Source organism: Lygodium microphyllum, chromosome 26 (assembly GCF_053477565.2).
Source record: "Lygodium microphyllum isolate KBCC chromosome 26, Lygodium_microphyllum_v1.1.10, whole genome shotgun sequence".
In the NCBI taxonomy this organism is placed as follows: domain Eukaryota; kingdom Viridiplantae; phylum Streptophyta; class Polypodiopsida; order Schizaeales; family Lygodiaceae; genus Lygodium; species Lygodium microphyllum.
In genome coordinates, this window is record NC_141160.1 from 60,762,693 (window position 1) to 60,906,871 (window position 144,179).

Genomic DNA, 144,179 nt, shown 5'->3' on the forward strand with positions numbered 1-144,179 from the left:
ATTGACTATGCAAAAGAAAAGAAGGCATATAAATGTTATGATCCCTCTACATGGGAGACACTTGTGAGCAAGGATGTTATATTTGATGAGATGGCTACTTGGTATGCATCACCTATAGTAGTAACGTCTGAGATGCCTTCTGCACATGCTTCTATAATTGATTTGCAGTAGAGTATTGCATTAATAGGTCCTAGTGTGACAGATGTATCTTCCTCTATATCTCCATGGACAGGGAGACTGCGTAGTTTTGGCTTACCGCACTATGTCAGTGAGGGGGAGATATGATGTGATGGAAAGCAAAGGGAAAGAAAAAGTCCTTGAGGATGCATCTGGTATGATGACACATGACATGATGACTTCATGCTATGACTCAAGTGGCAATCTAGATAGTGAACTTGGTATTTCGACTATGTATATGCCTAGTACTAGGCAGAACAAGTACATTCCACCTCATGAGAAAGGGTAATCGAGTAGTACGCCACACCTTAGATGCTGCAGAGGGTTAGGTATCTTGTGGATAGATTGACTTATAGTGGTTACTCTACAAAGCATTATGCTTGTAGTATGAGGAAGGTTATGAATGTTAAGGAACCTGCCACTTATGCTGAAGCAGTGATGGATAAGAATTGGTGCACAGCTATGGATGAGGAAATAAATGCCTTGGCTGAAAATAGCACTTGGGATCTAGTTCCACTGCTAGATGGAAGAAAGACCATTGACTGAAAATGGGTCTATAATATTAAATGCAAGTATGTTGCTCCAAGTCCGTTTAGAGTGACAAATACCAAATCATCATCATCAAAATGGTGCATTTATTGAAGTAAGATCTTCTACAACTTATTTTATTTTTTCCACATAATCATTTATGCTTCTATTTCCTCACCATGCACCATGCAAACTCTGCTTTGGCTATATTTTCTTGGCATCCATGCATGTGCCATACATCTTTTTAATAATTTCCCAAGCATCTTTGCAAATATTTTCCTTTTTAATGTGCAAAATCAGTGTTTATGACATACATATAGATATCCAAGGTAATACTTTCTTGTTTTTGCTAGTCTAATCCTTGTACACCTTTTTTAAATTTAGGAAAGAGAAGAAAAGATGTAGAACTAATTGAACAAGAAAATAAGTTTTGTTTATTTTGCACTGCAATAGTAGAAACTCGGGTTATAATCCTTAACAATATATTTGAACCCAAATTTCACTTTTCTTATAAGAAAATTTTGGATATTATCCCTTCATTGCTTCCAAGCACTTCTATGGCTTAGAAGTGATCAAAACTAAATCCAAACTCTCCTTAGCCCTCCACTTCATCCAAGCTTTATGTAGTTTAGTATGTGACTATAGCAGCTCCTTTGACTAATAGATTGAAAAATGAAGCTTTTTTTGGGATACCATTGCATAGATAGAAGCTTCAATCAATTAAAGGAACTCCTCACTTTTAATTTTATCTTAGTATGCCCAAACTTCTCTAAGGAGCTTGCTACATATTGGGATTCCAATGGCAAAGGCATAGAGGGGCTACATTGTTACAAATTATAGAAAGTATTAATATAGGAAAACTCACATTTTAAACTTAACAATAGTCTCATTTGGCTCAATGGCAAGATTGTTATTCCCTCTTATTCTCAATTCAAGCTAAAAATTATAGAGGAGATGTATTCTTCACCTATAGGTGGACACTTAGGTGTGTTGAAGACCTATGATAAAATTATCAAAATCTCTTGCTAGAAGGGATTTTGAATGAAGGATTATGTAATGAAGTGCATTTTATGCCAATAGGATAAGGACAACACTCATAAGGCAAGTGGGTTATTGCAACCATTTCCCATTCCTAAAGGAAAGTGGACGTTTATACCCATGGATTTTATTACTAGCTTGCCTATGACTAAAACAAGATGGAATTGTATCTATGTGTTGATGGATAGAATCGTCAAAGCAACCCATTTTACTCCCATGAAGACACAATTCACTACATCACATGTGCCTAATCAGTTCATGGAGCATATCTTTAAGTTACATGGAGTTCCACATGTGATTGTGCATGATAGGGATTGAAAGTTCATGAGTAAATTTTGGTAGGGAGGATTCAGCTCCATGGATACTAAGTTGGCTCCCTCTATGGCCTATCATCCATCATAGAGTAATGGGAAGATAGAATGGATCAAGAACTGGCTAGCGACCTACCTTTGATATTTTTGTCATGATGTGTAACATGCGTGGGACTCCTAGTTACACTCAACTGAGTTTGCTTATAATAATTCTACCCATGCCAATATTAGAATTTCTCCCTTTGAGGCCTTGTACGGCTATAAAGTACCCCTTTCCAAAGTTCTTTTCAATGAGAAGATAAACCCTCATGGGAAAGAGGAGTTAGAGAGGATGCAAATCCTTCTTCAATAGTGCAAATTGAATCTTAGGAAAGCTCAAGAGCAAATGAAGATGTGTGTTGATGAGAAGAGGCACCCTATGGAGTTCCAGGAAGGAGAGTTGGTTTTGTTGAAAGTACCCATGTCTCATTACTCTACTTTGAAGGATGGTTTTAGCAATAAACTTGCTTATAGGTTTTATGGACCATATAGAATACTAAAGTGCATAGGAGACCTAGTATACAAACTAGAACTACCCTCTTCCACTAAGATTCATAATGTCTTTCATATTAGTCACCTCAAACCATTTTATGGCAACCATGTGGAAATAGTAGATGAGCAGCCTCGCCTTGAGGAAAAATATCTCATACAATACATCCTTGAGGAGATCATAGGACAATGTGAGAAGAAGCTTCACTCTAGGTCTACCATTGAGTACTTGATTAAGTGGAGATGATTGCTACTTGAGAAAGCTTCTTGAAGGCTTGATTATATTTTGGATGAGCTTCCTTATCTTCAGGATGCTTTAGTGGTTGAGAAGCATATTGGACCAGGTTGGGTGCAGACAAGACCTAGACAACAATTTTTTTTTCAGAAAAAAATTATTTTGTCCAATTTTCAGCAAAGTGCAACTTATATAATGCCAAAGTACTCTTTGAGAGCTTTGTATTGATGTGTGGCATGCCTTATGTGGATTGCTTTATGATGAGTTATGGTAGTATTTATCTAGTAGGGCTTATTCGTATAGCAAGTTGTCTTCTAACTATAGAGAAATTTTCGTGAAGATTTAAAGGCTCAAACTCTCTCTTGAAGACATGTTGATGCTACCCCTAGTAGAGACTTCTATGTGTGTCTTCATCTCAGTCAAAGATTGGATTTTTCTTATTCATTTCCCAACATTTGTATGACTATAACTAGAGTATTATTTTATAATGCCCAAACTCTCAACCACTTTAATAACTTCCCTATTTTATTTCTATGGGAACAAATCTTCAAGAAGGGATAGATTGTAAGAAGCTAGGAAGAGACATTATTTTAGTGTGGTTTATAAAATAATACCATGTTACACTGGCGTAGGTATATAAAGTATTGAGACTTGTAATTTTTCTCCAATTCATGAATACAAATTATAGTCTCTTCATGTTACCTTCTCTCTCACAGTTTCCATGGCTTCTCTCACCTCTCTCCTATCTTTGTAGTATTTCTGTCTCATTGCCACTCATTCTCTCTTCTCTTTTCTCTCTCTTTTGCACTCTCTTCTCTCACCTCTAAGTCCTCTTCTTGACATGTCCATGAAATTTTCTATTCTATTAGTTAACGTACTGACATTGGAAGTTGTGGATGATTCATAAACTCATCTACAATAGCTTGAAGTCCAATAGAAGTCATTAGACTATTGTGGATCATCCATAAAGTCCAAAGGAAGTCATTCAACCATTATTGCAGATAATCCATAAAATCCTAAGGATATTGTAAATACAAAAAAGGGACAAGATAAGAGAGAGGAAAAGGGGTGAGGGTGTCTACCAATGAAGTCTTATCTTTAATTATAAAAATGGATAGAAATCATCATTCTTGTATGCCAACCTTGAGAGCCACAGTTTCTCTATATTTTCTCCTCCTCTCTCCCACCATATCTTGAGAGAGAGAGAGAGAGAGAGAGAGAGAGAGAGAGAGAGAGATTACATGTGCTATGTCCCACTAGGTATGTCTTAGATAAAAACCCACTAAGGAGTTTCAATCCAAATAAGTCAAGACAAATTTTCAATTACACTTTCATATCTTCATTTCTCAAAACCTCAAAATAGTAATGCCGATCTACACCATCAATTAGCTTGACACTATAGGCAAGCTCACCCCTAGAGGATGGTTTGATGAAATTCATAACAAGGCTTCTAGAACCTATTTCCATGAATGGTACCCTTCATACAAAGTGTATTAGGGCTTCTAGAACCTATCCAAGCATCCATGGAGATAGAACAAAGTGTATTGATAGTAGTGTACAGACCGTTTCCTCAAAATTTGACACGTCACCAAACAATATTGTTAAATTATTGGGCCCAACATGAAGTGCGACCATTATTCACATAAAATAGGAATTGTGAATAACAGAACATGCAACCTAACATATGAGCAAGCCTAAGAAGGGTTGGCGGAACTTAATGGTGATTAGGACACGTACATATTCTCAAACAACATCCAAATCAAGTGTCCATGCTACCCATGAATCAGAAAAATGTGCCCTTATAGCTCGAGATTCACTAGTAGTTGTGACACCACCGACACACTACACTAGAGATCGCCAGCTTCTAATGCCAAAAAAAATCTCAAAATACAAAGATACCATGGCCTTCAAGGGGGCTGCAAACAACCATGTTCATGTGCAACTCTCTACTTAACACATTTGGACCCTGACGGAACTTCAACCTTAAGTAATACAAGTTTTGAATCCATGGGGATACCTCCAGTGTCTATGAATGATGTTCAACTTTAATGCGAACAACAAAGGGGAGTGGATTGAAGAAGCTTAATAAGAAAGCAAGCCCTTAATTATTGTAAAATTGACTGGTAGTTCGCCCTTATCAACAACAAATTTACAACTTTTCTAGGAAAACCGGCTGGGTTTTAAACCCGCGCTTGCATACTCAAGCCGAAGAATCTTCGAGACGTGGATGGAGTCGTCGCGAGCCGTGTGGAGCAGACGTGCCATTCTGAAATGGATTGTAGTAAAAAGCAAGAGCATATTCTCTCTCTCAATATCCACATACAAAGCCCTTCCTGCAACACTGAAGCATTCAATCGTGCATTTGCTGCTCGGGGGTTCGCTGCGGTGGCTGTCGCCTTTCATGTGTAAAGATGTTGCATGAGGCAAGATATCCAAATCATTCGGACATTTGAACACTCGTTGTTTCTGGCGTAGCATTACCTCCATGAGCAAGACTTCCTCGGAAATCTTAAAATGTCGCGGGATCGCATCCTGCCGCCAGACCCTTTTGACGAGCATTGCTCACGGAGGAGACCCCGACGGTGAATTGCAAATTTTAAAAAAATTACCTTGAAGAAAGTTGAAAGCCTAAAATGGCAAATACATGCAATTTGATTCAAAAATCCGTGCAAAATTTTGAGTTAGAGGTTTTTGTATCCGCTACGAATAATGTTTTTCGTGAACATGGGCTTCATCCAGAATTCAGGTTACTCGACGCCATTCACCTTCAACCACCACTGCACCAGCATATGCTTTCACACCAACGGGCAGCCCTCCGACCCGCACCTTTCACACACTGATCTTCTCTGCCTTCGTACACAGGATGAGTGCCTATGCGTAGGATGTATCCTCGGCGTCAGAATGGACGGAGAGACCCTGGCGAGGCTATATTCGATCCTCCATGCGCCAAGTACACTTCTAGCTTGCATCAAAAGAATCATGTTTTCCGTGAACACCGGCTTCATCCAGAATCCAGGTTACTCGACGCCATTCACCTTCAACCACCACTGCACCAGCATATGCTTTCACACCAATGGGCAGCCCTCCGACCCGCACCTTTCACACACAGATCTTCTCTGCCTTCGTACACAGGATGAGTGCCTATGCGTAGGATGTATCCTCGGCGTCAGAATGGACGGAGAGACCCTGGCGAGGCTATATTCCATCCTCCATGCGCCAAGTACACTTCTACCTTGCATCAAAAGAATGAGGGTTAGGGTTAGGGTTAGGATTTGCATTTTGCATTTACATCCTCTCCTGGGTATCCTACCTATTTGAGTGCTCTAAACTAGTCAATCACCATTGCATGCTTCAGCCTCTTAGCCTAATTAAATCAAGTCTAAGTTATTCTAATTACAAATCATAGGAAGGTAGCTTCAAGTCTTTAATATTGTTGTAGCGTAGGATATTCATGGAAAGCTTCTATTGCCAACGACGAGTTTCATTATTGCACTGCTTTGTCACCTACTATTTTCCTACATTCAGTTTGTGAAATTTTGAGAGTACCATGCAGTGGATTCAGGGGAAAAATATAGAAAGAATTACGAACAACTTTCTTCTTCCTTGAATTTCACCATCACGCGAGGAGTGAAAGGGTTTAAGCTTTCTTACCCTTGCATAAGATGATATAACATTGTTTCTAAAGTCGGAGGCGCTTTTGCTATTGTCAGCGCAACAAATCGAGCTAAAGAAAAATATGTACAAAGAAACTAATACTAAAAAGGATAAAGAGTTAGTATTACGCAATTTTTTGGGATCCACGAGCCATAGAAATTCGGATTATACGCCAATTCGGAAAAAGCATCCAAGTTAGGTGGTTTGATATCTAGTCCACAAATGTAAGTAATCAAATCGCCAAATAAAGAGGGTCTTGCAAAGTGACTAGCAATGTGTAGTTCCTCTTTGATCAGAATCTTTTCAAGCAATGGGTGATATAAGACTTTCGTGGAAAGGTGAGATTCCGAGCTAGGATGATAAAGCGCAGCAAAGTGGTCTCACACCAAGTTGGGTCCGCTTGAAGTATACTGATGACTGTACAACGTTGCTCATAGCGGTGGTCATAAGACAACTGCCATTGCAAGCAATCTCAAGTAGATGAGAAAACCACTTCTGTAAGAATGGACTTGAGGAATGACAATTCTGCTCAAGCTCATCAAGTATTGATTGGTCTTGGATTTTGGTCACAGAAGCATAAGAAGGAATAAATTGGCATGATAGCAAGTGCTCCTGAGGGAGAGTCCTTAAATAAGTTCCTGCTTAAGCAAATCAAATCACTTGAGTTTGATGGCCAAATCAAAAACGTCAAGGTTGAAGTAGAAATAGGGGTTGAGTCCATGAAAGATTATTCCATTACTGCTGGAATTACCCCAGCTAATCAAGCAATGATCAGCAAATTAAAGCTAACAGGAGAAGCCCGAATCTGGTGGACACAATGGTGTAGGAATGTCTGAAGCGTCTGTTAGTTAGGACATATTAAAGGATGCAGTACGAGGCCCGCCAGCATACCGCACACAGAATGAATTATTTGGTCTAAAGCAACTTGGAATGACACTGGAAGCCTATTACTTGAAGTTTGTAACACTTCTCAAGTATGCACAGTCTATGGATATTATGTAGCAAGTATCCAAGTTTTGCCACGGATTGGATGATCCCCTGAACACACGGCTTGAAGCAATGCATCCATCCGACCTCCAAGATGCACTGATAAGAGCAAGACCGATTGTATAAGAACTCTAGTCCAAACCAAGAAACAATAAGCCTTGGAATAACAAGTTCCAAAATAGAAATATAACTAGGGGCTATGCAAAAATAGCCCAAGGTCAATTCCAATCTGCTAAAATAAAAAGAAGGCTAAGACGTCGACGGTGGAGAACTTTACTAGTGGTAATAAGGATACTTTCAGGTGCTATTATTATAACGAACCTGGCCACATCCAATGGCGATGCCAAAAACTCAAACAGGATCAACACCAAAGAAAGTTCCGTAACGACCAGTGCCTCAGACAGCCACAACTAGAGGAAGAGTTGCTGATATAACCCTCAAGGAATTAGAATATGATGAAGATCCCACCTTGGAAATCAACATGGAGAGAGCCAGAATTCATGCCTCTCTCAACAAGAAGGGACCAAATCGACAGTTCTCAGTGATTCAAACACCATCAACCTATAACGATATACCCTTTAAAATTTTGATTGATTGTGGAAGCACACATTCATTCATATCACCAAGGTGTGCTAGAAAACTAGGCATTGACACAATGCATACACCTGGGCTGATAGTTGTGAGTTAGCTGATGGAAAAGAATTTTCCTCAATACAACAGACAAGTAAGGTGGAGTTTAATCTGGGTGGCAATCAGACCAACATGCAATTCAGAGTGATGAACCTAGGAACCTATGAGTGCCTATTAGGAATGGACTCGTTAATTCCCAATGACGCTCATATTCATTGTGAAAAGGGCCAAGTCACATTCTTGAATCTTGTAGGACAACAAGTGACCACACAAGGAGAAGCAGGGAAACCAAAGATTCAATTAGCGAAAGCTTCTCGAATCGCTAAAGGTTTAAGAAAATGCTCATGTATATACTAAATCAAATTAAATAAGATTGAACAGGATAAAGAAGTCGAAGATGAACCATCGTGACTTAGGGAATATGCTGACGACGTACTCCTTGAAGAATTAACTAAACTTCCACAAACAGAGAGAAGTCAACCACGAAATCAAGCTAGTACCAGGAGCTGCACTAGTTGCAAAGCGACCATATGGAATGTCCATTCCAGAAGCCATAGAACTAAAGGAACAACTCAAACAGCTCTTAGATCAGGAATACATTAGACCTAGTAACTCACCCTGAGGAGCTCTGGTGTTATTTCAGAAAAAGAAGGATGGGACTCTCTGTTTGCATTGATTATCGAGGGCTAAATCATGTAATGATTAAGAATAAGTATCCAATTCCAAGGATTGACAAACTGCTTGATTGATTACAAGGAGCAAAGATTTTCTCCAAGATTGATCTCAGATTAGGGTATTACCAGATCATAATCAAGCAAGAAGATATCCCAAAAACCGCTTTTAGCACAAGGTAGGATCATTACGAGTTTATCATAATGTCATTTGGATTAAAAAATGCCCATGCTACCTTCAACAGATTAATGCAAGATATATTTAGACCTTATATTGATTATCTCAACCTTGTATTCTTTGACAACATCTTAACATATTCCAAGGATGAAGGAAGCCACGAGTCATGACTACGGACAGTTCTTGAGGCAATGAAGACTCACAAGCTCTATGCTAAGAAGAAGAAGTGTGTGTTCTTCAAGAAGAAAATCAAGTATTTAGGTTAATTAGTTTCAATAGAGGGAATTTCAGTAGATCCGCCGGCCAAGGTCAAGGATGTACAAGATTGACCGCCTCAACCACTATAAGTAAAGTTCGTAGATTTTTGGATTTAATAGGATGGTATCGGGTCTTTATCAAGAATTATGCCTTGATTGCTGCACCCCTCACCGACCTAATCAAGAAGCAAGTTGCCATTAAATGGACCCAAGTTGAATAGTCTAGCTTTGACTGACTCAAGCTAAGTTTAGTCACAGCCCTGATCCTCAAACTACTCGATCTTAGCAAAGACTTGAAAGTGGTGATTGATGTGAGCTCTCTTGATTTGGGATGCGTACTCATGTAGGAAGGACATCCAATAGCATATTCCTCCAAAAAATTGAAGACTCACGAGAGAAATTATGCTATTCATGACTTGGAATTACTTGCAATTATCCATGCTATTAAGTTATATAGACATTATCTACTTAGGAAGAAATTCTCACTTGTAACCGATCATAAAAGTCTTAAATGGATCTTCACTCAACCAGATCTAAATATGAGGCAACGTCAGTGGATCAATATCTTGCAAGAATATGATTTTGAGATCAAGTATAGACCAAGCAAAGAGAATGTAATTGCAGATTCTTTAAGCTGCAAAACATTTCTCAATGCACTTATCTCAGAAGAACCTCTTATAGCTCAAACACTAGCTACAATGATATCAATGCTTAGAAATCCCATCATCGAGCTAGCAAAGGAGAAGGCGAATAATGATCCCAAATATTAGCAAATGCTAAATGAAATTCAAAATAAAGAGCAAAATTCCAAGCTTAAGACAAAGTATCTTAACTTCTCTAAGTGCTTGTCTACTTCAGGACAAGATTATGTATTCCTTCAAGTCAAGAGCGTAAGAAGAAGATACTATGGGAAGCTCATGATTCCCCATTTTTAGAAAATCCTTGCTATGCTAAAACTCTCAATGTAGTTAGGAAAAGCTATCATTGGGAGGCTCAAAAGTGACGTACTTAAATACGTAACAGAATGCTTGAGTTGCCAATGAATAAAAGCTGAATGAGTTAAGCTGCCAAGAAAGCTACAACCACTTGATATTCCTCGGATGAAATGGGAATTCATTAGTATGGATTTTGTAGTTGGATTACCCTCAATTCAAGGATGATATAACTTGGTCATGGTAATTGTGGACATGTTGACTAAGGTTACCCACCTTATTCTAGTCAAAACTAGCTACAAAGCCTCAAATATTGCCAGGTTATTTTTCAAATAAATCTTTAGACTTCATGGACTACCAAAAAGAATTATCAGCGATTGTGATTCTATATTCACTTGGCATTTTTGGAAGGGATTATTTGAAGCTCTTGGTACATAGCTTTGTTTTAGTACAGCTTATCACCATCAAACTGATGGGCAGACAAAGTGTGTAAATCAGGTCATTGAAGACATACTTAGGGCATATTGTTGTAAAGAACCCAGAAGGTGGATACAATATCTAGCTTTGGTGGAATTTGCTTACAATGTGTCCTATCATCAAAGCATTCAAATGACCCCATTTCAAGCTCTATATGGCCAAGAATGCCTAACTGCGTTAAACTTCTCCGACCCTACCTTGAAGGTTGAAGCTTCTAAGAAGATGCTTGAAGAGATGGGCGAACAAGTCAAAACCATCAAGCAAGATATACAAGCTGCCAAGGATCGAGAGAAAGCCTATGCTGACTTAGGGAGAAAAGAGAGAATCTTCCAAGAAGGGGACAAGGTTTTTATCCGTGTATGCCCAAAAAGGAGTTCTTTATCCTTGGGAAAATTCAAGAAGCTAAGCCCAAGATACTATGAACCTTAGGAAGTCATAAAGGCTCTTTGACCTAATTCTTATAAGCTACAACTTCTTGAAACCCTAAAAGTTCATGACCTATTCCATGTCAGTCTCTTGAAGCCCTATGTACCTAATCCTAATCATATTTTTGATGATCAACAAGTTGTAATATCGAGCCAAGGTTTACTTAAACTTCAACCTGATAGAATCTTGGACGTAAAACAAGGAATAGGGCCCTTAGAGAATATCTCATCCAGTGGAAGGATTATTCTCAAGAGGATGCCACTTAGGTCGATGAGGTAACCCTTATGAAAGAATACCCCCAGTTTCTCTCGAGATGAGGACATCTTGATTTCTCTAAGGAGGAAAGAATGTAATGTCCCCATTACTTAGTTTATTTTAATGTGCACATACATTCCAAAGAAAATTGATTTATGAAACCGAATCTCATTATGAAGATAATAATTATTATTAATGAGGTATTCTATGCTAGTTCATGGAAGAAAGACTTGGGAGATCCTCCCAAGACTAGCTTATAAAAACTATGTTTGTAGTACAGAACAACAAAAAGAGCTAGCCTAGTGGATAGTCACTTGGCAGTTAACTGCACTTGGGTGATGACACTGTCGGGATGGGTGACCTCCTAGGAAGATTTTCCTACAAGCTAGTGGGAGCTTCTCCCGCGCAGCCAACGGCACCAATATATCCTTCATAGCCCGTTGCCAAGTATGCGAAGGCAAGATGCTAAGGTCTATGCCTTGGTCGCCACCTTAGTCATCGCCTTAGTCGTAAGCCTTAGAGTGATGGCCGTGCGATGACGCACTACGCAACGCTCACCCATAGATTCATTCATTTTTATCTTTGCGCTACAAAAATGGATCTCTCTTTGAGGTCATCAATGATATCATCAAAAGCACTAAAAGAAAGCATTCTCTCTTTGTCATCGATGATGTCATTGAAAAATGCTAAAAAAGAAAGTGTCCTCCATTTTATCCCCCCCGTCCCCTACAAAACTATAAATTGAGGGCTTGGGAATGACCAGGAAGAGGGACAAGAGCAATCTTCACGTGGATGAGACGCTGATTGAGAAGGAGGAGACTCTATTCCATGAGATAAAGAGACATCATTCCATTCAACCCAAGGAAGGGGATACACAAAAGGTCTCTCATCATCTTCTACTCTAATTTGAGAAGAAAATATACTGAAGAACTTTATCTTATTCTAATCTAATTAGAAGTTATATCTCTACTCGTCCCTATTCCGTCTACTAGAGAGAGAGAGAAGTATTGCTCTCCACGAGGCAAGAAGAACCATTTGCGAGGCCTACATCATTGAATCCCACAATAACCATCATCATCATCATCAATAGTCTTATACCCTTGCCAACCGGTATTAATGCCATGTTCTTCTTCTACGAATCATATTTTCATCATGGCCTTGAAGAAAAAGAATTCAAAAGCGGAAACTGCGAATGATCCTACTAATGTGGAAGAAATAGTTGGAATTGTGAGCACAGGAGTCACTAACAGAGTCATGGGCATAGATAACAACCCTTTACCAATCGCAATACCAGAGGTTTTTCTAAAAAATTCTATCCGAATTCAATAGAAATAAGATAAGTCTCTTGAGAAATACTACGATCTTTGAGTATTCACTTGATAAACTATTAGAACATCTTATAGGCCAGAAATTGTTAGGGAAACTATGAAAACCTAAAATTCAAGAGAAATCATGAAGAATTTTAATGTTAACCCCATAGAAAAGAATACTAGTGAATTCAAGACGAATTTACTACGAACGAAACCTTGAAGAAACTAACCAAGGATATAGTTTTAATCTAGAAGCTCTGATATAAGATTTAAAAAATAAAATTGGAAATAACTCTAAGGTAAAGAAATTGACTTAGGGTCAAGAAACTTGGTTACAAGAATAAACCTTAAACTGGGAAGTTAGAGACCGCAAAATCTAGATACCCATCGTTAAATTCCAAGGAGAAGAGTTCATTACATGAAATTCAAGTTTTGATTGCTACTAAATTAATCATCACTTGAAAGTTACATGATTGATTGAAGTCATAACTGGCTAAAGACATCAATCTTGTTTGTGATTTTCTAGATTAGATCCTGATTGAATTAAGTATTAGAACATATAAAATTGAGGATCCCTATACCTCCCCCAAGGATAGGTGCTAAATCCCCATACCAAGTGGGAATGTTTTTATCGCCGCAGAAGCATGGACCAGCGGCTCCGATAGCGAGAAGTCTCCCAATAGGGATTGTATTAAGTAGGAGGTGGTTAAGGTAGCAGAGGTGCTCTGGCTAGTAAATCCTTTACGTACCTAGGAACTACTGGGTCCCCTATATGGCCCAAATTCTACTTGGGACACCTAAAAACGTTAGCTATAGGTGGATTTGATCTTGGTGACATGCAGATGCATTGAATGATGTAGCACATGAAATTGTAATTTTTCTCTTGTATGGGCAGGAGGACACACATTATAGAACATAATTAATGAATTTGTTTTATTATGATTGTATGTATGTGAGTAAATTATGCAAATAAACAACTATGGATAAAAGGATTCTTTTTAATTAATGAAGCTGTTTGTATATGTTTCACATAATGTGGTAGGTAATTAGATAACTAAGAACATCCATAGAGGGAAGTAGGTGGATGGATTCCAGATGAATCCAATCCTATGGCAGGGTGGTCTCGGTTAGCCGAGAGGTTTCCCCAAAAACAAATGCTAGGAAGAAACTCTAGGAAGGGCCAATTCACTAACTTACCTAGGGTTTTGTCTCAGAACCAAACTGTAAATAATGTTAGGGAAAAGGTACGGGGGATGTGCCACAACACTGCGAGGGATTTCATAAATCCTTAGTGTGCTATTGGAAAAAAGCATTGTACTCCATGAACCAATGGTAATGGTAGTCACTCCTTTTGGACAAGAAGCCTCTCGAAGGACACCTCCAGATGTGAGCTAGTTGTTGATAAATGACTGTTAGGTCAATTAGGAACCTTCAAGTCGGTCCTCCATGGGCAACGGTAGGACGCTTCCCCTGAACGGTAGACCTAGGGTTAACTAGCTAGAAAAAATGTGATCATTTTGGTTAGAGTACGGATGGCGACGGCTTGAAGGTAAACTATGTGCAACTACTAAAATGTTATCTGTCACATAATCAAGGGCAGATACATTACACTTTCAGATATTAGGCATGGTAGATCTAGTTAGGGTACTACATGGAACCTTGCATATTGGACAGTCATGATACATGTGAGTGATGCTGCACTCAATGCATCTAAGGTCAGCCTAGGCTCTTGTGTTGCTAGCTTTAGCAATATGTGAATGAATAGATAGATGGGAATGTTCACTCGTTTGTGTTGACTCATAAGGTTTTATAACTTTGAGACCTAAGGTCGAGTCCACTATGAGGCACGTCAACAAAGTGTAAGGCTATTAATAGCCAGATGACAAACTCTTTAACCCTTCTTGCAATGGTCTTGTGTGGTGCTTGGTGTGAGTGTTCTCATTCAACTCTCTGGGCTTGTTAGTTCTTCTTGGATTTCACAATTTCATTTCTTGGAGTTTCTATCCTTCAAATTTGTCTTTGGTCAATCCATCTTGTGCTCTTGCACTAAGTGCAAGTGGTGAAATTATGGGCTTAGTGGTTAGTTTCTCCTGTCCATTGTTGTGGTCTTAGCACTTTCTTTGAATGGGGTTTAAAATGATTCAAAGGGGGCTTAGAACTTATGGCAGCTTGGTCGAAAATATTTTACTCATCGAGCCCTTGTAATGATTGGGATGGACCACATGATGATGGCCGCTTGGTTGGATGATTTTCCCCCTAATGACTTGCAATGTGTCCTATATGTAGATCTAAAAGTGACTATTGTGGTTGTGCACTATGATCCTAAATGACCTAAGATAGTATCAGCTCAGTGTGTGTTATTAAGAGCTAGATTTTAGGACTTGATTTAGTCCTGTTCTTGAAGTGTTGGAGCCCATTGTCATAGCACGTAGGGTTGAAGGTCACCATAGGGGTTTGGCAAGAGAAGAATGTATGGGGGTTCAAGAGCTTAGACTCCAGAGATGGTAGAGATAAAAGAAGGGTTTCAAAGAAATTGAAGACGTAGAAGAATACTAAAAAAAAAGAATTAGAAAATGTAGAAGAATACTAACAGAGATAAAGCCTGTCAGTTTCTTTCAGCATTATGAGAGGATATAACTCTAATAGACAAAAACATGTATAAAATAATACCTTCCTCTATGCTGCTCAGATCGCTAATGTGATGCTTCCATTGGCTTCGCAAGGGGGATAAAATACCAACACACCTGGCCAGAATTCTTCCAAACCACTCCTTCTTCATCTTCCCCTTCGGAGTGCTGTTCACTACTGCATGAAAACAACAATCACGCGTCGCACGATTTCATTAATCTCTCTTTTAAAATAAAATCCTCTCAAATTGGTTGAAAGCTACATGCTTTCTTTTACATGTCATCTAATCTAGAAGTTGTCTATAGTTTTATGGATTTTTACAAGAGATAATATCTAGAATATCAAAAATTGGCTAAAAACTTGTCTTTTTTTTTTTGAACCATGGACACTAACACTAATGCGTAAAGTGGCATTGGCTCTCTAAATCTAAAAGGAAGTCACACTCTAGATTTTTTTACAGAGTGTGTGCATAGTGGCACGACATCCACCCCCTCCTAACTTGCACATCCTCTGACATGTGCCAAAGTCTTACGGATTTGCAGTGTTAGAAGAAGTATCTTCTGCCATGTCAATGTCTTCATCTTCTGCCTCTTCTTCTTCCTCTATGTCTTCATGCTCTTGAATTATATTCAAGTCTTCTAACTTATATGTTGAACTTTCTCTTTGTTTGAAGAGCTTGATTCTTTTTCTAGCTATGGGTATCTTTATACTGGTCCCATCCAATTTAGCCAATGAATATGTGGCATTGTCATGAATGACCTTTACCACATATGGGCCAAACCAACACTTTACCATCTTCCTAGAAGCACTGTATTGATGGTCTAGGCTACTGTCATAGACAAGAACCCTATCATTTTCTTGAATTGCTCTTGACCAAAGTTGATGTCACTTATAAAATATTCTTTTGTTATTTTGTCTTACTGTCTTTAGCTTCTCAATAACTGCTTGAACATCTTTAGGCCTTCTTTCTAGCTGCCATATGCACAAAGTCAGCAACTCTTCTCTACTGATGCCTTTCTCCCAAGGTAGAAGACTCCATGTGAGAATAGGTTCTTCAATTGAAATACTTGGTTGTTGTCCATGTATAAGTTTAGTTGGCATATAGCCAGTCACTAAATTGTGAGTAGTCCGGTCAGCCCATAATGCAAAAGGTAGCATTTTATGCCATTCTTTGATCTTTCCTCTAAAAGACTTTGATAGAGCTTTGAGAATAGGTTGATGACCTCTCTCACTCTTTCCATTGTCTTTAGGATTGTAGGCTGATGTCAAAGCCAACTTGATACCCAATTGAGCAAAGAAGTTGCATGCCTCATCAGCATCAAATTCTCATCTATCTATAGTTACTTTACCCACACAACCATATCTGTAAAAAACACATCTCTAACTTCATCTTCTTCCATTAGCTCTTCTTCATTGTCATATCTTGCACATGATAGCATGTCAGCAAACTGGATTCGCCTTTCCTACAATATGCTTTAATTCGGGGTTGAGAGATTTAATATATGCAATCCATCTTAGCACAGCAATGTCGGGTGTAGAGCAGTTGGCAATCATGCCCAAGAGTGGAAGACAATTAGTTTCTACCACTACGAAAGCACCTATAAAGTATTCACGATCACACTTTAATGCTATTACAACTCCCCACAATTCCCTTTTTACTTGTGCATACCTTCTTTGACGTTCATTGAGAACTTTTTCTCCAAAATGAATTGCATACATGTTACCTTCAAGATCCTCTTGGCCAACAGGGCCAACAGCCCATCCTATCCCAATGGGACTTGTATCCACAATAAGGATGATGGGTTGACCATTTGAATAATCAACCCTTTTGAGAGTGGGGGCTAAAATTAATAACTTCTTTAATTTACGTATAGTGAGAGTATGCTCATTACCCCAAGAGAATATTTGGCCTTTTCTTAATAATATAAAGATTTTCGGCTACATGAGTAAAATGTGGTATCCATATGAGATAGAATACGCATGCACCAAGAAATCTTCTTACTTCTGAAACATTTGTGCATTTTTCTTGCATTCTACTGATGGCATCTATCTTGAATGGTGAAGGTTTGCGTCCATAGGGGCCACATAGATGATCGACCACTAGGACTTCTTCTACTCTGAAAATCGACTTAGCTCCAAAAAGGGTAAGATGTACCTCTTCTAGTCTTGTCAAAATCCTGTCACAATCATGAATATGGTTAACTACAAATGTTCTGCAGCCATCTTCGTCAAGCTCCTCAGTCTTTTCATCGACTTCCCATCCCTTGATAGGTACATCATCAAGAAATGGAAGAATAAGTTGTGGAATAAAATCCCTTAAGAATTTGTGCATGGCATTCATCATATGGGCTACAGAGTTTGTTGCACCTTGTGGTAGAGTGCACATGCAGACCAATCCAAGAGGTGTCATCATTGTGGTAATGTCTTAGCTTTCTAATGAAAGCTGAAATTTGTCATATCTTGAATATAGGTTGCCCATAGAATAAATTGCTCTACCTGCAAAAGCTTCAGCAAACTCGTCAACATTTGGACCCGAACCAACATTTCGGATGGTTAACACATACAATAATAAATTGGACAGCTCATTCATTATCCTTGCTTCGGATTAGAGCATAGGAAGAACCATCATCAAGAGCTTTTGTTTCCAAGTGGGCTTTAGAAATGTAAGGTTGCCCAAGAATGATAGGGTAACTACAAGAGTCTTGAACAAAAAAGTGAAAATTTTCCTTTATGTCTCCAATAGTTACTTGCACATTAGGACATGCCACATATAACTCTCCAGAAGAGTTGTTTACAGTTCTCATTCGCCAACCTAGATCAACATGTATGGGCCATCCATCATTTTCATAGACTCCTTGCCATGACCTTTATCTCCGAGCCATGGTCTAAGAGTGCAATAGACGGTGTTTATTTTTCTCCAATTTTGACAACTGTCTCCGTTGCTGCTCTTGCCCAATGTATACGGGAGTAATGCATGTGCCGTAGACGGCCTTCTTTTTGAGAGGTGGGCTACCCAACTGGTTTGGACCAGCCAACCATTACATTTTCAGCTTTCACTTCTTTAATTTTTGCATTCATACTTTATTTATCTTTAGCTTCAATTACTGAAATTAATTCTTTAACTGCTTCAAGTTGAATTCCTTGTGAAGTCAGCTTCTCTTCATCCTTATCTTTATCCTGCACAAAAACTTAAAGAACTTCCAAAAAAGCATGCACTATTTCTTCAGTTTCATCACCAATATATTGTCTTTTTCTTTTTATTACATTAAAGCCAATATTGACAAGATACTCTCTGATCTTGTCAAACCATGCTCTAGATGCTTGTTTCAACCCATAGAGTGCCTTAGTTGCGCTGATTGCATTTTCCTGCTCCGAATATAGTTGCCTTTGTTGAGACAACTATTGTTGATGCAATTGCTGCTACTGCTGCATATACAATTGTGTCTGCTGATTTTGAAGCTGCATATACATAGACATATTCTGCAAAATCTGCTTTAGATCATCCGTTGAAGTACTTGAAGCAGCAGTCAATGATGGAGCTGAAGTAGAGGACACAGCAGGAATCGTAGAAGAGGTTGAAATGGATGCTGAAGTATCTCCCATCCTGAAATTTATGCGACGCTTTCACGTCGGGTTCACCAAAGATGTTGAAGAGTTCTGAAAGCAAGCTTGCAACCATAGAGGTTCTTGAGAATCAAGATAGAAGAATCAATCAAGCAAGATCAGGCTATGCAGAACAACCTGTCCATTCTCTAGGCTCCCACATCTTGAATCATGAAATGATGGTGAGGTTAGCTACTGCTGTTAGAGGTCTGTATGTGGTTTTGGGAAAGGCTATGGTTGTTCCCTCATGACGTCAAAATGATGTTGTCACTGTGAGTCCAGTGGCAAAAGCTATTGCCTCTTCTCTTTCAATCCTCTTTCTTAACAACTTGCAACATGATGGTTGTGTTGGGTCCTCATCATAATCATCTGAGTCTTCAATGTCAGTCAAGTATAGCTACCACTTTTGAAGCAACTAGTCAGCTTTTATGGACTTTTCCACCAAGTTCTAGTACCCCAATGAAAATAGAGACTTGAAAGATGAAAACAGAGAGCTCTGAACTCAAAGTAGGTGGATAGGCATGGCTTTTAGAGACTCTACGTAACTATGTCAAGCTGTTGGAATATCTGGTGACATCCTCCATCCTATTGGTTCCTTCTGCTATGGCACAACTTTTAGTTCAGCCTGTGAGTGGGGAAACTATTCCCATTCCCAAAGACTCAGAAAATTTTGTTTTGGCTCTTCAAGCACAAGGTTTAGAAGTGGTACTCCCTGTGTGGAATCATCCTATGTTTCCTCAGTGCAATCCAAATCTAATCGAGTCGATTTGCTCTATTCTAAGACACATATTTTCTGGTATCAGGAACACAAAAAGGGCAGAGATTTCATGAAGTGGGAACTACAGGAAACATATTCAACTTCTGGAGAGAAATTTTCAACATCCCATCCTGAAGGGAGCTCTCTGGAATTCTGGTTAGCAATATCATTGTAATCTGTGGGCTCATGAAGTTCTTTGAATAATTCCTCTGGATCCGATCTGATAAGTTATAGTCTCCTTCCTCCCTGAATAAGCCTGTTTTTCTTATTACTAGTTAATCTGCCCGAACAGTCAAGAGTTTCCAGCAGAATTTAGCTTGTGCATATTCTGTCCAATCACCAATTCTCCACTGAATTGATTTATCGATGTTTGAAGCTATGGATTCGTTGTTAGAGAGTAAGGGTTTTATCTTCAAGAAAATCCTTCCTGACTTCAGCCATGACAAGGGAATTCAGTTTGAAAAGGAAAGAAAAATAGAGAAAATCCCCTCTGGCTTCATCCACGACCAGAGAAAAGCCAAATAGAGGCCGGAAAGGAATTCCCATTATTGTTGTGGTTCCACCCTTTTGTGCATTCACAAGTAGCATCAGGTAATTGGATCCCAGCCAGCACCTTTGAGTATCTGCATATATGAAAAAAAATCCTGGTCCACAATAGTTTTTTATTAGTGTCGTATATACCAGGCACTCCTGTGCTACTGATTCCCTGGCTCATCCCTCCTTATATTACTCAGTTTCTGGAATACTGGCTGCCGCAGGGTGGAGAAGACATTGCAACGTTCATCGAACAGTACCTCATAAAGCTTTTTCCAAAAGTCTAGGGACCTCGTCTCCCTTCTCCTTCATCGTTGATCTCCAGCACGTTGTTCAAGACCTGCTGAAGCTACCCTCTTCGACTTCTTCAGCACCCTCGTCGACTTCTTCAGCACCCTCGTCCACTTCGGCTCTCCCTATTCAATGTCAATATTTTCCAGAGGAAGCCCAACATCTGGCCTTGCACAACTAGCTAGCTCAATAAGAAGAGCAATCAAATCAACAATATATCGCAGCTTTCTATTGTTTCCTCCAGATTACTAGGTTCTTTCACATGTTTGTCTTTGTTATCCTTCACCATAGCTTTCGAGTTTGCACTATCTTCCTTCCGACATCTCATCTTCTAATTGCAGTCGTCATCTCTCGTGCCAATTGCTTGTACGTCACATCAGCTTCCTTGCTACAAGGTGTAGGTACTCTTCATTCCTTCCTCCTTCGTTGATCGTTACTTTCTATGAATTGCGCCCCCCACTCTCCCTCTGCTATCATCGTTTTTTCTTTCCCTCTGTTTTCTCTATCTTCCTAAACAAAGGCGCCTCCCTTCATCGTCCCGTTGTTCCCCCCAAAAAGCCTCTTTTCAAAAATAGTCATCCGTTTCAAAATAGCCATTCGTGGCTTTTCCTTCCCCCAGGCTAAATTTGCTATAGTCATAGCGCAACCCAAGTCCAAGGTCTTGAGTTGAATCATCAGGAGTAAACGTGTGATTTCCATGATTATAAGTCCCAATCACATAGAAATCCAACTTGGTATTATCCATGCTGGCCTTAAGGACATATTTCACAGTGTCCCCATAAATGGAAGTATTAACACCTGCAGAATCACCTGAAACTAGGATAGGATAAAAATCCAAGCATTCCCACATGCCAGTGCTTTCTACTTGATGGAGATAATGGTCTTGCAATGACCAATTCATGAAATCAGAGCTGTGATAAATGATGGCAATGCCAGTCTGGTCAACTTTAGATCCAATACCCAGCCTCCATAACCCATCAGCTCTGACCCAAGCTCATTGCAATCAATCGTATCATCTTATGTAGAGCAATATCAAAGCATGATAAGATCCTATCAATATGATCTGAATTAAATGTGGTAAGCTGAAGATCTAAACCAACCTGACCTTCTACAATCCCCAAAAGTTCCTGAACTTGTTCAACTGTAGCAATCTCGCCATAAAGACTCAGACTTTTTACAAAGTCCATGATACAACATTGTGCTCAGCATGTTCACAAAACACGATCTCCGCATCCATAATATTTCCAAACTTCCCATACATACCCATCACTATGTTTCCAAACTTCTCTCCACTATACTCGCACGCAGAAAAAAAATGTAAACACAACGACTAACTATGTACAAAGTAACAAATGTCACACACACAACTTTTTGGTGGATTCCACACCTTGGATGCGCAGCAGTACGACAACGTTACAAAGTAGATACTGGATTGGGAAGCCATAAAGTGCGTGGGGGAGGCTAGCTTGATGGAGTTTGATGCCACAAAGCCGCTTGTCCAGTCGGATTGCAGATTGGAGTTCGTTTGCCCCCTCAAAACCTTAGGTATAATAAAAGCCTTGAAACTAATGTAAAAACTGTCGAGTAGAGGGAAGCGGCAATGCACCTCCTCATTTTCGCTTGATGCCTCTCTGATTTAAACCCGTTTGGAGAGAGAGAGGGAGATTCTCAATCAGGGCAGAGAGAGGAAAAAGATGGCTGTAAGCTTGTCTGTTTTATTGGAGGATTTTAAAATCTTATTTTTTAGTATTTTTCTCTTCTCCCTCTCTCTCCCCTCTATGGGCTATGCATGCACATTATCTTGAAGGAAGAATCGGGAAGGAGATTGAAGCAAATGATGATGGAGATTAATGGAGATTAATAGAGATGCTAAAGCTTGATGTGCAACATGGATATGAGAGCAATGGAGGCTGTGTCTGCTAGTCACGTAGTCATTCAATGTGTCTCGGGTTTCATAGAGACACGATATGACTATTTTTTATGAAGGAAATGAAGCTTTTTTGACATTTTGTGATGGAAATGATGTTCTCATGTGATGAAAAATTGTTTGAGTACTGGTTGCATCATGTTTAATTGTTGTCTATCACAAAGTTCTGATTTCATAATGATTTACATGCACTATTGAAATCTCGCAAATCCGAAATGTGGTTTTTTAAGGACGAAATGATGGTTTTGTTATTTCGAGTGTGTGAAATGTGTTCCTATGGGAAAAAATGGAAAAAAAATTGAATTCCGGTATGTTGAAATGATTGGTATATGAAAAAAATAGACAAAAATAGTGATTATTGTCAAATAAATGCATAAAAATAAGAAAAAATAGGGAAAAATAGGAATACACTTTATAAAAATAAAAAGAATACAATGAGTGTTTGTGAATGTATGGTAGTGGCGAAGCATGAGGTTTAGCCTCAGTTTGCCCTATCTCTTTGTCAAAGTTCATGATTTATCACTTTTTCTATATCAAAACATGACAAAATGAACCCCTACACCTATGCAACGGAAGCACTACCTAAACGTAGGGAGTGGGGTGTTTGAATTATGTGATTTGGGTGTTGATTATTGCTAATTTTGTTGATGCATATCATGATATAGGGTTCATAGTATTTTAATTAAGAGAATAGTAGCATAAGCATTGTCTCGGTGCTATCCTTACATCGCCGCAACGAGTTAGTGAATGAGCATTCGAAAGCCTGATAGTGCACGTCACATTTCTGATTGAAAATTATATTTGAGCACATTAGGATCATCCACTTTTGCATGTGCATATCAACCATGGTATCAGAATATGAAGAACTGGATGCATAACACCTGTTTTTTGTTATGGTGACCTACGTTTGAGTGTGTGAGACAACCTAATCTGTAGGCTACTTGATAGTTTTTGGGAATTGTTTGGTAAGGACACATGGTATCTCCTAGAATACGTTCAAAATGAAATAGTGGAGCTTTTCTCATGTGTACTTTACGCTGAAGTGATGCATCTTGGGGCCAATCCCTGAGGTGTAGGAGAGTCACAATGGAGTCACGACAGTCAGGCCGAGAGGTGCTTCCATATGTATGTGCTACAAGGTATTATGCCTATATGTTATGGGATCTCCCTCTGAGGAGAAGAGATGGTGAACATTGGACTATGACTCAATACAAATGCAGAATCGATTAGTGTAGAGTGAGGCTCAGACGCTCCTGGCTCGCGAGGCCGTGTGGTGGGGTTGTCTGTTGTGTGCATGAGGTCCGGCTAGTGCCATAGCCGATGTCGGTCCATTTTAGGTCCCATCAATGCCACCATTGAAGATTGTATCCGATCGTGATACTAAGTTCATGGGAAGTTTTTGGAGGATCTTGTTCACTTCATCATGAACAATTTTGATTCCTACCACGGCATATTATCCTCAAATGGATAATGGATGGCCAAACGGAAGGTGTTAATAAATAGTTGGAAGACTACCTTTGACATATTTGCCATGACACTTAAGCTTCGTGGGATCATTGGATATATCTTGCTGAATTTTGTTATAATAATACTCATCATATGAGCATTTGGCATATCGCCATTTGAAGCGCTTTATGGATATAAAGTGCAAGTAACTTCAGCTCTCTTTCATGAAGATGTGAATCCACAAGCCAAGGCTGTAGTTGAGAAAATTGAAGCTCTTTTACATCAATGGAAAGAAAACATTAGAAAGACACAAGATGTTATAAAGGCTTACGTTGATGAAAAGAGGAGGCCTTTGGAGTTTAAAGAAGGAGATTTGGTATTTCTGAAAGTGCCTAAATCTAGGTATGCTTCTCTCAAAGGCGGTCATAATAAGTTGGCTCATCGTTACTAGTACTATGGGCCTTATCAAATCCTCAAACGAGTTGACGAGCTTGCATACAAGCTTGATTTTCCTTCTTCAACAAGGATTCATTCTACCTTCCATATTTTCCAACTTAAGAAATACGTGGGTCCAATCGTAAAGGTTCTAGAGGAGTTACCTCCTATAGACGAAGATGGTCTCATTATTTATGAGTCCGAAAAGATTATTTTCAAAATAGAAAAGGTTTTAAGGAACCATTCACTACTAGAATATCTTATTAAATGGTGAGGTTTTCCCATGGAGGAGTCTACTTGAAAACCATCTTCATACCTTGATTCTTTTCCATGGCTTTTGTAGGAAACAGAGTAATTAAATCTGAACATGACAACTTGCTGTATAAAATTTCTATCATAAAAATAATTGCTCTATTGTCATCAAAATTGGATTTTTATGGCATGGCTAGATACTAGGGATTTTCCTCTACATTTCTCTAGCTCATACATGGTGATTGGACATTTCTTCTTCAAGTTATGGCCATGTTTGTGCAGCAGAGCCTATTTTGGATAGTTTCCATTAGTATACTTAGATTTCATACTTATACTTCATTGACATATGAGATCTTCTTCAAATTGGAGTTTCATTTCAGCATGGATCCATTACTTACAAAGCTATCCTTGTAATATTTCCTTGTAAATTGTCCCGATTCCAGATTTGAGGACAAAGCCCTTTTAGGCTGGGATGGCTTGTAATAAAGCATAGATGCCTTAGCCTAGGGTTAAGTATAAAAGGTGGAGATGTAACATGCGAACAGAGAATACTTTGGGAAGCACATGACTCCCCCTTTTCACGCCATCCTGGATATGTCAAGATCCTCAACACGGTCAGAAAGAGATACCATTGGGAAAGGCTTAAGGGAGACATGCTTAAATATGTCACAGAATGTTTGTCTTGCGAGTGCATTAAGGTAGAACATGTCAAGATGCCTGGGAAGCTGCAACCTCTTGACATTCCCCAAATGAAGTGAGAACTTATCAATATGGACTTTGTTGTTGGGTTAGCCTCACTTCAAGGAGGACATAATTCAATTATGGTTATAGTAGACATGCTCACCAAGGTTGCACACCTCATTCCAGTTAAGACAAAACTATAAATCTTTAGATTTTCTAGATTATTCATCAAGGAGATATTCAGACTCCATGGGTTGCCTAGAAGGATCATTAGTGACTGTGACTCCCTCCTCACATCTCACTTTTGGAGAGGGATATTCGAGGCCATTAGGACTCAACTCTATTTCAATACAGCCTATCACCCTCAAACTAATGGCCAAATGGAGAGGGTCAACCAAGTCATCAAAGATATTCTTAGAGCATATTGCTTTCGCAAACCCAGGAAATGGATCCAATATTTACCATTGGTAGAGCTTGCCTATAATTCTTCCTACCAACAAAGCATTCAAATGACAGCTTTTCAAGCATTGTATGGACATGATTATCGTATTCCATTGAACTTTTCAGATCCTACCTTAAGGGTAGAAGCTTCCAAAAAAATGCTTGAGGAAATGGATGAGAAGGTCAAGGCTATTAGACAAGACATTAGAGCCAGCAAGGATAAGTAGACAGCCTATGTAGATCTAAATAGACAAGAGTGACTCTTCAATGAGGGAGATATGGTTTTTATTTGTGTACAACCCAAGAAGAGTTCCTTATCATTGAGAGAATTTAAGAAATTGAGTCCAAGGTATTGCGGACCCTACAAGATCCTCAAGTGCCTAGGGTCCAATGCCTACAAACTCGAATTCCTTGAGAATATAAAGGTTCACAATGTATTTCATGTTAGCCTACTAAAGAATTATGTATGCAATCCTAGCCATGTGCTCAATAATCCACAAGTTGTAATGCCAAGCCAAGGATTCATTGAGCTCTAGCCAGATAAAATCCTAGACATTCGGGAAAAGAGATTGAGGAGTAAAACCCTCAAAGAGTATCTCATCTAGTGGAAGGACTCTCCAAAAGAAGATGCCACATGGATTGACCCCCAATTTCTTTCGAGATGAGGACATCTTGAGGGAGAAGGTTGTAATAACTCGCTGTGGCTATGAGACCCCCCCTTAAAATTAAATTTAAATGAACATTTTTTAAAGGCTCCCCCTGTCAATGGTGCCAGTAGTTGGCAGGGGGGGAGCCATAATATTAGGTGAAGAAGATGACGATGACGGTAGGGCTGTAGTGGTCGTTGACATCAAGAGAAGGCGAGATGATGTGGAGGAGTTGCGGAGGTAAGCATCGAACGTGACAACGGATTCGATGGGGGGGAGGGGCACACATGTGCCACCTCCAAAACCCCCCAACTATTCTTTCTTTTTCCCTTAGTAGGGCCACATGGTGAGGATCACAATGGTTGTGGAGTGGAGCTAAGGCCTCCTTATCATAGTGCTTTTTCCCCCAATAATACCCATATCCCCTCCCTATAAAAACCCCCCCTCCTTAAACAAGACAGAGCACGCTATTCTCCCCCCCCCCTTTGCTGCCAAATTGTAATGAGAGAGAGAGAGAGAGAGAGAGAGAGAGAGAGAGAGAGAGAGAGGGAACCTCATGGCAAGAGAGAAAGAGAGAGATTAGAATAGTTTATTATTATGGAAGGCCCAATTATGACCCATGGGACCTTTCCAAGAGAGAATAGCATCAAGGGAAATTTTTCTCTTGGAAGGAGTTTCAAGTATCCTCTCTCCCCATCGCTATTTTCGAGATCTCTCCATCAACTGCCTCTAGTTGGCAAAAAGATTGCAAAAGCCAAGGCAAAGCATAGGAAAATCTGGCACAAAGGAGTGCTTCGAGAGAAGAGGATTCTTGAATCATCATAGAAGAAGTCATACTTTTGCATCGCACAAGTTGCATAACTAGAAAGGTAGTTGTAAAGGCTTGAATCAAGTTCACGATGATCATGATTTGCCTCGAATCGATTCCGTATCTATGGGCTGTTGCATCACTAAGCTGAATTATTAGGCACAAATTATTAGGTTGCCAATATATATAAATATACCATGTAAGTCGATTGTATCCTAAAGACCATTAGAGTGAATTAACTCGCATTTACGTATGCATAATCTTGTCCTAAAATAGACAAGTCCCTCATTGACAGAAAATTCTTGATACTTGACCTTAATTTTGGGGTTTTGTTCATTTTTCAAAATTTCCTTCATCATCTTCACATATTCTGGGTCATGGCTAGCTTTCTCAGCTAATTCAAGGATAGGGATGCTAGGCATTGACACCATAGTTACTAATGATTCCGCCATTGAGGGTTCCTCCATAATAAGAGAGTTGAGGAACGCTTTGCGACTTAAGGCATCAGTGACTACATTCTCTTTGCCAGGTTGATATCTGATCTCAAAGTCATATTCCTACAAAACTTCAATCCAATGACGTTGCCTCATATTGAGGTCAGTCTGGGTGAAGATCCATTTAAGGCTCTTATGGTCCGTGACCAAAGAGAACTTGTTACCAAGCAAATAGTGTCACCAAAGTTTGAGAGCATGAATAATTGCTAGCAGCTCCAAGTGATGGGTGGCATATATCCGTTCATGGGTTTTTAGCTTCTTTGAGGAATAGGCTATAGGATGACCTTTTTGCATTAGTACACAACCTAGTGCAAGTGAGATAGCATCCGTGAGAACTTCAAATTCCTTACTCAAGTCAAGGAGTTTCAGAATCAGTGTTGTCACTAGGCTATGCTTGAGTTGATCAAAACTTGAATGTTCAATGGGCGTCCACACTATGGCAACCTGCTTTTTCAGAATATTTGTGAGGGGTACTGCGATTAAGGCATAATCCTTAAAGCTATGCACTTCTTTAACAATAGTTGGTGAAGTCCACTCTTGGACATCCTTAACCTTTGTAGGAGCTACAAAGATTTCTTCATTTGACACAATAAATCCAAGAAGGCACACTTTTTCTTCTTAGCATAGAGCTTGTGAGCCCTCATGGTCTCAAGGATGATGCAAAATTGGGATTCATGATCCTCCTCTTCCTTGGAATAAACCAAGGTGTCATCAAAGAATACAAGCACAAAATCATCGATATATGTTCTAAAAATGTCCTGCATTAGCTTGTTAAAGGTGGCAGCGGCATTAGTCAATCCAAAAGACATTATTGTGAATTCAAAATGACCATATCTGGTGTTGAATGTTGTCTTAAGAATATCCTCTTCCTTGATGCGGATTTGGTAGGACCTCAAATAAATCTTGGAGAAGATTTTTACTCCCTGCAATCGATCAAGTAACTCGTCTATCCTTGGGATAGGATATTTATTCTGGATGGTTACTTGGTTCAAACCTCTATAATCGATGCAAAGGCGAATTGTACCATCCTTCTTCTTTTGGAACAAGACTGGACCCCCCCAAGGAGAACTGCTAGGGTGTATGTACCCTTGGTCCAATAGTTGTTTGAGTTGCTCTTTTAAATAAATAGCTTCAAGAATGGACATCTTATAGGGCCTTTTCGCAACCGGTGCAGCACCTAGGATTAGTTTAATCTCATGGTCAACTTCCCTAGGCAGTGGTATTTCAGTCAATTCTTATGGGACACATCCACATACTCTTTTAGCCATGATGGTTCTCCATTGGAGTCCTCTACTTGTTCCAATTTTTTTAGCTTGATCAGATAGACATGTAATCCTTTTCTTATTCATTGAGCTATTGGCATTGCCTTGGCTAGCTGGATCTTTAGTTTACATGCTACTTCTTGTTTGTAACTTGCTCACCTTTAGGATTTCGAAAGGAGACTTGTCCTTTCCCACAATGGATGTAAGCATCATTGGGAATTAGCCAATCCATCCCGAGTAGGTACTCATGGACCCCTAGATTCATTACCCTAAACTTAACAGATGTGGACTCATTTCCGAGTAGGAATTCCACCTTAGCAGTTTGTCTAATGCAAGTGATTTTTTCTCGCCCATTTGCTAGTTCGACAAGCAAAGTAGGTGCAGCTCTACAATGGCTATCCCTAACCTTCTTGCATAAGCTGGTGAAATGAAAGAATGAGTGCTGCCACAGTCAATCAGGATTTTGAATTTCTTACCTTGATAATCCAATGGTGTTTGGATCACCGAAAATTGGTGGTTGGCCCCTTTTTATGGAGAGCGGCATGAACAGATGCCCTCTCAATCTCAGCTTCCATGGATGGGTCTTTTTCTTTGTTGATTCCCTTAGTGGTAATATTGGAAGTTTTTTCCCTTCCCATTGCTGCACAACCATGGCCACAGGTAGTTCTGGCTAGGCCACTGAATTTTCCTTGATGACAATTTTCGCCAAGTTTGGGACATTCCCTTTTGAAGTGCCCAAGTTCATTGCAGTGAAAACATTGCAAGCTTTGGTCACATCTTTAAGTAGGGAAAAAGTCACTGATTGCATTTTCCCTTGGCTTCTTCCATTGGCCTTGACTCTTTCCTTACGCCCTTTTAAATTGAGATTTCAACATCCCTGGATTCTAGTCTTTGTGAGACCATAGAAGCCTCCCAGTCCTCCTGGGACCACCCTTCCGTAGGATGGACCTGTCGGCGGTTCCGCCCACTTGCTTTCCTCAATAGGCATTCTTTAGTTATCTAATTAGATCCTACCACATTTATGTGTGACATTTAAAAATCAGCTTCTTTAATTAAGCCTTTTAAGGAATTGAATTCGTTCACATAACTTATGGCACTAACAAGAAAATAGTTCAAACAGGTTTCTTGGAAGTAAAGTTATATTAGCATTTTAATCGAGGTACAAGTCTTGTCCAAAAAGGATGATTCTCGCAATCCGTGAGGATGCATCTTATTTTCCCCAAGTTTCTGCCCTTGCACTAGTAACAGGGCCTCAAGAATCCATCTCGAGTCACGTTGATCATTTGAGTAGGACTCGGAGGCTGGGAATTTATAGCCAGAGCCCCCTGGCATCCAAGCATCCTCCTACGTTCAAACTAACCCATGGAGAGACCTCTCATCGTGGGTTCAGTCCACGTTCCCATCACGGTTATTTAGAACCCCCTTGGATAGGGTTGGCGGCCAACTAGGGGTGGTTTGGCACTCCCTCCATGAATTTAACATGATTCATTGTTCCAATTTCTTTTGTGAGTTTGGGGTCATACAATCCTTTCATAGACAATGTTCCTAAATTTACAAGCACAAAAAATAATGAAGGAAAGTGCTTGGGACATCTGCAAAGGTGGAGTTCCTATTTTTGAACGTTTAGCATTCACCCTTCTTGGGTCTTTCTTTCCGTGGTGTCAGTTTCCATGACCTTCTTAGGACTAGAGAGCACCCTTGTTTTGAACTCATTCCTATGTGATAAGAGCAAGCAATTATGCTATTGGATTTATATCCGATAGTTTTTGGATGGTAGCTACCCTAATTTGCTAGCCTTTAGTCCAGGGTTCTTATCTTGGGATCACAGGTTTTAAAAAAATCAATCTAGGATTTTAATTGGGTATTTGGTAACCATTTTTCTCTTTAGAACCTTATTGGGGTTTCTAGGGTTTCACTCCCTTAAGAATTCGTAACACAAGCTTTTGTTCATTTCTTCTGCAACTCAAGAGTAAACTAAGCCCTTTTGCAATCCTTAAATAGTTGCGAGCATCGAATGCCATGTGGCAAATGGTCGTTCTTTCATGTGGATATGACATTCGAGTTTTCTTGTATTGGCTTCGAGTTGTATCATAATTTAAAATGATATCTCCAAAGGAGTTTTGGACTTATCGCGACTAGTTGTGTTAGGATGGAGATGAATGAGTGTCTTTACTTGACTCTAAGTCAAATCCTAACTGAGTTTATTTAAATCCTAGCCTTACTTATCATACAGGGGTTTCATTTACAAAAATGCCTCTTGCAATAAATTTTAGCAATTCACATGCACATCTTAAATCAATCTTTTAAGATGAATCCCTATTATGTAGTGCAACTGAAACGGTCCATGATACCACAAAAATCTAGATGCAAGTCTTTCTTAAATTGATGATATGATGTGGGATTCCCATTCATGAGAATTCTTGCTAGTGAATTTATGCAAATCATAAAGTGTGACCTAAGTATTGTGAGTGTATATGAGTTCATCATACCTAACATAAATGTGAGTTAATTCACTCTAATGTTCTATACGATACAATCAACTTACATGGTATATTTATATATATTGGCAACCTAAGATGCACTTGCAAAAATTCGTGCCTAATAATTCAGCATAGTGATGCAACAACACTTCTTTGTGCCGGAGTTTCCTACTCTTTGCCTTGACTTCCACAATCTTTTTGCCAACTAGAGGTAGTTGATGGAGAGATCTCAAAAATAGTGATGGGGAGAGAGGATACTTGAAACTCCTTCCAAGATAAAAAATTCCCTTGAGGCTCTTCTCTCTCTCTCTCTCTCTCTCTCTCTCTCTCTCTCTCTCTCTCTCTCTCTCTCTCTCTCTCTCCCCTTTTACAATTTGGCAGTAGGGGGGGCAGGAATAGCATGCTCTCTCTTGTTTAAGGAGGGGGTGATTTTTATAGGGAGGGGATATGGGTATTATTGGGGGGGAAAGCACTGTGGTAAGGAGGCCTTAGCTCCACTCCACAGCCATTCTAATCATCTCCATGTTGCCCTACTAAGGGAAAAACAAGGGATATTGGGGGAGGGGGGGTTGGAGGTGGCACACGTGTGCCCCTCCCCCCCATCTATTCTGTCGTCATGTTTGATGCTTACATATTCAACTCCTCCATGCCATCTGGCCTTCTCTTGATGTCAATGGCCACTGCAGCCCCACCGTCATCGTCATCTTCTTCACCTAATACTAGGATCCCCCTAGCTCCGCCAGTTGCTGGCGGCGTCGACATGGGGTGTTAAAATAATTTTGTTTAAATTTAATTTTAAGGGGGGTCTCATGGCCACGACAAGACATTACATGCAAATTAGAAGCTTCAGTGCCATTAACATATACACCCTCAATGAGGCTAACTCCACTGCCACTAGGTAGCTCCTCTAGACTAGCCTTACCTCTTTGAAGGATTTGCTTCGGCCCATCATCTTGCTGCAGATTGTTCCCTTGCACATGTCCCACAAATATCACATTTGACATTTGGAAAATTTCTAGGATAGTACTGGTCACCACACCATTTACAACTAAATCCTAAGGGTGCACCCTCTTCAGTGCATTAACTCCCTATCAAATTCTATCATTTTTTAAGAAAATTGACATCAACAGTTATTTGGTGATATTGTTCAAAAATCATATCAGTGTAGTGCCTTAACTTTTCTAAGGACATTTGATGCACTTGACTCATAGCCATGATTGTCCATTCATCATTCCATTGGCCTAAAAATTTGATTGGGCATTGGTTATTGCTGACTCACAGGAACAATGTTAGGGTTTGATGCTTAGCCTCCAACATTCGGTGGAGCCAGCTAACTAGCCATAGGCATAGTCACACTAGGAGGAGTTGGTAATAAGGGTACTTTTTGAACCATGTTTCCTCTCCCATTAGGGTTATTCGTCGCTATCCCTTGATTTCCATTGCCATTGGTCAATGCCCAAATTATTTTCCAAAACTAGATCCATATTAAGATTGGTTTGAGAGGCATAGGCCACTTATAGTCGCGATTCTACATCTTGTGCTCATCTAATGGTAGTGTCTACATCTGGCAAAGTGACACTACTCAACTACACCTGAATATTGAAATCTAGACCATGCAAAAAATATTGCAGTTGGGGATAGGGATAGAGGCTTGCAATTTGCGAATGATCTCTTTTAACTTCTTGGCATATGCTTAGATATCCTCATGTGGTTCTTGACGTGTCACATTTAGTACACGTAGCCAATATTGACCACCCCTTTTAGGGGAAAACTCCCTTCGAAAGGCTTCAAAAAATAAATCAATAGTGGTTATGGTTCTCACCTCTAGGCATTGATACCATATGGTAGCTCTTCCTTTGAGAGTCATGTTAAAGAACATCATTAAATGTCCTTCATCTTGGATACGTCAGTTGAACATCAACTTTTGGAATTTTTTAATGTGCACTTTCACATCCTCCTCCACTAACCCATTATAGATGGGCAGGGGAAAACCTAAAGCTGGCAATAGGCTGTGTTGCCATGGTAACGACCGGATTCAGTACTACTACAGGGGTTCAAACAACCGGAACTAGAGCTCGAGTCGAAGTGGAGGGGCTGATTGGAGGGGGGGAATAACTAGAGCTTCCTCCCCCTAATGGAGGGTGTGCTGAGCTAGGGTTATTAAAACCACACCCTTGAAAAGTTATTGGGCCACTCCTTTGCGGAGAATATATTTTATTTATCTCAACCCGCTGTCTAGCTTGTTCAGCCCTTTCTTGCTTTTGGAGTTCCGCTTGATGGTCTTGTGACTCTAGCTCACTAATTTTTGGTATACACCAAAAAATAGGTCCCAATCAACCGAGGCACGAAAACTGCCACTTCTAAGTAGCTCCCGAAAAACGTACCACCTGTCAGAGACCAGAAACGGGCCCGACACTGACTCTCTAGCACTAGCCAAGGACCTCTAAGACACACAAGACATCCCACACGGCCTCGCGGCCAAGAGGGTCTAAGGGATACGCTACACTAAACTCTAATATTTATCTTGTGTTTGTAATAGGACACAGTCCAATGTTTACCCTCCCCTACTCCTCAGAGGGAGATCTCATACACATTGGTATAATATACCACGTATCTCATACATAGGAGGCAACCTCTTGGTTGAGTGATGCACCCCACTACAGCTCTTCTATATCTCATGGATTGGCCCCTTGATGCGCTGCTCCAACATAAAGAACAAACGTACAAGCTCCACTCTTTTGTATATTGAATAATCTAGGAGTTGATATTTCCTCACTAAACTTAACCCAAGAAACCGCTCTATCTATCCTACAGCCTAGAAATCCTCACACACTCCACGTTGGTCATTTACTTAGTCAATCAAGTGCTATCTATCCAAGTTTTATGCCATATGGCATGCAAAATGCAGAAGAGTATGACCATTGTGTGAAAGCATTCTATGATTAGAAATCAGTCACATGGCGTGCAAAACAATCTTTAATGATTTTCAGCTTGTACACTATTGCAGCGTTGCTAGAGACTAGTACCGAGTTTCTTCGTGGTACTAGTCTCTCTTAAAATTAAATTATTATCGACCTATATGCTATGCATAAACCTCATGAATTAGAATTTGATGTATTTCTAGAAACTAAACACACTCACAAATGCTCTCTCCCCCTAACCATTTAGGTTTTGCAATGTTGCGTATGTTCAAGGTTCATTTGTATGTCATTTTTTTCATATGAAAAGTAATAAAAATGCACCAAAAGATACAAACAAGGATAAGTTGATCAATCTTAATCCTCATGCCTCAACTTTGTCACACATCCATAAACATGGATCATATTTTTTCTTATTTATTTATCGCGAAAAACCTAATGTTATCCATTTTTATCTATTTATTTCTTAAAAATTATGAAAAAATCAAAATTGTGAGCTCTCACTGATGAAAAGCACTCAACCCCCATTTAATATTCATTTTTATTCCATGGAAACTCAAAACACTTACTAAAACCCCCAATTTCCATGATTTCTTCAAAAATCGCACTTTGCGGGTTTTATATGTTCTGAGGAAAGATCACTATGTCATCAAAATTTCTAGTTTTTTCTTTCATTTTGGAGATAATTCAGCATATGCAGCCAAGATCAATCATCGTCAATCATTTCCTTCAATTATCTTTCATCAAACAAAGAAAAAGAACACTTACTCATAGAAACCCTCGTATTCAAGGCACGTATCTTGAGATTGAGAGGGCGATGATGCTTCCCTCTTGCCATTGACGTACTCTCCAGCCCTGATCTCATCCTCTACTGCTCCATCAGCATCGTTAACTTCAAAAGCATTCTCACTCCCTTCCCCCTTCTCTCTTTCATTGATGCATATGAACATCCCACAATAGGAGAGAGGAGAGAGAAATACTTTAAAAAAATTCTTATTCCTTGATCATATCCTGCATGATTATAGCCATCTTGTTTGTCTCTTCATGTAGGTTGAGGATCTCTCTCTCCCTCCCTCAATTGGTCAGCATTGAAGAGGTGTCGATCAAAATTTTTATGGGTGCAAAAAAATTTGCACCCCCTATTTGACGCATGAAAAAATGAGTTTGTACTGTTTAATAAGAGCTTAAGCTCTTAAACATTTAAAAAATCAGTTCCTTCTTTTGGTTTCACACTGCCATGAAGTGGATTTTTTTGTTTTGGAGGTCCAAACGAATTGGGAATTGAACTGCCCAGGTGGCTTTGTGACATGAAACTCCATCATCTTGGCCTTCCCCACGCACTTTCTGGCTCCCATATCTAGTGCTTTATAACGCCAAACCTTGCAGGGATTAAATGGGGGGTCAAACGACCTCCGATCGATGAAACAAAAGTTGCGTTGGATTCCTGACATTGAAATGCATCTATAACAACTCTAGCTCAGTCATCCGTCACATCGTTTGATTTTTCATGAAAATTGGTTTTTTAATGGCTCTTAGGCACTTTTCAGCTCCAAAAATGATGTCGTGGTGCTAGTGCACACCATGTAAGAAAATCTTGAGTGTGGCTTTCTTTTATAAATATTTAGAGAGCCAATGCCACTTTAGGCATTAGTGTTAGTGTCCATGGTTCAAAATATTAGATTTTTTTGGACAAGTTTTTAGCCTATTCTTGATATTCTAGATATTATCTCTTGTAAAAATCCATAAAACTATAGACACCTTCTGGATTATGATGACATGTAAAAGAAAGCATGTAGCTTTTAGCCAATTTGAGAGGATTTTATGTAAAAAGAGAGATTTACAAAATCGGGCGACGTGCGATCGCTGTTTTCAAGAAGTGAACAGCACTCTGAAGGGGGAGATGAAGAAGGAGTGATCTGGAAGAATTCTCACCCAATGTGCTGGTATTTTACCCCCCTTTCAGAGCCAATAGAAGCATCACATTGGTGATCTGAGCAGCATAGAGGAAGGTATTACTTTATACACGTTTTTGTCTATTATAGTTATATCCTCTCATAATGCTGAAAGAAACTGACAGGCTTCATCTCTATTAGTATTCTTCTACATTTTCTAAATTTTTTTTTAGTATTCTTCTACGTCTTCAATTTCTTCGAAACCCTTCTCTTATCTCTACCATCTTCGGAGTCTAAGCTCTTGAACCCCCATACATTCTTCTCTTGCCAAACCCCTGTGGTGACCTTCAACCCTACGTGCTACGACATTAGTGAACCCGACGTGAAGGTCGGTGTAAGAGAACTCCAAGATGGGGGATTCTTCAGGAGATACTCTACAACAATTGGTGTGCATACTGCAACAGACTCAACATCAAGAAATCCAAATGTTACAACAACAACAACAAAGGCAAGATGAAGAGAAGATTGATTCCATAGCTATCAAGGCCCTTGAGGAAGTTGGGCAGGAATTAAAACAATTTAATGGTCAAAATGTCTATGTTTTTATTCTCTTGTATGTTGAAAAAATGCTCTTCTTTGGTGTACCACAACATGCATGGAGTCGCTATTTTGCTAGACTAGCCAAGCATGGTCTTCAAGAGAGAATCCATGGTCTTTTTTAGCAAGATGCAGATTGGGTTGCATTCAAAAAAGCCCTACGTGAAGAATTCTTCTTAGAAGACTCTGGCCTAATGACAAAGAAAAGTTTTGCTGATTGGGTTGAGAAACCCAACAAAGGTTTAGCTACAATAGCTTTATACCATGAATTTGAAAGTAAATTTGGACAATTTGATGCTGAAGACCAACAAAGTATGGAAGGTCAGAAAATTCAATTATTCCTTAAGACTGTAGATCCCATTCTGCAAGAGAAGCTTCCTGATCTCCTAGAATATACTACCTCCGAATCAGAAGTCAAGACTGCATGGACAAATGTTACTGATGCAGTTAACATGATTTCTCGAAGAGAGCGAATGCGACTAAGATTGAGCTCTACTTCAACTTCAACAACTCCATTGATGGAGCTTGTTCCACCTTCAAAATCCCCTATTCCTTTGACTAATCAACCAACTCTTTATTCTTCTGTTCCTTCTAAAAATGATGTCATGGATGAACTCATTAAAAGCATACGTGACCTTCATTTGAATCTTACGGAAATTAGTTCCAAGGTGGAGAAGTTGGATGTCAAAGTTGAAGAACGAGGATGTTCATCAACTCAAAGACCCATGAGAGAAGGCTTTAAGAGGCGTTGTATTTGGTGTGATATCCAACAACATGACAAGAGGGAGTGTTTTGCCTTCCGTGAGGCTGAAGCACAGAAGCTCATCTTTTGGAAAGATGAAAAAATTCATGTAGCTGAAACTGGTCTTCCACTGGAGCCAAATTTTGGCAATGGTGGAATGAAAAAAATATTAGAAGATTTAGCTGTAAAGAATGCCTATGCAGCAATTGATGCAGCTACCTATGGGCTGCAAATTGAGCCAATTAAATCAAGTTTGAAAGCATGTAAAGCTAATGTGCAATCTAAAGTATAAATGCAGGCACTAGATCAAATGGAACGTGGTAAAGCAGCCAAAGAAGATTTGGCTAACGCCACAGTCAGTGCATTCGAGGAATAACTGGTTGGAAAGAACCAGTAGATTCTTTTTTCGCCTTTGCACATTTGGCTGACGTCAATCATAAAAAAGTCTTGATTGAAGAAAAGAGAATGCCTGAATAACCAAAGCTTACTGAAAATATAACCCCATATCAAGAGATGGAAGATGTGCCACAAACAAAGAAGACCGAAGGAAAGAAGAAAGGCAAGCAGCCAAGCTACAAATTGCAGTCCGACATAGAATCTGCAACCAATCTCAAATGAGTCCTAGAAGAAAAAATTCTAGGAAGAAAAATTGAATTTACCTTAAGCAAAATTCTTGGAATTGCCAAACATGAATTCTTTTGAGAAATGTGCAATCACATCCACCATAGCCTCTTTGTATGGGACAAACAAGGCAAAGAAACAAACTGCAAATAAAGCCTTAGACTAGGTCATGTATGCACAGTTTATTAAAACCACAGTTGTTGAATCCCATGGTTCCTTTCCACCTATCTCCACCTACCAATACCATTTATTATAAGCCTATAAAAGGAACTCATCCCCATACTCATTCAATCAATCATTATCAATTAGTTGTACTTGCATTTTGCTTGGATAATATTAGTTGTTCTTCCTTGTCAATGCTTCTGTCTCATTATGATTGTCTATTTGCTCATTAGTGATCCTCCATAGCATGCATTCTCACTATTTTAACATGGTATCAGAGTGGGTTTTAAGTCAGTGAGTGACCAAGCCACTAATTGAGTCATTTCAGTTTGAATTTCTGGCTCTCTCCACTTTTCCTTGGATCTCTCACCTACCTCCATAGCTACCCACCTTCAGTGGAGGACTTGAAGCTCCCAATCTAGGCCATTTCAGATCATGCTTCCTTCTAGGCAAACCTTCCCTGACTCTAGATGCTCATCCCTATCACTTTAAAGCCCAACATTGCTGCTTCTCTGCTCCAGCATTGCGTCTGCAATAGATCGTTGTCCAGTTTGTGCCATCTGTAGTTCGTACCATCGATTCAACTTGCACGTGCATTGACGTTTCCCACGACCATAGGGCAATTGAAGCCACACAAACACTCTATCTCTAGCTCAGAGGGTTTGTAAAATGATTGAGTCTACATGCTGCAATAAGGAAAAAACCAGTCGCTTGTCAAAACCCTAAAGAGGGCAACCATAGCTATCAAGCTTTAAGCTCTTGTTTTACTTCTTTCTCTCACTCTTATGGCTCAAATCAAGTCATTGACTCTCTAATATGCTCTAGCACTCAGTCTTCAGCAACAAGCATTCAAGTTATTTACCAAAAAGGAGAGGAAATCTTAACAAGATTCTCAAGCATTTCAAGAAACAATGTCCATTGACACTCATCTAGTGCTTTTAGCACTAATGTCAGTTAACACAATCAGCTTTGCCTCTAATCAAAACTTTTTTTTTTCAACTCCACAATCAAATCAAGGAGGGGAAGACTCGGACTTGCATCAGATCTTGAAGATTCCAACTTCAAGGACATCATAGTCACCAAATTTTCTAGTATCTCTTGATACTAATCACCTAGTGATTCTTAGCACTTGTGCTCAACTGAAACTCGAATTTTTTGGAGTTGATTTGCTGCTAATCTTGCAATCTCAAAATGGGCAAGGATTCATTGACATCGTGATTCAATGGTATTGGATTCCATACATGGCAAACTAGGATCAAATTGATCCTAATGAAGAAAGGCTTGTGGTCAATCACAAGTGGTCAAGAGAAGAAACCAAGGGAAGCTACACTTTCAGTTGTATGGGATAAAAATAATGATAAGGCTCAAGCTATTATCAAGCTCGAACTTGATGACAGCTACATTCATCATGTTGATGATTGTGAAACCTGTTACACAACATGGGATCGATTAGAAACCTTATTTGGAGCTCATTCCAAATCCTCAAAATATGGTTTACTAATTGAATTTTTTAGGCTTGACATGCAAAGTAATACCTCACTTACTCATTTGAATTATATGGAAATCTTGTTGACACAACTTGCAGGAATCAACTTGAAGATGGATGAAGACATTTGCATTGGAGTGCTTCTCAAAAGTCTTCCACCTGAATTTGATAATGTGTCTACCACATTAATCAACATGCCAGAGCTGAAGCTTGTGGACATCAAAGCCTCTCTCCTAGAAGAGGAAAAGAAGGTCAAGAACAAAGGAGAAACACGCATCCCAAGAGGAGACCAACAACTTCTTTATGTGAAAGGGAAGAAGAGCGTAGTCTGTGACTTTTGTAAGAAACCTTGGCATATTGAGAATTTTTTCTATACTAAGAAAAAGTCTCAAAGAGCATATCTTGCTACAGTCAAAGAAGATGAAGAAAACATTGAAGAAGAAGGAGAACAAGAAATCCAAGATCAAAAGGATAAGACTCACCAATCCCTCTTTTGTAGCTCATTTTCTGATGATAGACTATTTTAAAGTTCAACATGTGGACTTGCCTTATGTTCCCACCATAAGCTCCTAAACTCCTCATGTAGCCTCTGCACACTACAGCCTCTACACACTTCGTGAGGCCTTGTAATAGCCTCTAGCTTTGTTTGGTTGTTTTTTTTCTTCCATGTCTACACTTAGCAAGATTCTACTCACGATAGCCTCTATATACTCAGTGTCTTTTACAGTTGTGATTGAGGAGGGGTGTTGAGAAATGTGCAATCACATCCACCATAGCCTCTTTGTATGGGATAAACAAGGTAAAGAAACAAACTTGAAACAGTTGAGAATGAGAAGAAGCTATTTGATGGCCGTAATGTTTCAGCATATTTGAAGACATATGAGATCAAGATGGGATTTTTTGGAGTACCAGCTGGACTTATGAGTAAGTATTTCCTTCGTCTTGTCACACCCGCCTTGAGGGCAAAAGTGATTGATCTTTTTATTCAAAATTCACATTGGCAAGATCTTAAGAAGGCCCTGAAAGAAGAGTATTTCCTTGAGGACTTTGGGATGGCTACACGATGGTCATTCCGAGAGTGGATCTACATGCCAAACAAAGGTCTAGCTGCTTCAGAGTTGATACGAGAATTTGAAGAGAGGTATAGTCAGCTGGATGCCATTGAACAAAGAGCATTGGATATTGAGAAAATTGAGCTTTTCTTGCAAGCTGCAGATCCTGCTCTCTTCAGGAAGAATTAGGAGAGCTTCTTGAGGATCGCACGAAGCCTATGGGTCTTAAAACAGATTGGCAAGATGCCCAGGATGCAGTCTCGACTTCGACCAAGAGGAGGATATGGAAGACCCGCCTACAGAATGGATCTATGACACCGACGCCATCTTCTGCTCCTATGCCTGCTTCTATCCCTGTTATTTCTTCTCTTCCTCAGCCAGTTTCTTGGCCTATGCCAGTGCCTACTTTTTCTACTCTTCCTATTCCTCCTGCTCCTAGACCGATGCCGGCTCCTTCTGCTCCAAAACCATCCGCTCCGTCGGTGCCTTCCTCTCTTGATGATATAATCAAAGGCATAATGGATTTTACACTAGAGTCAGCTAAAGCAGAATTGGTGGGAAAATTGAAAGAGCAGTTTGCTTCGACTGCGCCTACTATTTCTTCTAGTGCTCCTACTGCACCTAGGAGTGCTCCTAGTACACCTAGGAGAGATCGAAGATGTATTTGGTGTGATAGTACGGACCATCAGCATTGCAGGGATTGTGAATCTTTCCAAGATGCAAGGAGGAAGAATTTGGTATTTTGGGGACAATATGGTAAGATCTGGTTGACTGAAACAGGAGCTCCGCTTGCTATCAGCTTTGGGAAAGGCAGAATGAAGAAATTAGTGGATGATATGGCTACGCGTACTTCTTATGTGGCAACTAGAGGAGATGCTTCTGCATATGGAGTCTAGATTGAGAAAGGGTCAGAGAATCAGTCAGCATTATGGACTTATGCTATGGAGACGGCAAACAAGGGAAAAATTCAGCAAACTGTTTTGACTAGTGCAGGCTCTAGCATCAGATCTGAGACAGGTTGGGATTCGCCTGTTGACAGCACGTACACTATTTATGCCTACTTGGCTAAGTCTCAGGGAGCAGATGTACTTGTTGAGGAGAAGCGTAAGAGGGATGAAGAAAATCCAAGTGCAGCTAAAAAGACTAGAGGGGGTGAGTTTGTTACTCCACCTACTGCAGGACCATCTTTGAGACCAGGGCCAGAACGACAGATGGAAGATGCTCAAAAGAAAGAAAAGAGGCAAGAGCCTAGAGAGAGAAAGCAGCTAGGGTTTAGATTGATGTCCGATATTGAGACATCTACGGACATGAAGAAAATCTTTAATGACAAGATACTTGGCAGTGAGGTGACTTTTACTATTTCTGAGGTTTTGGGCATCTCGAAAAGAGAGTTTCAAGATCAGTTCCAAGAAGTCTTGAAGAGAAAAAGACATGCATTGCCTACTACTGATACACAGGGAGTTTTGATTGGGGAGTTGGATGAGGATGAGGATGAGGTTATGGTTGAGAATGCTTCTATTTTTCCACAGATATAGAAGAGGGTTTAGCCTATGCATTATGCTGAAACTGATGAGCCTGTTTTGATACCGCGTAGTCACTTTTCACGGAGTCATTGGGCTAGGGCAACTACAAAAACGATGGTAAAAATTGGAGAGAAACAGGTGCCTTATGTTGCTTTGGTGGATCATGGTTCAGAGATTAATCTCATAGTTCGTGGAGTTTATGAAAGTAATAGATGGCCTATGGATGTAGAGTATGGGTGGCGTATGAGAGCCGCCAACAACACTGCAGGTGATTTGTATGTTGCATGTCCCAGTGTCATGGTTTCTATTGGAGATGTAGAGGAGGATTTCCATTTCTTTGTGCAGGATTCATGCTCTTATCCCATAATTCTTGGACAGCCATTCATCACAGAGATGCGCATGGAAACAAAAGTAATGGATGATGGATCTGCTTATGCACGGATTCGCAGTAAAGATGGCATGAGAGTAGTTCAGTTTATGACTGCGTGTGTGAACCATGTTAGAAACATGGATACCTTAGAGATGCACCTTTGCCCCTGTGAGGGATTTGGGTTTTCATTAGGTACCACTGTTTCACGAGACGACGGTGGTACAGAGCAGAGGAGATCTGTTTTGTTGGAATTTCAGCAAACAGTTCGATGAGTTATCAGAAGACTTCTAAGTTGCCTAGAGCTACCATGCAGTACATATGCAGGAAGGAGAAAATTTTGAAAAATGCAGGTATTTTAGAGGATGATGAGCATATAGATGGGATGTATGATAGTATGATTTGTGCAGATACGATGATAGAGATGGAAAATAGGCTAAAAACTGATATGCAGAGTTGTCACAGTAATGTATTAGTGCAATCCCTGGACATGTTTCATGAAATTGCAGATTTTGTGTCACAGATAGAGTCAGAGGCTAAGGTGACTCAGCAAAAAGTATTGAGTGCTGAAGAAATTCAGCAAACAGAGTTTCCGACTGATTATGATCAGCTTACAGAGACACAGAGGGCTGAAAACTTTTAGCCAACAGAGTTTACTGCTAAAATATTTCGGCATCCAGAGTTTAGGGTTGTTTCTATGCAGTCCATAGAGTAGAGGGCTGAGGATATTCAGCCATCGCTAGAGTGCAGAATTGCTGATTTACAGCAAGATTTGAGTAATGCAGAGGATCATAATGAAGCTAGGGTTGATACGAAATACAAAACTGTGGATAAGAAGATGAAGCCGGTAGCTGTACCGCTTCCACCTGACAGTGATCAGCAAATGGAGAGGGCTGCCAAACAGCCAATTTTGAGGAATCCAGAGCATATAGGCTATAAATTTTCAGCAGAGACTCTTGCTGAATTAAAAATTGGAAATGGTTATTTCTTGCTACCCACAGAGAAGCAATGCTTTCAGGAGATGCTTGAGCAACATGGAAGGGGGTTTGCTTTTTTCCTGCATGAGATTGGATGTGTGAATCCGGATATTGTTGCTCCTATGGTGATCTTTACTATTCCTCATATTCCATGGAACCTCCGACCTATTCCAGTGCCTAAGGCACACCTGCCAAAGCTGATTGATTTGTTGAATGAGAAAATCAGGATGGGAATCCTAGAGCCTTCATCTGCACCATACTCAAATAGGTGGTTTACGGTTCCAAAGAAGAATGGTACTCTCCGATTTATACAGGACATGCAGCCAGTAAACAGAGTTACTATCAGGAATGTTGGTATAGGTCCAGTTGTGGATGAGTTTGCAGAAGCATTTGCTGGACGTGCCATCTATTCTTTAGGTGATTTGTATTCGGGATATGATCAGTTTCAGGTGGCTTTGGAAAGCAGGGACATAACCACTATGAGAACTCCTATTGGGCTTGTCAGGATGTGTACCTTGCCTCAAGGTGCCACTAATTCTATTGCGCATATGATGAATGCCATGCATAAGGTCCTTCGTGATTACATACCTCAGCTTACCATGCCTTTCTTGGATGATGTGCCCATTAAGGGGTGTGCAGAAGAAGAGAAGAATGAGAGTTTAAATGAGCAGGGATGCAGATACTTTATGGCTGATCATATTTCAGCTTGTGAGAAGATTTTGGCCAGGTTAGAAGAAGTGAACTTGACACTATCAGGGCAAAAATCTATTTTTGGAGTAAATGAGGTTGTCATTGTTGGACTATGTGTGGGTATTATGGTAGGAAACCCTCACCTGAGAAGGTGGATGCTATAGGCAAGATTATGGAGTATTGTTCTACCACTTCAGAGGTACGGAGATTCATTGGATCTTGTGTGTTTTATATGATTTGGATACCCCATTTTGCACACATAGCAGATTGTTTATATCAGCTGCTTCGAAAGGGGCAAAAATTTTATTGGGATGAGAGCCACACTAGAGCCATGCAGAAATTGAAGAAGTTATTGCAAATTGCTCCTACTCTCAGGAAAGCGGATTATAATTGCGGAAGGCCTATTGTATTGACAGTTGACACTAGTCCAATTGGCATAGGTTGGGCTGTGGGTCAAGATGATGCAGATGGAAACATGTATGCTATTCGGTTTGGGGCGAAAGTCCTAAACGAGAGACAGAGGAGATATCCGCAAATCAAGAGGGAATTACTGGGAATTGTTACGGCTCTCAAATGTGACAAGGAGTACTTTATTGGAGCCTCAGTTGTGGTAGAGACAGATTGCTTGCCATTGATAGGTATGATTACGAGTTGCTCTACTCCGGATATAGCTATGCTGAGATGGATTGCATACATCAAATCATTAAATCCAGAATTTAAACATATAGCAGGAAAGGATAATCCAGTGGTAGATATGCTGTCTAGAGCCAGATATGATGATGAGGAGACACTACTTGCAGAAGAGGATGATGCAAAAATTTCAGCCGCTATGGTTGATCATGTTTGCCATGTCTATGATATTGTGGCTTTCATATAAGAACTCTATGTTGGAGATTGGTTCCAGATTGGCAAGTACCTTAGTACATTAAGCAAAAGAGATGAATGGACAGATGAAGAGTTCAAGAAGATCAGAAGAAAAGCCTATGGTTATTTTCTCAAGGACGGATTTCTTTGGAAGCATCCGAAGAAAAGAGGTAGATTACCCTTGCGGGTTGTCTGCGATATAGAGACACAGTTACAGGTAATGAGGGAGTTTCATGAGAGTCCTTGGGCTGGTGATAGAGAAGTGTGGGCTACTTATGAGAAAATCAAGGAGAAATATTGATGGAAAGGCATGCATAGAGATGTTTCTCACTTTGTAGAGACTTGCAGAGACTGCCAGATGTATTCGGTAGTGCGTCATCGAGATGAGCTTCATCCGACCTATCTGCTATGCATTCATTATAAGTGGGTAGTTGACTTGGTTACTATGCCTATGGGTCTATGGAAAATGAGGTATATTGTTTTGGCTAGAGAGGATCTTACCAATCATGTTGAGGGTAGACCTTTGAGAACGAAGACCACTAGTGCAGTGTGTAAGTTCTTATTGGAAGAAATTTTTTGCAGGTATAGCTATGTGGGTAAGATCACTGCAGATCATGGTGAATTGGATGCAGATGAAGCTAGGGAGTTTTTCTCTCAACTAGGAATCAAGTTGGCTCTAGCCACAGCATACAATCCAGAGGGAAATGGGAAGAGTGAAAGAGGGCATCCGCCGATAGTGAAAGCATTAGCCAAAGCATGCAGAGGACGGATTGGAGAATGGCCGAGACTTCTACCATTTTCTTTGTGGGCTGATCGTACGACTCACAGTGTTACCACAGGATATATGCCCGCAGAGTTGATGTATGGTCAGAAACCAGTTATGCCGACTGAGACTTGTGCTTTGACTTGGTCAGTTTTACCTTGGCAGGAGGATTTGACGAGAAAGGAGCTCTTAGCTCTTCGGATTCGGTAGTTGGAGAGAAGACCAGAGGATATTCAGCTAGCTATTGACAGGTTGAAGGTTGCTAGACTAAGAAATAAGGACAGGTTTGACAGCAGGCATCGCTTGCGGCCTAGAGCAATAGAAGAGAGAGACTGGGTATTAGTCTTTGATAGCAGCCTTGAAAATCAGCATACTGCACTTTGGAAGATGGTGAAAAGATGGTTTGGACCGTACATAGTCAGACATGTCTTTGATAATGCAACATATGAGTTGACAAAATTGGATGGGACAGTGCTTAGAGTGCCTATTGCGAGAAAAAGAATCAAGATTTTCAAGAAAAGAGATGATGAGGATTATGCATTGGAAGAATTTGCAAGAGAAGAGCAACAAGAAGAAACTCCAATAGAAGAGACAGATGATATGATAGATAATCTTGCTGAAATACCGAAAATACTTAATGAAGAGATTGATCTGTTCGTGGATCTTGATGATAATGATCATGGGTAGTTGGCCCATCCGGAGGATGTGCAGGATTAGAGGGGGTGGATGTCGTACTACTGCGCATCCAAGGTGTGGAATCCACCAAAAAGTTGTGTGTGTGACATTTGTTACTTTGTACATACTTAGTCGTTGCGTTTACATTTTTTTTCTGCTTGCAAGTATAGTGGAGAGAAGTTTGGAAGCATAATGATGGGTATGTATGGGAAGTTTGGAAATATTATGGATGCGAAGATCATGTTTTGTGAACATGCTGAGCACAATGTTGTATCATGGACTTTGTAAAAAGTCTGAGTCTTTATGGCGAGAATGCTACAGTTGAACAAGTTCAAGAACTTTTGGGGATTGTAGAAGGTCAGGTTGGTTTAGATCTTCAGCTTACCGCATTTAATTCAGATCATATTGATAGGATCTTATCATGCTTTGATATTGCTCTACATAAGATGATACGATTGATTACAATGAGCTTGGGTCGGAGCTGATGGGTTATGGAGGCTGGATATTGGATCTAAAGTTGACTGGCATTGCCATCATTTATCACATCTCTAATTTCATAAATTGGTCATTGTAAGACCATTATCTACATCAAGTAGAAAGCACTGCATGTGGGAATGCCTGGATTTTTATCCTATTCTAGTTTCAGGTGATTCTGCAGGTGTTAATACCTCCATTTATGGGGACACTATGAAATATGTCCTTAAGGCCAGCATGGATAATACCAAGTTGGATTTCTATGTGATTGGGACTTATAATCATGACAATCACACGTTTACTCCTGATGATTCAACTCAAGACCTTGGACTTGGGTTGCGCTATGACTATAGCAAATTTAGCCTGGGGGAAGGAAAAGCTACGGATGGCTATTTTGAAACGGATGACTATTTTTGAAAACTTGAACAACGTGCTGGAGATCAGCGACGAAGGAGAAGGGAGACGAGGTCCCTAGACTTTTGGAAAAAGCTTTATGAGGTACTGTTCGATGAACGTTGCAATGTCTTCTCCACCCTGCGACAGCCAGTATTCCAAAAACTGAGTAATACAAGGAGGGATGAGCCAGGGAATCAGTAGCGCAGGAGTGCCTGGTATATACGACACTAATAAAAAACTATTGCGGACCAGGATTTTTTTTCATATATGCAGATACTCAAAGGCGCTGGCTGGGATCCAATTACCTGATGCTACTTGTGAATGCACAAAAGGGTGGAACCATAACAATAATGGGAATTCCTTTTCGGCCTCTATTTGGCTTTTCTCTGGTCGTGGATGAAGCCAAAGGGGATTTTCTCTATTTTTCTTTCCTTTTCAAACTGAATTCCCTTGTCATGGCTGAAGTCAGGAAGGATTTTCTTGAAGATAAAACCCTTACTGTCTAACAACGAATCCATAGCTTCAAACATCGATAAATCAATTCAGTGGAGAATTGGTGATTGGACAGAATATGCACAAGCTAAATTCTGCTGGAAACTCTTGACTGTTCGGGCAGATTAACTAGTAATAAGAAAAACAGGCTTATTCAGGGAGGAAGGAGACTATAACTTATCAGATCGGATCCAGAGGAATTATTCACAGAACTTCATGAGCCCACAGATTACAATGATATTGCTGACCAGAATTCCAGAGAGCTCCCTTCAGGATGGGATGTTGAAAATTTCTCTCCAGAAGTTGAATATGTTTCCTGTAGTTCCCACTTCATGAAATCTCTGCCCTTTTTGTGTTCCTGATACCAGAAAATATGTGTCTTAGAATAGAGCAAAGCGACTCGATTAGATTTGGATTGCACTGAGGAAACATAGGATGATTCCACACAGGGAGTACCACTTCTAAACCTTGTGCTTGAAGAGCCAAAACAAAATTTTCTGAGTCTTTGGGAATGGGAATAGTTTCCCCACTCACAAGTTGAACTAAAAGTTGTGCCATAGCAGAAGGAACCAATAGGATGGAGGATGTCACCAGATATTCCAACAGCCTGACATAGTTAAGTAGAGTCTCTAAAAGCCATGCCTATCCACCTACTTTGAGTTCAGAGCTCTCTATTTCCATATTTCAAGTCTCTGTTTTCATTGGGGTACTAGAACTTGATGCAGAAGTCCATAAAAGTTGACTAGTTGCTTCAAAAGTGGTAGCTATACTTGACTGTCATTGAAGAATCGGATGATTATGATGAGGACCCAACACAACCATCATGTTGCAAGTTGTTAAGAAAGAGGATTGAAAGAGAAGAGGCAATAGCTTTTGCCACTGGACTCACAGTGACAGCATCAGTTTGATGCCATGAGGGAACAACCATAGCCTTTCCCAAAGCCACATACAGACCTCTAACAGCAGTAGCTAACCTCACCATCATTTCATGATTCAAGATGTGGGATCCTAGAGAATGGACAGGTTGTTCTGCATAGCCTGATCTTGCTTGATTGATTCTTCTATCTTGAAATTTCTCAAGAACCTCTGTGGTTGCGACCTTGCTTTCGGAACTCTTCGACAACGTTGAACCTTGCGAGGATTAAATGGGGGGTCAAACGACCTTCAATTGACGAACGAGACTTGCGTTGGGTGTCTGACATTGAAATGCATCTAGGAAAACTCCAGCTCAACCATCCACCACTGTTTGATTTTTCATGAAAATTGGCTTGTTGACTCGTCCCGGCCATGTTTCTGCTTTAAAACGAGCTGGAACTGCTTCTAGATCGACTTAAAGTCGGGTCCTAAAATGCAGCTCTCATTGGCAACCATAGGGACAGAGCGATTCAGCCTGTCAAACCCCACAAACAGATCTACACATAAACACAACCACAAAGAGCATCAAGCTGATACAAAAAATACTCAACAAAACACATCACAGCTTTCACCCTACCCCTTGAAAAAACCAAGGCATGAAATCCACGAGGAGTAGGCCTAGCATAATCTAACAGAAAGCCCAAAGCTAGTCATTAACTGACTGCTCCAACAAGGCCAAGCTAAAAAGAACTATCAAAGAGGTCATCCTAAGTGGTGGTTTGAACTACCTACCTAACTCAGGACAACTCAACCAAGAGCTCCTTCTAGGCGAGGAATCCTATAGCTTGATTAAGAAATATGATCTTTTAGCACATTTTCCTTTTAAGCCTTTATTTTCCATATACTCGGGTATGTAAAAAGGAGGGAGTTGATCATAGTGACTTAAGGAGAACAAGGCATTGACCTCAGGTCTTGTCTTGATACCCAAGAACCTACCAAGCCCTCGCAAGGTGACACTTAATCATTTTATAACGCTCACTTTTATTTTTGCTCCAACCGTCTTGTATTCTTATTCTTATTTTTATAGCTACCTGCCATCCCCAAGAAGACAAGGCATTGGGTTTGACTTGTCCCCAGGAACCTACTAGGCCTTCGCAAGGCAATGAACAACTACTAAGGATTTTTCTTTCTTTCCTTTTCTATTTTTATATGGGTTAGAACCCCTTTTTACATACCTTCGTATATTCATATATTTTCAGCTATTCAAGATTTTACTTCTTTGCATCATCATTTTGTCTGACTAGCTTTTCTAACTGCCTCACAACTAAAAGAAACTCTTAGAACGACTGCCTAGCAGGTCAATAGAGTAGGGTCACTAGGATTGCCTTCTAAAATAGGTTTTTTAATGCCTGACAATGCCTTTGCAGGAGGCAACGACTACTCAGACCTTCCATAGACATACTAATGTATACATGGGACTTCATGCCTTGATTGCGTGTCCAAACAAGATAATGAAATCCCTCATAAGTACACCCTCATAAGTACACAAAGATATATAGTATATAAACAAGGTACTCATAAAGGAAAGATATCAGCTGGATTGGGCCACAAGAAGTGTTGACGTAGCAAAGGCTCCCCCCTAGGTTCCATGTAATCTATCTAGCACAACACTAAAACAAAAAATGTTAATCGCACGTGCACTAAACAAACAAATGGCCCTCTTGGCCTAAATAGATAGGTTATTCTAATCCATGAAATACATGGTTTTCTTGGCATATACACCACATCCTATCAAACTAACCAGGATACCAAGGATAGCATACAATATGAGGACTAGCCTCATGCTACTCATGCGAGTCAGCTTGATCTGGGCCCTTTATAGATCCACTAGCCCAAGCCTTTCTATTGATATAACCTTGATATTGCCCATCCTTCCTTGGCTATCATTGGCTAGATGAATGGCATCATTGGGCTTGCATGTCCTTCATTTATTATCATTCAAATGAATTGGTCATTCAAGTGGCTTAGAGGCTCCTTCGGCAGAAATAATCACAACTTGGTGCTCGTTAGAACCTTCCCTATTTGGGTTTCGGCATAAGTCTATGTCACAACCCAAACTAGGTAGGGTTTCAATCCGAGACCCATCACATGACTGTATCCTAGAGCGGTGCATATCGTCAGATGTATCATTATGGCCTTTTATTACACCTAATATATCCGCAAGGTGTTACTGACCTTCTATCTAATGCACCAGCCACATTTTGAGAGATCTCACATCCCTTCTTTCATTCTTAGGCTGCCTTGATTGCCCACATTGGTCTGATGGACTCACAGTGGATTTATCACTATTATCAGATGGCCTCATAGCCTTATGGATTCTATTTAGTATAGGTGGCCCTTTGTCATGCCGCTTCTTCTCTACACAAGATGTCTTTACTTGCCTTTGTCCACTCTGCAATTGCCTATTTATAAGAACCATGCTCTTACTGATAGGAACAACATCTACTCGAAAGCATGACTCATTTAAAGATGGCAAAGGTATCTTTAGAGCCTTTCCAGTGGCAAAACTAGAACCTCCCATAGGATACTTATCCACACTCATAGCCCCAATGGTTGTATCAATGTTACTATCACAATTACCTCTCATGGAAGCATTATAAGCCTTGATGGGAGTTACTGGGCTTGGAATTTTTTAATCCCCAAGGGATATATTATCCCTACTATTGCCATTTTCTGCTTGGAGATTTTGGCTACCAAGGTTCCCCTCATAGGCTTCCTTGGTATCGACAAGTGAGCTGTCTCCATGTAGAAATTGTTGGAAGCTAGGATGCACTTGTACTAAGCGGGGAAAACTCCAAAAGTTTTCCCAACATCTCCGAATATGTCTCTCATAATCAATGGCATGCATCTTTGCTTCCTGTAATGACTTAGGATTCCACATTCCCACTTGGATTTGCATGTTAATCCCTAAGCCACTCAAAAAGAGCTTAGATAGCACATCACTTGGCAATGTAGTAGCTCTTCTTGGCCAAAGCCTTAGAATAGCATCAAAGGCTCTAGCGTATTCTTTAACAGAAGGATATGAATCTTGCATAATCTACATCAACCGCCCTAAAACTTGGGTCAAAAAATCGATCACTTAGCTCCTCAAAGGATTTAATAGAGCCCGTTGAGAGGCTCCAATACCATTTTCTAGCTTCTCCCTTTAGGGTACTTGAGAATATGAGCATCCAATGAATATCATCAAACCCACTTGCAAGGAAAGTTAGGCCATATTCTTTTAAGTGCGGCATTGGGTCCTCATTTACCAACCCACGAAATACTAGGAGATCCCTATAAGGAGGAGGGCATTTAGTACTCCTTTGGGATTAGCACTGGGCCATTAAAATCTTCATATTCATGACCTAACTCTAGTGTCTTGGGGTCTCCAACCTCTTCCATTTCCACCTTTATTGTGTAGGGAGGTTAATATTATCCTTGCTATCCCTTTTTGCCAACTCACAGAGTGGTCTATTTGAAGTGTATTCCTATTTTTCCTATTTTTTCTTATTTTTATGCATTTATTTGGCAATAATCATTACTAGTTTTTTATTTTATCATATACCAATCATTTCAACATACTAAAATTCAATTTTATTTTCTATTTTTTCCCATCGGAACACATTTCACCTACCCGAAACGACAAAACCATCATTCTACCCTTTTAAAAATGCATTTCGGGTTTGTGGGATATAAATAGCACATGTAAATCATTATAAAATCAATATGTTTTGATAGAGAGCAATTAAACATGATGCAACCAGCACTCAAACAATTTTTCATCACATGAGAACATCATTTTCATCATAAAATGTCAAAAAAAACTTCATTTCCTTCATAAAAAATAGTCATACCATGTTTCTATGAAACCCAAGACATATTGAATGACTGCATGACCTGCAGACGTGTTGAGTGTTGAAATGACTTGTTTTTTGGCCGATTTTTGTTGTTTTTGAGAGTTGAATGGTTGATTTTATGAGATGATTGATTAGTTTGGAAGTGGTTTGAGAGTGTTTTGGATGATATTGATTGTGTTTTGGAAGTTTATGATGTTTATCAGTGGAGATATGAGGTTCTGTGATGTTCTGATAGGTTCTGATTGGTTTCGTATACCTTCTGTATAGCTTCTGTTTTGTTTTGTTTTGTTCTGATTGTTTTCTGTAAAAGGAGGGATGGAGTATTGATTGATGAATATTGAGATCTTGTGAAAGATTATTGAATAGTTTTTGAGAGTTTGGAATGGTTTGAGCATGAGTTATGAGGTTTTGATGACCTTCTGTGACCTTCTGTAACCTTCTATAGGTCTTCTATAGAGCTTTTGTTTCTGTTCTGTTCTGTACTGTAGCTGTTCTAGTACTATTTTGTGACTGTTCTGTATGCTTCTGTATGTGTTTTGTTGGATGAGAGTGTAGCTTGGGAAAGTTTTCTAGCCTTGGAAAGAGGTGAATACAAGTGAAAAAGAGCTGAAAGAAGTGAAAGAAGTAGCTGCTGAAGACTCAAGTGAAGACTAGAGTGAAGTGACAGTAGTGAGCTATGAAAGGACACTGTAGTGGCTCTGGTGACTCTTCATATCAGACATACCTCTTGGGAGGGGTATCCACGACCTAAGAGGGATTATTGAGAGTGATTTTTGAGAGATTGTAGTGAGGATATGATGTATTATTGATTGAGAGAGAGAGAGAGAGTCAGAGATAGTCAATTCTACTAAAACAGAGTGATTGTATATAAGAGATTGAGAGAGAAGACTATGAAGATATTGAAGATGGATACTATGTGATGTATTTCCATTCAAAGATGGTGTATTTCTTTTCTTTCTTTGTTTTATTGATGGATTTTGTGAAGATATTGAAGAATATGGTTGATTCTATCAAATCCGTGGGAGATCTACATGATGCTGCATGAAGATTTATTGTGCCTGGTATTCTTTTCTTCATTGTGATCATATGAAACATAATAAACAAGCTTGTTGATGTTACAAGATAGATTTTCTTGCAAGAGAATTCCCTTTTCCTTGGTGTTCCTCTTGGGGCTCCATGTTTTTGGTGCGCAGCCGGGGAAACTTGCCATCAACAAGCACCAGAAGAGGCTGAAAATGAAGGAAATGGCATTGCCAAGAAGAGAAGAATTCAATGGATGTTTGTAAAGTTCCTTCTTCCATTGAGGAGTTGGAGTTTCTCATAATCAGAGCCACTTTCCACAAGAAGTTCATCCCACAATGGCGGAAACACATCACCATCATGATGCATGCTCTATGTAGTGGACAGTTTCCTCTTCCTGTTGAAGCAACAGAAACTTGCATCTTGGTGGCAAACTGTTTGGGAACAAACTGAAGAGCAGAAACAGAGAGAATGACCATACATGGAAGATTTGGCATTCATTGAGAAGTTTCCAGACATCATCAAGTGGGAGATTGTGAAGAAGCTTCAGGAGTCTTGGTCTGTGGAGGTTCACAGAGACAAGAAGGAAAAGAGTTGGAATTTGTTCGTGGATGCTCAACAGCAAGATACATGGGATGCTTGTGTACTGATAATCTTCTGTTTGTTCAATTAGCAACCCACTAGAAGTTGGTAGACAGAGTGTTTTTCACAACATACACTGTTGAAACCATCAGAAGCTGGCATTACTATGATGATGGCACCACCACAATGCTTAGACGTATGTATTTTGACACCTTCAGAACCGAATACCTTCCTCTGTGCAGTGGCATGAAAGTAGAATTCAGAGACGTTGAAAAGGAAGAAGTAGAAGAAATGTTGGCAAGACAGTCCTCCAGAGACTGAAGCTTTCTGTTAACCCTCTGTGGAGCACATAACCACATAGTGGAGCCAACCCCCTGATGAATGACGCAATAAAGAGGCAACTGTTAGAACGAGTCCAGAGGTACGTGAGAAGAGAGAAAGCAAAAATCAAAGCTGAGAACGAGCTCGCAGCAGAAGCCGCCTTTGATGCCCTTGTGGAACTCTTTACAGAAGCCCCAATGGCACATCAAGCCCTTCCTCCTCCTGCTGGAGGTCCACTTCCAAGCCAGATCCGTCCTGGAAATATTGATGATAGGCCAGCGAATGTAGTTCCATTTCCAGTTTTTAAGAGAGAGTACAATGAAGACCCCGATCTTCATGTAGCAGAGTTTATGGTAGCATGTGTGGCTAACAATGCCAGAACCCCTGAGCATTGGTTAGCAATATTCCCTGCCACTTTCAAGGGCGCGGCGTTTCAGTGGTATGAGAGACAAGCAGCAGGAACTTTTGGCACATGGGATGACCTGAAGTTGGCCTTCCTCACTAAATTCAGGCGTGAAGGTTTTGAAGAGCGGATGCGAGAGGAATTTATAAACCTAAGTCAGTCCTCTGGAGAAAGAGTAGAAGCTTATGTCTCACGAATGGAATCCATCCTGAAGAGATGAACTAACCATAATTTAGATGATGGCATTCAGAAGGGGGTGTTTCTCAGAGGATTACAATCAGAAGTCCGTAAGTTTGTGGAGCTACAAAGACCAGCCACACTGCAAGCTGCAACAGAAGGTGCCAGACTGTACGATGAAGTGGAAGCTAGATTGGCGATGAATCCAGGAAGAGGAGTCCTACCTCCTCTTATGCCAGGAATGATGTACCCACCAAATGCAGTCCCAAAGACTGTCCCCTACCCTTACCCACAGATGCCCCCAGTATCATAGTACAGTGCACCAAATCCACAGTGCCCACAATCCATGCCTCAAATGATGGTTCAACCATAACAACAATGGTCCCAACCAATTTCCTCAATGCCAAATCAGCAGCAACAGTGGAACCCTACCAATTGGAGCCAACAGCCAACAGTTCAAACAGGAGCTCTGAATCACAATCAGAACAGAGATCCCTCTGCACCAGCCCAACCTGTTTATGCAGTGATTACAGAGACTCCTCAAAACCCTCCTACCAGTGCCTCAGGAGGAGAAAGCTTGAAGGATTACTTATCCAACTCAGTTGCAAACATCAAAAAGGAGTTGATGGATGTGATTACAGAGCAGCTACAGATGCTGAAAGTGAATACCGCTAGCATATCCAATGTTGCAGGAGCAGGAAGAGATGTGATGCGGTCAAATACTTGGTGTGGTAAGTGTCATCAAGCAGGCCATTTAACCACTGAATGTACACGAAAACCAACCATTCCTGGAGCCTTCTGTTCCTACTGTTTGTGGAAGAACCATACAGAGGACATTTGCTCTCTGAAGGAGATGCATGATAGGAGAAGGAAGGAAGAAGATGCAAGATTCAACTTGCTAGAATCCAAAATGACAACACAGGATATTGGGCCCAAGCCTAGAGAGTTTGGTCCTAATTTCGGATCCAGAAGATTTCCATCCCAAAGTTACAGAGGAAGACAGTCTACAGAGATCAAAAGTGGAGTGTTACAGATGCAGAGAAAAGGGACACATCTCACCAAATTGTCCAAATCCCAGAAGGTCAGTGGATTACAAGCCCTTATGCAATCGATGCAAAGGAGAAGGCCACACTGCAAAAGACTGTCCAAGCCTAGCCCCAGTGAAAAACAGTGCTACTGATAGTCCGGCCAAGGCCCAAGAGCCTACCTCCAATTTAGTGGAATTGGAAGTTGCTGCCATCACACGTGCAAAGAAGAAGGAACCATCTATCCAGAAAGAAAATAATCCTCCTACCAGAACAGTGATGTTCGACCTTCCACTAGAAGAACAGAATAGAACAGAGCCTGACAGTGCCGTACAGAGCATTACAGTGCCACAGAGAGTTACAGAGACTGTTCCAGAGACAGGACCAGAGGTCCAGGAGACAGAAGAGGCGGAGGTGCCGCAAGTGGCAGAAGAAGTTCCCATAATTTCTCTATTGGAAGAAAGAGGGAAAATGAAAATGGGTGTTGCCCCATTCCCTAACTGGTTAGAGAAGCCAGTGGATCCTATTAAGGAATACGATCTGGTCAGAGATCTAGATACCTTTAAACCAAATATTACATTCCGACAATTATTGATGTTGTCTCCCAGTTACCGAAAAAGGTTCAAAAGTATATTGACAAGAAGACGTGGCTTAAGGATTGCTCCCTCAACAGCAACAAAGTCCAACAAAGCTCCCGAGCCTGTGGCTAACGCCTTCCTAGATCCGGGTACTCCAGAGACTGGCGTGTGGATAGAAGGCTGCTTTATTGCAAATGCACTAATTGATGGAGGTTCATCAGTAAACATTATGACGGATGTGACAATGAAGGATCTAGGCCTACAAGGTGTGCAACCAACCCAATGGCTCATCAGACTGGCGGATCAGAGCAGAATCAAGCCTTTGGGCATTCTCCCATATGTGAAGACTACAGTGGCTGGAAAAGATTATTGGCTAACCTATCTGGTGGTGAAGCCAAACTCTTATGGCACATCCTATCCTCTGTTACTGGGCAGACCATGGCTTTTTGAAGCCCATTGGTTCAAAGGAACCTTGACCTTGGGTAGAGGACCTAATAAAGTGGTGCTGAAGCTCTATGGTTCTCAAAAAGGACATGGATCCACCTCCTTGGAATTATCTTCTGACTCGCTTAATGAGGCTACAGATGGAACATCAGTAGACGAAGATGCTGTCAAACAGATCCTTCCCAAGAAAACAGTGGCACGTTCCTTAACAGTGGATACTGTAAGCCGACTTCCAAAAGATGCAAAGCCATTATCAATGGGAGAATACTTCCTGCCTGAACCAGGAACGATTTCCGAAATCACTTTTGACAGTGAGATAGAAGCATGGATGTACTGCTCTCCCTGTTACATGGCCATAGCAGAGACAGAGACAGAGGCAGAAGAGGAAACAAAGAACCTGTTCTTCTCCTACAGAGCTCCTACAGAGACAGAAGCAGAGACAGAAGTAGAAGCAGAAGCAGAGACAGAGACAGAAGAGGATGAATATGATATGGATGAAGAAGGTTATGAAAGTGAGCCAGAAGAGTCTATTCCACCCGAAGAGGATACATTTGAAGAAGAAGTTCCAGAAGCATCAGAAGCAGAAGAGCTCATGCTATGGGACAGAATGGCGATGGTACAATTTGGTCTGGTAAATGGATCTTCTCATATGCAAAATCTTTATAAGAAATGGGTTAAGAAGAATAAACCGTCTTTCAGCAGTGGCTCATGCCGTCCTAACCCATCCTTGCCAAAGAAAGATGATGATGATGCACCGTGCCAACAAGCACCAGTCCCACCAACCCAACAGGCATCAGAGGGTCCCTGTTATGTGACGTTCTTGGATGTGTCATCAGAAGATGAGTCTTCAAGCCAAGAGGTAACTAATCATGAAACCAAACCCGAAACGGCTCTAATCCCATTCCAACATCTCAAGGAGCACCTTAAGTCTCCACCAAAAAAAGAAGTTGGTTCTAGTGGGACATCAGAAGAGGACACCACTCCCTTGAAGGAGTCGGATCTGTACCCAGAAGTAGTCCGTGGGACTTTCATCCGTGAAGTAGAAGGTGAAAGGCAATTAACCTTTGAGGATGCAGATGGCACTGAACGCCATTTGAAGGTGGGTAGCAGCCTCCCAGAAGAGGAGTTGTCAACTTTGTACAACTTGTTGAAAGAGAATTTGGACGTGTTTGCATGGTCCTACAAAGACCTAAAGGGGATTGATTCCACAATATGTCAGCATCATATTGACTTGGAGCCTGATGCCAAGCCAGTACGGCAACGACAGAGGCGAATGAACCCGAATTATTCCACATTGGTGAAAGCAGAGTTGTTGAAGCTTCTGGAAGCCGAGTTCATCTATCCAGTGGCAAATAGTGAATGGGTTTCACCCATCGTGGTTGTACCCAAGAAGAATGGCAAGCTTCGTATATGTGTGGATTTTTGAAAGCTTAATTCCAAGACAAAGAAGGATCACTTTCCTATCCCTTTCACAGACCAACTGTTGGACACAGTGGCAGGACATGAGCTTTATTCCCTTCTGGATGGATTCAACGGATATAACCAAGTCCAAATTGCAGAAGAGGACCAGTCCAAAACAACCTTCACCACAGAATGGGGGACCTACGCTTACCGAGTGATGCCGTTTGGGCTCTGCAATGCCCCTGCTACTTTCCAGCGAGTCATGATGGCCGCATTCCAAAATCATCTGCACGATTTTATTGAGGTATATTTGGATGACTTCTGTGTCTATAGTTTGATTCGTGAACACTGGGGACACCTGGAACAATGCTTTGATGGGAGTATGGGATTTCCCTCAACCCCGACAAATGCATCTTTGGGGTCTCTTCTGGAGCTCTGTTGGGCCACATTGTCTCTGCACAAGGGATATCAACAGACCCTGCAAAGATCGAAAAGATTGCAGCTCTGACAGCACCCACCAACCTCAAACAGTTGAGGGGATTCCTAGGCCATGTGGGTTACTACAGAAGGTTCATAGCCCATTTCGCAACAAAGGCAACCTCCTTGCACAAGCTTCTGAGGAAAGATGCAGAGTTTACTTGGACGGAAGAATGTGACAAAGCCTTCAATATTCTGAAGCAGTGTCTAATTGAGGCACCCATTCTGCAACCTCCTGATTGGACGAAAGAGTTCCATGTACATACTGATGCATCTATTGAAGGCTTAGGTGCTGTCCTATGCCAGAAGGGCTCTTCGAAGCTGGATCAACCGATCTATTATGCAAGCCGAAAAGTCACTGATCGGGAACAGAACTATACAGTGACAGAGCTTGAGTGCTTGGCAATGGTGTTTGCCCTAGAGAAGTTCCGCCACTACCTCCTATCCACCCACTTTAAGTTTTATGTGGATCATGAGGCCTTGTCCTTCCTGATGAACAAAGCAGACATGAAATAAAAAAACATATCGGTCATGGGAGAAAAGGACTTAGGGTCCCCGTCATGCCGACCTATTCTTCGAGAAAAGGTGGAAACACCCTCGGGAGTAGGAGAAAAAAAAAAGAAAAAAAGAAAAAAACCGAAATAAAAAACAAGCAAAGAAAAAAAAAACAAAACTGTTATGGGAGAAAAGGAAGTAATTCCCTGTCATAGCAGGCCTCGTTCCAAGAAAAGGTGATAACCACCCTTGGGCGAGAAGCTGGCTGTGGAAAAGGTGGCAACACCTAGCAGTCCAGAAAGTGGATTCATCACTTGAAATTCCCAGGATCCAATTCCGAAGCTACCTCCCTTGGTACGCTATGTCCTGGGTTCTCTGCAGAGTGTCTAACTGTCCTCTAGCAGACGACATGTCCTATCCAACACAACGTTCGATTTGATGGCTACCTCCCTGGGTACGCCTCTTCAGCAAACTGACGATGCGATCTTCATCGACAAACAATTGAGTGATGTGAGCTTTCATCCTAACCGGATGGGGAAGTAAGTATGGGTTTCCCTCTGTTAACTGTCAACAACGAGTGAGACAGAGGGTGGGGCGAGTGACCAGTCTTTTCCCTTCAAATCAAATAAGAGGTGAGTAGTGTGAATAAAGTGTTACACGCATGGGATGGGCCTCTCAATGCACAAAGCACAATTTGTTTCTGTGCACTGCACTATAAGGCTCCCTGGCCTTCCTTCTCGCACCGTATGCCGGCACAGGGCGGGATGCACAGTTGCACCATCGAATGCGCACAAGGCATACAACCTTTGCACAAGTGACTGTGAGGATTACATCAACGGGTTTCAGGACATGGTTGCCCTCCTGTATCTATCAACAGAGCGTGAGACAGAGGGTGGACTGAGTGTGACTGGAGTTTCTTCAATCAATTACCGAGAGGTGAGATTGAGGGACGTTACGACACTTGGAGTCAGGTATGTTCCCGTTTCCCTATGCACCCACGGGAAGGGTCTCTGCCGTCAACACAAGACACATCACCCTGTTCTGTACACTGCACTCTAAGGCTCCCTTGCCTTCCTCCTTACACTTATGCCAGACGGGTTGGACGTACTAATGCACCATCAACTGTGCACCCTGGCATACTCCTTCTACACCATTCCCCTTGTTGATTCCTAAACCGGGTATGAGATATGGGTTTCAATCCTTATTCCTCGAGTGATATTAGTCATGGGGCAAGTGACAGTTCTTTCATTCCATTTGAGTGACTGTGAGTTGAGTGCAACATCCCTCATCATCGACAAATTTCCAGCAATCCCTTCCACCAGCTACCTCCTTGGGTACAGCCGCGTGGTCCCGACCATGACGGATGTGCGTTGAGAAGATGCCTTGGTACCTCCAGCAACCGACAACAACACAGGACATGCCATTGACAATCAACCGTGATCCTCAACAATATGGGCCAAGTTTTTCTAACCCTACAACTTCTATTTCTCAGTGACGTTCATGTTTTAAGTGTGGGGACGTTAGTGGATGGTCTGTGGCATGGTCCTAGGTCCCTGTTGCTTGGTTAACCCTATCCGTTAAGGTTTTAAGTGTGGGGACGCATCCCTGCGCGTCTACATTGCATACCCTTCTACATATGCCTCAACCTGCTAATGCCTCTATGCCATGACTTTTTGTTACCCTAATGGGGTCCCTTCCCACCTACTCGTCCATTTTTTACCCACCCTTGGGACTGTTCCCTTGCAGTTTTCCTTCATTCCCTGATTTTGAGGTCCTGCCATGTGAATGCACCCTACGTTCACCGAAGTCCAACTCCAACCTTATAGCCCTGTTCCTCCCTCTGAATTGACCATTTTTCATTTTTAGCTACCCCTGTTCCGGTGCACGGTTTTCGAGTTATTAATTTTTGAAGTATTTTGTGTAAATTAGCCGGTTTTCCATATGAACGCGCTTTTCTTGCTTCGGAACCGTGATCTGACATCATAGCCCTACCAATCACTTTTCCTCTGATATTTTTCATTTTTACTCCGAGTCATTCCGATGCACGGTTTGTCCAAAATTAATTTTTTGGTTTTTTTAAGATTTTCTCGTGCGTCTTTTTGACATTTTTCCATGTGAACCTGCCCTGTTGCATCGGAATTCCAGTTTGATTTGACAGTCGTATCCTCCGCTCCTTCCCCCACCTTTTTCCTTTTTCCTCTCCCCTCTTTCAACTTTCGGATTTTTAATTATTAATGTTTCAATAAGTTTTCGGGCGTATTTTTGGTTTTTTTGCATGTGAACCCCTCCTACTTCCACCGGAACTGCGATTTAACATGACAACCCTGTGCCACCCCTTCCTGCGGAGATTTTTCCTTCTTACTGCATGTCATTCCGGCGAACGGTTCGTCCAGTATTAATTTTCGATCCCATTTTCGGGTTTTTTTGGGTTTTTTCCATGTGAACGCATCTAATCTTAGTCGGAACTATGTTTTGATGTAATAGGATTGTCGGGCACGTCTTTCTACACATTTTTTCTTTTTCCTACACCTCGTTCCGATGCACGGATTTTCTGATATTAATTTTTAATTGCGTTTTTTGATACGTTTTTTGTGATTTTTGCACGTGACCGCCCTTCATCCCCCGGAACCTCCGTTGCACATTTTCCCTATCTTCCCCCTGCTGTTCTGCCCACTTTTTGTTTTTACGCTATTTCGTTTTGACGTCTGGATTGGGAGTTATTAATTTTTCTTTATTTTTATGTGTTTTTACGCGCCCCGTCCCGCACGTGAACACGCCCTTTTTCGATTTTACGCGTCTTAACGCGCCCCAGTCACATCGGTGTGCCTCGTCCCCGCATCCGGAGGCCTTTTTAATCCCGTCACAGCAAATTTTTTTTACCCCCGCCCCGCGCACGCGCGTGGGACGAGGGGGATACGCCTCCTTTGTGGGCATCCTGCCCACTAACCCTTACCCCATCCCCTTATGGGCACCTTCCCATGGGCCCTGCCCTTCCCTCTGCCCCCCTTCCCATGGCCCCCTGCCCATTTCCACCCCCATCCCCCTATGGGCACCCCCCATGGGCCCTGCCCTTTCCCACCCTTCCCTATCCCCTTACCCTCCCCACCTTCTCTCTCCCCGACCCCTCCCCATCCCAATTGCCTCCCCTCCCTCTCTCCCTCTCCCGCTCCTTCTGAGTGCCCCCCCTCCCTACCTCCATCTTCACCCCCCTCCCTCCCTCCATCTCCATTCCCTTCTTCTCCCCTCCTCCTCTTCTCCTCCTTCTTTCCTTCTTCCTCTCCCGCCCTGCAGCTCCTCCCTTCTCCTTCCCCTCCTTCCTCTCCCTCTTCCCCTCGTCCTGCATACGTCCGCCTCTTTGCCTCGCCCCTGCCTGTGCTGCCCTCACTCCGCCTCGCAGTGCTTGTCCTGCCCGCGTCCGCCTCGCCCCTGCCTGTGCCGCCCTCGCTCTGCCTCGCAGTGCCTGCTCCGCCCGCGTCCGCCTCGCCCCTGCCTCTGCCGCCCTCGCTCCGCCTTGCAGCGCCTGCTCCGCCCGCGCCCGCCTCGCAGCGCCCGTGCCGCCTCCTGCCGCCTTCAGTCTCTCCCCGCCGCCTCTCGCCTTCACACCCAATTCAAACCCCCTTTTCCCTCCACTCCCCCCACTAACCCCCCTTCCCACCTCCATAATCCACCCCCCCACTAACCCCCCTTCCCACCCCCATAATCCACCCCCCCACTAACCCCCCTTCACACCCTCATAACCCACCCCCACCTAAACCCCTATTCCCCCAGCTAACACACTTCAACACCCACCCCCCTACCCTTCTGTAAGCCCCTGTCCTTCCCCAGCAGCCCCGCAGCACCTGACCCCTCCTTAACCCCCCGTCACGCAACAACTCGCACACAACCCCATCCAAACCTCGGTTTTCCCTCGAGACGTCGACACATGCGCAGGTGTGTACGCGCGAGTGCGTCCTTGAGATTGCTTGTGCGTGTTCGTGTGCGGGATCGTGAGCAGGAGATCATTCGTCGGCAGCTGACACGCAGCTTATTTCTGGGTATTTTCCCAGATTTTTAATTCACAAACCCACCAACCCTTTTAAAATAAAAAAATAAACAAAAAACAAAAACATTGAAAACTAAACAAAAATAATTAAAAAACACTGAAAATTTTGAAAAAATTACAAAAAAATCTAGGAAACTTTCCTACTATTTCTGCAACCTATGGCCATATTTTTCTCAACCTGTAAATTTCAGAAAAAATATTTTTTCCCATTTTAAAATTCCAAAATCGTTTTAAAAATACCCAAAAATTTTGAAAATTTCATAAAAAATGCTAAAAAATTCCAAATTAATTTCTGAAAAATTCCTAACACTTCCCTTAACATTTTTATTTATCTTTGGCATATTTTTCTAAGCTGTCATAATATTTTATTTTCCACCTAAATTCCTTAAAAATACAAAAAAAATAATAAAAACACTCTTTTTCATTCCACACACCAACTAAACATCTAGAAAAAACATCCAGATATTTCTGGATTGAGGAGAGCGCATTCTTTGCATTTCCATACACCCACTACTAGGTATTTTCCTTTTTATTTGTTATTTTTTCAACTACCCCCAAACCCACGGTTAATATACAAATAAAAAACAAACAAGAACAAACACAAACCCACAAACAACCAAACAAATAATAACAAATGAACCCTCAACACCACCATGGCATGCGCATTCGCACTAAACACACCATTTTTTTTAATAAAAATAAACCCACCGTTCACTTAGCATGCACTAAGTGCGCTAAAGAGGCACTTTAATATTTTTAATTAAAATGAACCAGCCGTCACAAGAGCACGCGCTGGCAAAAAAGCGCTTCACATCACCTTAATTTGTAATCAATGAACTTGCATTTAGAGATGCAGTCTGGGTATCGAAGTCCGGGATTCGAATTAAAGCACCGTTTTCACTTAATAATTGGTAATTAAATTTTTAAGAAGGAACTGCCATTTTCTTGCTAAGGTTTATCACTTAATAAAAATTCACCCATTTCTTAATAATTTATTAAAATGAACCTTTCACTAAATTAATTCCCCCTCACTGCACTTTAATTCCCCTTTTTAACGAACCCGTTTCGTGGGATGGGTATGCGCAGTCTTTGGAGTTATTTCCATGGTCACACACTGGTTTATCCACGATGTAGTCTTGATGTGTGTCGGTTGTGGTGATGTTTTGGTTCCGCTTCTTTGTTACGGTTAAGGGTCCGGTGTGTAGTTTTTTCTTTTATTGCCTGATACGGGGTTTTGGGTGTTTGTTTGATGCATCGCATGAAGCTTTCGGTCGCATATGTCTCGAGGTCACGTCGAATTTTTTCTAGGTTGTGGTTTGCTTGGGGTTAGTTGGTCGAGTCACGTTTTATTGTTTTGGTTGTTCTCTTATCCTTGGTTTTTTGTCTGTTTCTTTGCAGGCATTCTCCTTGATTGTCTGTGTTTGTGGTGTGTGTGTAACCATCTGAATGGCGCCTCCTCACGCTCCTCCTCTTATCCAGTATATCCCACTAGTTAGTAGGGATTACTTTTCCCTACTCACTTTTGAGCCTCTCACGAAGGCGGGACTCGATGCTTTTGTGGCTACTTCCTTTCCATTGCTTCCCGAGGATCCGTCGTTATGTGATGAGTTTTTGGCCTCCTATAGCAAGAAGTCAGGACTGGTCCAGGGAATTTCTATGACTTTGACACCTCGAGGCCTAGGGAAGGCTCTGTCTCTTCCCTTCAAAGGTGAACCCTTTGTTACCACTCGTCAGCTTTTCTCTAATGAAGAGATTCTGAAGCTCTTACAAAAGCAGACAAGGGAATTGCTGGATATTAAGAAGGTGATAAACTCTTCAGGAGTTTCCTTTTCCATGATCACTGATTGAGTATGGAAGATGGTCTGTCAGTTTCTCCAGGACAGGTTTATGCCTACCAAAACGCCATCCCAGTACTTGTCCAAAGAGCTTTTCACAGCTTCCAGGATGGTGTTGAAAGGAGTTGCTATTGATTGGAGCACTTACCTCCTCACTAAAATGGATCAACATTTCGTCAAAGTCACCAGGGGTAATGTTACCAATGTCACATATGGGTCATACTTGTCTGCCTTCTTAACCTATTCAGGTTTACAGAAGCGTGTGCCTCCACCTCCTCCATCAGATCCAGTACCTCCTCCTCCACCTTCAGATGAGTCAGAATCCATTGATATAGAGGATGATGATTCTCCACCTCCCCTGGTCATCCAGCGCGAACGCTTGAAGCGGGTAGCGGATAAAGCTCCTTCAGTACTTCCTTCAATGCCCATTCCTGCTATCTCTGGCAGTGATCTCCCTGGGTATCTCACTTGTAATAACCTGTTCAGCACACATCGAGAAGGTTCATTGGATATATCAGTTCCCTCACTGAACAATCTAGTCTCAGGAGATGCAATTCCTTTCCTCTGTAAAGATATTCAGAGTTCCATTGAATTGTCAGTGATGACAGCCTGTGTTCAACAGCTGTACGCGTCCTTTTATGAAGAACTCATGCAGTCTAAGGACCAGTTGCATAAGACAACATCCGAGTTAGCCTCTGCTAAGGATACCCTAGCAGATTTGTTTTAGCAGATGGAACAACAAACCCAACTGGTTGCCACCCAACGAGATGAGATCTCTTCTTTGAAGATCCAGTTACTAGAGGCTCAATCAGAGGTTACTAGCCTTTCAGAGGAGAAGGAGAGGATGTCCAGAGAAGCGCAAGAGTTCCAAACTCTCTTAGATGACAAACTTTCAGCTTTACAGACTGCTAATGGCACACTGGTATCCCAAGCCTCCCAAATCAAGCAGTTGCAAGATCAACTGGCAAAGTCACGGTCTGTTCCTCTAAGCCCTAATATTCCCTTGATTCCTTCTCTTTCACAGCAGGACTTGGCTGCTCTTCAGAGACAGGCTACCTTGTGTCCTCTATTCCAAGATAAAGTGGAAAGATTGCGATCCAGAATGGACTTGATATGGTCTACATTTGAGCAGTTTCAGGAATATGTTCCACCAGACCATTCTTTCTTTGTCCACTACCAATTACAGAAGTTGGCCTTCTACATGAAGCTTCCCACGATGGATTTACCCCTTCCAGAGGATGGATGGAGTGGGGCTTGGTCTGCTGAGTTGTTAACAGAGGTGGTCAGGATGGTGTTTGAAGATTCTGTCACGATAGATACCATGTTGATGTCATACATGTATCTACGAGGAGACTTGTTAATTCCAGATGAGGTGGATATGGCATGGCATGTGGGAGACGTGGTTCTACAAGCTGTTTTGTATGTCAACCATTTGGAGTTGCGCATAGCTGACATGTTCCAGAGTTACTCCTCCAAAGTGGCTAATTGTCATGATAATTCCTGTCATACCATGATTGATTCTGTGGTCCTGAATCAAAGACAGAACACAGCTCCTACCTATGCCCAGAGTACTAATCAACTGAGGATGGATCTCTTAGCCTATCTTTCAAAACATAATCCGTTTGATTCTACCTTCTTTGATGTCTATCATAGAAGATCTCTCTTAGGACCTTCTGTTCCTACCCTCATGTATTACCAACAAATGGCTCACCGATATGATCTATATCTTTCCCTTTGTCAATCTAATTCCACAACTATTTTTCCCCTTCTTTTCCAACCTTCATATTTCCCTCAAATTTCCATTTTTACATACTGTTTCTTTATTGAGGTTAGAGTATTTTCCCCTTCTCCACCCTGTCCTTCTCCATCCATTCATGTACCTTCCACATTTCCTATTTATCAGTTAACACCCTTTTTAAGTGATTCCCTCTAAATTTCTGCCACTCCTTCTTTAAACTTTTCTTCCTTTTATGATTTTTCCTATCCCTCACTTCATCCACTTTTCCTTATTCAACTTCCCTCACCTAACACTTCTATATCTCAACCACCTCAGTTGGTTAGTGACTATGACGGGTTTGATCATCAGATTTACAGAAGAAGGGGATGGAGCTCGAATGATTCCCTTACAGGACCTCAGATCAATTGGCCAGTAATTCCAGGAGAATGGACAGCTGCCAGTCAAGCTTATCAGAACTATATTCATTTTGCTCAGCAGTATTCACAGTCTGCAGATCCTTCAGTGAGATTAACTGCTCACTTTGCTTGGTACTTGGCATATATGCATAGGCACTCTCATAATGATTCCAAGCCTATTCCAAAGTTATGCATGAATGTCAATGTGAGCATTGATTCCCAGCAGCTGGATATATTGTATTTTCATGCCCTTTGTTTGCCTAGCAGATACCTGGTCCTGTTGGAAAGGATGTGCTATCTTTAGTTTTTTCAGAATCCTCCCAAAACATTTGTAGATGAATCCTTGTCTATGGATCGTTTCCGAAATCATCAATCTTTCAAAAGGGATCATCTTCATTGATACCTTTCCAATGTATGGTGGATGCTTTTTAATGAAAATCTCTCTTTTTGGAGGAGTCATTCAGATGGTTGTGTTGTGTGTAGTGTTTGTGTTGTGAGTTTATGTAAAACGAACGTGGTGGTTGCCTATTGGATTGGATTTCGTGTGAGCTACATTTTGGAGAATTGTGGTGATGGGGTAGTGGTTGTAGAGTTGAAGTTGATGCTGATAAAGAAGAAGAAAACTCTTATATCCTTTACAAGTTTGTTGTGATTTTCTAGTTTGATAAGAAGTGTTAATGTATAAAGGGTTTTCCTTTCGTTGTATTTTTATATCAGATACAGGTGATAAGTTCAGGTCGTGGTGTGATGGACTATTTTTGAAGCGATATTGAAGATCAAAGTTGCGATTTTAAATGAACTTTTATTCCCTTTTTCCTGGGTCGCGAGGACGCTTCCTTATTAAGTGTGGGGATATGTTGAGTGTTGAAATGACTTGTTTTTTGGCTGATTTTTGTTGTTTTTGAGAGCTGAATGGTTGATTTTATGAGATGATTGATTAGTTTGGAAGTGGTTTGAGAGTGTTTTGGATGATATTGATTGTGTTTTGGAAGTTTATGATGTTTATTAGTGGAGATATGAGGTTCTGTGATGTTCTGATAGGCTCTGATTGGTTCTGTATACCTTCTGTATAGCTTCTGTTTTGTTTTGATTGTTTTCTGTAAGGAGGGATGGAGTATTGATTGATGAAGATTGAGATCTTGTGAAAGCTTATTGAATAGTTTTTGAGAGTTTTGAATGGTTTGAGTATGAGTTATGAGGTTTTGATGACCTTTTGTGACCTTCTGTAACCTTCTGTAGGTCTTCTGTAGAGCTTCTGTTTCTATTCTGTTCTATACTGTAGCTGTTCTCGTACTGTGTGACTGTTCTGTATGCTTCTGTATGTGTTTTGTTGGATGAGAGTGTAGCTTGGGAAAGTTTTTTAGCCTTGGAAAGAGGTGAATACAAGTGCAAAAGAGCTGAAAGAAGTGAAAGAAGTAGCTGCTGAAGACTCAAGTGAAGACTAGAGTGAAGTGACAGTAGTGAGCTATGAAAGGACACTATAGTGGCTCTGGTGACTCTTCATATCAGACATACCTCTTGGGAGGGGTATCCACGACCTAAGAGGGATTATTGAGAGTGATTTTTGAGAGATTTTAGTGAGGATATGATGTATTATTGATTGAGAGAGAGAGAGAGAGAGAGTCAGAGATAGTCAATTCTACTAAAACAGAGTGATTGTATATGAGAGATTGAGAGAGAAGACTATGAAGATATTGAAGATGAATACTATGTGATGTATTTCCATTCAAAGATGGTGTATTTCTTTGCTTTCTTTGTTTTATTGATGGATTTTGTGAAGATATTGAAGAATATGGTTGATCCTATCAAATCCGTGGGAGATCTACATGATGCTGCATGAAGATTTGTTGTGCCTGGTGTTCTTTTCTTCATTGTGATCATATGAAACATAATAAACAAGCTTGTTGATGTTACAAGATAGATTTTCTTGCAAGAGAATTCCATTTTCCTTGGTGTTCCTCTTGGGGCTCCAAGAAGGAGCCTCCATTGCTCTCAATTCCATGCTACACATCAAGCTTCAGCATCTTCATTAATCTCCATCATCATTTGCTTCAATCTCCTTTCCGATTCTTCCTTCAAGATAGTGCAAATGAACAGCCCATAGAGGGGAGAGAGGGAGAGGAGAGAGAAATACTAAAAAATGAGATTCTTAAATTCTCCATTAAAACAGGCAAGCTTACAGCCATCTTGTTCCTCTCTCTACCCTGATCGAGAATCTCTCTCTCTCTCCAAACGGGTTTGAATTGGAGAGGCATCGAGCAAAAATGAGGAGGTGCAATGACGCTTTCCTCTGTTTGATAGTTTTTGCATTAGTTTAAAGGATTTTATTAAGCTTAAGGTTTAAAACATTAAAATAACCGACTCATCTTTTTGTGTTCACACTGTCCCACAAGTGGATATTTAGGTTTTGAGGGGGCAAACGAACTCCGATATCCAATCCGAATAGATAGGCAACTTCGTGGCATTGAGCTCCATCAATCTGGCATGTCCCACGCACTTTATGGCTTCCCTATCCCGTAGTTGCTTTATAACGCTGAACCTTGCGGGGATTAAATGCAGGGTCAAACGACCTCCGATTGATAAATCGAGACTTGCGTTGGGTGCCTGACATCGAAATGCATCTAGGAAAACTCCAGCTCAACCATCCGCCACCGTTTGATTTTTCATGAAAATTGGCTTATTGACTCGTCCCAGCCATGTTTCCGCTTTCAAACGAGTTCAAACCACTTCTAGATCAGCTTAGAGTCGGCTCCTAAAATGTAGCTCTTATTGGCGAGCACCACAGGATAGAGCGACGCAGCCCATCGAACCCCATGAACAGATCTGCACATCAACACAACCACAAAGAGCATCAAGCTAATACAAAAAATACTCAAGAAAACACATCACAGCTTTCACCCTAACCCTTGACAAAACCAAGGCATGAAATCCACAAGGAGTAGGCCTAGCATAATCTAACAGAAAACCCCAAGCTAGTCACTAACTGAGTGCTCCAACATGGCCAAGCTAAAAAGAACTATCAAAGAGGTCCTCCTAGGCAAGAAATCCTATAGCCTAATCAAGAAATATGATCTTTTAGCACATTTTTCATTTAAGCCTTTATTTTCCATACTCGGGTGTACAAAAAGGAGGGAGATGAGCATAGTGACCCAAGGAGAACAAGGCATTGGCCTCAGGTCCTATCTCGGTACCCAAGAACCTACCAAGCCCTCACAAGGCGACACTTAATCCTTTTTTAATGCTCACTTTTATTTTTACTCCAACCGTCTCGTATTCTTATACTTATAGCTAGCTACCACCTCCAGGAAGACAAGTCATCGGCCCCAAGTCTGCTGACTTGTCCCTTGTCCCCAGGAACCTACTAGGCCTTCGCAAGGCAATGTACAATTGCTCAAGGATTTTACTTTCTTTCCTTTTCTATTTTTATAGGGTTTAGAATCCCTTTTTACATACCTCCGTATATTCATATATTTTCAACTATTCATGATTTTGCTTCTTTGCATCATCATTTTGTCTGCCAAGCTTTTCTCACAGCTCACAACTAACAGAAACTCCTAGAACTGCCGCCTAGCAAGTCAACAGGGCAGGGTGACTAAACAAACAAATGGCCCTTTTGGCCTAAAATGGATAGGTCATTCTAATCCATGCAATACATGGTCTTCTTGGCATATACACCACATCCTATCAAACTAACCAAGATACCAAGGATAACATACAATATGAGGACTAGCCTCATGCTACTCATGCAAGTCACCTTGATCTGGGCCCTTTGTAGATCCACTAGCCCACGCCTTTCTATTGATATAACCTTGATATGGCCTATCCTTCCTTGGGTACCGTTGGTTAGGTGAATGACATCATTGGGCTTGCATGTCCCACATTTATTGCCATCCAAATGAACTAGTCGTTCAAGCACCTTAGAGGCTCCTTCAGCACCTAAGACCTAAATTGAGTAATCAATGGGAGTCATTAGTTGGTTTATGCAAAAGCCATGCAAGTCACATTTGGATGTAGTCAAAAGAGTCTTGAGATATGTGAAGAAGACATGATGGACCTAAAAACGGGCCGGCACTGGCTCATGCACTAGCCGGACCTCGTCACTATGCACAAGACAACCCCTCGGCCTCGCGGCCAGGAGCGTCTATCAAAATCTCTGCCTTCCTAAACATTGCGTTTGTAATACGTTGCAGTCCAACTGATCCTAATCCAATATTGCTCCTCAGAGGGAGTCCCTCTCACATAGCCAAAAGGCTCGAATCACATATACATGGGGTTCCTCCTACGGCTGAATGCCGTCAACCCTCTGCGACTCTCCTACACCTTGGGGATTGGCCCCTCGATGCGTCGCTCAACATTTAGACATTTCGCACAAACGTCACTCAAGGTACCAAATAAACGTATCCAGGAATGTACCATTGTCCTTACTTGACTTCCCCTTTAACCCTCGTCTATCCTACAGCATAGGAACCTCACACTCTCAACGGTGGGTCACAGGCCTACTGAAAACAATTGCTATGCATGTCCAGGAGCTAACTCTGATACTTTTAATTTCCTCTAAATGATCATGCAAAGAGGTGGATGCCTAGTGCTCAAACATTTTAAAAACCAGCAGCGTGCAAGTGTAAAACATCTCTTTCATGCTTTTCTTTCTAACCGCTTTATGCTTCGCTGCAACACCTAGCACCGAAGTGATCTTCGTGCTACTAGGTTTTAATTTTTATCATTATTATTCCGTCCTAGATGCAATGCATATAAAATCAGCAAATTATCCCTCATGCTCAGCGGCACTTAACCATTTTTTCCACAACTCTACCCTTCCCCGTTTTGATAGTGCATCATTGCATTCATTTCTTTTAGGGTTTCCTTGTCATTTTATGTGGAGAAAGGAAGGAAACACGCACTAAAACATATAAACAAGGCTGAACTGAAGCATAACTTCATGCCCCAGCCTTGTTATACATCAACAAACATAAATCCTATTTTTCTATATTTTTTGTAGCCCCAAATGTATTTTTCCCCTATTTTTCATGGTTTTTTTATCATTTTCCCGCCATTTTCTTCATTTTCTTGTATTTTTTAAATTGCTGAAAATGAAAACCAGTTTGTGGGCTGTGACCCTTAGTTCATTTGCAACAAAATTGAAAGATTAGTTGATGTGTATCGATGATTTTCCCCATTTATATGCCCAAAACCCTTGTTTTTCCCCATTTTTCATACGTTTTCGGGTTTCTTGACATTATTTCGGGCCATGAAATGCATGTTTTTCATAATTTCTGGTTATAAACAGTAGGAACTCAGAAGAGTCAGCAGCATAATCAAATCTTAGTCCATATGAACGGCATTCCATCAATCAAAAGCATAAAACACTAAATTTTCTTTGTAATTTTTTTGGTTTACCGCTTAAACGCGTGTTTCGGGTTTTGTGTCCATGGCTGTAGATTTGGAAAACAACAACACTTCATGTCCAGCAACATCACAAATCACCATTCTCAGCCCGTGTAGCAATCCGGTCCATGCCGGACAAGTCTCCATCATTCTTTCTTCATTGCTCCTTCTTCCCACATGATCTTGCCTTTAGAAGAGAGAGAGGGAGGAGAGAGAAAGACTGAAATCAGAATTCTTCATAGAGACCACCATTTCTCGGGCGAGAGGCGGCGATAGTGTCCACAGACAGAGGGGAATGAAGCCCCATAATCCATTGGGGGGGTTGTTTGCAGCAGCCATGATGCCCTCTCTCCATCCATGGCGAAAAAAATGGCGCCCTCTGTTGATCACGTTTTTTCATCCCTCTTCATTCTCTCTCCACGTTTTTTGCTTCATAAGGTGCATAAAATTTTTGGGGGGGGTCCAAACTCAAAAGGCATGCTCAAATTTGGCCTCCCAAGTGTCCACCTTTTCATATCTTGACCGTTTCCTTGGCCATTTCCTCGTCCGGACTCCGAATTGAGCTCTGAAAAATCCTGGGCGTCCAGCTTAGCATCCCGCATTGGCCAATAGCTCGTGTCAACCCGCACGACCGTCTGAAAAATTATGAAAAATCAACAAGTGACGCTCGGGTGCCTTTAAAGCACTTTGGTGCTTAAAATCGTCCTAGATCGAGCCGCCGCCTTTGACGGTGAATATTTTTCCCTTGATATCCATAATTTTTAGCTATTTTTAAGCACTTCCCGTCACTTAAATTTCGCTCTCAAGACAATTAGCTTTGGGTTGTCCTATGAGAAAGGGATCAAGCCTAAATTGTGTCACTATAAAGATCTAGACTAGGCTAGAAGTATCATGGATAGGAGATCCACTAGTGACTATGCATTCTCATTTGGTTCATCCATGGTAAGTTGGAGCAACAAGAAGAAACCTATAATTTCTCTATTTAGTTCAAAAGCACAATGTAGAGGTATTGCATTGGTAGCATGTGAGTAGACATGCCTGAGATTGTTACAATGTGATATGGGAATAGAGATAGATGGTGGAGTATCATGTATTGTGATGACAGTTGATTTTTTATGCCAAGAAGTGCTTAAAAATAGCCAAAAATGACGAATTTCAGGGGAAAAATAGACTTCATCGAAGGCCGTGGTGGCAATCACTATGATTTTAAGCGGCAAGTCCCTAAAGCTCTAGTGCTTATTTTCATGGAAATCAAATGGTGGCAAATGGCCGAGCTGGAGTTTTCCTAGATGCAAAACAACGTTAGAAATCAAACGCAAGTCTCAGATCTCCATTCCGAGGTTGTTTGATCCCCCATTTAATCCCGGCAAAGTTCATGGTTGTGAAGCAGCTACTGGATCTAGAAGCCGAGAAGAGTGTGACAAGGCCTAGCTTCATAGATTTTGATGCCACGGAGCCACCCATCCAGATGGATCTCGAATCCGATGTCGTTTGTACCCTCAAATCTGAAAAATCCACTTGCCAGAAGCGTGAATGCAAAATGTATGAACTAGATATTTGGGGTGTTTAGCCTTAAAGCTTTAATTAAGAATAAAAATGCCCACGATATGAAACATTGAGAGGGGAAAAGGGGGGGGGAGGTTTAGTTTTTTGCGCCCCATTTTTCCCTCCCTCATCATGATTTTCTGATCAGGAGAGATAGGAGGAATGCTCCTGGACCTGGAATGCTTCTATCCTTCGCCCTCCATCGCCACAAATGGATTGATGAATGATGCACTGAGTGAAGAGATCAAAAACCAATCTTTCTCTCTCCTCTGTCTCTCTCTTGCATAGAGGCAATTCATGGGCAAGAAATCAAGAAGAAGAGGGGCTGAAGAATACTTGTCCGGATGTGATCGGATTAATTCAAGATGAAGAGGAGGTTGAGAAAAGAGGTTCAGCACTGAAGAATGGTTGTTGGTCGGTCCGTGGGCTGCTCAGAATACTTATTAAAAAACCCGCAACACGCAAGACACACGGTATGCTTCAATTTTACAAAGAAATTTGATTGTTTTTGTTAGTTCATGGTTCAAATGTTGTTCATATTCAATGAAATTTTGTTTGAACCTTGTTTACATCATGATTGAGGGCTATAACTATAGAAATACAAAACCAGTAATGATTTAGAGCTGTTATTAATTCTTTAAAACCCGTAAAATGTCATTTTTAATGGAAATTAGTGGTTTTTTTTGAATTTGAGTTGGAGAAAAGGGATGGAAATGGAATAAAATTAGAGAAAATTTTAATTTTCAGTAAAAATGATAATACAATACAAAAAAATCAGAAAATACCTATTTTCTATGAATAATAAATAGAAAAAATAGTAAAAAATGAAGAAAATTAGGATTTTCACGCTTAAAAAATGTAGAAAAATAAGATTTATGTGCACGAATGTTTTGCAAGGTTAAAGCATGGGTTAAGCCTCAGTTTGGCCTTGTCCTTTGTGTTAGAGTCCATGTTTATCGCTTTTTACATACAAAAATGATACAAAACAACCATTTACACCTATGCAGTGCAGCAACACCTAAACGATGAGGGGAGGATGAAGGTTGTGTGACAATCTAATTGCTGAAAGGATACAAATTCTGATTTCCCTCTTTGTGCATAGAATTTAGGGATCATTTCATAATTAAATATAGGCGACTAGTAGCACGGAAGTTGCCGTGCTAGTCTCTAAAGCAGCGCAACACGTAATGCTTAGTTAAAATTCCTGAAAGGGCTATTTTTCGCACCTCACATGGCTGGTTTTTTAATCATAAAATGGTCGTGCACAATCTTTATACACCTTGCATCAAGCATGTCACGTGGTATCTCTCGGAATGCATTGCACTTGTTTGATAAACTTTGACCAACACTGAGAGGACATGAAATCCAAGCTGTAGGTTAGATGGGTGCTTCCGTTGGGGAAAGTTTTGTGAGGTGAATCAAAATCTCCTAGACGCTGAATTATGAAAGAGTGGATTTTGTGCGAATGTTATATGTGTTAGCGACGCATCTTGGGGCCAATCCCCGAGGTGTAGGAGAGTCGCAGTAGAGTCACAACAATCAGCCGAGAGGTGCTTCCCTATGTGTGTATTACGCCTATATATTATGGGATCTCCCTCTGAGGGTAAGGGAAGGTGAACATTGGACTACATATTGGATATAAATGCAAAATCGTCATAAGCATTTAGTACAAAGTGAGGTTTAGATGCTCCTGCCCACAAGGCTGTGTGGTGGGGTTGTCTGTCGTATGCATGAGGTCCGGCTAGTGCCATAGCCAGTGCTGACCCATTTTAGGTCCCATCAGTGGTGGGGTTGTCTGTTGTATGCATGAGGTCCGGCTAGTGCCATAGCCAGTGCCGATCCATTTTAGGTCCCACCAGTGGTGTGTCTGTCGTGAGCCGCCAACAAGTGGTGGTTCTCGAATCTAGGGTTTTTAGGGACCAAATAGTTGGTTTATGTCCTCTGACAAGGACCGTCAAGCCGAAATATAAAAAGTAGAATGTGCTGAGAGGGCTAGATGGTGGTTGGAGATTATAAGATTTTATTCTCCTCAAAGGAGCAACCCATTACGCATAAGTGGCAGTGGTTCTAGTAGCCTAGGTATTATGAGTAGCTCTTCGAGTGCAAGTGGAAGTCTTGGTACTTCCCTATTTCCAGTTAATCAACCCACAACAAGTGGAGGTGTAGTGTTGCCTAGAAAAACTCTTGTTGTCAATCCGATTGTAGCCATGGCACAACTTGTCGCAATTCCAGTAGGTACATCGGATTTACCGGCATTAGGAGCACCATTGCCCATTTTCCATGGGTCAGCAGAAGAAGATAGAGAACTCCACATTAAGGAGTTTCAAATGCTCATGTTCAACTATCGAATCCAAGATGAAGGACACCTAATGATGTTCTTTAATATAACGTTAAAAGAAAGAGCGACAATGTGGTATCATGGTCTAGAAGCCAGAATCATAACTAGTAGTGCCCAATTCTTTATGGCTTTTCGGTGGGAGTTTGCCCTTGAGAACGGTGGGCAATATTGGTTGCATGTTCTGAATGTAACACAACAAGAGCTAAATGAGAATGTCCAAGCATATGCCAAGAAATTAAAGCAAGTTCTTTGCAAACTTAATGCTTATATTCCCATTCTTGCGGCTGCACAATTGCAATATTTCCTACATGGATTGGATTTTAATATCCACGTGCAACTGAGTAGTGTTTCTTTGGCCGATATCGACACTGCCATTACCCAAGAAGAAGGAGTAGAGTCGCGCTTACAAGCAACTTATGCAGCCAGGATAAATTGGAATGGTAATAATTTTGCCTTGACCAATGGGAGTCAAGGGGACCCCATATTAAATACGAGTGGCAGAGGGAGTATTATGTCGAATTTGCCTATGTTACCAGCTCCTGCTAGCATGACTATTCCTATGGCTAGTCAGGCGGCGTCACTAAATAGTGGTGGAAACCAAACAATGAATCCTAATGTTGTCCCAGTTGGTCAACGGCCGATTTCTAATTGTTGAGATGACAAGCTCAACACATGTGGACATTGATGATGGACCGCCTGGTTAGATAGGTCCACACATCTACACTTAGCACATCGGTGGTCATTATGACTCTCACATGGCCACTGAATCATTACTTATTATATTCAGGTTGTTACACCTATTTACAACTGGTATAGTTATAGCGCAGTCGACTAGTGTAGTCGGTTATGCATTATTTGACTTAGTAGGCCACTTTCCTTTATGTTGTATCTTATCTATACTTTGTGTACATTGTAAAAAAGTGTAGAAGAAGAAGAAGAAACCAGCAAGAAAACGTTTTGGCCTCCATCTCTCTTCTTGTCTCTTGAGTGAGCTTCTCCTTGTGCATTCTGTGTGTGTTCGGCGCAGCATCTTGAGCAACTCCCCCCACCACGCGATTCTTGACATGGTATCAGAGCCGCACCACTAAGAGAAGCTGATTTTGAAGGCTGAAGTGAAGGACAAGAAGCAAGGTTCGAGGAAGCAAGCCACGGGTAAGAAGCTCTCCCATTCTTCCACTCTCTCTCTTGGATAGTGCTTGTGGAGGCACCGGAAGCAGGGTTTGAGCAAAAATCTCAGATTGCAGTGATATTTGGTGTGCACAAAGAGCTTTGTGTATTTTGGGCATCTGAGGCCGTTTCAGACCCCGTTTTAGAGCTGCAAGGTTGCGGACAACAGTATTAGGGTACACTGTGACTTCAACTCTATTGACCAAAAGTGGGTGCATAGGTTACAGATTTCAAATCTGTAAGTTCAAAGGTGTTTATTAGCGAGTAAACACAAGGTTTATCTGCAAACTAGTTGCAAATTGCATGTATTGTTGAGCAGATAGTAAAAAAGGCTGTCTAGTGTATTGATGTGCACTACTTGTCGAGGGTTGCAGAAGATTTAATGGCAGAGAACAGTGGAAGCCCCATCATTGAGAAGCTCGACAAGAACAACTACCCTTCATGGAAGTTCCGTGTCACGAACTTCCTTATTGGTAAAGGCCTCTACGAGTTTGTTTCAGGTGAAGAAAAGGAGCCGGAGGTGAGTGATCCTCCAACTGCAGAAGAGACAAAGACACTGATGCCAGGAGGCATATTCCACGGTGGATTCCGTAAACTTAGATGACCGGGGCTCATACACAAAGTGGATTCTTTGTGCGAGAAGTTGATGGGGACGCCTGTCCTTTTCGGGCGTTTCATTAATTTAGTGTGTACATGGGTGATTCCATAGCGGGTGATTCCGCAAAATGCATATTAAATTAATAAACGTTTATGAGTTTAGAGTGCGCACTCGTAATAAATTAAGGTTAGGATTTATTTCTAACCAGTTGATTTATTTATGTAGCTGAAGACTGCTAGGTATTCACTTTTGTCGGTTTAATTATATTATTTTACTAACGATTGTGAATGCTTCAGTTGATGTGTAGAGATAGCAGCAGTGGCGGAGGAAAGCATTGGAGTCTAGCGAGTATTCGACCTTTGGATTATATTTTGATAGGCGCCACGCTTATATTTTGTCATGACTATTGAGACATCGATTATTTATTATTATTTTGTATGCGCCTATGCGCACGGATATGTTATTTCTATTTGGACATTGTGTTGGGCGTGCCAGACTCTATGGGCACCGTCCATTAGCTTTATTTCCTATTTTTGTAGAAATCAAACTCAAAAGCTAAAAGCTTGTCATATTTTTGTAAATTGGGCTATTATTGAGCATGAAGATGGAAATATACATAAAATACATGCTTTGTGAAGCGCTCACACAAGGCATGGGGGGAGATTGAACCCAATTGGTCTCTTGCTTCTTGTCGTTCATGCTTTTACATTGTTTTTGTGCAAAAAGGTAGAGTTCATTGTTCTTGGGGACCTTTTGGGATTCACTACGTGAGCATACAACGACCGATCTGCGCACCAGTGGTATCAGAGCGGAGTTGAGATCAAGAGTTTCTAATCACTACCCATCTCGTGCGAAGGCGGAGCTCCTGGAACGATCGGGCTCTACAGTCAATCTCGTCGCGAACCGTCGATATAGGCAGACTTCTGGCAATCAAGAACCCCTGTTTCTACTCTCAGATCGCGAAGGACCAGGCTGTACAGGCGGAGGACCACTCCCTCATCTCCATAAACAAGTCGTGGATATACAGTAAGAAGCTCATATCTCTTTTCTTCAAAAAGCTTAGTCTTCAAGCTTAAAGGCTTAAGGAATTTAAGAAGCTTCACAAAACTTGTCATCGAGATGCAAGAAGATGCCCGCAATTTTCGCGACGTCAGCAAACGGCTGCCCATGTCCTCCACGATCTGCGCCGTTTTCCTCAATTAGCCCCCCCTTCCATAGCTTAAGCTATTAAGCTTAAGCCATTAAGCTTTCATCAAGTTACACAAGACAATCAAGTTCATAAACTCTGGGTCCTGCTTTTTCGAAGTCAAGTCCTGCAAGTCGACTGTAATCAAGTTCTGCAAGTTCACTAAGTTCTGCAAGTCTGCAACTCTGCAAGTCGGCTAAGTCTGCAACTCTACAAGTCAGACTAGTCAATTGGAGTCAGAACTGACTTGTGCTCAAAACTCCTAGAAGGGTTGTTCCTGCGCAGAAACTCTGAACTGCAAAGTTGTTCGTGGCAAGGTATTCTACCTATCCGCAGGTCCGCTGAAGTATTTTCAGCATACGAAGAAGGAAATATCGCAGATTTTCTGAAAATTGAGAAAGAAATACCCAAAAATACATAGCCTTGTAACCCTGAATTTGAGCTACGCTCATCCTGCTAACCTGATTTTGAGTGAGAAAGGTCTTTTGAGTTTTACAGGATGACGACACTACATATGGATGATCCTATGGCTGAAGACGACCTACCTGAGCCTACCATGGAACAAAAGCTGGATCTAATCATGATGCAATTGGAAGAAGAACGAAGGGCTAGGCAAGCATTGCAAGCGCAATTGACAAAATTACAAAGAGCGTCTACCGACAAAGAAGAACCTCAAGCTGAAGATTTGATTCGACGTACCATCGATGCCACTCTTGAAGCTCAAACCATTCGCAAGGAATCAAAGATAAGTAAACAAAGTTTCAAATTCCGCACTTTCAATGGCATACGAGAAGGAAAGACTGTTTTATCATTCATTAGCCAGTTTGATGACTATTTCCATGAGGAAACCTATCCAGAAAAAGATAAAATCAAGTGTGTTACTAATCATTTGGTAGACAGAGCATCACTTTGGTGGACTGCTACGCAAGAGCATAGAATGTCCTGCTACTTGGGAAGATTTCAAGAAGAAGTTCATGCAGAATTCCTTCCACTGCAATTTCATGAGAAGGCTATCAAGCAATGGGATCTACTTCAACAACGGGATCGTGAGCCTATACCACAGTATACAGAGCGTTTTTGGAATGTACTCCTACAGTTACGCATGCTTGAAGACGTACGAGAGACGACACATAAGCGGAAGTATATGTCTGGACTTCTTGGACATTACTACGCTGAAGTGAACATGTTCAAGCCTGCTACCCTTGAAGACGCCATCTCACTAGCTCATGACACTGAAGATAAGCTACGCGGTAGAGACAGACGACCACAGCAATTCCAAGCCAATGGTAATTATGGATCTAAACAATTCAATTCCAATTTTAGAAGATTTAATCCAGGTCATTTCTCTTCACCATCTTTCCGCAAGAATTGGGCTAAACCACCTGCATTACCATCCAATGTCAATCCAAATCCTAAGCCTATTACACAAGCAAATCCAAATGTACCCAGACTTCTAGCCATTGCAAATAATGTAACCAAAGCCAAGCCAATAGTATGCTATAAATGTCACCAGCCTGGACATCTCGCAGCAAATTGTCATTCAAAGAAGCCACCAGCACATATCAACTATCTTGGAGCCATGGACGAAGACGAGCATGAGGATATGCCTGATTTCACTGAAGATGATGATGACACTACTACTACTTCCGACACTTTACCAGGTATGCCTACTCCACATTCATTATTGACTATGAAATGTTTGGTGCATGGAAAGGAAAAGACTATCTTGCATGACGACGGTAGTACTCATGACTTTATTTAAGCAAAATTGGTAAAGGAATTGAAATTACAGACTGTACCTACTCATTATCGCATAAAAGCTGCATTTTTAGGCACTAGGTATAATGGTACACATGAAGTACAAGATTTAGAGATTCAAATTGGTTCATACATTGAAAGAAGAAATTTCTTAGTTGTTCCATTACAGTCGAGTGACATTATTTTAGGAATGCCTTGGCGACACCAGCATAACCCAAATATAGATTATTCCACACACACAATGAATATTAATTTTCAAGGAAAATCTATTACATTATATGGTATGCATGCATCTAATATTTTTCCACTACTTTCGCATACTCAAGCAAAACGTACATTACGCAAGAGTACTAAATCATATCTCATTTGGGTGAATGAATTGCAAGCAAAGGAAAATCATATGCACCCTAGGCATAAGGAATTTCTTGCATATTTTAAGGACTGTTTTGTAGAAGACCTACCACCAGGTTTACCACCTTCACGTCCAGAAGACCATAAGATTGATTTGATACCTGGCACACAACCACCTTGCAAAGCACCATATAGGCACAATCAGATAGAGCAAAAAGAAATCCAGAGTCAAGTTGAAGAATTACTAAATAGAGGTTTAATTCGACCTAGCAGTTCTCCATTCGGTGCACCTGTACTCTTAGTCAAGAAAAAGAATAATACCTATCATATGTGTATTGACTACCGAGCTTTAAATAAGATCATTGTAAAGAATAGGTATCCTATACCTAGAGTTGATGACCTTATGGACAAACTGCAAGGATCTTCTATATTTAGTAAAATTGACCTTAAGTCTGGATATCATCAGGTGAGGCTAGATAAATCTGACATATTTAAGACTGCATTCAGAACACAGTTTGGCCATTACGAATTCTTAGTCATGCCATTCGGATTGACTAATGCACCTGCCACTTTCAGTAGAATGATGAACCGTATTTTTCTGAAATATCAGTACTGTGTGATTGTTTTCTTTGATGATATTTTGGTGTTTAGTCAAAATGAGAAAGAACATTATGAGCATTTGTCATTAGTTTTTCAATTACTAAAAGAAAATCAATTGTTTGCAAATTCTGAAAAGAGTGAATTCTTTAAGACAGAAATTGAGTATTTAGGTCATATTGTATCATCTGAAGGAATTAAAGTTGATCCTAAGAAAATTGATGCAATATTGCATTGGCCTGTTCCTAAAAATGTGCATGAGTTACGCTCATTCCTTGGTCTTGCTAGTTTCTATAGGAAGTTTGTACGTAATTTCTCATTACTTGCTTTACCATTAACCAAACTTCTCAAGAAAGGAATTGTTTATCAATGGACTGAAACTCAACAGAAATCCTTTGACTTACTGAAACATGCATTAACCAATGCCCCTGTTCTACAGTTGCCTGACTTTAATAGAACATTCTTTCTAGTTGTGACTGACGCTAGCGGATCAGGAATAGGAGCCGTATTAATGCAAGACAACCATCCTATAGCATATTCTAGTTCTAAGCTGAAACCCTCTGAGCTGAAATATTCCACATATGACAAAGAACTATTAGCAGTTGTACAAGCATTAAGACAGTGGAAACACTACTTAATGGGTTCAGAATTCATGATAAAGACTGACCATCAAAGCATTAGACATTTACTTAGCCAACCCCAAATTTCTGACCGTCATATCAAATGGGCTTCCTTTATTCAAAGTTTTCATCCTATCATTCAATACCAACCTGGAAAAGAAAATGTAGTTGTTGCTGATGCATTGAGTAGAAGACCTGCAATTCATAATATTTCTGTCATATCTTTTGATTCTTTGATTGCTATGAAAGATACATATCACCAGGATATTACTTTTCATTCTGATTGGAATAAATTAGTTCAAAATAATTTCATTCCTATTGATTCATTGTCATATAATGATGGATTTATGTTTTATGAAAAGAGACTGTGTGTTACTATTCCATTCCGATCTTTTGTTTTGAATGAAATTCATTGTCCCCCATATCAAGGTCATAGAGGTATCATATCTACATTACGCATGTTAACTGAAGATTTTTATTGGCCGCATATGGATGCAGATGTATCTAATTTTGTTTCTGAATGTTTGATTTGTCAAAGAGTAAAAAGACATCATGGTAAACAGTATGGATTACTAATGCCTTTGTCTATTCCATCTAAACCTTGGGAACACATTTCTATGGATTTTATTACTAGTTTACCAAATACTAAATCTAACCATGGTATGATTTGGACAGTTGTAGATAGATTTAGTAAGCAAGCATATTTCATTCCATGTAAGAAAACTTTAACAGCATCACAAGCAGCACAATTATTTTTGAAAACTGTTTTTACTAACCATGGATTGCCAAAAGTTATCATTTCAGATCGTGATTCTAGATTTTGTAACAATTTTTGGATTACCCTGTTTGCTAATCTAGGCACAAAGATTGATTTCTCATCTGCATTTCATCAGAAACTAATGGACAAACAGAAGCCACAAACAACACCATTCTAGATCTTTTATGTGCATATACTATCTCTAAACCTCAGACATGGGACACTCATTTGCATTTATTACAGTTTGCATATAATAATACACCGCACACATCTACAAAGAAAGCACCTTTTGAAGTCATTTATGGATATAGATTGTCTACACCTGTTGCATCTTTGTCTAATAGAATTCAGAGTGCTGATGATATTGCTAGTATGCATAACAGTATTTTTGATGAGGTTAAGGATATGATTGCTAAAGCCCAACAATCATATACCAAACAAGCCAACAAGAAAAGACAAGACATGAATTTCAAAGTTGATGATTATGTTTGGTTGAGAATAGAAAAACGTAGACTGCAAAGTGTAGATAGACATCCAGTTGTCAAATTAGCTCCTAGATTCTATGGACCATTTAGAATCATTCATAAAATTAATGATAATGCATTCAAGTTAGAATTACCATCTCATTGGAAAATTCATAATACATTTCACATTAGTTTATTGAGACCATTTAGAGGCCAATTACCTATCCACCCTGTTTATGAAAACCCACCTTTACTAGAGGAAGAGACTGAAATACTTGAACCAGAAGCTATCAAAGACACTGATTATCTGACCACTAGGACTGGCCGAAGGTATTCTAGATATCTAGTAAAATTTAAGAACCATCCTGTAGAGGAAGCACAATGGATGCACGCTAGAGACTTAAATGCTTTCCCCACTCTATTAGCTCCACATTGAGCTAATAGCAATTGAGGTCAATTGCTATCCCACCCCGGGGGTATGATGCCAGGAGGCATATTCCACGGTGGATTCCGTGCCACGGTGGATTCCGTGAGGTTTTACGGTGGATTCCGTAAACTTAGATGACCGGGGCTCATACACAAAGTGGATTCTTTGTGCGAGAAGTTGATGGGGACGCCTGTCCTTTTCGGGCGTTTCATTAATTTAGTGTGTACATGGATAATTCCATAGCGGGTGATTCCGCAAAATGCATATTAAATTAATAAACGTTTATGAGTTTAGAGTGCGCACTCGTAATAAATTAAGGTTAGGATTTATTTCTAACCAGTTGATTTATTTATGTAGCTGAAGACTGCTAGGTATTCACTTTTGTCGGTTTAATTATATTATTTTACTAACCATTGTGAATGCTTCAGTTGATGTGTAGAGATAGCAGCAGTGGCGGAGGAAAGCATTGGAGTCTAGCGAGTATTCGACCTTTGGATTATATTTTGATAGGCGCCACGCTTATATTTTGTCATGACTATTGAGACATCGATTATTTATTATTATTTTGTATGCGCCTATGCGCACGGATATGTTATTTCTATTTGGACATTGTGTTGGGCGTGCCAGACTCTATGGGCACCGTCCATTAGCTTTATTTCCTATTTTTGTAGAAATCAAACTCAAAAGCTAAAAGCTTGTCATATTTTTGTAAATTGGGCTATTATTGAGCATGAAGATGGAAATATACATAAAATACATGCTTTGTGAAGCACTCACACAAGGCATGGGGGGAGATTGAACCCAATTGGTCTCTTGCTTCTTGTCGTTCATGCTTTTACATTGTTTTTTGTGCAAAAAGGTAGAGTTCATTGTTCTTGGGGACCTTCCGGGATTCACTACGTGAGCATACAGCGACCGATCTGCGCACCAGACATGGAAGAAATGGAATGCAAAAGACAAGAAGGTCATGTATTGGTTGTCTGCAGTAATTGACAATAATATGCTGGGATATATTAGAAATGCAAAGAATTCATATGCAGCTTGGATCATACTTGAAAGTATGTTTTCTCTAAATACAAAGGCACGAAAGATTCAACTCAAGCAAGAGTTGAATACATTGAAGAAAGGGAAGATGTCTATCAATGAGTATGCACTGAAGGTAAGGAGCATTGTAGATGCCTTGGCAGCGATTGATGCAATGCCCGATGATGATGATTTGGTGTCATCTACCTTGGGTGGACTTAACAATGAAAAGGTTTGGAAGTCTTTTGTAACTTCCGTATATATCAGAAAGCCATTTTCAGATTTCGATGAGTTGGTCTCCCTTATGATAACTGAAGAGATCAACATGCAGAGTGAGACATCTGAAAGAAGTGGTGAACAGGTCCAAGCTTTCTACTCCAGTTCAGGAAGAGAACGTGGCAGGTTCTCCTCAAGAGGCCGTGGTATAGGACGTGGTAGGGACAACTAGCAAAACAGATTGAATCAGCAATTTGGAGATATGCAGGTTTCAGGAGGTCGTGGTAACTTTAGAGGCAGGAGGAGCTTTAGAGGAAGAGGTGGATGGCAGAACATAGGTTCTAACAACTCTGGTATTGTGTGTCACTACTGTGGCAAAATAGGTCATAGCGCAGCTCAATGTTATGCTAAGAAAGATGATATCCACAGTGGTAAGTTCCAGCAAGGAAACTATGCATCGTCTTCACAGCAGAATGAAGATAAAAATGAACGTCTGTTTGTTATGCAGCATATGCTGAATGCTGTTATAGGAAAGGGAACACATGATGATGTTTGGTATGTTGATTCAGGTACATCCAATCATATGACCAGCCATGCACAATGGTTTGAAGAGATGTAGGATTTGCAAAATGCAGGTTATGTGCAGATGGGTGATGATTCATGCCACCCAATTTCACACATTGGAAAAGTTCCCTTGTCCTTGCATGATGGTAATACAAATAGTATTTTAGATGTATTACATGTGCCATCTATTACAAAGAACTTTGTGTCAGTCGGTCAGATGGTAGAGCAAGGGCTGCAAGTCAGATTTAATGCAAAGGGTTACTTTGTAGAAGACTTCAATGACAAGTACAGGTTAGTTGCAAAGGGAAGTAGAATTGGACGTATATTTACTTTGGATGCTGGAATTCCTACTATGAATGCTGCTATGTATGCTAAAGGAAAAGGTGTTGTTGCAGACATTGAAATTTGGCACAAACGCATTGGACATGCAATGTACAAAGGCTAAAATTAATGCAGTCCAAAGGGTTGGTTACAGGTTTGCCTACATTTAGAGTTGTAGAATTTCATAAGGTATGCGAAGCATGTCAGTTTGGTAAGCAGGCAAGACAACCCTTTTCACATGACAGAGATGTAAGCAGAAATATCCTTGATGTTGTGCATACAGATATTTGGGGGCCTACACAAAATGTATCTCTTGGAGGCAGTTCATACTTTGTCACATTCATTGATGATTGTTCTAGAAAGCTGTGGGTATATTTTATGAAGGAAAAGAGTGAAGCGTTTGAGCACTTTAGAACTTTCAAGGCTGCAATTGAAAGAGAAACAGGCTTGAAAGTAAAGTGCTTGAGGTTAGATGGAGGGGGAGAGTACCTCTCGAATGAGTTCAGTGATTTTCTGAGGTCTCATGGGATAAAGAGACAGTTCACATGCAGGTATACCCCTCAGCAAAATGGGGTTGCAGAAAGGAAAAACAGGCATATTGCAAAAGTTGCATGTGCCTTGATGGCTGAAAAGAGTATGCCTAAGCATTTTTGGTCTGAGGCTGTTCATACTGCTGTTTATATTATGAACAGAACTCCCACAGTTGCAGTTCAGGGTATGACTCCTGAAGAATGCTTTACTGACAAGAAGCCTGATGTATTGCACTTGAAAGTGTTTGGCTGCATTGCGTATGTTCATGTGCCAGATGAGTTGCGGAAGAAACTGGATCCAAAGGCTGAAAAGAGTGAGCAGAGATGTCATCTTTGATGAAATGAGCAGTTGGTATGCATCTAGTGGTGATGCATTGGATGATGATGATGATCATGACACTCATGTGCAGGCTGAAAAGCAAGAATCACGGACTCTTAGTGGACCAGAGACATCATCTGGTAGTCCTTGGTCTGGGAGACTAAGGAGTACCTCTACATCTTCAGCTGCATCTAGTAGCACTACAGGTAAAGACAAAGGAAAGAATAAAGTGTCAGAAGGCATTGATGCAGTTCTTGATAGAGACTCCAGTGGCTCAGAGACTTGGATGATGAGCTTGGCATTCCTTCAGTGAGGACTCCAGGTGTGCAGAGAGCATGCGTTAATGCAAAGACTCCATTGAGTGATCCGGTGGTATGCAGGTCTAGCAGGGTGAGATACCCTGTTAAAAGATTTGGTTTTGAAGGTTATGCAGCTCACCATTATGCTTATATGGTGAAACTAGTTTTGAGGATGTTGAGCCCACATGTTTTGAGGAGGCTGTTGGTCATGCTCATTGGGATGCAGCAATGGATGAGGAGATGGCTGCATTAGAGGCCAATAAGACTTGGGGTCTAGTATCATTGCCAAAGGGCAAGAAAGCTATTGGATGTAAGTGGGTTTATAAGATTAAGCACAATGCAGATGGTTCTATTAGTAGGTACAAAGCTAGGCTGGTTGCAAAAGGCTATGCCCAGACATATGGCATAGATTATGATGAAACCTTCAGTCCAGTTGCTAGGATGGCAACTGTCAGATATGTGATTGCTTTGGCACCAACTAAAGGTTGGAGGTTGCAGCAAATGGATGTGAAGAATGCCTTCTTGCATGGTGATTTGCAGGAAGAAGTGTATATGGATCAGCAAGCAGGTTATGAAGATTTAGAGCATCCCACATATGTGTGCAGGTTGAAGAAGGCGCTCTATGGGCTCAAGCAAGCACCTAGAGCATGGTCTGACAAGATCAGAGAGTATCTTATCAATATTGGCTTTTATGTTTCTGATGCTGATCACTCACTTTATGTGAGAAAGGGAGATGCAGGTTCGGTCATCATAGTCATCTATGTGGATGACTTGATTATTACAGGTGATAGTGATAGTGGGATTGCTGAAGTCAAGGACTTCTTGAAGAAGAAGTTTGAGATGAAGGATTTAGGTGAGCTAAGGTACTTCCTTGGCATTGATCAGATGTGATGATGGTATATGGCTGTCCCAAAGATAGTATGGCTTGGATATGTTGTCCAAGTATGGTATGACTGCATGCAAACCACTTTCAATCCCGTTAGAGTAGAATGTAAAGTTGAGTGCTGATGTTGGGGATGAGATAGAAGACCCTACTATGTTCAGGAGAATAGTGGGGAGTTTGATCTACATGACCATTACAAGGCCAGACTTGAGCTATGCTATTGGTCTTGTGAGTCAGTTTATGCAAGTACCTAGAAAGCCACATTTGGATGCAGTTAGACGCATATTGAGATATGTGAAGTCCACATTACATTATGGACTTTTGTATGAGGCAGATACAAATGTACAGGTGTTTGGATACACAAATGTAGATTGGGCTGGTAGTATGTCTGATAGAAGACCTACTAGTGGATACATGTTCTCTCTTGGTAGTACAGCAGTTGCTTGGAGTAGCAAAAAGCAATCTACAGTTGCTTTGTCAAGTACAGAGGCTGAGTATAGAGGTACTGCTGTTGCAGCATGTGAGGTAGTATGGCTACAAAAGTTAATGGCTGATTTGGATGTGCAGGTGGAGGGTTCACTTGTCATTTATTGTGACAACATGAGCAGTATACAGTTGGCTAGGAACCCTGTGTTCCATGCCAGGACAAAACATATTGAGGTACACTACCACTTTGTGAGAGAGAAGGTACTAGCAGGTGAGATTGACTTGGTGTATATTAGCACACAGGATCACATAGCTGACATCTTCACGAAGGCATTGGGTACAGAGAAGCTTCAAAAGTTTCGAAGCTTACTTGGAGTTGCAGAGATGCAGTTGAGCTTGAGGGGGAGTGTTAAGATGACAAGCTCAACACATGTGGACATTGATGATGGACCGCCTGGTTAGATGGATCCACACGTCTACACTTAGCACGTCAGTGGTTATTATGACTCTCACATGGCCACTGAATCATTACTTATTATATTCAGGTTGTTACACCTATTTACAACTGGCATAGTTATAGCGCCAGTCGACTAGTGTAGTCGGTTATGCATTGTTTGACTTAGTAGGCCACTTTCCTTTATGTTGTATCTTATCTATACTTTGTGTGTATTGTAAAAAAGTGTAGAAGAAGAAGAAGAAACCAGCAAGAAAACGTTTTGGCCTCCATCTCTCTTCTTGTCTCTTGAGTGAGCTTCTCCTTGTGCATTCTGTGTGTGTTCGGCGCAGCATCTTGAGCAACTCTCCCCACCACGCGATTCTTGACACTAATCAAGTGGTTAGGCCCATGGGGTGGCAGACTGACGATCGCGGCTATGAGTCGAGTGCTTCTAATGTCCTTGGTGAAGTTAAGGACATGATGAAGCACTACACCAATATGATCTCTGAACAGTATCGACAAATAGCTGTGGATGTCAATTTTCTTAAGAAGCAACATAATTTGATAGGGAGCCGACGCCCTGAAGAGGGTGGCCCCTCAAGATTTAGTTGTAAGTGGTGTGGGGGCTAACATTTCCCTAGAAATTGTTCGAATGTCAAATGTGATAATTGCGGGAAGTCTGGCCACTTAGCTACTACCTGTTGGAGTAAGATCAATTATCTCCAACAAGGGAGTAAACAACCAGTCCAGTTAACCATCGTGCACAAGGGAATAATCTCCAGCAAGACGATGGACCAAGGCAAATACTATAAAGAGGAAAGGTTGTTGTAGAGGAGTTACCTCATGGTAGTGGATTCAGCCTTATTGAGGCTCTACGTGTCAATGATGCTAAAACTTCTAATCTACGAGCCGTAATAAGAGGTCAAAATATTAAAGAGGGTGACAAAGGAATTGTAAAACCTATTGAGGGAAGCCCTAAGCAAGATGCTAGGGAAAATCGAGTCCTAAATCCTGATAAGGAAGGTGGACCGTTAAGACTTGTTTGTAGTAAAGTCGATCCTGAGGAGGATAAAGGATTGCCAAGAAAGCAGGTAAAGGCTAAAAAGGAGGCACCAAAGCTGATGGAAAGACCAAAGGAGAGAATGGTTTGGCGCGAGAAGAGAACTTTGGCTAATTACCACGACTTTGATCTAGCAAGTTCCCTTTGCGAAGTTAAACCAGATGTGAATATCTTGCAATTGATTAAACTTTCTCTAGGAGTATGCAAGGACTTCAAGAAAATCCTGCATATAGGGTATATAGTAGAACCTTTAGGCATAGCTAGAGTGGGAGAAGATTGGTTCGATCATACTGAAAAGCATTGCCCTAGGGTTCTAGCATATGTGGATGGAATATTAGTGGAGCACGGTTTCGTGGACACTAGATCGTCTGTCAATATCATAAGTTTTGACTTGATGGAGAGGTTAGGTCTAGAGATCCAAAAAGATGGCTCCACACATCTTAGGATGGCTGATGATAGTCTAAGACAACCAGAAGGTTGCATTAATAAGGTCCATATTACGATTACGAGCGTGGAATGCTATTTGGACTTTAGGGTGATAAGGTTTGTAGGACATCCTAGTTAACGGGTTTTTCTAGGCAGGCCATGGATTCTACGGACAGATTGTCAAGTCGATATACCCATTGGTCGAGTGATTCTAGGTCGAGGTGCCCATCGTGTAATAGTGGATGCTTACCTTGAGTCTCCTCAGAGTGAGAGAGCTCCACTATCCTCCACTAAACTAGAAACAGTAGATGATCCATTTGCTAGTGAGACATCATCAAGTGATGGATCTAAGGAAGGGTCCACTACATAGGATATTTATCATATAACCTTGAATGAGCCAATAGAGCCTCATGATCGAATAAGAGAAACGAACATTATTGAGCTAGATCTTGGTACATTAAATGATTCGAGGCCAATTAAATTAGGGTCCATGCTCAGTTTTGAAGAAAGAGAGGATTATGTGTCCTTAATTCAAGAGTTCCGCAATATTTTTGCTTGGAGCTATGACAAACTTGGGGGTGTTCCTCCCAGTCTAGCTATGCGTATTCCTGTAAAGGAAGGTACCCGCCCTGTACGTCAGAAAGTAAGGCGTATGCCTTTTGAATTAAGGGACGGGTTGTACGAGGAACTACAAAAGTTGCGAAAAGCGGGTTTTATCTTTCCTATTCAGCATACTGAATGGTACTCACCAGTTGTGATCAGGAAGAATAATAATAATCAAATCCGTCTTTGTGTAGATTTTAGAGAGCTGAATAAGCAAATTGTTAAATATTACTACCCGTTGCTGTTTATTGACCAAATTTTGGATCAACTAGTGGGTAGGGAAATATATTCATTCATGGACTGCTTTGCAAGGTATAACCAAATGGCGATTGCTGAGCAAGGCAAGCTAAAAACGATGTTTATTATAGTCTTTCGGTACCTTTGCGTACCATGTGATGGCATTTGGGTTGTGTAATGCACCTGGTTCGTGGCAAAGAACAGTCGATAAGAACGTTGGTGACATCTCCCCATAGGAGCTAAAAGTATTCATTGATGATCTGGGGGTAGCTACCGTAAGGGATAGGCAGTTGATCATTTTGCGTAAGTGTTTTGAGCGTTGCATACAATTTTTCATAGCTCTTAACTCACGGAAGTGCGTTTTCGGAGTCCCTTATGGGCTCTTGTTAGGCCATATGGTTAGTTCCGTAGGGATTGCGGCTGATCCAAAAGATCAAGGTCATAGTCCCCATGAGTCCGCCACGTACTCCGAAGGAAGTGCATAGCTTTCTGTCATCAGTAGCGGATTATCAAAGGAACATTATATCGGCAGGGTGTTGATGATATCTATCACCGATGTGTGATACCTGACGAGGTTCCCTTTATTTTGGAAGAGTGCTATGACTTCTCTTATGGAGGGCACTTTGCTGGGTGGTTAACGGCACAAAAGGCTTTAAGAGCTGGATATTGGTGGCCGTCCATCTTCCAAGATTCCTTTGAGTATATCAAGAGATGTGATACCTGTCAAAGGCATGACAGCAGAGAGAATAGGAAACGCCCATTTATGCCTATTATGGCTATCCTTCCATTTGAGAAGTGGGGCATCGACTTTGTGGGTCTTATCACCCCGTTGTGTACTACTCAGAAGAGGTACATTATAGTAGCAACTGATTACTTTACAAAGTGGTCAGAAGCACGGGCAACGAGGCAGGACAATGCAAAAGAGACTGCCAGTTTCCTACTTGAGCAAATCATCTGCCGTTTTGGTCTGCCAAAAGAAATAGGATCGGACTATGGAACTCACTTTTTAAATAAAGTGATTAAAAGTCTGACTGAAGCTTGGAAAATCAAGCATAACAAGACGATCCCCTATAATCCGCAAGCAAATGGACAAGTCAAAAGTACCAATAAGCAGCTTGTGGGTATCTTGTCCAAGATAGTCTCCGAAAAGAAGTGAGACTAGGATACAAAATTATATGTGGTGTTTTGGGCATATAATACGACATTTAAACAAGCCACTGGCCACACCCCATTCAAATTAGTTTATGGGGAGGAGTGTGTCTTGCCCTTAGAAATTGAGTTGCCGACCCATTAGATTCGCAATCAATCATTCTTTGGTGATGAAGATGCCCTATTTGAGCGGTTTACGACTATAGCCCATCTAGACGAGATCAAATGGCAGAGTTTGTTGCACCAGGAGGTAGCTAAACGTCGGATGAAATGGTTGCATGATCTGAAAGCAAATAAATATACTTTTAAAAAGTGGCAGTTAGTTCTATATTATGATGCGCGTAGGGAGCTATTTCCAGGAAAGTTGGAACCTCGATGGGATGGCCCTTACAAGATAGTTCGGATAGGTAAAAATAAGTCCACAGATCTATTAGCTGATCTACAAGGGGTGGAATTTAAGAATAAGTTTAATCTTAATAAGATTAAACTTTATTATTTCTAAGCATGCTAACGCGCTAAATGCATTGCAGGTCCATGCTGGGGCTGATTGAAGACCTGCAGGAGAGCTTAAATTGGTTGATGGGGCGGTTAATCCCTTATTTGGAGCACCCATATGTTAAGCAAAGATATCATCAGGGGAGGCTTATCTGGTGGAATAAGGGATATAAAGTGATTGAGCAAGAAGACGGTACCTTTGTGTGGGAGATTAAAGTTTTCTGCCCATCACTATTTACAAATTTTGACAAGCATCCTTGTTGAGTTTAATGAAGAAGGTGCGATGGAGCCATCAGTTCATCCTCTAAATTTGTTGAACTTTGACTATCATAATTACGAATAGGGGAGTTCTTGATGGTTGGCTATGTAAACCCATTATGGACATATACATTATACTTTAATGGAGCATCTAGGGGCCCTAATAGAAAAGGGAGTGTTGGAGTAGTTATCTAAGATCCCTGACGTAGAGTTACAATGAAATTAGCTGCTTATCTCGAGGTCGGATTTACTAACAACATGGCCGAGTATAAAGTTCTGATTATGGGACTGAATATAGCCAAGAAAGGTGGTATGAGGCGGTTGTTAAGAAATTATCTCCTTCGTATGTATCATCGAGCTGCTATAACCCTACTTGATGAATTTGAGAGCATATCTCTTCAGTTGATTCCACATTATTGGAATCAGTTTGCGGATTCCTTAGCTAATTTTGCTTATGAAGTGGACCTCTTTTTCAACTGTGGTCCTAGTCCGAATGTTGCTATTGATACTGAGCCAGGACCTGGTCTCTTGTGGGGGATGTTATCAGACCATGCATTATATGGCAGGCAATGGTTGATATGGGTGATGCAAAGAGTAGTCGAGACCCATCTACCACTAGTATCTTGGACCCATAGGTTGATCCAACGACATTTTATGCGTACACCTCTTGTTATATATGCAAGAGGTATGGGCCATAATTTGATGCATTTAGTTTAGGGTTGAGTGCCCTATTTTTCTCATTAGAATGGAGCGTATTTGCATATATCACTACAAGATATAGACCTTATAGCGACGAAAATACAAACAACAAAATTTGCCCCCGTCGTCGCAAAAAGCGTCGTTATTGACGACGCCATAGAATCGTCGCTATATGCGTCGCATATAGTGACGCATATAGCGACAGTTGCAGAGAATTTGCGACGCTCATAGCGACGCCAATAGCGATGCGTGTAGTAAATTTGCGACGCAAATAGCGATCGTAAATAGAGAAAAAAAAATTTTGTGGTAGGGTAGCAAGCTGCCCTGCCACATATAGCACTGTGTGCTGTATGAGAGCCATACGAAATAGTTTCTGCACTGCTGCATACAAAGCGTTTGCAAACAAAAAGAATGTATACTGAAATCATAAAACTGATACATGAAATAAATACATGATCGCATAAAATGCGATTGGTACAATCATGAAATGATATCACTAATACATAGAAAATGTCTACATAGATCGGGGCGACTAAAAACTAAAGGTGTGTGAGCTCTAAGGATCCAAGGGCGAGCTACAAATCCTCGTCCCCCGAAAGCTCATCCCGCTGCAAAGGAGCATCAAACGGATTCTGCAGAAAAAGAAACAACATATCAATCCACCATACAATAATGCATTCAAATATCTCATGGTAACTACGGACAAGAAAGATGAGTGACTTACAGGGCCGCCGCGTCTATACAATCGGTCGATCAATGCCCTGAAATCGTGCCTCTCTGCATATCGAGTCTCAAGGCCTTGCAGATCGCGATTTGTAACGGATTGCTGCAAAGAAAACAAAATGCTAACTGTTAGAAACATGATTGTCAGTACAAAGAATATCTCAAAAAAACAAATAAGCAAAACAAAAGAGAAACTTACAATGTCCTCCAAATATGTCCTGTGGCCGCCACTCCCAAGATGATGCACCGATCCGGCCTCGATTCGTGCCCTCACCGCCTCCCGCTGCTGACTCCAATGTCCTGGCGAATTTGTAGCCTCCTCCCTCAATCGGCGCCAGTCGTCTGCATCTAACCACTCGGGCTTTGGAGCCCCACTCTTGATTGCCTTGCGTGCGTCGGATCGTCTATGTGACATGTATACACGCATGCAATCCATCATCCAGCCCATAGAGAATCTATCCACTGCGGCTGGCACCGGGAACTCCTCGTGCAAAGATGCTACTACGTAGTCCTTGCTCCCCTCCGGTATGTTCCTCCAATGATCCAGGACGTTGTGCCGAAAAACTTGTTGGCACAACTTCCTCATGCGAGCCATCACCCTCCTCCCCTCATCATTCATGATGATGGCTCCTGACCTGCTATCCACTAGGTATCCATAACCCCTAGGAGTCTGCCTAAGATGGGCCCTCTCCCATCTCCGTCCACACTCTTGGGCATATCCAGGAGACCCCTGTATATCCAGGAGTCTGCCTTGCAATCTGGTACTTGGCGAGCCACGTCTCCATGGAGGCATGGTGCAACATACAAAAGCGATTCACCTTCTCTTCCATTGAGGCATCCATTCTTTTTTCTACCCCATTTCCAACCACCACATCTCCAGTCAGCCTATCATCGTCCTTCAGCGTCCATAGCATTTCATTGTCTGGTTCCACCGTTGGTAGCCATTGTGAGATATGCACTAACGCCTCTGACACCAACCAACCTTCCGCCATGCTACCTTCCAGACGAGCTCGTTGTCGCACAAAGCCTTTCAGGGTTTTCATGAAGCGCTCCAAGAAGAACATCCATCGCGTATGGACAGATCCAGCAATCTCCACTTCGTCCACAAGATGCACAAGAAGGTGAACTTGTATCGTGAGCATGCTATTGGGCAGGTATTTCTCAAAGAGACAGACCATCTCAACTGCTCCCCGCCTTGTGGATTCAATAGAGGACGTCTTAATCTCTTTCTATGAGATCCATTGCACCAAAGTCGACAACTTGTAAATGGCCCCGCGAATTTCTGGAGTTAGGCATCCTGTGATCGCGATCGGTAGGAAAAACTGCCACAAATGAGAAAGCATTAAGAATAATGGTCACTTTTCAAATTTCAAAATGTCCACGCTAATTAAAATCCATTATGTTCACAAACCTGACATATCTTATGCCAATCATGGGATTTTAGCCCAGACATTTGGTCATCTTTAGAAAATGCGGATCTGAGAGAACGCATCATACCTGTCGGAGTGCGGATAGACTTGATTACTTGCTTCACAATGCGCTCTTCTTTGGTAGACAAAACCCAGGGAGCGCGAGGAAGCTGCACTCCCCCTTCAGCACTCGACTGCGGCCAAAGCGCCTCCATCTTATCTACCTCCTTTAAATCCATTCGTGACCCTATAGTATCTCTCTTTCCTGTGATGTGGTCCCATAGCAAGCTGCCCACATTTTTGAAAATATGTATGGGATCCAACAAGTGGTTGACCTGTAAGTGGGTCCAATATGGCAACTCGTAGAAAACTGAGAACCGTCGCATTCCATTTGGATGTGATTCTGGGTTTACCATTTTCAGCTCGTATCAGCTTGCAGCGTTCATACGTGCTGGAGGTCGTCCAAGAAAACCTTCCCTGAGTTCATGATTCTCCGGCAAGAAAGCGGCGTGTCCTTGATATACAACCTTCTTCATGGTTCGTGACCTTTGGGAGTCTAACTGTGGCCCACACAATGGACATGCATGATAACCTGAGGTAACCAGACCTGCAAGGCGATCCACGACCTAGTGAATACTTGATTGAATGAAATAAAATATAGATATTACCAGCGAGAACAAAGGTCTGCTCACCTGAGCACTCTCCCAATCCCGGAAAGTCATGCATCGTCCACATGAGAATGGCTCGAATGTTGGCTGACCGGCCGCCGACCATCGCGCCTGCTCATATCTTGCACCGTGACCCCCTCCTCCCACAAAATCTTAAGCTCATCGACTAATGGACGAAGATACACGTCCATATTTTTTACTTTGTAGCGGCCCGGGACGAGCAAGCTAAGGATGAGATGTCCTTTCTTCGTAGAAAGCCATGGAGGGATGTTGTAGTTGACAAGCACTATAGGCCACACACTGTAAGGAGTCGAGCGCAGACCGAATGGGTTCACACCATCCATGGCGAGACCGAGCTGAAGATTCCTTGGCTCTTGCGCAAAGCCTGGGAAGGTAGAGTCAATGTGGCTCCATGCGCGCGAATCTGCTGATATTCGTTGAACTCCATCCGTGGACCTATTCTGCACATGCCACATTGTCAAGCTTGCCATGGCAGACGTGCGAAACATGTGGTTTATGCGGGGGATGAGCGGAAAGTGTCTGAGAACTTTTTGAGGGATGGTTTGCCCTTGCAAGTCCTGTCGATACCTGTGAGCACCACACTTTGGACATGTCTCCATAGTCTCGTATTCATCTCGAAACAATATGCAGTCGTTGATACATGCATGGATGTTATTGTAGTCCATGCCAAGCTTCCGTAAAACATGTCGTGCATCATCACGAGACTCAGGCATGGTATTTGCAGGTGGCAATATATGATATTTCAATAACCTGAAAAAAAATCATAAAACACCTTGAAAAAACACAAATGTTTGCAATAATACTGTTAAAAAAAAAATGAAGCCTGTGTGCAAGGTACCTGAATAACTCAGTCACACTCGTATCGCTCCAACCGTATTTTGCTTGCACACTTAAGAGTGCAAGCAATGTCTTCAACCGAGATACTCGGCACCCATCATATAATGGTATGGATGCTTCCTCTCTAAGCGGGTCAGATGTCTCAACATCCATGGGAATCAATGCATCGATCATTGCCTCCATCTCAGGCTCCAAGATTGTAGGCAGGTCGGGAAGGTTGTCTGTCTCCTCTGGCATTGACGGTATAGATGGCCCTTGCGAGTGGTCGATTGGCTCCTGCAATCCATCCATTGCACGTCCATGAACTCTTCTAATTGGCCGCAAAGGGTGCACTCCCCCTTGGGTCAAGACATCACCCCCCTGGATACAAAATTTGCCAATAAGACCCAATCTTATTGTGTATGGTTTTCAATTAGCTTGAGAGTACAATGCATGAAAAATTCTAACTTCAAATTACCGTTTGCTGAAAATCCGCAATCGCCTGATCAATGATCTCAGATTGAAACTCGCCAAATCGTCGTACGTGTTCTATAGACAATCGGCGTTTTCATCTAATTGCCAACTTGCATTGAGAGCAAGGACGTGGGACACGCTGATTAAGATACGTCTCGCGGTCTTGAACAATAAAACCTTCTTCGTTTGCCATCTTATCTACATTACAGCAAACGAGGCTTAAATGGATAGCTTTATGGAGATGTACGTCAAGTTGCAAGTTGACCATAAATCTTGCATTGTATATAGTAGTTGAGAGATTTTCCGATGTTATATCTCGGCCTTGTATCATGCTCAACGATTTGTTTGTCCCAGTAGATAATTATTTGTTATATCTCGGCTTTGAGTATAAGTAATCCATTTTAAAATTAATGCGCGCCATCTATGAAATTTTATAACTATAGTAATAAAATTTATTTCAATCAATTCTACTCATAGTCATAAGACCTGAGAGAAATTATCCTATACTCAATTTAAGGGTTTCTTCTTCTATAACAATACTTTTGGGTTCATTTTGATGAATTACGTGGCCCATGGCAAAGCACATTGCATACCATTATCAATAAGTCTATTATCTTAAATTTCCTTCCCCTCCCTCTCCCTCTCTTTCTCTCCCTCTCCCTCTCTTTCTCTCTTTCTCTCACCCTCTCCCTCTTCCTCTCCCTCTCGTTCTCTTTCTCTCCCTCTCTCATTTCCTTCCCCTCCCTCTCCCTCTCCCTCTCCCTCTCTTTCTCTTTTTCTCCCTCTCCCTCTCTATCTCTCTTTCTCTCTCATTTCCTAAACAAGCAAAAAATAAAGTGATTTAAACATCCTCCAAGCAAAAGGGAGAGGGAGAGATACAATGCACTCTCCCTCTCTTTCTCTTTCTATCCCTCTCTCATTTCCTTCCCCTCCCTCTCCCTCTCGCTCTCTTTCTCTCTCATTTCCTCTCCTAAACAAGCAAAAAAAAAAGTGATTCAAACATTAAACAAGAAAAAGGGAGAGGGAGAGAGAGAATGCACTCTCCCTCCTTCTCCCTCTCTTTCTCTTTCTCTCCCTCTCTCATTTCCTCCCCCTCCCTCTCCCTCTCCCTCTATTTCTCTTTCTCTTTCTCTTTCTCTTTCTTTCCCTCTCCCTCTCCCTCTCCCTCTCCCTCTCTCTCTCTCTTACTCTCTCGTTTCCTCTCCTAAACAAGCAAAAAAGAAAGTAATTTAAACATTAAACAAGCAAAAGGGAGAGAGAGAGAGAATGCACTCTCCCTCTCTTTCTCTCCCTCTCCCTCTCCCTCTCCCTCTCTTTCTCTCCCTCTCTCTCCCTCTCCCTCTCCTTCTCTTTCATTTCCTCTCCTAAACAAGCAAAAGAGAACGATTTAAACCTTCAACAAGCAAAAGAAAGAGAGAGGGAGACTCACCAATGGGATATGGCAAGCGTGGGTGGCTTCTCTTTGGAACGAGGGCTCCTCCTCTCCTTCGCGAACAACGGCGGTGGCGGCGGCGGCAGCAAGTCTCTTCCTCTTCTTCTCTCACAAAGCCTTCGCTCTCTCCCTTGCTCTCGCTCTCAAAAGGCGAAACAAAAGAAATGAAAACGGCGCTCGGGTTTCGGCTGCGTTTTTTTTCCTGCGGCGTCACTATTTGCGTCGCAAATGTGACGCAAATAGCGACGCCGATATCCGCCGTCGCTAATCGGCGTCGCTAATTGCCCAATTCCTTGTAGTGATATATCTGCCTTCTTTCAAGGAGAGATTTCTATGAGCTGTTTTGTTTAATTCCGTTAGGCCAAGAGGGCCAATTGCTTTAAGTATTTAATGTCTGATTTCTTTAGGCCAAGAGGGCCCTTTGCTTTTAGGGTTAATAATCAATCTCTTTAGGCCAAGAGGGCCCATTAGTTTGCAATGAAATGTGCTATTTTTTAAAGACCAAGAGGGCCCTATCTCTATTTGGTGCAGGTACATTTAATGTTTTGTTGTTTTAGTGATTACACCATACAGGTTGACGAAGTCGCTAGAGGGAGCCTTTGTTGCGAAGAAGCTTCTTGTGGCCATTCCAGGTGGTTTCATTCCCTTTTTGAGTTTTTTCCCTTAAGCAATTAATGATATATGTGCATGCGAGGGTTACTTTCTTTTGTTTGTTGGGGACCGGCAATCAAGGCATGAAGTTCCAAGTTTAGGCTCTGTATGTGTGGGGGAGGTCTGAGTAGTCATTGCCTCCTACAAGGCATTGTCAAGCATTGAAAGACCTGTTTTAGATGGGAGTTCTAGTGACCCTGTTCTGTTGACCTGCTAGGCAGCCATTCTAGGAGTTCCTGCTAGTTTTGAGGCAGTTAGAGAAGCCTACTAAAATAATGATCAAAGACAAAACCCTAAATAATAGAAAGACAATCTATGAATATATGGAGGTGTGTAAAAAGGGGTTTGACCCCTATAAAAATAGAAAAGGAAAGAAAGAAAAATCCTTGAGCTGTTATTTATCACCTTGCGAAGGCCTGGTAGGTTTTTGGGGGGGAGAGACAAGATCCGGGGCTGATGCCTTGCCTTCCTTGGGGTGACATCTTGCCATAAATAAAGAAAAGAAAAGAAGGTTGGAGCGAAAATAAAAGTGAGCATTAGAAAAGGATCAAGTGTCGCCTTGCGAGGGCTTGGTAGATTCTTGGGTACGGAGACAAGACCTAAGGCCGATGCCCTATTCTCCTTGGGTCACTACACTCAGCTCCCTCCTTTTTACACCCACAAGTATGGAAAAATAAAAGCCTAAAAGAAGAAAAACTATGCTAAAAGAAAATATTTCTTGATCAAGCTATAGGAGTCCTTGCCTAGTAGAAGCTCCTAGTTGAGTTGTCCTTAGTTAGGTAGGTAGTTCAGACCACCACTTAGGATGACCTCTTTGATAGTTCTTTTTAGCTTGGCTATGTTGGAGCAGTTGGTTAGAGAATAGCTTTAGACTTTCTGTCAGATTATGCTAGGCCTACTCCTCGTGGATTTCATGTCTTGGTTTTGTCAAGGGGTAGGGTATGAGCTGTGATGTATTGTGTTGTGTATTTTTTGTATAAGCTCGATGCTCCTTTTTGTTGTTTATATGCAGATCTATTCGTGGGATTCGACGGGCTGAGTCACCCTATCACGTGGTCGCCAATGAGACAGATGATTTTTTATGTCGAGAAGTGCTTAAAAATAGCCAAAAATTATGAATTTCAGGGAAAAAATAGACTTCGTTGAAGGCGACGGTGGCAATCAATACGATTTTAAGTGGCAAGTCCCTAAAGCACTAGTGCTTATTTTCATGGAAATCAAACAGTGGCGGATGGCCGAGTTGGACTTGTCCTAGATGCAAAACGACGTCAGGAATCCAACGCAAGTCTCAGATCTCCATTCCGAGGTCGTTTGATTCCCCATTTAATCCACGCAAGGTTCGGGGTTGTGAAGCAGCTCCTGGATCTTGAAGTCGAGAAGAGTGTGACGGGCCCCAGCTTTGTAGATTTCGATGCCATCGAGCCACCCGTCGAGACGGATCTCGAATCCGATGTCGTTTGCCCCCTCAAATCTAAAAAATCCACTTGCCAGCAGCGTGAATGCAAAATGCATGAACCAGATATTTGGGGTGTTTAGCCTTAAAACTCTAATTAAGAGAAAAAATGCCCATGATATGAAACATTGAGGGGAGGGGGGGTCAGTTTTTTGCGCTCCATTTTTCCCTCCCTCATCATGATTTTCTGATCAGGAGAGACAGGAGGAATGCTCTTGGGCCTGGAATGCTTCTATCCTTCGCCCTCCATCGCCACAAATGGATCAAGGAATGATGCACTGAGTGAAGAGATCAAAAACCAGTCTTTCCCTCTCCTCCCTCTCTCTCTTGCATAGAGGCAATTCATGTGCAAGAAATCAAGAAGAAGAGGGGCTGAAGAATACTTGTCCGGATGTGATCGGATTGCTTCAAGATGAAGAGAGGGCTGAGGAAAGAGGTTCAGCACTGATGAATGGTTGCTGATCAGTCCGTGGGCTGCTTAGAATAATTATTAAAAAACCCGCAACACGCAAGACACGCGGTATACTTCAATTTTACAAAGAAATTTGATTGTTTTTGTTGTTTCATGGTCAAAATGTTGTTCATATGCAATGAAATTTTGTTTGAACCTTGTTCAAATCATGATTGAGGGCTTTAACTATAGAAATGTAGAGCCCATAATGATTTAGAGCCGTTATTAATTCTTTAAAACCCGTAAAATGTCATTTTTAATAGAAATTAGTGGTTTTTTTCGATTTTGAGTTGGAGAAAAGGGATGGAAATGAAATAAGATCAGGGAAAATGTTAAGTTTTAGTCAAAATGATAAGACAATATAAATAAATCAGAAAATACCTATTTTTCATGAATAATAAATAAGAAAAATAGCAAAAAATTAAGAAAATTGGGGTTTTCATGCTTTAAAAATATGGAAAAATAAGATTTATGCGCACGAATGTTTGGCAAAATTAAAGCATGGGGTTAAGCCTAAGTTTGGCCTTGTCCTTTGTGTTAGAGTTTGTGTTTATCGCTTTTTACATACAAAAATGATACAAAACAACCATTTACACCTATGCACCGCAGCAACACCTAAACGGTGAGGGGAGGATGAAGGTTTTGTGATGATCTAATTGCTGAAAGGATACAAATTCTGATTTCCCTCTTTGTGCATAGCATTTAGGGATCGTTTCATAATTAAATATAGGTGACTAGTAGTACGAAAGTTTCGGTGCTAGTCCCTAAAGCAGCGCAGCACGTAACGCCTAGTTAAAATTCACGAAAGGGCTGTTTTTCGCACCTCACATGGCTGGTTTTTTAATCATAAAATGGTTGTGCACAATCGTCATACACCTTGCATCAAGCATGTCACATGGTATCTCCTGGAATTCATTGCACTTGTTTAATAAACTTTGACTAACACTGAGAGGATAGGAAACCCAAGCTGTAGGTTAGACGGGTGCTTCCGTTGGGGAAAGTTTTGTGAGGTGAATCAAAATCTCCTGGAACACTGAATTATGAAAGAGTGGAGTTTGTGCGAATGTTACATGTGTTAGTGACGCATCTTGGGGCCAATCGTCGAGGTGTATGAGAGTCGCAGTGGAGCCGCGATAATCAACCGAGAGGTGCTTCCCTATGTGTGTATTATGAGGCACTACGCCTATATGTTATGGGAAATCCCTCTAAGGGGAAGGGAAGGTGAACGTTGGACCACATATTGGATACAAACACAAAATCATCATAAGTATTTAGTACAAAGTGAGGTTTAGACACTCTTGGCCCACTAGGCAGTGTGGTGGGGTTGTCTGTCGTATGCATGAGGTCCGACTAGTGCCATAGCCCATGCCGGCCCATTTTAGGTCCTATCAGTGTGATAACATTAGTAGCATTATGTTGGCAAAGAACCTAGTATACCATGAAAGGATGAATCATATCAAAGTGCATAACCACTTCATCATAGAGAAGGTTATGGATGGATAATTAAACCACCTAATGACATAGATCTGCCTTAAGCTTTCTTAAGGGAAGGCTAAAATGTAGCATAAGGAAAGAGAATGTGAGGAGCACCTAAAGGAGAGAGAAAAATGAAATATCACATTTGATATCATACAATAATCATTAGCTAATCAACTAGCACAAGCTATGAACTCCATGGAAGGGCAAGCACATAGTGATTGCATGGGGAGATGCTCTTGAAGTTGTCCACAATGATGTAGACATTGCTTTGTATGGGGAATCCCAATACAAGATTTTTTTGTATATTTACAAGTATATCCACCCTAAGTAGTAAGAAATATAAAAGGAAGAGGCCCATAGAACTTGCACACCTCAATTAAAAGGCCCTAATGAGCTCAAGATACAAGGTGGAACTGCCCATAACATCCTAGACAGCATGGAACAGATTAAGAGAGTTTATTTAATGATAGCTAAGCCAACAAAGCAAGACCTCATACAAAACCTATAGCAGAAAGGGAATGAGGATTTTGAGTTAGAAGTAATGGGACTTCTAGAAGATGAGTCTTCTCCTCTTGAGTCCCCTATTGCTTTGGAACCACCAACTATCATGACACCACCAAAACATCTTCTTGATCTACTACCTTGTGATGACTTCACCAAGGCCCAATGTAGAACATATTGTAGAACAAAAAGGGCCTATGATGATATGGTAGAAAAGCTTAATATATAATCTCAAAAGGTGTCTAATCACCCTATTCTATGTGTGCTCATGAGGAATGAAGAGGAGGGTAACATAGAAGAGAAGCCAGAGGAGAAACTCTACAGGTATAGAGCACATGAAGAATCTAGCAAGCTTGTAATTTTTTATTTCAAGATTAATGAGATCAATAAGTTTAAGGAGCCTCTACCCCCACCAAATATTAGAGTCCTTATTTGAGTAGTTGGTAGCATAACAAAGAAATGGGCCCACCAAGTGGACCATCATGCCTTTAAAGCATCCTATTAGTTCACGGGGATGCAAGTAGATATCTTAGCATGAATCCTTGGAAATTATAGCCAAGATACCCAAAATGGAAGTATCCTAGAGCAAGAAAAAGTACAATGGAATGCATTTATCCGTTCTAGTGAGATTGAACAAGAAATTTTGCTTCTATGTCCTTATCCCCCATGATATGGTAGGAAGTGTGACAAAAGCGAGCATGGGAGGTACAACTTTCCAAAGATTCTAAATATAAGGGCCATAGAGAAGAAGACGATCTACCTATTCCAACCCTTCAACCTCATTCCTTCCTTCATACACTTTGTGAAGAAATTCACCAACTACTCAAACCCTTCCTTCAACATTACATATAAATATCTCTATCTTCTCATTATCTTGCTTTGACAACCAATCATGCTCTACAAGGAAAGGCTTCCACCACTCTTCTTTGATGTAAATACATGAATCAATTGAGTGCCTATGATATGCTCTACCTTTGAGTATTATTGGTATTGATCTATTGTATTGAGCTCTTTGATAGATATGGTAGACAATAGATTTTCTATGTGCACGCATCCACTCTATTCAAAATCACACTTACAATTGTGCAACTCACTAAAAGAATATGCTCTTTGATAGATATGGTAGACAATAGAGTGAGGGTGAGAGACCAAGAGGGTGAAGCCTCCATCTTTTCTTGTGATCTCTCATGCCTTCACATGCTCTGGTCTAGCATGATGAAGGTTGTAGAGGGTTTGAGAACCTAGAAGGTGCATCTTGGATCATGGAGTGTGCTATGAGCGTTCTTCATTACTAGAGGTATGCTTTGCACGTTCACTACTACTAATGGATCTTGTGTTCATGTGCAAGAGGCTACATGAGAGGTTGTCACCTTGACTAAGTGGTCAAGCCCTATCAAATAATAGGAGTGTATCCAAACATCCCAAATATGTTGAGTGCATGTTTCTCATAGATGCCTTTGATGAAGGATTTTGTAATATCCTTAGTTGTGGGTCTCTCTGCCAAGTGGAATTTGTTTAAAATACCTTAGAGCTTAGAGACATAGTCTCTCATGCTATCCCCTTCTAGTTGTTTGTTAGTCACACAATGAGATTATCCCCATAGCTAGCTTCAACAAATTTTTTGATGAACAAATCCTTTAGTAGTAGAAAGGAGGCCTTCTCTGTGTTGTCCAAACCTATAAACCAGGTTCACCCCTTCTCTTTTAAGAAAAGTTTGAATGCTTGCACTTGCTTAGTAGCACTAAGAAGTTTGTTTGCCTTGTGTACTTGCTTGAATTGTCCAATGAATCTATAGAGGTCATCACTATCTTGTTGGTACTTATCTAGTTATTTTTCCACTAAGGAAACTTTTGCTTGGTCTACGTTTCCTTGTGTTTTTCCCATTTGTGTCAAAATAGTCTACATGATATGGGTTCCTACTTGTAGTATATCGATGTAGTTAGGTGAATGACATGGTTGATGAGCTCACACACAAATATTTTTTTTTGTGTTCACACTATCCTACAAGTGGATATTTTGGTTTTGAGGGGGCAAACGAACTCCGATCTACAATCCGACTGGACAAGCGGCTTTGTGGCATTGAATTCCATCAAGCTAGCCTCCCCCATGCACTTTACGGCTTCCCAATCCAGTAGCTACTTTATAATGTTGAACCTTGCGAGGATTAAATGGGGGGTCAAACGACCTTCGATTCACAAACGAGACTTGCGTTGGGTGCTTGACATTGAAATGCATCTAGGAAAACTCCAGCTCAGCCATCCACCACCATTTGATTTTTCATGAAAATTGGCTTGTTGACTCGTCCTGGCCATGTTTTTGCTTTAAAACAAGCTCAAACCACTTCTAGATCGACTTAAAGTTGGGTCCTAAAATGCAGCTCTCATTGGCAACCATAGGATAGAGCGACTCAACCTATCAAACCCCACGAATAGATCTACACATCAATACAACCACAAAGAGCATCAAGCTGATACAAAAAATACTCAACAAAACACATCACAGCTTTCACCCTACCCCTTTACAAAACCAAGGCATGAAATCCACGAGGAGTAGGCCTAGCATAATCTAACAAAAAGCCTAAAGCTAGTCACTAAGCGACTGCTCCAACAAGGCCAAGCTAAAAAGAACTATCAAAGAGGTCATCCTAAGTGGTGGTTTGAACTACCTACCTAACTCACGACAACTCAACCAAGAGCTCCTCCTATGCGAGGAATCCTATAGCTTGATCAAGAAATATTATCTTTTAGCACATTTTCCTTTTAAGCCTTTATTTTCCATACTCGAGTATGTAAAAAGGAGGGAGCTGATCGTAGTGACCCAAGGAGAACAAGGCATTGGCCTCAGGTCTTGTCTCGATACCCAAGAACCTACCAAGCCCTTGCAAGGTGACACTTAATCATTTTCTAACGCTCACTTTTATTTTTGCTCCAACCGTCTTGTATTCTTATTCTTATTTTTATAGCTAGCTGCCACCCCTAGGAAGACAAGGCATGGTCCTAGGTTTGACTTGTCCCTAGGAACCTACTAGGCCTTCGCAAGGCAATGAACAACTGCTAAGGATTTTGCTTTCTTTCCTTTTCTATTTTTATAGGGGTTAAAACCCCTTTTTACACACCTTCGTATATTCATATATTTTCAGTTATTCAAGATTTTGCTTCTTTGCATCATCATTTTGTCTGACTGGCTTTTCTAACAGCCTCACAACTAAAAGAAACTCTTAGAACAACTGCCTAGCAGGTCAACAAAGCAGGGTCACTAGGATTGCCTTCTAAAATAGGTTTTTTAATGCCTGACAATGCCTTTACAGGAGGCAACGACTACTCAGACCTTCCACAGACATACTAACGTATACATGGAACTTCATTCCTTGATTGCGGGTCCTCAACAAGATAATGAAATCCCTCATAAGTACACCTTCATAAGTACACAAGCATATATAGTATATAAATAAGGTACTCATAAAGGAAAGATATCACCTGGATTGGGCCACAAGAAGTGCTGACGTAGCAAAGGATCCCCCCTAGGTTCCATGTAATCTGTCTAGCACAACACTAAAACAAAAAACGTTAATCGCACCTGCACTAAACAAACAAATGGCCCTCTTGGCCTAAATAGATAGGTTATTCTAATCCATGCAATACATGGTTTTCTTGGCATATACACCACATCCTATCAAACTAACCAAGATACCAAGGATAGCATACAATATGAGGACTAGCCTCATGCTACTCATGCAAGTCAGCTTGATCTAGGCCCTTTATAGATCCACTAGCCCAAGCCTTTCTATTGATATAACATTGATATGGCCTATCCTTCCTTGGCTATCGTTGGCTAGATAAATGACATCATTGGGCTCACATGTCCTTCATTTATTATCATCCAAATGAATTGGTCATTCAAGCGGCTTAGAGGCTCCTTCGGCAAAAAGAATCACAACTTGGTGCTCATTCAAACCTTCCCTATTTGGGTTTCAGCATAAGTCTATGTTACAACCCAAATTAGGTAGGGTTTCAATCCAAGACCCATCACATGACTGTATCCTTGAGTGGTGCATATTGTCAGATGTATCATTATGGCCTTTTATTACACCTATGTGAGAATTGATCACAATATATCCACATGGTGTTATTGACCTTCTATCTAATGCACCAGCCACATTTTGAGAGATCTTGGGTTTCCAACCCCATCTCACATCCCTTCTTTCATTCTTACGCTGCCTTGACTTCCCACATTGGTCCAATGGACTCATTGTGGATTTATCACTATTACCAGATGGCCTCATAGCCTTATGGATTCTATTTAGTATAGGTGGCCCTTTGTCATGCCGCTTCTTCTCTACACAAGATGTCTTTACTTGCCTTTGTCCACTCTGCAATTGCCTATTTATAAGAACCATGCTCTTACTGATAGGAACAACATCTACTTGAAAGCATGACTCATTTAAAGCTGGCAAAGGTATCTTTAGAGCCTTTCCACTGGCAAAACTAGAACCTCCCATAGGATACTTATCCACACTCATAGGCCCAATGGTTCTATCAATGTTACTATCACAATTACCTCTCATGGAAGTATTATAAGCCTTGATGGGACTTACTAGGCTTGGAATTTTTTTATCCCCAAGGGATAGATTATCCCTACTATTGCCATTTTTTGCTTGGAGATTTTGGCTACCAAGGTTCCCCTCATAGGTTGCCTTGGTATCAACAAGTGAGCTATCTCTGTTTAGAAATTGTTGGAAGCTAGGATGCACTTGTACTAAGCGAGGAAAACTCCAAAAGTTTTCCCAACATCTTCAAATATGTCTCTCATAATCAATGGCATGCATCTTTGCTTCCCGTAATGACTTAGGATTCCACATTCCCACTTGGATTTGCATGTTAATCCCTAAGCCACTCAAAAAGAGCTTAGATAGTACATCACTTGGCAATGCAGTAGCTCTTCTTGGCCAAAGCCTCAGAATAGCATCAAAGGCTCTAGCGTATTCTTTAGCAGAAGGATATGACTCTTGCCTAATCTACATCAACCGCCCTAAAACTTGGGTCATAGGCACCTTCTTCTCATATTCATCTAAAAATCGATCACTTAGCTCCTCAAAGGATTTAATAGACCCTGTTGGGAGGCTCCAATACCATTTTCTAGCTTCTCCCTTTAGGGTACTTGAGAATATGAGCATCCAATGAATATCATCATACCCACTTGCAAGGAAAGCTAGGCCATATTCTTTTAAGTGCGGCATTGGGTCCTCATTTACCAACCCATGAAATACTAGGAGACCCCTATAAGGAGGAGGGCATTTAGTACTCTCCTTTGGGATTAGAATTGGGCCATTAAAATCTTCATATTCATGACCTAGTTCTAGTGTCTTGGGGTCTCCAACCTCTTCCATTTCCACCTTTACTGGTGTAGGGAGGTTAATATTATCCTTGCCATCCCTTTTTGCCAACTCACAGAGTGGTCTATTTGAAGTTTATTCCTATTTTTCCTTATTTTTATGCATTTATTTGGCAATAATCACTATTATTGTTTTATTTTATCATATACCAATCATTTCAGCATACTGAAATTCAATTTTATTTTTTATTTTTCCCCATCGAAACACATGTCACCCACCCGAAACTACAAAACCATCATTCTACCTTTTAAAAAATGCATTTCGGGTTTGTGGGATATAAATAGCACATGTAAATCATTATGAAATCAATATTTTCTGATAGACAGCAATTAAACATGATGCAACCAGCACTCAAAAAAATTTCATGAGAATATCATTTTCATCATAAAATGTCAAAAAAAGCTTCATTTCCTTCTTAAAAAATAGTCATCCCATGTTTCTACAAAACCCGAGACATATTGAATGATTGCATGACCTGCAGACGGAGCCTCCATTGCTTTCAATTCCATGCTACACATCAAGCTTCAGCATCTCCATTAATCTCCATCATCATTTGCTTCAATCTCCTTTCCGATTCTTCCTTCAAGATAGTGCGAATGAACAACCCATAGAGGGGAGACAGGGAGAGGAGAGAGAAAGACTAAAAAATGAGATTCTTAAATTCTCCATTAAAATAGGCAAGCTTACAGCCATCTTGTTCCTCTCTCTGTCCTGATCGAGAAACTCCCTCTCTCTCTCCAAACGGGTTTGAATTGGAGAGGCATCGAGCAAAAATGAGGAGGCGCATTGACGCTTCCTTCTGTTTGACAGTTTTCGCATTAGTTTAAAGGCTTTTATTAATCTTAAGGTTTAAAACATTAAAATAACTTGCTCATCTTTTTGTGTTCACACTGTCCCACAAGTGGATATTTAGGTTTTGAGGGGGTAAACGAACTCCGATATCCAATCCGAATAGACAGACAACTTCGTGGCATTGAACTCCATCAATGTGGCCTGTCCCATGCACTTTATGGCTTCCCTCTCCCATAGTTGCTTTATAACGTCGAACCTTGCAGGGATTAAATGGGGGGTCAAACGACCTCCGATTGATTAATCGAGACTTGCGTTGGGTGCCTGACATCGAAATGCATCTATAAAAACTCCAGCTCAACCATCCGCCACCGTTTGATTTTTCATGAAAATTGGCTTGTTGACTCGTCCCAGCTATGTTTCCGCTTTGAAATGAGCTCAAACCGCTTCTAGATTGGCTTAACGTCGGCTCCTAAAATTGAGTTCTTATTGGCGAGCACCACAAGAAAGAGCAACGCAGCCCGTCGAACCCCATGAACAGATCTGCACATCAACACAACCACAAAGAGCATCAAGCTGATACAAAAAATACTCAACAAAACACATCACATCTTTCACCCTAATCCTTGACAAAACCAAGGCATGAAATCCACGAGGAGTAGGCCTAGCATAATCTAATAGAAATCCCCAAGCTATTCAGTAACTGACTGCTCCAACATGGCCAAGCTAAAAAGAACTATCAAAGATCATCGTAAGTGGTGGTTTGAACTACCTACCTAACTCAGGACAACTCAACCAGGGGCTCCTCCTAGGCAAGGAATCCTATAGCCTGATCAAGAAATATTATCTTTTAGTACATTTTTATTTAAGCCTTTATTTTCCATACTCTGGTGTGTAAAAAGGAGGAAGATGAGCGTAGTGACCCAAGGAGAACAAGGCATTGGCCTCAGGTCCTGTCTCGGTACCCAAGAACCTACCAAGCCCTCACAAGGTGACACTTAATCCTTTTTTAACGCTCACTTTTATTTCTGCTCTAACCTTCTCGTATTCTTATACTTATAGCTAGCTGCCACCTCCAGGAAGACAAGTCATCAGTCCCAAGTCTCTGACTTGTCCCCAAGAACCTATTAGGCCTTCGCAAGGCAATGAACAACTGCTCAAGGATTTTACTTTCTCTCCTTTTCTATTTTTATAGGGTTTAGAACCCCTTTTTACATACCTCTGTATATTCATATATTTTCAACTATTCATGATTTTACTTCTTTGCATCATCATTTTGTCTGCTAGGATTTTCTCACTGCTCACAACTAACAGAAACTCCTAGAACTGTTGCCTAGCAGGTCAATAAAGCAGGGTGACTAGGATTGCCTTCTAAAATAGGTTTTTTAATGCCTGACAATGCCTTTACAAGAGGCAACGACTACTCACACCTCCCATAGACATACTAACCTATACCTGGGACTTCATGCCTTGATTGTCGGTCCCCAACAACAAAATTAAATCCCCCACAAGTACACATGCATATATAGTATAAAAACAAGGTACTCATAAAGGAAAGATATCACTTGGATTAGGCCATGAGAAGTGCTGACGTAGCAAAGGATCCCCCCAAGGTTCAATGTAATCTGCCTAACACAACACTAAAAAAAAAAACGTTAATCACACCTGTACTAAACAAACAAATGGCCCTCTTGGCCTAAAATGGATAGGTCATTCTAATCCATGCAATACATGGTCTTCATGGCATATACACCACATCCTATCAAACTAACCAAGATACCAAGGATAACATACAATATGAGGACTAGCCTCATGCTACTCATGCCAGTCACCTTGATCTAGGCCCTTTGTAGATCCACTAGCCCAAGCCTTTCTATTGATTGATGGTACCTAAAACGGGCCGGCACTGGCTCATGCACTAGTCGGATCTCTACCATGCGCTCAACAACCCCACGGCCTCGCGGCCAGGAGCGTTGATGACACACACATCATACATTGCCTTCCTAATCATCTTGCGTTTGTATCATGTCTCGTAGTCCAACTCTAACCCAATTAACACTCCTTAGAGGGAGTCCCAACACATTGCCAAATGGCACAAAGTATAAACATAGGAGGTCCTCCCACGACTAACTGCCGCTACCTCACTGCGACTCTCCTACATCTTGGGGATTGGCCCCTCGATGCATCGCTAAACATATATAACACTTCGCACATAGTTCTCTCAAGATACCAATTATTTCATTCCAGGATGTACCATACCTCACTTTACTTTCCCCTTAGACCCAACGCCTAGCCTACAGCTTGGGACAACCTTACTCACTCAACGTTGGTCACGATCTAGACAATACAGGTGCTATGCATCCAGGAGGTATTGTGTGATACCTTTTATCATTTTATGCTTCATGCAAATTGTGAATGTCCATGTGCTTAAACAATTAAGAAAATCACCATTTGTGCACATGTGAAAAACATTTCTTTCAATGATTTTGACTATCGCTCGTATGCGGCGTTGCATGAACCTAGCACCGAGAAACCCTCATGCTACTAGGTTCTTAATTTTAAATAAACGATCGATCTATATGATATGCATAGATAAAAACAATCAGCCTTTTCTTTCTCTCAGCACTTAAACACCACTCTCATTCTCTCTACCCCCTCACCGTTTTGATTGTATACGGTGCATAGGTTTAGGGTAATATTTTTCCATGGTTTTTATTGTATGAAAAGCAATAAAAACTCACTAGAACATAAAGGTAGGGCTGAACTGAGGCTAAACCTCATACTTTAGAACCCCCATACATACATAAGCATGAATCTTATTTTTTAGTATTTTTCGCACACTCAAAACCTATTTTTCCCTTATTTTTACCCATTTTCCCTATTTTTCTTGTATTCTTTTAATATTAAATAGATGAAAATGCAAAATGAGTTATGGGCTGTGGCCCTTAGGTTCATTTGCAGCAAAAACACAAATTTAGTTGGTATGTCTTATTATATTTTCCATTTATATATCAAAAACACCCAATTTTCCCCTATTTCGCGTGTTTTACGGGTTTAACACCATTAATTTCAGTCAAACACTTATGATTTTCTGATTTTCTAAGCATAAACTGATTAAACTCATAGCAAACAACAACATAATGCATAATCAACCCATGGGAACAAGTATTCACGAAGCAAATTGCATAAAACATCAATTTTCTTTGAAAAAATGAAATTACTGTTCTTTGCGGGTTGCAGGTTTTTTTTTGCCATATCTCGGGACTGATTTCCAGTAGCCATTAATGCTCATGATGGCCCACAATCAGCAATCTTCATTCCTCTTGAACCACGGAGCAATCCGGTCTTCATTGGACAAGCATCCATCATCCATTCTTCTTCTTCTTCTTCTTCACCGCATGAATCTGCCCTTAGAGGAGAGAGAGGGAGGAGAGAGAAATACTGATTTCTGTCCTCTCTCTACAGCCCGCCATTGGACGCGCGAGAGACGGCGATACAATCGGCACGATGTAGGAGACTTCATGCAGGCTTCTAATTCATGCCTTCTTTGCAGCCACCATCTTCAAATTTTTTTTTTTGGGGGGGGCATCATTTTTCGCTGCGGCTGCCGCACGCCGCCCTCCTCTCCTTTCACGTTGAATTTGGGGGGGTGCCCCCTTTGAAGGGCACCCCTTCAAACCTCAAGTGGCCACCCTTTCAAGTTTTGACCGCTTTTCGGCCTCTGGGGCGTCCCGCGACCGATTCGAGCCCGGAAAAATCCTGGCGACCGTCTCGAGAGCATGAACTGACCGACAACTTCCGTCACTTGCATAGGTGCATGGAAAAATTACTAAAATTCTCGGATTATCGCACGGGCGCCCGTCAAGCACTTGATGCTTAAAATCGACCTAGGTCGAGCCGCCGCCTTCGAGATTTGATATTTTTTCCCTCATTTCCACATTTTTTTGCTATTTTTAGGCCCATTCCGGCTCCCAAAATCCAGCTTTCATTGGCAACCACGGGATAGGATGACTCAGTTCGTCGAACCCACGAACATATCTGCACATAAACAACCAAAGGAGCATCAAGTTGATACAAAACAAATATGCAATAAAACTCAGCACAATGCTCTCACCCTGCCCCTGACAAAACCAAGGCCTGAAATCCACGAGGAGGAGGGCCAAGCATAATCTGATAAAAGGCCAGAGCTAGTCACTACCTGCTGCTCCAACCTGGCCAAACTAAAAAACTGTCAAAGAGGTTGCCCTAAGTGGTGGTCTGAACTACCTACCTAACTAAGGACAACACAATGAGGAGCTCCTACTAGGCGAGGACTCCTATAGCCTGATCAAGAAGTATTTTCGTTCAGTACATGTTTTCTTTTAGGGTTTTTATTTTCTATACTTGGGCATGTAAAAAGGAGGGAGCTGAGCGTAGTGACCCAAGGAGAACAGGGCATCGGCCTCAGGTCCTGTCTCGGTACCCAAGAACCTACCAAGCCCTCGCAAGGCGACACTTAATCCCAAGGGTGTATCCCAAGGCAGTGTATGTTGTCAGATGTATATCCAGTCTTATCCTCTTGGGGGTTCAACATAATATATCCAGATGGGATCCTTGGCCTTGCATCCGACACTCCTGCCATACTTTTGGAGATTTTGGGTCTCCAAACCCATCTCACATGTCCCTTAATATTCTTGCACTCCCTCAATTTGCTGCACTGGTCTAACGAACTCAATGCAAACTTATCCCTATGGCCAAAGGGCCTCACATCCTTATGACCTTTGGGAAGCACAGGTGGACTTTTAGCATTTTTCATCCTCTTTACAAAAGGTGCCTTTACTTGTTTACGTCCATACTGCAAATTTTTCCCCATAAGAACCATGCTTTCACTGAAGGGAACAACATCCACCCGGAAGCATGATTCCAATACCAAAGGTCTCTCAAGAGCCTTACTAGCAACAAGATTAGAACCACACACAGAACGATTATCAACACTCACAGGCCCATTGGTTCTATCCATGTTGCCATCACAACCACTTCTCATGGAAGTGTTGCAAGCCCTAATGGGACTTACATGGCTTGGCACCTGTCCACTGAGAGGCATGTCATTACTACTCATAGGATGGCCATTTTCTGCTTTGAGATTTTGGCCACCAAGGTTCCCCTTACAGGCTGCCTTGGTATCAACAAGTGAGCTATCTCCTTGCAGAAATGATTGGAAGCTAGGATGCACTTGTACTAAGTGGGGAAAACTCCAAAAGTTTTCCCAACATCTCTAAATATGACCCTCATAATCAATGGCATGCATTTTTGCTTCCTTTAACGACTTAGGATTCCGCAGTTCCACTTGGATTTTCATATTAATCTCTAAACCATTCAGAAAGAGCTCACATAGCACATCATCTGGTAGAGCACTAGCTCTTCTTGGCCAAAGCCTAAGAGTACTATCAAAGGCTCTAGCATACTCTTTAACAGAAGGATAAGACTCTTGTCTAAACTGCATAAGCTGCCCTAAGACCTGAATCATAGGGAGCTTCTTTTCATACTCATCTAGAAATCTATCACAAGTCTCCTCAAATGATTTGATCGACCCTCTTGGGAGGCTCCAGTACCATTTCCTTGCCTCTCCCTTTAGGGTACTTGGGAATACAAGCATCCGATGTATATTGTCGAACCCGCTTGCAATGCAAGTTAGGTCATATTCTCTTAAATGAATCATCGGATCCTCATTTGGCAACCCATAAAACACTGGGAGATCCCTATAAAGAGGAGGGCATTTACTCCTCTCCTTTGGGATCAAGACTGGGTCATCAAAATCTTCGTATTCCTCTTGACCTAATACCAGTGTGCTAAGGTCTTTAATCTCTTCCATTTCCACCTTTACTGGTGTGGAAGAGTCACTAATTCCATGAACTTCCCTTTCCGCCAACTCACAAAGTGGTTTAGGGAGTCGAACACTATGCAATAGGGAATCTATCCCATCATCTGCTAGTGGTGTTCTAGTAAGCCTATTCTCATCTACCACCACTTTGCTAGAACTTAGGATAGGTCCTAATGAAATATTCCTTACTAACAATGGTTTTCCACACACATGGACATCATCCAATGCTTTATGGATCTTGGCAATCACACTACGGTACCCAACTGCGTCAGGCACTAGCATCGGATGTATCTTTAGATCATAATCATCATGTCCTCCTATGTGCATATTAACCATCATTGTCACAATCTTTTCTATGACATCATCATCATGAATGATCATAGATGACTGTGTCATCGTAGCACTACTTTCACTTTCCCTTTTCTCTAATCTCCATGGGCTATTAATCTTAGAGGTAGCTTCATGGGTGTTTTCCCATAGTGACCCAAACTCAAGGATGGTATCACCTCCAAGGCAAAGGGTGGTAAAATAGTCAATCACCCGACGTGTCAAAGATCCCACTAGACTGTTTAAGATAGACAAAGTATCCTTTGGGTGTTGGGGATTTCTTGGATTGACCATCATACTGATGACCAAGGTTTTTATCAGACTAACTTGATATCCACCACTTCAAGGCGGCTATCGACCAATAAAACTAACAGGTCCCTTATGAGACCAAGATTCGGAGACCGCCACTTATTGGCAGCTCCCGGTAGATACACCACTGATGGGACCTAAAATGGGCCGGCACTGGCTCATGCACTAGCCGGACCTCTACCATGCGCTCAACAATCCCACGGCCTCGCGGCCAGGAGCGTTGATGACACACACATCATACATTGCCCTCCTACTCATCTTGCGTTTGTATCACATCTCGTAGTCCAACTCTAACCCAATTAACACTCCTCAGAGGGAGTCCCAGCACATTGCCGAAGTACAAACATAGGAGGTCCTCCCATGGCTGACTGCCGCTACCTCACTACGACTCTCCTACATCTTGGGGATTGGCCCCTCGATGCGTCGCTAAACATATATAACACTTCGCACATAGTTCTCTCAAGGTACCAATTATTTCGTTCTAGGATGTACCATACCTCACTTTACTTTCCCCTTAGACCCAACACCTAGCCTACAGCTTGGGACAACCTTACTCACTCAATGTTGGTCACGATCTAGAGAATACAGGTGCTATGCATCCAGAAGGTATTGTCTGATACCTTTTATCATTTTATGCTTCATGCAAATTGTGAATGTCCATGTGCTTAAACAATAAGAAAATCAGCATTTGTGCACATGTGGAAAACATTTCTTTCAATGATTTTGACTATCGCTCGTATGCGGCGTTGCATGAACCTAGCACCGAGAAACCCTCGTGCTACTAGGTTCTTAATTTTAAATAAATGATCGATCTATATGATATGCATAGATAAAAACAATCATCCTTTTCTTTCTCTCAGCACTTAAACACCACTCTCATTCTCTCTACCCCCTCACCGTTTTGATTGTATACGGTGCATAGGTTTAGGGTAATATTTTTCCATGGTTTTTATTGTATGAAAAGCAATAAAAACTCACTAGAACATAAAGGTAGGGCTGAACTGAGGCTAAACCTCATACTTTAGAACCCCCATACATACATAAGCATGAATCTTATTTTTTAGTATTTTTCGCACACTCAAAACCTATTTTTCCCTTATTTTTACCCATTTTCCCTATTTTTCTTGTATTTTTTTGCAATATTAAATAGATGAAAATGCAAAATGAGTTATGGGCTGTGGCCCTTAGGTTCCTTTGCAGCAAAAATACAAATTTTGTTGGTATGTGTTATTATATTTTCCATTTATATATCAAAAACACCCAATTTTTCCCTATTTCGCGTGTTTTCGGGTTTTACACCATTAATTTCAGTCAAACACTTATGATTTTCTGATTTTCTAAGCATAAACTGATCAAACTCATAGCAAACAACAACATAATGCATAATTAGCCCATGGGAACAAGTATTCACGAAGCAAATTGCATAAAACATCAATTTCCATTGAAAAAATGAAAGTACTGTACTTTGCGGGTTGCAGGTTTTTTTTTGCCATATCTCGGGACTGATTTCCAGTAGCCATTAATGCTCATGATGGCCCACAATCAGCAATCTTCATTCCTCTTGAACCACGGAGCAATCCGGTCTTCATTGGACAAGCATCCATCATCCATTCTTCTTCTTCTTCTTCTTCACCGCATGAATCTGCCCTTAGAGGAGAGAGAGGGAGGAGAGAGAAAGACTGATTTCTGTCCTCTCTCTACAGGCCACCATTGGACGCATGAGAGACGGCGATACGATCAGCACGATGTAGGAGACTTCATACAGGCTTCTAATTCATGCCTTCTTTGCAGCCACCATCTTTAATTTTTTGGAGGGGGGGCGTCATTTTTCGCTGCGGCTGCTGCATGCTGCCCTCCTCACCTTTCACGTTGAATTTGGGGGGTGCCCCCTTTGAAGGGCACCCCTTCAAACCTCAAGTGGCCACCCTTTCAAGTTTTGACCGCTTTTCGGCCTCTGGGGCGTCCCGCGACCGATTCGAGCCCGGAAAAATCCTGGCGACCGTCTCGAGAGCACGAACTGACCGACAACTTCCGTCACTTGCATAGGTGCATGGAAAAATTACTAAAATTCCCAGAGTATTGCACGGGCACCCGTCAAGCACTTGATGCTTAAAATCGACCTAGGTCGAGCCGCCGCCTTCGAGATTTGATATTTTTCCCCGCATTTTCACATTTTTTTGCTATTTTTAGGCCCATTCCGGCTCCCAAAATCCAGCTTTCATTGATATAACCTTGATATGGCCTATCCTTCCTTGGGTACCGTTGGCTAGGTGAATGACATCATTGGGCTTGCATGTCCCACATTTATTGCCATCCAAATGAACTAGTCATTCAAGCGGCTTAGAGGCTCCTTCGGCAAAAAGAATCACAATTTGGTGCTCATTCAAACCTTCCCTATTTGGCTTTTGGCATAAGTTTGCGTTGCAACCCAAACTAGGTAGGGTTTCAATCCGAGACCCATCGCATGACTGTATCCTAGAGCGGTGCATATTGTGAGATGTATCATTATGGCCTTTTATTACACCTACCTGGAAATTGATCACAATATGTCCGCATGGTGTTATTGATCTTATATCTAATGCACGAGGCACATTTTGAGAGATCTTGGGTTTCCAACCCCATCTCACATCCCTTGTTTCATTCTTAGGTTGCCTTGACTACCCACATTTGTCCAATGGACTCATTGTGGATTTATCACTATTACTAGATGGCCTCATAGCCTTATGGCTTCTATTTAGTAGAGGTGGCCCTTTGGCATGCCGGATCTTCTCTACACGAGATGTCTTTACTTGCCTTTGTCCATTCTGCAATTGCCTGTTTATAAGAACCATGCTTTTACTAATAGGAACAACATTTACTCAAAAGCATGACTCATTTAAATATGGCAAAGGTATCTTTAGAGCCTTTCCACTAGCAAAACTAGTACCTCCCATAGGATACTTATCCACACTCATAGGCCCAATGGTTCTGTCAATGTTACTATCACAACTACCTCTCATGGAAGCATTGCAAGCCTTGATGGGACTTACTAAGCTCGGAATCTTTTTATCCCCAAGGGATATATTATCCCTACCTTGGTATCGACAAGTGAGCTATCTCCATGTAGAAATTGTTGGAAGCTAGGATGCACTTGTGCTAAGTGGGGAAAACTCCAAAAGTTTTCCCAACATCTCTAAATATGTCTCTCATAATCAATGGCATGCATCTTTTCTTCCCGTAAGGACTTAGGATTCCGCATTTCCACTTGGATTTGGATGTTAATCCGTAAGCCACTCAAAAAGAGCTTAGATAGCACATCACATGGCAATGTAGTAGCTCTTCTTGGCCAAAGTCTCAAAATATCATCAAAGGCTATAGCATATTCTTTAAGAGAAGGATAGGACTCTTGCCTAATTTGCATCATCCGCCCTAAAACTTGGGTCATAGGCACCTTCTTCTCATATTCATCTAAAAATAGATCACTTACTCCTCAAAGGATTTAATAGACCCCCTTGGGAGGCTCCAATACCATTTTCTAGCTTCTTCCTTTAGGGTACTTGAGAATACGAGCATCCAATGAATATCATCATACCCACTTGCAAGGCAAGTTAGGACATATTCTTTTAAGTGCAACATCGACTCCTCATTTACCAACCCATGAAATACTGGGAGATTCCTATAAGGAGGAGGGCATTTAGTCTTCTCCTTTGGGATTAGCACTAGGCCTTTAGAATATTCATATTCATGACCTAAATCTAGTGTCTTGGGGTCTCCAACCTCTTCCATTTCCACCTTTACTAGTGTAGGGAGCTTAATATTATCCTTGTCATCCCTTTCTGCCAACTCACACAGTGGTCTATATGAAGCGTATTCCTATGTTTTCCCTAGTTTTCCTTATTTTTATGCATTTATTTGACAATAATCTCTTTTTATTTTTGATTTTTTCATATACCAATCATTTCAACATACTAAATTTCAATTTTATTTTCTATTTTTTCCCATAGGAACACATTTCACCCACTCGAAATGACAAAACCATCATTGTACCCTTAAAAAATTGCATTTCAGGTTTGCGGGTTTGAAATAGCATATGTAAATCATTATGAAATCAGAATTTTTTGATAGATAGCAATTAAACATGACGGAAGCAGCACTCAAACAATTTCTCATCACATGAGAACATCATTTTCATAATAAAATATAAAAAAAACTTCATTTCCTTCATAAAAAATAGTCATACTGTGTTTCTACGAAACCCGAGATGCATTGAATGACTACATGACCAGCGGACCAAGTCTCCATTGCTCTCAATTCCATGTTGTATATCAAGCTTTAGTATCTCCATTAATCTCCATCATCATTTGCTTCAATCTCCTTCCCGATTCTTCCTTCAAGATAATGCGAATGAATAGCTCATAGAGGGGAGAGGAGAGAGAAAGACTAAAAATGAGATTTTTAAATCCTCCATTAAATATGCAAGCTTGCAGCCACCTTGTTCCTCTCTCTGCCCTGATCAAGAATCTCCCTCTCTCTCTCCAAACGGATTTTAATCGGAGAGGCATCGAGCAAAAATGAGGAGGCACATTGACACTTCCCTCAGTTCGACATTTTTTGCATTAGTTTCAAGAATTTATTAAGCCTAAGGTTTAAAACATTAAAATAACTGGGTCATCTTTTTGTATTCACACTATCTCGCAAGTGGATATTTTGGTTTTGAAGGGGCGAACGAACTCCGATTTGTAATCGGGCTAAACAATCATCTTTGTGGCATTGAACTCCATTAACCTGGCCTCTCCCATGTACTTTACGACTTCCCAATCTGGAAGCTGCTTTATGACACCGAACCTTGCGAGTATTAAATGGGGGGTCAAACAACCTCCAATTGAGGAACTGAGACTTGCGTTGGGTGCCTGATGTCAAAATGCATCTAGGAAAACTCTAGCTTAGCCATCTGCCACCGTTTGATTTTTCATGAAAGTTGGCTTGTTGACTCGTCCCGGCCATATTTCTAGTTTAAAACGAGCTCAAACCGCTTCTAGATCAGCTTAAAGTGGGCTCTTAAAATGCATCTCTCAAGCATACCATGGAGTTTAAAAACACTTTTCATAAACTCATCAGCCACTTTCTTTGCTGTAAATTGAGCCATTATTGGGACAAAATGTGTTGATTTAGTCAACCGATCCACAATGATATAGATACTATTCCACCGTGCTTTGCTGTTGGTAATCCGGTGATGAAATCTATGCTTATGTCTATCCATTTCCCTTGAGAAATGGGTAATGGTTGAAGCAACTCTCTAGGTAGATGTGTGGAATTCTTGTTTTGTTGACATGGTAAACACTTCATGACGTAGTCTTTAACATCCCACCAAATGCCCTTCCGATAGAAACTTTTATGGATATTGTCAAATGTTTTAAACAATCCACGATGACCCGCTAAGGGTGAAGAAGGCATCTCTTGTTGCAAAATACAATGCTTGAAAGATGAATTGGGAACCAAATGCACCCTTCTATCATAACAAAGAAAAACCATTAGGGCATTTGTAGTTGGGATACTCTTCTCCTTTGCCTTACTGAAAATCTTTCATCATAGAAGCCGCTTGCTCATCAAGCAAATACTATTCTTGGATGTCATGAATCCAATCCTTATGTATGGTAGAGATAGTCAAAATGGAACAAGGCCACATTCTTGACAAAGAATTTTCCACAATATTATATATTCCAACCATATAGGATATTTCAAAATCATAGCTTTGAAGAGTAGCTAGCCACCTCCTTTGTTTTAGGAGACAAATTTGGTTGGGAAAGAAATATTTCAGCACACGGTGATCGCTTTTAACCTTGAAATGACTGTCATATATATAGTGATGCCACTTTTTGATAGCATGAAAAATTGCCAACATCTCTTATTCATAGACATGTAGTTGACACTCCTTATCATCAAGCTTATGAATTTCATAGGCTATAACTCCATGGTTTTGATATAGAACAGCCCCAACTCCTCTCCTACTAGCATTTGCACATATAATGAATTCCTTAGAGAAATCCGGGCATACAAGAATAGGTGCTAAAACTAAGAGAGATTTCAGCTCATTGAAACTCTTGTTAGCTATGGAGTCCCAAAAGAAAGCTTCTTTCTTCAGAGCCTATTGGTCAAAGGAGCCGTCACATGAGCATAATTTTTTAAAAATCTCCTATAGAAGGAAGACAATCCAAGGAAACCCCTCAAAGAAGTAGAATTTGTAGGAGTAGGCCACTCTTTGTTGGGATCCGCTCAAATGCCTTGCTCTCCTATAATATGACCCAAGTATTCCTCTTCATCTTCCATGAAAGAACACTTTGACATTTTGGCAAAGAGTGTGTGTCTTCTTAATATGTCAAAGACCTCTCCTACATGCATCAAATGCTCCTCCTTGAATTTGCTATAAATGAGGATATCATCAAATAATACAAGGACTATTTTGAACAAGAAAGGCTGTAATATTTTATTCATGAGAGCTTGAAAAGTAGCAGGTGCATTTGAAAGCCCAAATGGCATGACCAAGAAATGGTATAACCCTGTTTCAATCCTAAAGGTTGTTTTATATTCATATTCTTCCTTCATTCTAATTTGGTGATAACCCAAACAAAGATCAATATTAGTAGACCTTTCAATTTTTGAGCTTATCCAAAAGGTCATCAATGCGTGGAATTGGGTATCTATTCTTCACTATGGACTTGTTCAACTCCCTATAATCAATGCACATGTGAAAAGATCCATCCTTCTTCTTAACTAAGAGCACGGGAGAGGCAAACGGTGATTGACTTGGCTGAATTAAACCCATTTCCAACAACTCTTTGACTTGTCACTCCACCTCTTCCCTTTCAAACTTTGACAAGCAATAGGGAGGTTTGTTGATGGGTTTTGTATTTGGCAGCAAATCAATAGGGTGGTCAATCTCTCTCTTTAAATGCAAAGATGATGGTGGTTGAAATAAATCTTTGTATTCCTCCAATAACTCTTCCAACCTTGGATCTCTTTTCTTTGAAGAAGAAAATGGTTGATTTGGTGGCTGCTCTTCATCTACTTTGCAAGCAAAAGAGTGAAGATAAATGATCTTGCATTGATTTCTTTTCGTAACTTCTTCATGGATATGATTTCCAACTGTTTTTTACCAATTCCCTTCAATTCTATATGCTATCCATTCCATTTGAACTCCATTTGCATGTTTTCCAAGTCCAACAAAAATTTCCCAGTGGACTTTAACCAATCATAGCCAATGACAACATCTATAGGTCCCATTTCCAAACTAATCAAATCCACTTGTATGGTACATGAATGAGACATGGTGATAGGCATACGTAGGCACACTTTGTTGCTTGATTCATAAGATCCATTGGCAATGTGGATCTTCAATGGCACTTGCACTTGTTGAGGAAGTAATTTCAGCCCATCCAAAGATCTGGTATTTATGAAGCTATGGGTGTTGCTCGTGTCTATCAAAAGATAAACCACTTTTCCATTTATTAACCCCTCAAGTCTAAGCGTATTTTCTCCCTTACAACCAGTCCATGCATCATGAGAAATTGCACATAAGAACCACCCGGATCAAAGGAAAAACTATCAACAATATCATAGAACTAATCATTAGTTCCATCATCCTCATCATGCATATCTTCAACCATAGCGTTTGCATCCCCTTGAGAGACATTTCCGTCTTCACCTTCATCTTCATCCGGCTCATCAATGATGAAAAAATTGAGCTTCCTATTTTTGGATTTACATTTCAGTCTATGGTCTTATTTCCACTTTTCTCCACATTGGAAGCATAAGCCTTTGGTCCGTATGTCCCTAATTTGATCATTAGAAAGGTCTTTGCTATAAGTGTTGTTTTGAGATCCCTTTTGTGCATTTTCAACCCTTGTAAAGTTTTGTTTTGCTTCAGTCATTGGTCTAGAACCATCATCAACACTTGGTTTTGGCCCATAAACCATTGGATAAGTATGCAACTTGTTGTAATTACTACTTAGGTATTAATTCCCTTGCTATCTTGTTTATACACATCCCTTGGCTAACTCAAATGAGCTCCAAAATTAGAAGACTTATTTGGTGAGGAATACCCTACACTTTTAGGTTGAATATCCATTGAATCTCTTCTATATTTCTGCCCATACCTTTCAGCATATTGAATAGCATCATGAATGCTCTTGGGTTGCATTGCACCTACTTCCAAAGAAAAGGGTTGGATCTAGACCAAAGATGTATTTGTTCAATTTTACCAAATCATCAATTCCTTCAATGTACATAGAGAGATTGAAATCCATACCATCTTCTTTGAAATCTTTCTTTTTGCATTGGAGGGACAAACACCTCTAACATTGCATTCTTAAAATCCTCCCAAGAAGCAAAATTGTGACCAACTCTTTGCATGTATCTCCACCATGTATGTGCATAGCCCTCAAGATGGAGTGCCAAAAAATAAATCTTAGCTTTACATTGGTAAGGAAAAAGTGTGAAGTATATCTCTAATTTTTTTACCCATTCTTCCCACTCCGTTGGAGATACATTATCCCCCTTGAAGTTTGAAATGGTGATCTTCTCTTTATATTACCTCTCATTATAGGTTGGCTGAAAATTGTTAGAGTGATGCCCAAAGGATGATTGTCTCCAAGAATTTCTATACATTGAACCTCTTCCAAAAGAATTTGGTCTAGAAGCATAACCACCTTGATTTGGTTAACCCAATCCAAAAGAATGAGGCTGTCCACTACTGGGCTGCCCATAAAATGAGTTCTCTTTGTTCGTGATATCATGGAATGACCTTCTTTCCTCAAATCTTCCATTCTTATCATGCATCTCTGATTCTTTTTTCTTGGTGGATAGATTGGAAAGGAAAGGATTTGTAGAATGGGTCACATCCATGAAACTCTTCATTCTCATCTTCTCTTAAGTCCTCATCCTCTTCATAAGTGGCCTCATGTCTTGAATTGAATTGTGGACCGGGCATGATGCTTTGATGGTATCGGTGGGGCTGATAATAGACACTCTTCAATGTTGATAGCTCTCCTTTCTCAAAGGTTGACATTATTGGCTGATCAATTCGCTTTAGCAATTCGATTTAAAGGGAATTAAGAGCAAAATGTAGAAGTATCTCTTTCATTAGTGAAGGTAGATGATCATGGAAGCTCCAACAACCATATGAGACCTAAAAAGCTTGATCTCTAGCTTGAGGTGGCCAAGAATTCCTTCAAATTGTAATTCCCAAGATGAATATTCAGCTCATAAACTCCAATTCTTCTCCAAGAAAGCTCCTATGACCATGGTTTAACCCTTCTAAGCCTTGTTTAGGCTTCAGTTAAGTCCATGATCCTTCAAATCGGCCCAAACTTGACCACAAACCACCAAAATGACCATAGATCAGTCATTATTTCTTCAAACATTCTTCAAGACCATCAAATTTAGTCATATCTTATTACAGAGACCTTAACTAGTCATGGTTTTAACTTTGTCAACCCATTGTAACTAAATCTTGTACTCCAGTTACCTATCACCTGTGCCTGTGACTAAATTTCCCCAAGAATTTGACTCTTCCCATGGATCAAAGTCCATGCTCTGATACCAATGTAAAATAATTGATTCTCACAGCAAGAAAAATAATTGAAAATACAAGAAATACACCATATGTGCCAAGAAACCTTAGTCAAGGTGGCTAGGCATGAAATTATAGTGCCATGGAAGGTTGAGAATCATAGATGAATGCTTCAACATGAATACTCACCTCATGCCAAGGTGGGACATGGTATGCACCCCATGATCTTGGTGGCTAAGAGTATGCACCCTCTTAGATGGTGGGAGGAAGGAAACCTCAAATCTTGTATTCTTCAAAATGGCAAATAGATCCTTCACATGTTACATCTCCACATTTTATACTTAACCCTAGGCTAAGGCATCTATGCTTTATTACAAAAACATCTAGCTTAGCCCATCCCCCTCTCTTTTACATTCATCCATGAGAACAAACCACAAGAGAAGAGAGGGGAGAGGAGAGAGAAAGACTAAAATGAGATCTTGATGTAGAATGCATTAATTTTTATCGTTTTTGAAGCAATGGAGGGCGAGGAATTGATGGAGCTTGCTGCCAAGAGGATGTCCAGGATGGTGCTCAGCAGGAAAATAATCTAAAAATGCAAATTTGGGGGTGCCAAAAAGATCAACGCCTCCCCCCTCCCCCCACGTTATGACAGGTCGCGGCTTTTCATGCCACAAGCTTATAAGTGAAGCTTAAAGCTCTTGTTTAGAAAAAGGTGGTTCAAAGTTTTGTATTCACACTTTTTGCCAAGTGGTTTTTTCTATTTTGAAGGGGCAAACGAGCTTAGATTCGAGATCCCTCTGGACAACTGGCTTCGTGGCATGGAAATCTATATGTTTTCTTGGTGATTTATGTGGATGATTTGATCATCACTAGAGATGATGATCATGGCATTGCTAAAATTAAGCCATGATTACAAGCTGAATTCAAGGTGAAGGATCTTGGAGAGCTGAAATACTTCCTTGGGATTGAGGTTGTGTCTACACCTCAAGGTATATGGCTATTGCAAAAATAGTATGCTCATGGTATGTTGATGAAATATGGCATGATGGAGTGTAAAGCCATGGAAACACCATTGGATCATAATGTCAAACTTGCAATTGATGTTGGGAATGAAATAGAGAATGTCACTATGTATAGAGAGATGGTGGGCAGTCAGATTTCTCTCACTATCACCCATCCTGACCTCACTTATGTAGTGGGATTGATTAGACAATTTATTGAGAAGCCTCGTAATCCACATCTAGATGCAATCAGGAGGATTATGTGGTACATGAAGGGTACTACTTATTATGTGTTGTTTTATGAGCATGGAAAGTCACTTGACTTAATAGGTTATACAAATGCAGATTGGGCTAATTGTGCCTATGATAAAAGGTCAACTAGTGGTTATACTTTCAGCCTTGGTAGTAGTATGATTTGTTGGAGTAGTAAGAAGTATCCAACCATTACTTTATCTAGTACAGAGGTAGAATACGGGGGTGTAGCCTTAGCAACATGCAAAGTAGTTTGCCTTGTGAAATTGCTACATGACTTGGTTATACAATTAGATAGGAAGGTCACATTGCATTGTGACAATGTCAGTAGTGTGATGTTGGCTAGCAATCTTGTCTATCATGCTATATCCAAACACATAGAGGTTCATTACCACTTCATCATCAGGGAGATGGTACTTGTTGGATAGATTGATCTACTCTATGTGAAGATAGGAGACTAGGTAGCATATATCTTTACCAAATCAGTTGGCAAAGAGAAGTTTGTGCATTTCATAGAGCTGCTTGGAGTATAACAGTTAGTTTGAGCTCGAGAAGGAGTGTTGAGATTCAAGCTCATGATCACTGTTATCGACTCTATCTTGAAAGTTGCAGTCTTAGTTGTCATCATCTACCATGTGTGTTGTAATAAATGAGTTGAAGATTTAACCATAGTCAATGACATAGTGAGTTAGTAACCTGGACTATTATGTAGTGTGTGAGTAGACTTTAGTCTAGTGGGTTTTGAATAATGAAGGTGAAGAACATGAGAGTACTCTATTCTTTGCATGTGGGTTTCTCTCAATGTCTATGTCTTTCTCTCTCCCTCTAAAACTTTCACATGGATGATAATGGTCTATATATGGAATTAACTAGCCCATCCATTGACCTTGATGATAATGGTGCTCTAAGTACTGATGCTCTAAGTACTAATGATATGGCAACTTCTTGGAATTTTGTGGAAATTTGTATTAAAAGGTAAATGTGATCGGAAAATTGAATTGTAGGTGGCTATATGGGCATACAATGCGACCTTCAAGATAGCAAGAGGACACACCCCATTCAAATTATTATATGGGAAGGAATGCGTCTTGCCTTTAGAAATTGAGCTTCCCACTATAAGATCTGTACTCTTCAGGTCATGTGGGGAGGCTACAAGAATGAGTTACTTCTCTAGCACACTTGGATGATGAGATTAGATGACAAGCATTTTGCATGGACATAGGGAAGAAACAAATGGAAGTGCTTCATGATTTGCATGCTAAGAAGCATGCTTTCAAGAATGCACAATTGGTCTTATACTATGATGCATGATGTGAATAATTTTAAGTCCTGCTATGTTTAGGGGGCTGATGTAAATCTTGGTTGCTTGCACATGTTCAATGATACATCCTAAATTTGTGAAGGATACTAGGGTCAATGGATGGGCTAGTTAATTCCATATATAGAGCATCAGTACTTAGAGCACCATTATCATCAAGGTCAATGGATGGGCTAGTTAATTCCATATATAGAGCATCAGTAATTAGAGCACCATTATCATCAAGGAAGAATTATCTACTAGAGAAAAGGGTATAAAGCTACTAAGTGGCTAGATGGAATTTTCACATGGGATATCAAGGTCTATTGCCACAATTGTCATAGTATTCTTGTTAGCATCTCGATTGAGCTTGATGAGGAAAGGGGCATTATGCCAATGATGCATACCCTATATTTGTGCTAGATTTTGATTACCACAAGTACAAATCATTGATATATATGGCATGGATATCAATGAGGCTTTGGTTTACACTTCATATTTTGATGGAGCTTCACAAGAGCTATCTAGGCTTACTAGCATTGGAGTTGTCATAAAAGACCCTAAAGGTTCACTAACAATATATTGGAATAGAAGACCATATTGATAGGTCTATTGAACATTGCAAAACATGTTGATATCCATTGTCCATTAGTCAAAGTTGACAGTTGGTAATTAACCAACTAAATAAGATCTATAGTATACATGATCCCATTAACACCATATTGGGGAATATGGGAACTTTCCATAAGTTTGGGACATGTGGTCCAATCTTTGGATTTGTCACAACTTGAACACTATAACTCCAAATCGAGTTCTCTATAGCTCAATAGATTCCATTTTTCAAGCGCTTTCCAATGATAGGTCACATCATATGGTTTTGAGAAACTTATGGGCATGTTATCCGGGTGCCACATTTTTAGTATTCAAAAAATGGGAATTGGGAGATTCCCAAACTCACTAATATTGTGTTCATTCTTCATATGTGCTATTGTGTAGCCCGGATATGTTTGCAACTTTTGAGTTAGTAACTTGCCAATTGAAACCTTCATGATGGAAGCATTTTGTAGATTCCTTGGCCAACTACATTTATATAGAAGATGCTTTCTTTAATTGTAGGCCTTGGCCAGGGAGACTCAAGAGAACCTGTCAGCAAATAAAAAGTTTTAAAGGAAAAGGTGTGCCAAATAGGGATTCAAGGTGTGCGAAATAGGGATTATACTACAAGAAAACTCACTCCATACACTTTGGTCAATTTTCTCTCTCTCTCTCTCTCTCTTGTCCCATCTTCATAGCCTCACTATCGATTAACATAGTCACACCCTTCCAACATCTCTACCACCTTCCTCCACTTGTAGATACTGTAGCACCATTCCGTCTCTTATCATGAAACCCCTCTATCCCACTTTTCCCACTAATACCCTCACATTGTTAGAAAAGAGAGAAGGGTTGAGGCAATAGGGAGGATTAGTGTGCTACTCCTCTCTTTCTCATTATTCCATAATCACTCATCACTAAAATGTCTACAACACTTAGGTCTAACTGTGGTTAATTGTGGTTAACCTAGAGTCACCAACTTATTCAATGTCCGCATATGGAGACAGTTTAAGTGTCGGTTACATACTAACAAAAGGTGAAAGAGCTTGAAGTCGTAACACTCCCCCTCAAGCTCAAGAAAACATCTGTATACCAAGTAGCTATCAGAAACCACTAAAATTATCTTTACCCAAAGACTTGGTAAAGATATCTGCAACATGTTCATCCTTCTTCACATGCATAAGATCTATTTTGCCTGCAAGAACCATCTCTCTAATAAAATGGCAATGTACCTCACTGTGTTTAGTTATAGCATGGTATCCTGGATTCGTTGCCAGAAGTACACTACTGAGATTGTCACAAAATAAAGTCATAAGATCTATTTTGCCTGCAAGAACCATCTCTCTAATAAAATGGCAATGTACCTCATGGTGTTTAGTTATAGCATGGTATACTGGATTCATTGCCAGAAGTACACTATTGAGATTGTCACAAAATAAAGTCATTGGAGCATCCACATGTATGTCCAAATCAGCCATAAGCTTGAGCAGCCATGCAATCTCACATGCTGCTAATGCAACACTCGTGTACTCAGCCTCAGTGCTAGACAATGCAACCATTGGTTGCTTCTTGCTTCTCTAGCTAATCATTCCACCTCCAAAGCCAAAGGCATAACCACTCATAGACCTGCAATCATATGAGCATCCTGCCCACCAATCTATATCCATGTATCCAACTAGTTTCAGTGCCTTATCTTTCTCATAGAACATCCCATAATCTATAGTGGACTTTACATATCTCATAATCTGTCTACTAGCATCCAAATGTGGCTTTCTAGGCTTGCACATGAACTAACTTATGAGCCCAACAACATAACTCAGAATAGGCTTGGTGATGGTTAAGTAGATCACCCTTCCAACCATCTTCATGTACATAGTCACATCATCAATTTCAGCTCTAGTGCAAATGTCCAACTTGACATTCTGATCGAGAGGTGTATCAAGTGGTTTACATTCAATCATGCCATATTTCTTCAATGTTTCCTTGGCATAGCATTTCTACATCAGCCATAAACCATTGTCAGCTGTGATTACCTCAATACCCAAGAAGTACTTCAGCTCATCTAAGTCCTTCGTATCAAATTTAGATTTCAGCATTCTCATAACATTCAGTATTGGAAAGTCATCATCACCTGTGATTATCAAATCATCCACATAAATAACCACCACCACCAAGCCTCTGTTTGCGGTCTTTTTCGTCCACAGCAGCCTTGCCAACTGTGAATCCCAAACTCTATAAGTAAGTATTGATCCTTGCATGCCAAGCTCTTGGAGCTTGCTTCATCCCATACAATGCTTTTTCCAACTTGCATGCATAATGCTGAAATTCAGGGTGTACATATCCTTTGGGCTGATCCATATAAACATCCTCTTCAAGATCATCATTGAGAAAAGCATTCTTGACATCCATCTACTGCAATTTCCAGCCTTTAGCAACAACCAATGCAATCATTGTTCGTATGCTTGCTATATTGGTAACAAGGCTAAAAGTTTCTTAGTTGTTGCAGCTTAAGGCTATGGTAGAAAAGAAATTTGGGGACTATATAAAATTCTTGAGATCAAATAATGGTTGATAGTATATATCAAATGAGCTCTCTTACTATTTGAGAGACCATGGGATCAAAGGACATGCCACTTGTAGGTATACAACATAGCGAAATGGTGTGGTAGAAAGGAAGAATAGGATTATTATGGAAGTAGCAAGGGTAATGATGAATTAAATGGACATACCCTTGACCTATTGGGCTGAGGAAGTACATAATACATTTCATATCATGAACAAGACACCTATAGTTTTGACACATCATATGTCTCCATATGAGAAGATGTATGGTAGGACACCTATAGCTACATATCTTAGGGTGTTTGGTTGTGTATACTATGTACATGTCCCTATTGATTTGAGTAAGAAGATATAAGAAAAAGCTATTAAATGCATTTTTATTGGGTATCCAGATGAGAAGAAGGGCTATAAGTGTTATGATCATGTTACTGAAGAGGTACACATAAGTAAGAATGTGAGATTCAATGAGTATGAGTCTTGATATGGACTGAAAGTTGCAGTTGACATTGATGTCTATGAGAGTAGTAATGATGATGGGTATGTGGAGAAAATTGCAGCAAATAATGGTCAAATAAATTAGCATGTTGTTCAGGATATGTCTGCACCTAAAGACCATGAGGAAAGCAGTGGTAGTTATAGTCCATGGAGTGGCAGGTTGAGGAGTGCACAAAAGAGAATAGCAATTGCACCAAGGAATAAGTCTATGGGTGAAAGCTTTGAGGATGATGAGTTTGGTATACCAAATGTAAGAACTCTAGGAATAAAGAGTGTAAGGAAAGTATGTTTCCCCACATGCAAGAATGGTTGAGACATTGTCTAGAGCACCACAATTGAGGAGATCAAATAGAGTGAGGCATCCAACCAATGGATAGATTGACATATAATGGCTTCATGAAAATTCATTATGCATACATGATATCATATGTTTAGCATGTTGAACCCACTTGTTTTGAAGAGCTAGTTAGAAACAAAGATTGGAAGAATGCTATGGATGAAGAGATGGATGCACTGACAAAGAACAAGACATGGGACTTAGTTGAGTTTCCTTATGGCAAGAAGGCAATTGGATGCAAGTGGGTATACAAAGTCAAGTACAAATATAATGGTTCATTTTTTACCCTCACATTGCACAATTCTCTTTTTCAATGAAGCACTCCGTCGGGTGGGTGATGTGGTTGTCATTCTTGGTCCCTATTGACTATCTTAGTTAGTTGAGATTTGGTTTAGTTTAGTTTTTCATTAGTCATTTGATTAGAGTCAGGGATACGATGTGACTTGATTATATTTTATTTGGATTTTTTGATATAGGGATATTGGAGGCATGTTTGTATACATAGCATGAAGCTTTCGATCGCATAAGTGTAGAGGTCATACCCAAATTTTTCAGGATGTGGATTGCTTGGGGTGGTCAATCAGTCGGTCAGGTCCATGTGAATTTTTTGTTGTCGATATCTTACTGCTATCATTGACCAAGAAATCGTGTAGTTATCACACCTCGTTGATATTGGATCACCTTTCGAGATACAAGGCAAGGTTAGTTATAATAGGTTATGCTCAAATGTATAGTTTGGATTATGAAGAGACATTTAGTCTAATGGCTAAGTTGACTACAATGAGATTGGTCATTGCATTGGCTTCTATCCATGGCTGGAAATTATACCAATGGATGTGAAGAATGCTTTCTTGAATGGTGCATTAAAGCACCAAGAGCTTGTTGTGAGAGGATCAGTAATAAGTGCTTATGCAACATGGGATTTTAGCAAACCATGGCGGATTATTCACTTTAGGCATATGGAAGATGGAATGGTTTTTATGGTCATCTATGTCGATGATCTTATCATTATAGATACTTTAGAGAGAGAAATTGCTAAAGTAAATCATGGGATGCACAAGGAGTTTGACATTAAGGACCTTGGCTTATTGAGGTACTTTCTTGGCATTGAGGTGATTTACACTCCACATGGAGTTTGGCTAGTATAGAGATAATACTCATTGGAGATGCTAGAGAAGTATGGAATGACAAAATGCAAGCCACTAGATACACCTTTGGATAAAAACATTAAGTTGGTTGATGATGGACAACATGTGGAAGATGTCATTATGTTTAAGAAAATGGTTGATATTCTAATCTACCTAAGACCTAAATTGAGTAATCAATGGGAGTCATTAGTTGGTTTATGCAAAAGCCATGCAAGTAACATTTGGATGTAGTCAAAAGAGTCTTGAGATATGTGAAGAAGACAATTATGTTTGGCTTATCCTATGAGAAAGGGATCAAGCCTAAATTGTTTCACTATAAAGATCTAGACTAGTCTAGAAGTATCATGGATAGGAGATCCACTAGTGACTATGCATTCTCATTTGGTTCATCCATGGTAAGTTTGAGCAACAAGAAGAAACCTATAATTTCTCTATTTAGTTCAAAAGCACGGTATAGAGGTATTGCATTGGTAGCATGTGAGCAGACATGCCTGAGATTGTTACAATGTGATATGGGAATAGATATAGATGGTGAAGCTATCATGTATTGTGATGACAGATGATTTTTTATGCCAATAAGTGCTTAAAAATAGCCAAAAATTACTAATTTTAGGGGAAAAGTAGACTTCATCGAAGGCGGTGGTGGCAATCAATGCGATTTTAAGCGGCAAGTCCCTAAAGCGCTAGTGCTTATTTTCATGGAAATCAAACGGTGGCGGATGGTCGAGCTGGAGTTTTCCTATATGCGAAACAACGTCAAAAATCCAACGCAAGTCTTAGATCTCCATTCTGAGGTTGTTTGATCCCCCATTTAATCCCCGCAAGGTTCATGGTTGTGAAGCGGTTATACTGGATCTGGAAGCCGAGAAGAGCATGACGGGGCCTAGCTTTGTAGATTTCGATGCCACGGAGCCACCCGTCCAGATGGATCTTGAATCCGATGTTGTTTGCACCCTCAAATCTGAACAAGCCACTTGCCGAAAGTGTGAATGCAAAATGCATGAGCTAGATATTTGGGATGTTTAGCCTTATAGCTCTAATTAAGAGCAAAAATGCCCATGATATGAAACATTGAGAGGGGGGGCATCAGTTTTTTGTGCCCCATTTTTCCCTCCCTCATCATGATTTTCTGATTAGGAGAGACAGGAGGAATGCTCCTGGGCCTGGAATGCTTCTATCATTCGCCCTCCATCGCCACAAATGGATCGAGGAATGATGCACTAAGTGAAGAGATCAAAAACCAGTCTTTCTCTCTCCTCCCTCTCTCTCCTACATAGAGGCAATTCATGTGCAAGAAATCAAGAAGAAGAGGGGCTGAAGAATACTTGTTCGGATGTGATCGGATTGCTTCAAGATGAAGAGGAGGTTGAGAAAAGAGGTTCAACACTGAAGAATGGTTGTTGGTCAGTCCGTGGGCTGCTCAGAATAATTATTAAAAAAACCACAACACGCAAGACCTGCGGTATGCTTCAATTTTACAAAGAAATTTGATTGTTTTTGTTATTTCATGGTCCAAATCTTGTTCATATGCTATGAAATTTTGTTTGAACCTTATTTACATCATGATTGAGGGCTTTAACTATAGAAATATAAAACCTGTAATGATTTAAAACCGTTATTAATTCTTTAAAACCTGTAAAATGTCATTTTTAATGAAAATTAGTGGTTTTTTTCGATTTTGAGTTGGGAAAAAGAGATGGAAATGGAATAAAACCAGAGAAAATTTTAAGCTTAAGTAAAAATGATAATCCAATACAAATAAATCAGAAAATACCTATTTTTCATGAATAATAAATCGAAAAAATAGCAAAAAATTAAGAAAATTGGGGTTTTCACGCTCAAAAAATATGGAAAATTAAGATTTATGTGCACGAATGTTTGGCGAGGTTAAAGCATGGGTTAAGCCTTAGTTTGGCATTGTCCTTTGTGTTAGAGTCCATGTTTATCGCTGTTTACATACAAAAATGATACAAAACAACCATTTACACCTATGCACTGCAACAACACCTAAATAGTGAGGGGAGGATGAAGGTTGTGTGATGATCTAATCGTTGAAAGGATACAAATTCTGATTTTCCTCTTTGTGCATAGCATTTAGGGATCGTTTTATAATTAAATATAGGCGACTAGTAGCACGGAAGTTCTGGTGCTAGTCCCTAAAGCAGCGCAACACGTAATGCTTAGTTAAAATTCATGAAAGGGCTGTTTTCTGTACCTCACATGGCTGGTTTTTTAATCATAAAATGGTTATGCACAATCGTCATACACCTTGCATCAAGCATGTCACGTGGTATCTCCCGGAATGCATTGCACTTGTTTCATAAACTTTGACCAACACTGAGAGGACATGAAACCCAAGCTGTAGGTTAGAAGGGTGCTTCCGTTGGGGAAAGTTTTGTGAGGTGAATCAAAATCTCCTAGAACGCTGAATTATGAAAGAGTGGAGTTTGTGCGAATGTTATATGTGTTAGCGATGCATCTTGGAGCCAATACCCAAGGTGTAGGAGAGTCACAGTGGAGCCGCAGCAATTAGCCGAGAGGTGCTTCCCTATGTGTGTATTACAAGGCATTACACCTATATGTTATGGGATCTCCCTCTAAGGGGAAGGGAAGGTGAACGTTGGACTACATATTGGATGTAAACACAAAATCGTCATAAGCATTTAGTACAAAGTGAGGTTTAGATGCTCCTGGCCCGCAAGGCCGTGGGGTGGGGTTGTCTGTCGTATGCATGAGGTCCGGCTAGTGCCATAGCCAGTGCCGTCCCATTTTAGGTCCCATCAGTGGTGTGTCTGTCACGAGCCGCCAACAAGTGGTGGTTCTCGAATCTAGGGTTTTTAGGGACCAAATAGTTGGTTTATGTCCTCTGACAAGGACCGTCAATGCAAAATACAAAAAGTAGAATGTGCTGAGAGGGCTAGACGGTGGTTGGAGATTATAAGACGCTATTCTCCTCAAAGGAGCAACCCGTTATGTATAAGTGGCAGTGGTTCTAGTAAGCTAGGTATTATGAGTAGCTCTTCGAGTGCAAGTGGAAGTCTTGGTACTTCCCTATTTCCAGTTAATCAACCCACAACAAGTGGAGGTGTAGTGTTGCCTAGACAAACTCTTGTTGTCAATCCTGTTGTAGCCATGGCACAACCTATCGCAATTCCAGCAGGTACACCGGATTTACTGGCATTAGGAGCACCATTGCCCATTTTCCATGGGTTAGCAGAAGAAGATGGAGAACTCCACATTGAGGAGTTTCAAATGCTCATGTTCAACTATCGAATCCAAGACGAAGGAAACCTAATGATGTTCTTCAATATAATGTTAAAAGGAAGAGCGGCAGTGTGGTATCACGGTCTAGAAGCCGGAATCATAACTAGCAGTGCCCAATTCTTAATGGCTTTCTGGTGGGATTTTTCCCTTGAGAAGGGTGGGCAATATTGGTTGCATGTTCTAAATGTAACACCAAGAGCTAAATGAGAATGCCCAGGCATATGCCAAGAAATTAAAGCAAGTTCTTTGCAAACTTAATGCTTATATTCCCATTCTTGCGGCTGCACAGTTGCAATATTTCCTACATGGATTGGATTTTAATATCCACATGCAGCTTAGTGTTTATTTGGCCGATATCGACAGTGCCATTACCCAAGCAGAAGGAGTAGAGTCGCGCTTGCAATTGGCTTATGCAGCCACAATGGAATGGTAATAATTTGGCCTTGACCAATGGGAGTCAAGGGGACCCCATGTTAAATACGAGTGGTAGAGGGAGTATTATGTCGAATTTGCCTATGTTACCAGCTCCTCCTAGCATGACTATGCCTATGGCTAGTTAGACAGCCTCACTAAATAGTGGTGGAAACCAAACAATGAATCCTAATGTTGTTCCAGTTGGTCAGCAGGGCCGATTCCTAATCAAGTGTTAGACCCATGGGGTGACACACTGACGATCACGGCTATGAGTCGAGTGCTTCTAATGTCCTTGGTGAAGTTAAGGACATGATGAAGCACTACACCAATATGATCTTTGAACAGTATCGACAAATAGCTGTGGATGTCAATTTTCTTAAGAAGCAACATAATTTGATAGGGAGCCGACGCCTTGAAGAGGGTGGCCCCTCAAGATTCAGCTGTAAGTGGTGTGGGGGCTAACATTTCCCTAGGAATTGTTCGAATGTCAAATGTGATATTTGCGGGAAGTCTGACCAGTTAGCTGCTACCTGTTGGAGTAAGATCAATTCTCCCCAAAAAGGGAGTAAACAACTAGGTCCAGTTAACCATCGTGCACAAGGGAATAATCTCCAGCAAGATGATGGACCAAGGCAAATACTGCAAAGAGGAAAGGCTGTTGTAGAGCAGTTACCTCATGGTAGTGGATTCAGCCTTATTGAGGCTGTACGTGTCAATGATGCTGAAACTTCTAATCTACGAGCTGTAACAAGAGGTCAAAAGATTAAAGAGGGTGGCAAAGGAATTGTAAAACCTGTCGAGGGAAGCCCTAAGCAAGATGCTAAGGAAAAGCGAGTCCTAAATCCTGATAAGGAAGGTGGACCATTAAGACCTGTTGGTATTAAAGTCAATCCCGAGGAGGATAAAGGATTGCCAAGAAAGAAGGTAAAGGCTAAAAAAGAGGCACTAAAGCTGATGGAAAGACCAAAGGAGAGAATGGTTTGGTGCAAGAAGAGAACTTTGGCTAATTACCACGACTTTGATCTAGCAAGTTCCCTTTGCGAAGTTAAACCAGATGTGAATCTCTTGCAATTGATTAAACTTTCTCCAGGAGTATGCAAGGAATTCAAGAAAATCCTATGTATAGGGTATATAGTAGAACCTTTGGGCATAGCTAGAGTGGGGGAAGATTGGTTCGATCATGATGAAAAGCATTTCCCTAGGGTTCCAACATATGTGGATGGAATATTAGTGGAGCACGCTATCGTGGACACTGGATCCTCTGTCAATATCATAAGTTCAGACTTGATGGAGAGGTTAGGTCTAGAGATCCAAAAAGATGGCTCCACACTTCTTAGGATGGCTGATGATAGTCTAAAACAACCAGAAGGTTGCATTACTAAGGTCCATATTACGATTGGAAGCGTGGAATGCTATCTGGACTTTAGGGTGATAAGGTTTGTAGGACGTCCTAGTTATCGGGTTTTTCTAGGCAGGCCATGGATTCTACAGATAGATTGTCAAGTCGATATACCCGCTGGTCGAGTGATTCTAGGTTGAGGTGCCCATCGTGTAATAGTGGATGCTTACCTTGAGTCTCCTTAGAGTGAGAGAGCTCCACTATCCTCCACTGAACTAGAAACAGTAGATGATCCATCTGGTAGTGAGACTCATCGAGCGATTGATCTAAGAAAGGGTCCACTACAAAGGATATTTATCATATAACCTTGAATGAGCCAATAGAGCCTCATGATCGAATAAGAGACGTGGACGTTATTGAGCTGGATCTTGGTACGCTAAATGATTCGCGGCCAATTAAATTAGGGTCCATGCTCAGTTTTGAAGAAAGAGAGGATTATGTGTCCTTAATTCGAGAGTTCTGCGATATTTTTGCTTGGAGCTATGACAAACTTTGGGGTATTCCTCCCAGTCTACCTGTGCATACTATTCCTGTAAAGGAAGGTACCCGCCCTATATGTCAGAAAGTAAGGCGTATGCCTTTTGAATTAAGGGACAGGTTGTACGAGGAACTACAAAAGTTGCGAAAAGCGGGTTTGATCTTCCCTATTCAGCATACTGAATGGCGCTCACCAATTGTGATCAGGAAGAAGAATAATAATCAAATCCGTCTTTGTGTAGATTTTAGAGAGTTGAATAAGAAAATTGTTAAATATTACTACCCGTTGCTGTTTATTGACCAAATTTTGGATATATTCGTTCATGGACTGCGATTGTGACTAATCCTGAAAAGATCAAGGTCATAGTCACCATGAGTCCTTTACGTACTCCGAAGGAAGTGCATAGCTTTCTGTCATTAGTAGGGTATTATCACAGGAACATTATATCGGCATGGTGTTGATGATATCTATCGCAGATGTGTGATGCCTGATGAGGTTCCCTTTATTTTAGAAGAGTGCCATGACTCCGCTTGTGGAGGGCACTTGCTGGGTGGTTAACGGCACAGAAGGCTTTAAGAGCTGGATATTGGTGGCCGTCCATCTTCCAAGATTCCTTTGAGTATGTCAAGAGATGTGATACCTATCAAAGGCATGACAATAGAGAGAATAGGAAACACCCACTTACGCCTATTATGGCTATCCTTCCATTTGAGAAGTGGGGCATCAACTTTGTGGGTCCTATCACCTCGTTGTCTACTACTCAGAAGAGGTACATTATAGTAGCAACTGATTACTTTACAAAGTGGTCAGAGGCACGGGTGACAAGGCAGGACAATGCAAAAGAGAGAGTCAGTTTCCTACTTGAGCAAATCATCTGCCGTTTTGGTCTGCCAAAAGAAATAGTATCGAACCATGGAACTCACTTTTTAAATAAAGTGATTAAAAGTCTGACTGAAGCTTGGAAAATCAAGCATAACAAGACGATCCCCTATAATCTGCAAGCAAATGGACAAGTCAAAAGTACCAATAAGCAGCTTGTGGGTATCTTGTCCAAGATAGTCTCCGAAAAGAAGTGGGACTGGGATACAAAATTATGTGTGGTGGTTTGGGCGTATAACACGACATTTAAACGAGCCACTGGCCACACCCCATTCAAATTAGTTTACGGGGAGGATTGTGTCTTGCCCTTAGAAATTGAGTTGCTGACCCATTAGATTCGCAATCAATCATTCTTTGGGTGATGAAGATGCCCTATTTGAGCGGTTTACGACTATAGCCCATTTAGACGAGCTCAAATGGCAGAGTTTGTTGCACTAGGAGGTAGCTAAACGTCGGATGAAGCGGTTGCATGATCTGAAAGCAAAGAAATAATCTATATTACGATGTGCGTAGGAAGCTATTTCCAGGAAAGTTGGAACCTTGATGGGATGGCCCTTACAAGATAGTTCGGATAGGTAAAAAGTTCACAGATCTATTAGCTGATCTACAAGGGGTGGAATTTAGGAATATGGTTAATCTTAATAAGATTAAACCTTATTATTTCTAAGCATGCTAACGCGCTAAATGCATTGCACATCCATGCTGGGGCTGATTGGAGACCTGCAGGAGAGCTTAAATTAGTTGATGGGGCGGTTAATCCCTTATTTGGAGCACCCATATCTCGAGCAAATATATCATCATGGGAGGCTTATCTGGTGGAGTAAGGGATATAAAGTGATTGAGCAAGAAGACAGTACCTTTGTGTGGGAGATTAAAGTTTTCTACCATCACTGTTTACAAATTTTGACAAGCATCCTTGTTGAGTTTAATGAAGAAGGTGCGATGGAGCCGTCAGTTCATCCTCTAAATTTGTTGAACTTTGACTATCATAATTACGAATAGGGGAGTTCTTGATGGTTGGCTGTGTAAACCCATTATGGACGTATACATTATACTTTGATGGAGCATCCAGTGGCCCTAATAGAAAAGGGAGTGTTGGACTAGTTATCCAAGATCCCCAATGTAGAGTTACAATGAAATTAGCTGCTTATCTCGAGGTCGGATTTACTAACAACATGGCCGAGTATAAAGCTCTGATTATGGGATTGAATATAGCTAAGAAAGGTGGTATGAGGTAGTTGTTAATAAATCCTCTCCTTCGTATGTATCATCGAATTGCTATAACCCTACTTGATGAATTTGAAAGCATATCTCTTCAGCTGATTCCACGTTATTGGAATTAGTTTGCAGATTCCTTAGCTAATTTTGCTTATGAAGAGGACCTCTTTTTCAACTGTGGTCCTAGTCCGGATGTTGCTATTGATACTGAGCCAGGACCTGGTCGCTTGTGGGGGATGTTATCAGACCATGCGTTATATGGCAGGCGATGGTTGATATGGGTGATGTAAAGAGTAGCCGTGACCCATCTACCACTATTGTCTTGGACCCATAGGTTGATCCGACGACATGTTATGCGTACGTCTCTTGTTATATATGCAAGAGGTATGGGCCATAATTTGATGCATTTAGTTTAGGGCTGAGCACCCTATTTTTCTCCTTGGAATGGAGTGTATTTGCATATATTTGCCTTCTTTCAAGGAGGGATTTCTATGAGCTGTTTTGTTTGATTTCGTTAGGCCAAGAGGGCCAATTGCTTTAAGTAGTTAATGTCTGATTTCTTTAGGCCAAGAGGGCCCTTTTTTTTCAGGGTTAATAATCTATCTCTTTAGGCCAAGAGGGCCTATTAGTTTGCAGTGAAATGTGCTATTTTTTAAAGACCAAGAGGGCCCTATCTCTATTTGGTGCAGGTACATTTAATGCTTTTTTGTTTTAGTGATTGCACCATACAAGTTGACGAAATCGCTGGAGGGAGCCTTTGCTGCAAAGGAGCTTCTTGTGGCCATTCCAGATGGTTTCGTTTCCTTTTTTATTTTTTTCCCTTAAGCAATTAATGATATATGTGCGTGAGAGGGTTACTTTCTTTTGTTTGTTGGGGACCGACAATCAAGGCATGAAGTCCCAAGTTTAGGCTTTGTATGTCTAGGGGAGGTCTAAGTAGTCATTTTCTCCTGTAAGGCATTGTCAGGCGCATTGAAAGACCTATTTTAGATGGGAGTTCTAGTAACCCTGTTTTGCTGACCTGCTAGGCGGCCATTCTAGGAGTTCCTGCTAGTTTTGAGACAGTTAGAGAAGCCTACTAAAATAATGATCAGAGACAAAACCCTAAAGATCTGAAAGACAAACTATGAATATACGGAGGTGTGTAAAAAGGGGTTTGACCCCTATAAAAATAGAAAAGGAAAGAAAGAAAAATCCTTGAGCTGTTGTTTATCGCCTTGTGAAGGCCTAGTAGGTTTCTGGGGATGAGACAAGATCCGGGGCCGATTCCTTGCCTTCCTTGGGGTGACATCTTGCCATAAAATAAAGAAAAGAAAAGAAGGTTGGAGCAAAAATAAAAGTGAGCATTAGAAAAGGATTAAGTGTCGCTTTGCGAGGGCTTGGTAGGTTCTTGGGTACCGAGACAGGACCTGAGGCCGATGCCCTATTCTCCTTGGGTCACTACGCTCAGCTCCCTCCTTTTTACACGCCCGAGTATGGAAAAATAAAAGCCTAAAAGAAGAAAAACTGTGCTAAAAGAAAATATTTATTGATCAGGATATAGGAGTCCTCGCTTAGTAGAAGCTCCTAGTTGAGTTGTCCTTAGTTAGGTAGGTAGTTCAGACCACCACTTAGGATGACCTCTTTGATAGTTCTTTTTAGCTTGGCTGTGTTGGAGCAGTTGGTTAGAGACTAGCTTTAGACTTTCTATCAAATTATGCTAGGCCTACTCCTCGTGGATTTCATGTCTTGGTTTTGTCAGGGG

General features: G+C 40.9%; 1 pseudogene; it reads right to left on the minus strand.

Moving 5' to 3' along the window:
* Positions 1 to 20,972: 20,972 nt before the first annotated feature.
* LOC148013318 (acid beta-fructofuranosidase 1, vacuolar pseudogene) lies at positions 20,973 to 21,594 on the minus strand (annotated as a pseudogene).
* Between the last annotated feature and the right edge of the window lie 122,585 nt (positions 21,595 to 144,179).